Below are 140,594 nucleotides of genomic sequence, written 5' to 3'. Positions count from 1 at the left end.
ACGGGAGCGAGAGGAGGAACGGTAGCAGGAGACTGAGGGGGTGAAGAGGAGAGGTTTGCAAATTTTCTTGAGGGGGGCTTGTTTAGGTGGGTTAATTCCTCCCCCGAAAAGACTTCTTCTGAAGGGGGAACGCGTTTAAGCGACTTCCCACCTCCCATAGATGTGGAGGGATAGACAGTGGATTCAATCTCCATGTCAACGGGTTCTCCGCATTCTGCCATATAAAGTGGCAGATGTACAGTTTTTCAGTGATTTCTCAATCTTTTTTTCTGATTATTTCTTAAACTAAAAACCTTAATCTAATAAAAAATATACTTATATCGCACACCCGTGCGGTTGAATTAGAACGGTTCCCAGCGAACCGCGTGTCGATCGTACAGCACAGCTGCAACGGTGTATGGCTCCACAGTGCGATGATGATTTCGATGACGATGATATGGCGATAAACACGCCAGCACACAGCGCCCGCGATGCAGGTCTTCTTCCTTCCGCTTTGTTTGCTTCACACTATTGCTGTCCAAAAATCCCGTTTATTTCACCAGCAGCGAAAGTAACGGTATCACAACAGTATCACAAGATAACGGTATCACCAGACGGTAGAAAATACACCCGGCGGCCTCGACTTCACGAAGACGAAAAATGTTTGGATGGATTAATCGACGCAAATAATTCATTCCCTATGATACGTGCTGTTTGCTATATTTATTCCATCCACTGATCTGAGTACTGACTACTGACCGTGGCAGCGAGCGAAAATTGAGCGAACGAGAGTTGTTCTGAGTGGTATTGAGAGCGGGACGGTTTGCCCACAAACACAAACAACCGAAATCATTGATTATTGCTCGGATTATGCTTTTCTGCCAACAATGAAATTGCAAAATCATTCAATCTCGTAGTTTGGTGGTACGTATCCACGCCTGCTCTGCTGTTTTTTCAGTAAAATTAAATTGGATATTCCGTTTATCTGAATGGTAAGCTTAAATAGAAAAACGGAGCACGATTCATTAGTAATCATCTTTATTCTTTTTTTTAGCCAAAATGTTACCGCAAGGAAGAACGCAGAGTGATATTTGGTACCATTTTTCCAAGGAAGACGGTAAAGGTTTATGCCGGTACTGCAAAGCCTGTGTCGCTATGTCTGCGGGATCTGTAAGCAACTTAAAGAGGCACCTTAAAACGAAGCACCCCATGATTCCTCTGAAAAGAGTAGATGGTGCATCGAAAGAGCAGACGGAGCCACGTTCTGAACCCGCAGCAGAAGCTGTTGAACCTTCAGGTGATGTACAAACTCAACCTCTTCCCAGTAATCAAGACCGAAAATCTGAATCGACATCCGACACTAGTACCTCTGGGTCAAACTTTACGCGATTCATCCCGCAGTCTTCGATGACACAATTCGTCGAGATCGTTAAACCGATATCACCTCACAAAAGCCGGCTTATTGACATCCAGCTATTAAAAATGGTTTGTAAGGAATTCCATCCTTTTTCAATTGTTGAGGATGAGGAATTCAAGAAGTTTATACATCTTCTTAATCCGTCCTACACACTTCCAAGCAGAAAAACTTTGTCTACTGGACTTATGCTTGCTACTTACAATGAGTTGGTAGCAAAAGTAAAATCAGAGGTGCTGGAAGCTCCGGCTGTCTGTGTAACTTGTGACAGTTGGACCAGCATGACCAACACTGGTTTTTATGCACTCACTGCACATTTTATTGATAAAAATGGTACGTTAAAATCATACCTGCTGGAGTGCTCAGAGTTCACGTCAAGGCATACCGGTGAGAATATTGCGAAGTGGGTGAGTGATGTGCTTCGTAAGTTTGGGATTGAAAGTAAAACGATTGTAATTGTTACTGATAACGCTTCCAATATGAAGTCAGCAGCAAAAATATTGAACATGAGACAACTGGGCTGCTTTGCACATTCCTTGAGCTTAGTTGTGCAGAACTCGATTAAAAACTCCATACAACAAGTTGTCGATAAGTGCAAGACTATCGTTCAATTTTTCAAAAAAAGTAGCCATGCTGCCTCAAAACTGACCGAAATGCAGGAAAAGCTTGGTAAACCGACTCTAAAACTAAAGCAGGATGTTCCAACAAGGTGGAACTCCACATTTGATATGTTAGAGCGAATGATGGTGAATAAAGAGTCTGTAATTTCAACATTGGCCTTACTGGATCCGAAACGCTGTACGCTGGATAATGAAGACTGGGAAATCATCGAGTTAAGCATGGACATTCTTCGTACTTTCAATGAAGTAACTGTTGAAATATCTGCTGAAAATTCCGTCACCTTGTCCAAAAGTGCAGTACTTGCACGAATGATGATTGATCAAACTAAACTGAAACAGCAATCATCCGATTCGCTTCCACCAATTGTTAAAAAGCTGGTTGATGAGTTACATAGTGGTCTTGTAAAACGATTTGGAGATAGAGAATCGAATGATCTTATCGCTGAAGCAATTTTTCTAGACCCAAGATTTAAAAAACAAGGTTTTTCTGACCAGGCGATGTTCAACGAAACATACCAAGCTCTTTTGCAAGTGATGCAACAAAATTGTACTGCAACGGATGAGGAACAACAACCTGAGCCCCAGCCTTCTGCTGCTAAGTCATCTATTTGGGAGCAGTTCGACGAAACCATCAGCAAACTACAAACAACACAAGATCCAAGGACTGCCTGCATCATGGAACTGGACAAATACATTGCTGAACCGTATTTATCCAGACATGGAGACCCGCTTGACTGGTGGAACTCAAGGAAACATGTCTACCCAAATCTATATCGGATTATGCTTACCAGGCTATGCATCATTGCTACGTCTGTTCCATGTGAGCGAATCTTTTCGAAGACGGGACAGCTCATTAGTGAGCGGCGAAGTGCACTATCTCCCAAAAATGTTGCGAAGATCATGTTTTTAAATGTAAATCTAACTTAAAACATATTCAAAACATACTTTTCAACCATCTATTAATAAATTGAACATTTTAACAGTAATACCAATAAATTTCTTAAGCTTTTTACTAAATTGATCGAATTCTCTAAGAAAAATCAAGCGAAATGAAAAGAGCGAGTTAGCTGTTAAAAAGAGCTAGTTCACCTTAGTGAGCGGAACCGCTCTGATCCGCTCACTAAAAAGAACCATTTTGCCCACCTCTATTGTGCAGTAAAGTTCTGTTCGCCTACAAAAGAGGAACAATTTGATGTAGCGAAACTGTAAGTTTGATAACAATGAATAAAATTAATTGCATTTTAGTTTTTGCGTGTTGTGTGGGGTGACATGGACACGTTTTTGTGGGGTGAGTTGGTCCTACAGGTTTGAGACTTTTTTTTCGTCTAATTGATTCCAGATGCCTTACAAGAAGAGGATGGACAGACAACATTGGAAGAAGGAGGAGCTTGAAAGAGCAACGCAGGCCATCGAGAACAGATTTACTTTGCCCAAGCATCAAAAGTGTTTAAAAATGCTCGACCCCAACAGTGAAAAGACTCATGCAGAATTCGAGATGGTGTCAATTCAACTTTTCTGGTCTGGAATCTGGCCAAGACACCTGGTATCGATCCCAAAACATTGTTACTGATTGTAACATTATCACAAAATACTTTACATAAACATAAGTATGTTTTACAATGTGACATTTTTTATTTAGACCGTATTGGTTTGGAAATATTAGGCGATTTGCTTAGGTGGTCCAAATTCCCCCTTTTCCCCTACTGGCGTGGAACTACCAAATTATTTTATCAATTCGCTTGTTTATCGCTTCAAATATAAACTTGAACTATATATGGATCATATGAACTATTGTATTAAATTCATGCCGGGGGTCCGGGTTCGATTCCCGTTCTGGCCGGGAGATTTTTCGTCAAGGAATATTTTACGGACCTGTACTGGTGCACGCGTATTCTAGATCTTGCCGCTCAAAATACATTCAAGGTGGGTTATTTGGTATATCAAATCTCAACTAAGTACTAATAAAAATGACACTAGTCAACACGTTGAGTGCCACGGTTATATAGCGACTCTATGGAAATTTTTAAACGTATTAGGGATATAGTTTCTTATCGTTGTGGAAGGTATTTTTGTTCGAGAGAAATGTTTATAAGCTTATATGCTTTTAAAGCGTGTGTCACATCAAATTGCATCACGGAAAAAACGCTGTAGAAATGTAATTTTTAGGAATTATATCTTCAGCCTTCGCTTATAATCAGATAAGAGTGTACAGATCACGTTGGACATGCTTCACTTTCAATTTTTCGTAAATTTGGAAAAATGTCGTCGAACGAAAAAGAGCGTACTGAATTAATTCTGTGCACTCATTTCAAGAATCCGGAGTTGTCACATCGGGACATCGGTAAGATGCTGGGAATCGTCCAATCCACGGTCAGCAGAGTACTAAAACGATACTTCGAGAACCTAACCATCGACCGGAAGGTGAAGAACGGCAAAAATGGATGCTCCGTCAGTGAAAAAGATCACAAGCGCGTAGTTAAGCAGTTTAGACGTGATCTTAGAGGAAGGTGCGAGCATACGGGCTTGGGCTCGAAGTATGAATTTTAAAAAAATGCCAAAAGTTGTTTAATAGTTTTTATTTTACTGTCTAAAATTTTCAAAAGGATCGGTCTACTGGGCGAATTTCTACAGCGTTTTTTCCGTGATGCAATTTGATGTGACACACCCTTTATTAGATACTTTTATTATCATGTGTTATACTGTCAGTCACCGGTGACTGACATAAGATATAAGATATAAGGGATAAGTTCCACTGAGAACGTTAGCACAATCCAGAAGATAATTATTGTATCATCAGTTGAATATAGTTGATTCTGTCCTCACGAGAACAATACACAAGCGGGTAATGTATCACAATTTATTTCATTGTTAACATACACTCGATCACAGACGATTATATATTTGTTCCAACATCACTTTTATTGAGCACTAGCTGACCCGGCAAACTTCATCCCGCACAAAATTTGGTTTTTGTTTTCAATACCTTCAAACATTCACGTTTTCTTAGTAAGCACAAATTCATGAGTCCAATCGCAGAACTGTACCTTAATTGATCTTCTAATCGACTCCGTTGAATTCACCTTTTACTAAAAAATTCCTAGTACTTCTACCAAAACTCATCATTATAATATCAGATTTTTTTCAGACACAATTCTCGTTGAAGATTTTTCAACCACATTCAAATAACATGTTTCTCCGTTACATGGAATAAATGTTCTGTCCTTATAGAGAGGGGAGTAACGTTTCATGCCCCCTAAAATCTTCACATGCCCAATTTGGCTCTATTTGCTTCATTAGTTTTCGAGTTATGCAGAAATTTGTTTTTCATTTGTATGACAGCCTACCCTAAGAGGAGGGAGGAGTGTCGAACCACCGGAAAAACATTGATTGCGTCCTAAAATCTCCACATGCCAAATTTTGTTTCGTTTGCTTGATTTGTTCTCGAGTTATGCAAACATTTATGTTCCATTTGTATGGGAGATCCCCTTAGAGAGAGGGAGGAGTGTCGAACCACCTTAGAAATGTTTCTTCCTCATAAAACCTCCATATGCCTAATTTGGTTTCGTTTGCTTGATTAATTCTCGAGTAATGCAGAAATTTGTGTTCCATTTGTATGGCAGCCCCCCCTAAGAGAGGGGGGAGTTGTATCTAACCACCATAGAAACATTTATTGCACCCTAAAACCTCCAAATGCCTAATTTGGTTGCATTTGCTTGATTAATTTTCGAGTAATGTAGAAAATTGTGTTTCATTTATATGGCAGCGCCCCTTAGAGAGAGGGGGAGCGGTCTCAAAAACCTCTACATTCCAATTTTCATACTGATCGGTTCAGTAGTTTCCGAGTCCATAAGAATCAGACAGACAGACAGAAATCCATTTTTATATATAAAGATTTCTTAACCCCTTCAACAAAAATGTGTGCTTGTGATGCAAAAACACAGAAGCAGTCTCCACCAGACGGCGTGAAAACCGATGCGGGGTACCATTCCAAAGATCTCCACCTGGGAGTTTAAATTGAGATTAAATTGCGTAGCATTCACAACATATTATGGATCTATCTGTTTTTTGGTTTCTCACTTCGTTCTATGCAACATCGGAAGGAATGTTGTTGATTGCACGCTAGCTGGAGCGAGACTGTGTAATAGAAATCGCAAATTGCTTCTTTTATTCCCAATAACTTGCATACAGATGGACCTTACGTAGCAATGTTTCATTTATTCTCAGTTTCCGTAGGACGAGTTCTGCAATTGCATTTCGAACGTGCGATTTACACGCGCATCATACATAGTGTTGCACCAAATTGTACCTCATCTCTACGTTAGTTGCTCGGTATTAGCAACACGGGTAGCTAAGCACGGAAATGTACAGACCAAATAGATGATAAGTTTTTGCTATTTTCATCAATTTAAACTTTTTATGAATAAGGAAATCACTATGTATGGAATATTAAACAAATCTTGGAAAATTTCCGATTCAATTGGTATGCACATTCTCGAAATCCACTCGCAGAAACAGAAACTCATTAACCCTCCTGTACACTCGCGTGCAAAATCATAACACGTATAGTCGCGCACGGTGTCACAGACCGAAAATTGAACTTGTCTGTAATGTTGCCATTGTGTATTTTTCAGGCTTTATTGGCATTTTTTTGAAGAAGAGGGTATGATTGAATGAAAAAACTCCAAAAAATATGTTTTCTTCGTCTTTATTATGTTTTAATAGTTAATCTAATTCAGCCTTCTCACAATAGAGTAATTTTTGATACTCCAACACAAATAACGAAATTCGAATTTTTCACTCTTATTAATTGAAAGTAAGCAACTGAATATAATTCATGGTGTATAGAGCTATAAAATAACATAAAAACGTATTAATCGATTGTGGTTTTATTGGAGTAAGAATCAGAACATAGCATAACTGCATGCTCGAAACAAACATATTTTTTACATTTCATGCAGTTGTTGCGTGTTTTTCGAGTCTTTTATCGAAGAGAAGAATGTATAACGAACTTCTAGATAATTACCAGATGATAAAGGTTCTGGAATATAAAGTTTGCATATTTCTTATATTCTTTGTCTCTGTTTTCTTGGTAAACTAAGAATTAATGCCTTTTTTGGATGGGGCATAAAAAGATGATATAAAAGGATTTCTAAATAGGAACATCCTTTTCTTTTTCTTGTTTTCTTATCGATATTGTCCATTATAAATAAAATATCCCCGAAACTGTAACTGTTAAAAACTACCATAAGCCACCAATTAGTTTATAGTTAACTGTTTACAATTATTCCACAAGTGAAATTCTTTCACAAGTGTGTATATGTATGACCATTATATTTAGCGAATAACTATACGAAAGTCAAACATTTATATATTGCCTTTGAACGTATGAATCTAACGACGAATATATCTACGAATAGTTAATAGATGGATCCGTACAATCCAGTTACAAAAGGGACTGAAATCAAATAAGAATTGTTCGGTAATGATCTTATGCATTATATGTAATAAGAATTCCACGCCACTAACATTAATTTATACATTTCATTCAACAATATTCCAGAATATGAAAAAAGGCACTTGTCCAAAAAAGTTACTCCTATACTCGCGTCGGTGTGTCAGACCGAAAGTGCTAAAAAAGTAACACACGTCCCCTTTGTACCAACACATGCGATACGCTAAACGATGACGAACGACGAATAACGAAGCTAGAGAGAATCGCAAAGTCGTAGTATTGATATTTTCTGAGAAATGAACGAATTATTGATTTCTAAGTCTGACAGACCAATGCGCGAGTATAGGAGTGTTAATAACGTTAAAACATGATATGTTTTCTGATTTGACATTTATCTCCGCTCAGATTGGTTCCTTAGCGCAATTCTAGAGCTGGATAGAACTGCTACCCGATGATTGAAAAGAAATGTGATCAAAAATAGTGAAACCAGCTTGATCTATACTGATCGATGATTTATTTGCTACTGAACATTTCGTGTCTTATTTATACAGTCTGTTTGTCCATAGTTCTGTGTGTTTGGGTTGCATCTATAATATTCGCTTTGAAAAATTGCTCTTTGATTCGCTTCAATTTGATATGTCGAACATCTTAATCGGTGTAGTGGGTCAAAAGTTATGAATTTTTGAATTTTTTGGGAAAAAAGGAAGAAAGTTGATTTTTTGGACAACCCCAAAATGGAAATGTGCTCCCTAATAAAAAAAAATAAAAAAATACGTGTCTAATAGGTTCTTATGATGGTTCCAACCCCTCACCCTCTCTAAGAAGGGAGCTCCAATTCAAATGAAACACAACTTTCTGCAAAACTTGAGAACTAATCAAGCAAAGGGAGCCAAATTTGGCATGCGGAGGTTTTAGAGGGCATTCCCTCCATCCTCTGCCATACAAATGAAACAATTTTTCTGCAAAACCTCGAGAACTAATCAAGAAAATGGAGTCTAATTTGGCATGTGGAGGTTTTAAGGGGCATGAAATGTGGCTCGACACTCCTCCTCTGAAGGAGGATTCGGAAAACTCTGAAAGAAAGAGGCGAATGCCATATTAGGCAAAGTCTCTATGAAAATTTAAAAAAAATCAAAAAAAAATCTGAAAGAAAATACAAAAATTCGGAAGATTGAATTGCCACATGTTCTACAATTACATTGTGATAAGGATAATAGAGTAAAGCCATCCAAGATCATCTCCAAAACAATTCCAAGATCATCCCTCCATTGATTCTGCCAACTGATGAATGTCTATTATCGGTAAATGGAGAATAATTCATAATACGCATCGACCCACATTGTGAGTCAATGCCCGCATGTAGGCAACAAGATTGCTCGTTGCGTTGTGGGGGAAAATGAGTGGCTAGTAAAATCGAAATAACATACCCATTTTAATGGTTAAATTGTTCATTTTTTACTATATTCAATGTTTACGTTTTAATCAAAACAATGCTGGATAAAAAATTGCTGGAATACAACATAACATATATCGCATAACGATTTTGCGTAAAATGCGTTTGAAATCCCTTAACGAATCGTTACATGCTCATTTTCAATTTCGTTGGGTGAGAAATCAAGTTTCATTTTCTAATAGACGAATTTCATGCCAACTCGTCTTAGAAGTTGGCAGTACCATCTCAGATAGCAGTGAAACGTTGTGGGTGTAAAGACATGGGTCATTTAAGCAACTTTGCATACTTGAAATATTCGAAAAACAATTAGACTACTTTTTGGAAAAAGCCAAATTTTTTTTTCTCAATTTTTTACAAAAAAAAATATAACATAAAATCTATGATACCTACAAAATTCAAGTCAAAGAATGAGATGTAGGAAATTGTTTAAATTTTCATAAAAAATACCAAAAGTTTTTTTGGAAATTAATTTCGCTGACAAAAAAGTTATTTGAAAAATTAAAATTAATTTTTCTCTAAAACATTTTTTTTTAAATTCCCAAATATATATATATATGAATAGCCCTTACAATTTCCAACAAGTCGTCCATACATCGAAAGATGGGCACTTTTACAGGGAAAAAGTTTTTCGAACTACAACTTTGAAAAAAATACAACTGATCCTAATTCTGTTTCAAGTCAAGATAGCGATATAATGTATTCGACAAAGTATTATATATTATTATATAGCCCGTATGGCCGAGGATTAAGCGAACTCGTGACAAATCGGAGCGGGAAACACCAAGAGCCCACCCGAGTACTAAACTTGTTAGTGGTACCAAATCCGTAGAGAAACAGACACGGGCCGTTGAGACTGTGCCAAAACCACCGGAGAAATTCTGGATTTACCTGTCCAGGATTGCCCGCCATGTCACCGAGGATGATGTCTCTGAGCTAGTGAAATCCTGTCTACAAACCGAACAATCCGTGGATGTTCGAAAACTCGTGCGAAAAGATGCTGATCTGAATCAATATGCATTTATTTCATTCAAAATCGGAGTAGATTTGCAGCTGAAGGAAACGGCTTTGGATCCATCAATCTGGCCTAAAGGAATATACTTCAGGGAATTCGAGTCGCAGGAAACCAACAAGGATTTTTGGGTACCAGCGAAACATCCGCGGATTGGCGAAGGAACCCCAGTAACAGCTTCAACGCAATGAGTCATGCTTCGAGCCGTTCGTCCTGTCCACAATTTCATCTAGTAACGGAACGCACATCTAACGTCTTTATGGAAGCCCCCAAACCACCTGACACAGTCGAGCATCCCAACTTTTTCACTTGTGCCGATTTTAGCAACCACCGCAGCCGTTCCGTTCCTGTGTTCGGAGTTGGTGAGAGGGTCTTTCAATGTGCTGATTCAGGCAATATCGTACGAATGTTATATCGCTTCTTCGCTTCCTGAATTCCGTCCCGTTTCCAGCGATCCCGTACATTATAAGGATAGTACAGTTCTTCTATCATACTCAGCTGGATTGTTAAGTGAACCGGAATGCACTGATGATAGGTCCATGGGAACCCCTAGTCCACTAGACACAGTCGTGCTTTTTGATCTATCCTGTCGGCGGAGTCGTTCCGGTCCTGCTGTCGATGTGCGGCCAGGGGTTTCCCACCCACCTGCTCAAGGCAAGTACCAAAAAGTTACCGATCTCGATGCTGCTGATGAATCCTCGCCTTCTAGCGTACGTCGGTGTAGAAAAATGTGTGTTTATTACCAGAATGTTGGTGGTATTAACACCTGCATCAACGATTATTTGCTCGCTTGTTCTGATGATTACTACGACATCATCGCTTTGACGGAAACTTGGCTTGATGACCGCACTCTGTCCAATCAAGTTTGTGGGCAAAACTACGAAGTCTTCCGAACGGACCGAGATCAGTTCAACAGTATTAAGTCATTTGGAGGTGGCGTTCTGATAGCTGTCCATCGACGTTTGAAAGCCCAGCTGATTGCTGAAAACGCATGGTCGTGTGTCGAACAAGTTTGGGTTTCGATAAAACTAGCAGCGAGAGTTTTGTATATTTGCGTTGTGTATTTTCCTCCCGATCGCATTCGAGATACCGCATTGATCGACGTTCATCTACAATCGCTGTCAACAATAGCTGCACGTACGCTTCCAGCAGATGAAATTATCATCTTTGGTGACATTAACCTCCCAGATCTGAAGTGGCGAATAGGGTCTGGAAGATTTCTGTCCGCTGATCCGGCCAAATCGACATTTCATGCGGGTACGAACGCTTTATTAGACGGCTATAGCTCCAACTTGCTTCAGCAAATCAATTCCGTTAGTAATGAGAACGGCCGCATGCTCGACCTTTGCTTTGCGAGTAAAACTGACGAAGCTCCAACACTATCGGTAGCACCAGCGCCTCTTGTGAAATTAGTACCTCATCACCCTCCACTATGTTTAGCACTGGAAGTCTCTGCGAATAGTTTCAGCGCCGTTCCTATCGCCGTCTACTACGATTTTAATAATGCTGACATCAGTAGCATAATTAATGTGCTCATGAATATTGACTGGAACGCAATTTTGGACAAGGACGACGTGGACGGTGCTGTTCAAACCTTCACGAACATCATGAGCTACCTAATTGACAGGCATGTTCCTAAGAAAAATAGACATTCATCTACTCACCAACCGTGGCAAACCATCGAAATTCGACGACTCAAAACTGCCAAGAGGGCTGCACTCAGGAGATATTCAAAGAACCGTCTCCCAATCTTCAAGCAACACTATTTACGACTGAACCATCAGTACCAAAGAACGTACAAGCGATGCCATGCAATATATCTACGTGGGGTTCAAAGAAAGTTTAGAAGAGATCCAAAATCATTTTGGAAATACGTCGATGAGCAACGTAAAGAGTCGGGACTTCCATTATCTATGTTCCTTAACGGACAAAGCGCGTCTGATGTTCAAGGGATTTGCAATCTTTTCTCAGCGAAGTTTTCAAGCATTTTCTCAAATGAGAGCCTTTCTCAAGAGCAACTCTCAATGGCCACAAGAAGCGTTCCACTTCAGAACAACTCTTTTTTCCGCATCGATGTCGACGATTCAATGCTACAATCAGCGTTCAACAAATTGAAATCCTCGAAATCTGTTGGACCGGATGGAATCCCATCATTGATTTTAAAAAAATGTGCTGTTGGATTGATGTCTCCAATGCGGATTTTGTTCAGCTTGTCCTTGTCAACGGGTATCTTTCCGTCGCTTTGGAAGAGAGCATACATTTTTCCGATCCACAAAAAAGGGGACAAAATGAACGTTGATAACTATCGAGGAATCTCTGCCCTGAGCGCGGTTTCTAAACTTTTTGAACTCGTAGTTATGGGACCGATATTTTCCCATTGCAAGCAATACATCTCCATCGATCAACATGGATTCATGCCGAAGCGTTCTACCACAACGAATCTTCTCTCTTTCACAACGTACATATTCGATGGAATGTCCAATGGTGTGAACCAAACGGATGTTATCTACACCGACCTGTCAGCCGCCTTCGACAAAATCAACCACGATATTGCAGTGCAAAAGTTAGACAAGCTTGGTTTCAGCGGAAATCTCCTGCATTGGTTGAAATCCTATTTGACCGGACGCTCTCTCACGGTGAAAATTGGCGATGGCCTCTCTGTTGAATTTTCGGCTACATCAGGAATACCTCAGGGAAGTCATCTCGGTCCCTTGATTTTTTTGATCTACTTCAATGATGTAAATCTAGTCTTGGAGGGCCCTCGGCTTTCCTTCGCAGACGATTTGAAGCTGTTTTGCCACGTGAAGTCTGAGGTTGACGCATTATCTCTCCAACGGCAATTGGAAATTTTCCAGATATGGTGTGTGAACAATCGTATGACACTGAATCCGAATAAATGCTCAACGATCACACGATCACGATCACAGTGCTTTAGTTCGCTCTACGCTGGAATATTGCTCATCGATTTGTAATCCATTCTACCTGAATGGAGTCAACAGGATTGAAGCCGTGTAGAAACGGTTTATTCGGTTCGCTTTACGGCATCTACCGTGGAACAACCCTCATCAGCTTCCAAGTTACGAGAGCCGATGCCAACTAATAAGTCTAGAAACGCTACATGTACGGAGAGATCTAAACCGCGCCTTGTTGATGTATGACGTCTTGATGGCTAGGACTGAATGCCCAGTGATCCTCGAAAACATCAATTTTAACATTCAATCTCGAACTCTACGAAACTACGTCTTCCTTCGAGTACCTTTCCGTCGTACTAGCTATGGATGCAACTCAGCCGTTCAAGGCCTGCAGCGGCTGTTCAACAAAGTAGCTTCGGGTTTCGACTACCATATTTCACGAAGTGCGGTTCGGCGAAATTTCATTGTTATGATAAGAAATTTTCATTAATATCATTGGGACAGAAAGTGTCTTTTTTTTCTTTTCTGTGATCATGGTAGACATACAAGTGTGCTTTGTGCTGTGATTGTTGAAAAAAAAAATTACGTGTGAAATACTGTTGTGTGCAGCGAAAGAATATTTCGATCGCGTGCCCGTTGTGTATTTTTTATCAGGCTAAGTAGAGGAACAGCTGGCACATCAGCTGATTCTTGTTTATTTCAATTTTTCTCGTTCGCCCCAGCGTGCTATTTTTCTCATATAGCAGCTGTGGCGGTATTGTTTTTATTTCTCTTTTCTGTATGGTGTTCGTTGTGTTGTATTACACAACACTTAAAGCGTCCCGCTTTAATCTGTATTGGAATTGGCAATGGAATGTTCTCTGTGTAAATTGGGGATTATAATAAGCGATTTGCCGGTTTGCTGTATCGGGAAGTGTAGCGGTATGTTCCACTACCGCTGTACTTCTCTTACTAAAGCAACGGCAAAGCTTATCACGGAGAATGTAAATGTATTGTTCAAATGCAATGATTGTCTATCGGACCAGGGTTGTGGTGAGCAGAGCGATGTTATTTCGGATGTGCGTAAGATAGAAAAAGAGGTGATGAAATTATCTTCACTCTCTGACTCGCTTACGGGCATGCGAGATCAGATCGCTGCTCAGATAGACAGCGCGTTAAAGTGCGGTATGGAAGAATTGAGACAAGATGTAAATGGGTCTCTTGAAAAATTGATTTGTGAGAAATTGGAATCTATGACTAGTTCTATTTTAACAATTAACGCGCAAAATAATTTAGCTGCAAAGAATGACTTGCTCATTGAACCTGGTACAGTTCATTCTGAATCGCACCAAAATATTCCGAAACGTAAGAAACGAAAATTTCAAAATAATGATGATGATAATGTACATCAAAATAAAATTAGTTTTGCGGATGTTGTTAAAAGTGCGAACACTTCTAACAACAATAAGATAATGGGTTATAGTAATAGTACTAGTATCATGCAAAGTAATCGTAAGACTCATCCGGTTATTGTAATCAAGCCTAAAGAGTCCAAACAAGCTTGCGAGGATACTCGGAAGCATTTGAAGACAAAATTAGATCCAAGAACACACAAAATTAGTAATTTCAGAAATGGAAGAAATGGCTCCATCATTGTTGGTACAATTTGGATCTTTTACGCCTTAAACGTGAGAGAGACAGATGGTACAAGAAATTTTGTAGAACAAATGATGGAAATCATTGGAATATGTACACAAACGCGCGCAATATATATTCACAGTCGATTAAGAAAACTCGTTGTGAATATATTCAGAGGAAGATTGATCTGCATCAAAGCAACAGCATGGAAAATTTTGAAATCTTTATTAAAACCTAGTAATAGCAAACCGCGTTCCATAACTTTTAATGGCACACTTGAACAGTCTGAACAGGCTATAGCATCTAAGTTTAACGATTATTTTGTCAATAGTGTTTCATTGATCAATCAGTCCATTGAATTGGTTGATGAACCTGATGAAATAAAACAGCCGGTTAACAGTAGTTGTAGATTTGAAAGTTTTCACCCAATTACATTAAATGAACTTAGAACTATTTGCTTTTCTTTAGGAAAAACGGCTGGAGTGGATAATGTCAATGCTAGAGTTATTCAAGATTGCTTTCATGTCATCGATCACATCTTGCTGGACCTTATTAATAAATCTTTGCTAACTGGGCATGTGCCTAAGGTGTGGAAGGAATCTTTAATAGTTCCAATTCAAAAGGTTGCTGGAACGATTAAAGCCGAAGAGTTTCGTCCCATCAATATGTTGCACACGCTAGAGAAAATATTAGAAGTAGTCGTTAAAGGCCAGCTGCTGGAATATTTAAATTGCAATGCTTTGCTAATACCAGAACAATCGGGATATCGGGAAGGTCATTCCTGTGAAACCGCATTGAACTTGGTATTAGCAAAATGGGAAGAGAAACTAGAGTGCAAAGAGAATATCATTGCTGTTTTTTTGGATCTAAAACGCGCTTTCGAAACAATTTCTAGGCCCTTGTTGTTGAACACGATTAAGCGCTTTGGATTTACGAGTACTGCATATAAATGGTTCGAAAGCTATTTAAATGACAGAACTCAACGGACTATTTTTAATGATACAATTTCGAATCCCCTAGGGAATAATCTTGGAGTACCTCAGGGAAGTGTATTAGGGCCCCTTTTATTTATTATGTATATCAATGACATGGGAAGAGTTTTACGATTTTGTGATATCAATCTTTTTGCAGATGATACTGTGTTATTCATTGCAGCTAATGATTTAGATCAGGTCGTTTTACATTTGAATGGAGATTTACATTCTTTAAGTAGATGGTTGAAGTATAAGCAATTGAAATTGAACATAAGTAAAACTAAATATATGGTAATCTCGCGAAATCGTTTAAATGAAAACGTCTCCATCGTTATTGATAATGAGACTATTGATCGAGTTCGGGACATTAAATATCTTAGCGTGATTATTGATGACAAACTCAAGTTCAACACTCACATTGACAATGTCATCAAGAAAATTGCCAAGAAGTATGGAATCTCATGTCGATTGAAAAACGATTTAACTATTTGCAGCAAAATACAGCTATACAAATCAATCATCTCTCCTCATTTAGACTTTTGCTCTTCCATTTTATTTTTAGCCAATGACACACAAATATCGAGATTACAGCGCTTGCAAAACAAAATAATGCGGTTGATACTAAAATGTAACAGATTCACTTCCTCATCTTTAATGTTGGACGCTCTGCAATGGTTATCCGTGAAGCAAAGGATTGTTTATTTAACTATGGTGTTCATTTTCAAAGTAGTTAAAGGTTTGCTGCCTCGATATTTGTGTGATCGAGTTGAAAGAGGAATTGACTTTCATAGTTATAACACTAGAAACGCGAATGAAATAAGAACACCTAATTTCTTGTCATGTGCTTCACAAAATTCGTTATACTTCAAAGGAATAAATTTGTTCAACTCGATGCCAAGACATATTAAATGCGCAACAACACTTACAGAATTTAAGAGGCACTGTATTTCACATGTAAAAGCTGTGTTCTCTTAACAGCTGAACGAGTTTTTTGTTTATTTTTATGACGAAGATCTTTACTGACGAAGTTTTATACGAACGGATAATTTAATGTGGACAATTTTTTTGCAGTTTGTTTTCAATATTTTCAATGAATCTGACGAAGTTTTTGAACGGATTCTATTATGTAGATTATTTATTTTTTTTTAAATCATCTTTTTTAAATTTGTATTGATCTCTATTATGTCTGTCATGATCTTGGTGATGATGGACTATTTTTATTTTTATTTTGTCGTTCTTATAGTTGTATTAGTTTAAAAAAAATAAAATAAAAGTAGTCTACAAAAGTTTGAGCGTCGCGCGCGAGACACAGATATAAAGGATATTAAATTGAAAGTTTTTTTTAAGTGCCAGTCTAGGAATTTTTCGTAAAGGAAATTTTCTCGATTTCTCTGAATGAGGGTATTCAAAGTCAATCTAAAACAAGGCTGGCGGTTGGACTTGTGCTCTGGTGGACCACTTGGCTGCAAGGGCCTCGTCGGGACCGTATCGGCTCTGTGGCGGACATGACTGAGTATTGGCTTTTTTGGACATTGCAATTTTTTGAACTTATATCTGTAAATAAAATCAGTTCGTTTTTCATGTTTGCTAAACTGATTTCAATGTTGAAAAAAAAATTATCTTTTAGATAACTCGTCTTGCTCAAACCTCTGTAGGGGAAGGAGGCGGGACCATCATCATCATCATTTATTTATGTTGATTTACCAAATAAATAAATAAATAAATAAATTAGATCTTTGTCAAATATAAACTTTTGTCGAAGACATCAACTTTCTATCTTTTATAATTTTTGGAATAGAAGTCATTTTTGTATGAAGACTCCTGAAAAAAATAATGTTTTACTCGTAACATTTTTGTGTGTAAATTCTCACGTATGTTCTTGTTCTTGACATGTTTCTAAATAGAGAAAAGTTAGCAGAGCACTTAAAATGTTATAATTTATACATAAAAATATAACGAATTGAACATAAATAGTTTTTTTTTCAAAGAAAAACATGAAAAAGTTGTTGTTCGAAAAACATTTTCCATGTAAGTGTGCCCATCGTCCGATGTATGGAAAAGTTGTTGGAAATTTCAAGGGCTTTTTATATCTAGTTTTTAAGAATTTTCAAAGCTTATGTTTTCGAGAAAAATGAATTTTAATTTTCAAAAATTTTTTTTTCAGTGATTTTTTTTTTCCAAAAAGTTCTTTGGTAATTTTTAATGAAAGCCGAAATAATTTCCTACAATCCTTTCTTTGATTTTTTGGGTATCGTAGATTTTATGTTATAATTTTTTGTAAAAAATTAAGAAAAAAAAATGGCTTTTTTCCAAAAAGTAGTCTAATCATTTTTCGAATATCTCAAGTATGCAAAGTTGCTTAAATGACCCATGTCTTTACACCCACAACCTTTCACTGCTATCTGTAATGGTGCTGCCAACGGCCAGTCGAGTTGGCATGACATTCGTCGATATAGTTCTAATATAGAAAAACACCATAACAGAAATTAATCAACTTGTTGCAATCAGATGTTAATGAAATTTATTGGGATTGAACTTATTTTGCTAGGTTCATCCGAAAGAAAGACAGTTTGGGGGGCCTTCGTGTTCTAATTGGATGCCGTTTCGCCTACCAAGCGATAGATCGTGTCTTCAACCCCGTATCATTTTCAGACATATATTTATGTTGAGAAATGAACGAACATAGCCCAAACATCTATGAATTTAATCAATCGAGACTCTTCTTTCATTACCCAATTCCTGAAATATTAGCAGAAGGTACAATATTGAATATATTCTTGTGTAATTGATATTTTGCAGTACTTCCTCTGTCAGGAAAAATAGCAAATTGAAAATTAAGAAAATTATAAATTGAGAAAAATGAGGAAATAGAAAATTAAAAATGCTGAAAAATTCAGAACATAAATCACAAAATTTAAAATTTTAAATGCAGAAAAATAAAAAGTAAAAATTCAAAAACTTGAGAAGAAAATAAAAACACAAAACAGTAAAAAATCAAGAAATTGGAAATTAAGAAAATATGGACTTAGAAAATTGAACAAATCAAAAAAAATAAAATTCAAAAAATTGAAAAATAAATTGAAACTTCAGGAAATTCTAGGAAATTTAGATGATTAAAAATTCAGAGAATAAAAATTTTCAAAATTGATAAAATAAAAAGAAGGGTGAATTCAGACTAAAAAAACATAAAATTGAAAAAAAACATAAATATGAAAAAATGATAATTTTAAATTGGAATTGATAAAATAAAATTGGAAGTGCCGAAAATGTAGAGAATTTACAAACTTGTGTATTGTTCTCGCGAGAGCAAGAATGAATCACGAACCAACCGTCTTCAGCTGTCTCTTCAAAAGCACGCAATCCACCGGCTATTTTCAGGGCTACCATTCAAGTGGTCGACAGCGCCGCAAATATCGTTACGCATTCCCACGACTATTATGCGATCGTATTTCAGACACATCCCTTCAACTTTAGACAAAGCTATTTCCAATAATAAATTTTCAACTCCGCATTGTTGAAAATTATGTGAAATAATTCGATAATCCGATGGTTTCGTATGTAATTCTTTTCTATCAATGTCATTTGATTAATATTTACACCTCTTAGGATTACGTTAGGAACAGTAGACAACAAACACACTTCTTCGTTGAGAACAAATCAGCTAAGAAATAAGTTTGGATTTCTCAAAATTGTAAATCGAATAATACAAGAAAGTTTGCTTTAAAAATGAGAACACATCGATTTATTCAACACATGAAAATGAGGTGCATGATGTTTGATTGTGAATTCGAGAAGCTATTCCTGCAACTTAAGTTTCAGTTGGGAATACTCTTCGTCTGCTCGACAGTTGCACTCCACTCAATAGCTGTTTCATATTACTCTAACTTTAGCAATGTGTTATAAGCGCGATTCATTTTTAAAGTTTTTTACGATAGTTGGTTTGGGGGGGAAAGGAGAGGTCACTAACTCAGGGATTTTTTTTTTTTTGGGGGGAAAAGGAGTTAACAGTGCAATCAGATCACTCAGTAATTGTGGTGTTCCCACTTGGACTTGTACGAGCCATCGTCCTCCTCCGTCTCCTGCTCGTGGTGAGAGCCCCAGTGGTGAGCTCCACTATCGGAAGCGGAAGCGAGTGCGGCCAGATGAGCGGCCTTGGCGTGCTGCACTTCCGGCGTTTCAACGGGAACTCCCTTGTGGATCACCGGAATGTGCTGTGGTCCGTGCCAGGCACCCTCACCGTGCCAATCCCGAGCAGCGACGACCGATTCATCGGCATGCCACCCGGAGTCCGAGCCGGAGTGTCCGGCACGGGCAGCGGCATGGGCGGCAAAGTGTTCCGCCTTTGCGTGCTGTACTTCTGGTGTTTCGAAAGGTCCCGCTCCAACGGCTGCTCGTGCGGACTGATGAGCGGCGAAATGTTCGGCCTTTGCGGCGGCCACATCGTGAGTGTCGGCCGGAACGTGATGCCAGTAGGCGGCGGATGCGGCGGAAGCCAGCAGCAGAACGGATCCCACGATCTGTTAGGGGAAGATTCACAAAAGTTAACACATTATCTTTTACCGAATAGCATGAAACTTACGAATGCTTTCATTTTGAAAAATTGATTTTTTTTAGTTTAGCTATTGAGTGTTTGGAAACCTCCTGACGAATGGTTGCTTTCCTATCAGGACTGTTTGCGAACTGTGCCAGATCGATACAAAGAACAGTGTTTTATACCACTCCGGGTGAAAAATGAATAATAATAATGATCCACATAAACACCCTCTCTTTATCACATTCTTTTCGGTTTTCGGTTTCTGTTATCCGTTCCGGTGCCGAGTTTGATATACATACGCTAATTTATTAATCGGGAATTCGGTATGATCGGATGAACGATACGATCCGATACATAGGTGCACATGAAAGTATGTAAATGGGGATTAAAATTGGTATGCTATTTGGCCGTCAATTATCTAATCAGTGCAGTGCAGATACAGTGAAAAAATTAAGCTACTGAGGTTGAAAACAACCTTCAAACCGAATGAATTCTACAGCTCATTTTCAACGGAAGATATGGAAAAATTGATACGTAAATTTCGTATTTTATTGAAAATACTAGCTGACCCGGCAAACGTTGTTCTGCCATAAAAAATATTTCTGAATATGTCGGTTGTTAAATAAAAAATTACTTATGTATTGTAAGTATGTTTAAATGTCTTAAAGATCTACACATACGTGTATCGTTCGTGACTCTTGTGTTCATACTTGTGTTTGTGACACACCGAGGAATAGAGCGCCAAGTGGATGACCACTGGCAAAAATTTAAAAAAAACACTAACTAATTTTTATATTCCATTCCCGATGGATTTCATTAACGAATCTGAAATATTTGTTGTCTTGAATGTTAAATGTGAAGTGAAAAATGAATATATTTCTGTCGTAAAGTAGACAAATTAAAAAAAAGGAATATAAATTTCGTTGTTGCAAATGTATATCAGCCCTTCATCGAGCTTGAGCTTGGGTAGACTGTACAATTCGTAGTTGCTCTCCGTGATTGACCTGAACCAACCAAATTGCACAAAGAACACACAGAATGACGCTTAGGACTAGCAAATCATTCTCGTTGCGCAATTTCTGGTGATTGGAGCTTTAAATGATTAATAACGACGCCGGCCACGTCCTTACAGTCACCAGGGGAAGGGAAGGAATGTTAGTATGATATTCGCCGCCCGAAGGCCAGAAGGGTCGCCTCTATAGCGTGGTTCCCTAGCGAATATCATGGAAGGGATAGTTGTTAGTGGGGAAAGGTAAGAATCAGGATTCACTGTGGTAAGTGATATGATTATGTAAACACGAACTATCGACCACTCGACGAAACAAAAATCCGAAAACCTTATGTTAGAACCGCGCTGAAATATCTAGTAGACTAAGATTTGTTTCACGAATTCCGTTGTTCACCAATTAATAGTCTAGGCAGGCGTTATGAAAAACGTCAGTATCGAAGTGATTTTCTCTCTGTAGAATACACGAGTAGCTTCCAGAGCTTTTCCAATTTTACGTGGTGCGAAGATTTGATTGAACTGAAGGTAAAATTATATTGAATTAAATTAAAGAAATTGAATCAATTCGAGCAAACATCACAGGCGACAGGCATATAGGCAAAGGCTATTTAAGCTCGTGTCGGAGAAGATAAAATAGTGTCGGAGAAGATAAAACTAAAAATGTAAGCATTAGTTCATAATTTATTAAAATTAATTTAAAAATAAATATGTTTTAGCTTTGAGCGCATTAGAGAAAATCCGCTACAGAGAAGTTTTACTCGGCCATTGCAGTTCGAACATTTCTCAAAGATTTTTAAATCTTGTTCGGAAGGTCGCAAGATGTCAACTCCGGCTTCTGTGGACGATAGAGTCACACCATGTGGAATATGTCAGGAGGCGCCCTCTATCGAGCGTGCGATGATGGCGTGTGATGATTGTGGAATCTGGTTCCACTATTCCTGTGTAGAGGAGGATGAATCAACAGAACATCATACATGGTTCTGTCACAAATGCCTCAAGAAGCGATTCCGAAGCCGTAGGGGAAGCAACACCGTGTCATCAGGGCAGAAAAAGAGCAGAGATCTGGAACTCAGGCGTTTACAAGAGGAACTTGCCTTGCAACAGGAGTACATGCGGAAAAAATACAAAATAATGGCTTCGTATCTCGGCGAAGAAAGCGACGACGACGACGATGGTAGAGAGAGCGCTCGGAGCTCGAATGTGAGTAGTGTTAATAGGACCAAAGCGTGGATCGACAAGCATTCAGGAGCGGAGGAAAAACCTGTTCCTTCCAAGGCTCATAGGCTTGACCCAATCCCGACCGCTAGGGAAAGTAACAATGAAAGATTCGAGGAGAACCAACCGTTAACGTCATTTGGTCGTACGAAGTCATGTATTCCGTCACGTAATCAACCCGTGCCGTCAGTGAAGGGAGAACCGCATGTAACACCGTCATTACCTGAACATCCGTCACCGATCGATGAGTTACCGATATCTGACGGGCTGGGGAGTGGAAAGTTGAATAACGTAGCACTATCAGCACCATCGAAACATCATCCTGAAGAATCAAGAAGAAGCAATCAGAATCCAGTCCCGAGCAGTTACCCTCAAACAAGTTTTCCGTTGACAAATGGACAGCCATCGATTCCTCAGTCCGATCCCATGGAACCCAGAATGTCGGGGCCTAATCCGGTTCAAATAATGGCTAGACAAGTGTGGCCAAAGAAACTTCCTGCGTTTTCAGGAGCGCCTGATGAATGGCCGATTTTCATCAGTTCATACGAGAATTCAAATTCAGCGTGTGGATTCTCTGATGTGGAAAATTTGATAAGGTTGCAGGAAAGTCTGAAGGGTACGGCCCTCGAGACTGTTCGGAGTAGACTGGTGCTGCCCGCAAACGTTCCGAAGGTGATGGAAACATTACGAAGAGTTTTCGGGAAACCAGAAATTTTGATCCGTTCGTTAATTTCGAAAGTACGGGGTATAGATCCACCAAAACCAGAACGTCTTGATACTGTCATCAGGTTTGGTATGGCAGTACAACAATTGTGTGACCATCTGGAGGCTGCCAATCAACAAGAACATCTCTGCAATCCCGTTTTACTCCAAGAAATGGTAGATAAACTTCCTGCTAGTTTCAAGCTGGAGTGGGTACGTTTTAAGAGAGCCTTCTGTCCAGTGACAATGCGGACTTTTGGAAATTTCATGGAGCAATTGGTTGAAGATGCAAGCGAGGTGACATTCTTAAATCCAATGGATTCGACCAAATTTGTGAGAAAGACAACAAAGGAGAAGGGATTTGTGCACACTCATAATGGCACGGAGATGGTACCAGGAGGCAATTCCAAACCAGGTTCTTCGGTTGTGAAGGATGACAAGCCATGTGCGATATGCTCCAAGCCGGGGCATCGAGCGCGCAACTGTGAGGAGTTTAAAAAGCTGTCTCTCCCGCAACGTCTTCGACTGGTGGAAACCCGGAAGCTTTGTGCCTTGTGTCTTTACAATCACGGTAACATGCGATGCCGGAACAAGTTCCAGTGCAATGTAGCAGGTTGTAACGGCAAACATCATTACCTGTTGCATCGATCTGATAGCGGGGAGGAATCGAGCTGCATGGTGCACCATAAGATATCGACGTCTTTCGTTACATTTCGCGTCATACCGGTCTCACTGATTAACGGGAACAAGCGTGTCGACACGTACGCTTTTCTCGATGAGGGTTCATCCAAAACGTTATTGGAAAAAGACGTGGCAATGAAGCTAGGACTTAAAGGAACCGTTAGGCCTCTAGATTTGAAGTGGACATCGGGGGTGACTCGAACCGAGAAGACATCGATGCGGGTTAATTTGACCGTAGCTGGAAAAGGGTTGTCTGAACAGTATCCATTAAAAGACGTGCACACCATCGAACATTTGAATTTGCCAAGACAGAGCACGAGTTTCGGAGAGGTGATTCGTAAGTTCCAACATCTGCAAGATTTGTTCGTTGCTGATTTCAAAAATGCTGAACCGACAATATTGATCGGGTTGGACAATATGGATCTAATAGCACCTATCGAATCAAGAATTGGCAAAGCAGGTGAACCAGTTGGATTGCGTTGCAAGCTGGGGTGGACGATTTCCGGGCCAGGATGCAATGCGACAAGAGACGACTATTGCGGAATACATCAGTGTGACGAAGTAATGGATCAAGTGTTGAAAAACTATTTCACAATGGAAGAAGCCGGGATTAATTGTCCATATCGTGTTGAATCTGATGAGGACCGAAGGGCTCGAAGCATGTTGGAGACAACTACCGTTAGAATAGGAGCTGGGTTTGAAACAGGTATGCTGTGGAAACTAGACGATATAAATCTTCCTGACAGCTACCATATGGCGTATCGCCGGCTTCAGGGCTTGGAGAAGCGATTCAAGAGAGAACCGGACTTGCGAGAGAAAGTGTGGCATGCAATTGAGGACTTCATCGAGAAGGGGTACGCTCACAAAGCAACATCAGAAGAGATCTCCAGAATAGAGCCTGGCAAAGCGTGGTATTTACTATTGAATGTGGTAACCAACACCAAGAAACCGGGAAAGATTCGACTGACGTTGGACGCAGCAGCGAAGGCAGGTGGAATATCCCTCAATGACATGCTGCTCAAGGGCCCGGACATGTTGGTTTCATTGTTAGAAATTCTGAACTGCTTTCGAGGTCGACGAATAGGATTTGGAGGAGACATTAGAGAAATGTTCTTGCAGATCAAGATGCGGGAGCCAGATAAGCGATTCCAAAAATTTCTATTTCGGCTGGACTCATCCTGTACTCCTGATATCTATGTGATGGATGTAGTCATATTTGGAGCCAAATGCTCGCCATGTAACGCTCATTTCACAAAAGATGCCAACGCTCGCGAACATGCTGATCAATTTCCGGATGCTGCAAATGCAATCATCAATCGGCACTATGTCGATGATTATTTTGACAGTGCAGATACTGTAGAGGAGGCAATTCAACGAGCAGTGGATGTGCGTTATGTTCACTCATTGGGAGGATTCGAAATCCGCAATTGGGTGAGCAATTCACCTAAAGTACTTGCAGCATTGGGAGAACACGGAAAGTCAACGAAAACGCTCAGCTACGACAAAACATTAGAATCCGAACGTGTATTGGGTTTGCTGTGGAAACCAGAAGAAGATGTGTTCACCTTCACTATGGGACTAAATGACAAACTACTGCCGTATCTCACCAACAGTATCCGACCAACGAAGCGAATTATCCTGCAGTGTGTCATGAGTTTTTTTGACCCAATAGGATTTCTCTCACCGCTGTTGATTCACGGAAGAATAATAATCCAGGAGACTTGGAGAAATAGAACCGATTGGGATCAGTCTGTGACGGACGAACTCTTCGGGCGTTGGCTAGGTTGGACGAAGCTACTATCAGACATCGAGAAAGTTAGAATTCCGCGTTGTTTCTTCGGTGACGAATCGATTAACGATATACGAGCAATTCAATTGCATATATTCTCGGATGCAGGCGAAGACGCTTATGGTTGTGTAGCTTATCTACGATATCTTGTGAGGGACGAAATTCGATGTGCGCTAGTTGGATCTAAGGCTAAAGTAGCTCCACTGAAACTGACATCAACACCTCGATTGGAGCTACAAGCTGCGGTTATTGGGGCAAGACTGATGAATGTTCTCAAGACAAGTCTTCCGGTTTCAATTCAAGAACAGTTTTTGTGGGTGTAGAATCCACAGTGTAGACAGTTTTATCATGGATACGCTCTGATAGTCGTAAATACAAACCGTATGTGGCACACCGAGTTGCTGAAATTCTACACACGACAGACATCGCTGCATGGAGATACGTCCCATCAAGAATGAACATCGCCGACGATTTAACTAAGTGGGGTTCTGGAACAACAGTAGATCCGGAGTGTCGATGGTTTCTAGGTCCACCATTTTTACACGAACCCATGGAATCATGGCCGGAGCAGCCCAAAACGAAATTGTTGGTACCTGATGAACTGAAGCCGTGCTACTTGTTCCATCATATTGTCTTACCGGAAGCAATCATCGATGTGACTCGAATTTCAAAATGGAAAGTATTGTTGAGGACAATAGCGACAGTGTACCGTTTCATTTCAAATTGCAAACGAAAATGGAAGGGGCTTCCAATTGAAGCAATCAGTATCGATGATGGGCGGAAGGCGATTATTCCGGCTGTACACGTGGCGATCCAGCAAGAAGAACTGTGTAAAGCGGAACATCTGCTTTGGCGAATGGCTCAGGCAGATAAATTTGCGGACGAAGTGAAGATTCTGAAGAGAAATAAGGACGTCGCATCGGATCAATGGATACGTATCGAAAAATCGAGCCCTTTGTATAAGATGTCACCCTTTTTAGACGAAGATTGCATCATACGGATGGAGGGCAGAACAGCAGCAGCGAGTTTTGCTGCAAGCAGCACTCGCTTTCCAGTAATACTCCCAAGAGACCACGTGATAACCAAGAAGATCGTGGAGGACTTCCATGTGCGATATGGACACGCTTCGAAGGAAATAGTTGTCAATGAAATTCGACAAGCGTTCTTCGTTCCGAAGCTACGAGCGGTGGTTGGAAGAGTTATCATCGACTGTTTAGTTTGTAAATTACGCAGATGTAAACCTGTTATTCCCCGAATGGCACCGTTACCCATACAACGAATGCAACCATATGTTCGAGCTTTCAGCTACGTAGGATTGGATTATTGCGGACCAATCGATGTAACCGTAGGCAGACGTACTGAAAAGCGGTATGTGGCATTGTTCACTTGTTTAGTTGTAAGAGCCGTACACTGCGAAATAGCTTTCAGTCTCAGCACAGAATCGTGCATACTTGCCATCCGACGATTCATCCGACGCCGTGGATCGCCGATCGAAATATTCACGGACAATGGCACGAATTTTCAGGGAGCCAGTCGTGAACTTAAGGAACAGTTGAAACGAATTGATAGGGAGTGTGCCGACACCTTCACTGATGCCAGAACAAAGTGGAACTTTAACCCGCCTTCTGCTCCCCACATGGGTGGAGTGTGGGAGCGGATGGTAAGATCAGTCAAGGAAGCCCTGGTCTCGTTGAGTGATGGGCGTAAAATGAACGACGACATCTTGATGACGACATTGGCCGAAGCAGAACATATAATAAATTCTCGCCCGCTGACATACTCCGGAACAGAAGACAACGAACTGGATACTATAACACCAAACCATTTCCTCCATGGAAACTCGTCTGGACAGCATCACCCATTCCAAGTACCGATTTCGCTGGCGGAAGAACTTAGAAGTAGTTACAAGCGAACGCAAGTACTAGCCAAGAAGTTTTGGGACCGTTGGTGCAAAGAATACTTTCCAACACTGAACCAACGTAGTAGGTGGTACGAGGATAGCCGGACACTGAAAGTAGGAGACTTAGTATTAGTGATGGATGATGGTAAAGGAGGTACAAGTATCAGGGGCATCGTAGACGAAGTATTCATCGGACAGGATGGTCGTATTCGTCAAGCCTTGGTTAGGACCACTAATGGATGCTTTCGAAAACCTGTGGCTAAACTAGCGATTCTGGAGCTAGGAGATAAACCTGCTGGCCTTACACAAGAGTAATGCGGACAGGGTTTATGGGCTGGGGAGTGTTAGAACCGCGCTGAAATATCTAGTAGACTAAGATTTGTTTCACGAATTCCGTTGTTCACCAATTAATAGTCTAGGCAGGCGTTATGAAAAACGTCAGTATCGAAGTGATTTTCTCTCTGTAGAATACACGAGTAGCTTCCAGAGCTTTTCCAATTTTACGTGGTGCGAAGATTTGATTGAACTGAAGGTAAAATTATATTGAATTAAATTAAAGAAATTGAATCAATTCGAGCAAACATCACAGGCGACAGGCATATAGGCAAAGGCTATTTAAGCTCGTGTCGGAGAAGATAAAATAGTGTCGGAGAAGATAAAACTAAAAATGTAAGCATTAGTTCATAATTTATTAAAATTAATTTAAAAATAAATATGTTTTAGCTTTGAGCGCATTAGAGAAAATCCGCTACAGAGAAGTTTTACTCGGCCATTGCAGTTCAAACACCTTATGTGTTACAACTAATGGCAGAGATTATCTTAAGGTATCCTGAGAAGGAAAACCTGTAAAATTAATAGGACCGGCTATATATTCTATTATTTAGCGCATGTAAGGAATTAAAAAATTTCAGAATAAAAGAATTAAATAATCAAAACCGCAACTATTAGTTATTAGTTATTCAAAAAAATGGAAAAACAAATTAATATAATGATAAAAGAATTAAGATAATAGATTACAAATTAAAGTATTACGACATACATTACAATGACGCCACATGGCTACACACAAACTACCTGTTCACAGTCGAGAATACTAGCATAATGTGTATAATTTGATACCCGCAAGAACTCAATAAACCTATATACATACATAAACACACACGCGCAGAAAAATTAAAACGAAAAAAAGTTATTATGGAACAACAAAAATGTAACTAATATATTTTTATTACAACGGAATTTTATATAAAGTAGATTAAATCGGGTGCAATTTAGTAAAATAAATCTGAAACACATAAAACTACCAAACAACCATCAACAAATCATGAGAAATCCAGTTACCAGTCGACATTCACAGACTATTCAAAATATATGGAAAACAAATCAAAAATAATTATTTCTGATCAAAACCAAGACATTTCATTAAATGTGATCGGTTATGTGTATTGTGAAGGTCGGTTTGTTGATAAAAATAACACAAAAAAGCACTAATTTGAAGATATTTGGAAAAATTATCTGGCATCCCTGAACACCAGAGAACATCAGATCCATGACCTACGCCGATGGAGGAGAAATAAATGAAAAATGAACAGTAACACACATATTCCCCAGCCCTATTCCAGATTCCCCTGAATAATGCTGAAACCCCTATTATATATGTGAGAAAAAGAGGGAAGTGAGAGAGCTTTGCCTCCCAGCAAAACTATACAAACAAACACAAAAACATTCCAAGCAGAGAGCATCAAGGACAGAGAAAAAATATACTTAGCGGGCATCAGTGATATCTCCACCATACTTAATTTATTTTAATTTAATCTATGCACTGATTAATTAACTTCTATAACTCGAAATGTAAATATGTTCACACAAATGCACATTTAGAACATGACAAGAAACCCAAACTTCACTACCATGAACTATTAATCTGACGTCGATACCCCAAACGTGCGTTTATATTATCAACTGCTGATTTGTTATATCAAACCTTGCTCTTAGAAGCCTACCCTTAGCAAAATCCTCGGTCGAAAACTACTAAATACATTTGGTAATGCAAAATTTGTAGAATGTACAAATTTTTTGTACATATTGTCAACAAACCCGCATCCCTACCAGAGATTAGTATATTTTACTCGATAACATTAGTAAGCTTGGATATTGTCATATCTGAAAATTGGTGAGAAAAGCGCGTATTAACCATTTTCATTGTTCCCATAAGGCAATACGGAGGTATAATAAGGATATAATTCTGATACGTGCATTTTCGGCGAGAAAATGTAGCCGATATTGGGCTTCCGAATCATGGTTCTGCTTGACATATGTGTTTATTAGTACGGTCGAAAATGACTATAGATTGGTAGTATTTACCAAAAAATTCGTTATATTTACTAATTATTTCTCTCAGTGTATGAACTCTATATTTCACTACGCGCCGTTGGAAAATATCTTTAGGTGACCTAAGAAGGTAACAGAAAAGATTATAATCTTTCTTGAAGCAAACGCAAACATGAACAACAATGAATTATCAGATGTAGGTAAAAACTTTAGCCTGGACAATCCAACTATATGAAGCATTGATGATAACATTGTTGAATTCATATTGTGCGGCACTTTTATATTTTTAATTTTCCTTTTCTGAATTGATACAGACTAACACACTTGCACTTAAAACCACACCACACAATCAATGTACACATGCGCGCCCGGAACGAATACAATCGCATACAACCCTGAGTACACTTATAATGCTGCTGTTGTGATAACAACACTACGCAAATCGCAAACGAATACGATTGCGCTCCTGGCAATCACCCCGATTATTGCAGTCAGCTGAGTGTTCCTAAACAACACAGAATTTATGGACATGTACGTTTGATTTCACTGTCACTGAATAGACTTTATTTCAGATTCAATTCTGCTTTTGACGTAGGATAACGTCTTTCGGGAACATATTGGGGTACAAATGGAAAAACGAAAATCGATCACGTCGTGAAAAATGTCCAATTTCAAACGCTTATTACTCATTCATTTCATGATGGATTGGTGAGATTTTTGCATCAAACGATTCCGGCACTCCATAACAATTTTTCACATTGAATAAAATAGTATTTATCATGTAACTAACTACCGAACAATTGAAAAATCTCAACCCCTATCCAAACAGAGATACCCAGTCCTGATTGGTCGAAATTGACGTCATTTATTTTCGCGTCCGATTCGTTCGTTCACCGGCAAGCTGCATGGAAATCGAGTAGGAGGCGCCTACTTCACACATACCAAATGATATAAAAGGAAGGAGTATACGTGGATCTCATCCATTCTTACAACGGACGTGGAACGGACAACAACAAGTGGATAGCAGCAGCAGTGGAAGCGGCTTTTCTTAAGGCGAGCATCGAAGTTGAGCGGTCAAAATGTGAGCTGCGCCTCACATAGAGCTTCTATGGCAGCATAAAAAGCGGCAAACAGTAGCAACGATTGCTGAAACCGGTTTAGTACTTGTGGCAACAGCAAGCATCACGAGCGAAGCGTTTCAGACACGTTCTCTTCGTCAGAAGTACGAGAACGTGTTCTTGGCATCATGAAGGGTATCAAACACGCTACCCGTCGTTCAGCTCGCCGTGGTGGTGTCAACGAAACCCCACGCAAACCGACGCACAGAAGCCGATGATGCCAAAGCCAAAGAAAGCAGCAACGGCTTTGGAGAAAACTACCGCTGCTAAAAAGTAAACAACTGCCTACATCCGACTAACATGAACATGAACAGAGAAATCAACCAGTCCTTTTCAGGACTATCGATATTGTTTTGAACGAAAGAGTTTAATTTATTGTTTTCCACTAATCATAAAAATGATGTAAAACTATGATCAAAAATATTGTTAAGTTTTGCTTTTTCTTTGACCAGGTGCAATTAACAGGAAACCGTCGTATAACGGCTAGAAATGTCTAAAATTTTCGTTCAATTCATCATGGAACATTCGTTGTTTTTAAGTATTCGATCAATTGAGCGACTATTTGTTGAAAAAGCATCGATGATGAAAAGGGTTATGATATCATACTTTTAAAAGCTGTATTAAAACTTCGCTTCGCTTTTTCGCGCCCGATAAGCCAAATATTTGTATCGCAAGCAAGTAGGAGGCGCGTAGTTCACACATACCAAATGATATAAAACGAGGAAGCACTCGTAGATATCATTCATTCTCACAATGGACGTGGAACGGACAACAAGTAGCAGCAGCAATAGTGGAAGCAGCTTATATCAAGGCGAGCATCGAAGCTGAGTGGTCAATAGGCGAGCTGTGCCTCACATTGAGTTTCTATGGCAGTAGAAGCAGCGGCAAACTACTACTACTACTACTTACTACTAGTGGCAGCAGCAAGTATCACGAGCGGAGCGTTTCGGGTACGCTCTCTCCGTCAGAAGTGCGAGAATGTGCTTCTTGACATGGTGAAGGTGAAGCAGTGAAATTCAAGACGAGCATCGAATCTGAGCGGTCAACAATTGAGTTGTGTCTCACATCCCGTAAACGGGCATCTGAGCTGAAACAACTTTCTATCACTGATACCGGAAGCTCGATAATAACACTGGTGAAGTGAACAAAAACTGCCCAACAACCAAACCAAACGGCCCTTTTCAGGGCCAGCAGATCATTATCAAAGAGTTTAACAATATATTTTTTCAAACATTTCCAAAATCAGCATGCGACAGACAGCCTAACGTAATCCTACGTCAACTATGCGGTCGTGTCGGACACAACCTCCTGTGACTTTTTTCGTCGGGAAAGCTCCGCTGTGGCTTTAATTTCCATTTCGTAAAACACACGCACACTAATAGCGAAAGAAAACATGATCCGACACGAAGCCAAGCAGCAGCGAGCGCAGTCAAATAAACGGACTGTACCACATATGCAAAAACAACTATTTGTGATATCAAAACTCGAAATATTTCGGAACTCGTTCAGTGAATCGAAGTGAATTCCACCGAAACCAATTTCATCTGATTTCACGCGAACACTTTTTCCAGTAACTGATATATTTTCACTACAAGAAGAACGAAAAACACGGCCCTCGAAGAGAAGTCAACGCGCACGTCTACTCGGCACTAACGCTCAACTCCTGTATATCAGCCCTTCATCGAACCATAGAACTCAACATCAACATGAGCATTGAATGTTTTGCTCAGCTGAGGCAGCTGACTCAGCTGACTTTTATGAATGATCTCCGGCATTATCAGTATTCATTCGTTGATATTTTGAACATTAAATTTAAATGGAATTTAAATGAAAATTTTTACTCGATGTTGTTTAAACACTTAGAAGACATAGTCTTGCCCCTAACATAACTATTTTTCTATAAATCTCCTTGCATTTTAGTTATAACATTTTGAATAATTATCAGAGACAATTTTAGTTCAAGATATCTTCCTATTTACCTGCAGAGAATGTGTTATTCTGTTACACAGAACACACAATAGAGCCACATTTCGTTTGAAATTTTTGTTTTAAAAGCGTGTTTATCTCACTCGAAAATTCATAACAATTTACGCTTCACAGAAATGGAACACGAAGCTCAATGACGTCTATACGCGTTGCGTTTCATGGTCGGATGACATTTGCACAACCCATCGAAGTAGAACTGATGACAGAATGCGATATTGCAAACGATTCGGGTAATTTTGACTCGATCGCATTTCAGAATACGGGTGAGTAGATGATCAATAGACGCATCTGGAATTTATGAGAAAATTACACTATCGATTCCCTCAGGGCATATTTTGTCGACTATCCAAATAAAAAATATGCATATGAGGTAATCGTCGCTTTCACCATTCGGCCGAATACATCCAGCAAGGTGTGAAACCGAATACATGTAACGTTGTAATGAAGTTCATTCTACATTTCCTTCATTTTTGACGTGGGACTACGTCTAACCGGAGTATATGGGGAGTAAAATGAAAACATAAACACAGGACATGCAAGAACAAATGAAAGATTCCGAATGCTTATAACTCGAACATTTCTTACTGGATCGGATAGATGTTTGCCTCAATTGATAGAAAATATTTATACGCATTAATCGCAATTAATAAAATGTTATTTTTCATTAGATTTCATTAGAAACAATTGAATAACTGTAAAATGTTAAGCGTTATCTAAACGCCCTAACTGTCTCGTTTTGATTGGCCCGATTTACGGTTTCCCCAACACAGCTGTTATAACCAAGCAGCCTTGGGGAAATCGGCATTGCAAATACATGAAAGTATGGGGATTTTTGTTCTCACCGAAATCACCCTGGCACAGACGTCAAAATCAAGCAGTTTTAGAGAAATCGGCATTGCAAACACATGAAAGTCGGGGGTATTTTTGTTCCGACTGAAATATGTTTCCCTAACACAGACTTCAAATCCATGGAGCGTGGGGAAATTGGTATTGCAAATTAATGCAAATCGAGGGTATTTTTCGTTCCGACCGAAATGTGTTTCCCCAACACAGACTTCTGAACCAAGGTGTCTGGGTGAATTGGCATTGCCAATTCATGCAGATCGGGGGTATTTTTGTTCCCACTGAATTGTATTTCCCTAACACAAACTTTAAATTCAAGGAGCGTGGAGAAATCGGTTTTGCAAATAAGTGCAAACTGCGAGTACTTTTGTACACGCTTGCCTTTGTGCAGACTAGAATATGTTTCCTTAACACGGTCTTCTAAACTTAGTAACCTGGGAAAATCTAGCAAACATTAGCGGCGAATGAACTGAAAAGTTTAAAACCTCTCTAATTCATCATCAGTCATCAGTCAGTCAGCAGACATTAGAGGCGAATGAACTTTCAAGTTTAAAGGCTCTATAACATAAAAAGTGTGAGTTGAAGTTGTTGATTCATGCAAGCAGGGGGTACTTTCCTCATCCGCATGTTTTTTTTTTGCACTCCGAAATGTGTTTCCCTAACACGGATTACAAAAACGGGCACGAACACAAGGCTTTGGCTCGGTTATACAAGATTACATCGAAGGATATACCTTCATATCTTCTGTTCACTGAATTTCTGGCACTGAGTGCCTGAAATTCATCAAATCAAGCAAATTCGCGGTTCGAGAAGTACGTACACTTGAGAGATGCAAACTTCAGAGGGAAATGTAAAATAAAATAATCGTGTGATAATTCTTCCGTTCACATATTTTGTCCTAGGCATCATACGAAACGTGAAAGGACTGTCATTAGCTTTACTTGTAACGCAGAACATAATCCATCAAAATGCATAAATTCACCTTACATGGCATTTACTCAATCTCTTTACTCACAAAGCAAATATATCGAATTCGATTGAATTCGTAAATTGTTTAATTCAATCAAAAATTTAATCAATACAAACAAGTGATTGCTAAGCTAAACTAGTCCCACGTCAACTTTGCGGTTATATCATAGCTAAAACCCACCCATTTTTTGTTTTGTTTGAACAATGCATGTGTTAGCGATAGCGTCTCGCAAGTGAGTGTAATTTTCCTTACACTGCTTCTGATTGTCTAGAATCGCAGTCGTTCGCTCTCTTCCTCTATATCGTTCGCAAGTCATTCTACGTTGAGATGGTGAACGTTAGGAACATTCGGAACATTGACACCATTGAAGAAGAAGATGGAGAGCGTCGTTTGAACGGTGGGTGTCAACGATGAACTCCAGATTATTGTTTCTTCTTCCAATCACAATTTCTCGCGTCGCTGTGCAGTCACCTACCATGATTACAACAATGTATTCAACAACATACGCATTGAATGTATACACGTGTTCTCCAGTCGGTGTTTTATTAGAATTGATGACAATAACGTGATTGTCACCTTGCAAACCGAACATGTATGATATGAAGAATTTCAATATTTCTTTATGTCCAAAAAGTCTTCCAACTCGCCTTAGCCAAATTGAGGTTACTGGCGCATGTGAGGATGAATGATCGATTAAGTTAACTTAGCGCCATCTGTCATTTAACAACGTAATTAAATTCTTAATTTTTGAAAAACAAACGACTCATTGCTTACCTGGATATCATTTATACCAAAATACTAAAATCGCCATTAAAATAAGGAGATGGGGGTGAACCTTTGAGGTTGTGAAGAGCGAACACGAAATTATTGCGACACCGAAAATGTCATGCCAATTTTCTTATAATGTTTAGAATCAAACCAAAATTTTAGGGTAGTTTTATACATATATTTACTTCAAAAATCAAAAGAAAAGTTAATCGATGGAGCCTTGAGTGTAAAATTGAACGCATTTTCGCTTGATGCCCTCCATCAAAGTCTTTACAGTGTCATCCGGTACCTGTTTCTCAGTTTTTTTTCCATTTTCTTAACATGTCCTTCTCGTCTTTGACTGTCTTTTTGCTCTTCCGAAGTTCCCGCTTCATTATTACCCAGTACTGCTCCACCGGGCGCAGCTCCGAACAGTTTGGCGGGTTCATGTCCTTTGGAACAAAATGAACAGAATTGGCTTCATACCACTCCAGGACACTTTTAGAATAGTGGCATGATGCCAAATCTGGCCAAAATAGCGGAGCTTCGTCGTGCTGCTGCAAAAACGGCAAAAGGCGCTTCTCCAGGCACTCAGATTTGTAGATCTCGCCATTTACTGTGCCCTTTGTCACGAAAGGCTCACTCCTCAGTCCGCAAGAGCAGATGGCCTGCCAAACGAGATAATTGGAGGCGAACTTCGACATTTTCTTCTTATTAAATTTGTCGTCCACATCGAACTTGCTCTTGCCGGTGAAAAACTCCAACCCCGGAATTTGCTTAAAATCGGCTTTTATATACGTTTCGTCGTCCATCACACCGCAGCCATATTTTATCAGCATCTTCTCGTAGAGCTTCCGTGCCCGAGTTTTAGCCGTCGATTATTGCCGCTCATCGCGGTTTGGGAAGTTCTACACCTTGTATGTATGTAGTCCAGCTCTCTTCTTTGCATTCTGGACGTAGCTCTGCGACATGCCGATCTTTTTAGCCAAATCACGGCTTGAGACGTTGGGATTTGCTTTAATTATCCGCTTCAACTTTCCCTCCGCCTTTTTGTTCTCCGGTCCCGGTTTTCTTCCAGCTACTTTGCCGTGATCCAACGTCAACCGCTCCTGGAACCGCTTCAACACCCTGGAGACGGTTGAATGGTGAATGTTCAACATTCTTCCCAACTGCCGGTGCGACAGGTCAGGAAATTCCAGGTGTTTGGAAAGAATTTCATCTCTCGACTCGCGTTGGTTCACCTCCATTTTCGTTGAATCGAAAAACACGACTTCGAGTTTGACAGCATGTAGACAATACACATCAATGATAAAGTGTGCAAAATTTGGTTGATTTTTACCCAATGGTAAAAAAGTTATGCCCTGTTGAATGTGTCGCAATAATTTCGTGTTCGCCCTTTATGAAGTGTTACCACATTTAAATTTGCACCAGAGGGGTCAAAAATCTTACTCATCTTTTTACTTTTTATTTTTTTCCATAAATCTGTACCAAAAATCTGTACCATCGAAAATATTCGTTGTAGAGAAAAAAAATTATTTATGAGCATTAAAAAATACTCTTTTATTTACTAAAAATATTACATTTACACTTGCAAGTCCGTCGCGTTGTTGATGATGCTTAACATAGGTTTTTTGAATCTATATTACATACTATCATTATTTAAAATTTTCGAGCTGCCACCACGATATTTGACCAAATACTTTGATCTCAAAATAGTGTTCATCGTATCGTTGCTGAGCCGATTTCAAAGCTCATTTTTGTTCTGATTATATTCAGAAAAAAATCGCTCGACAGTTGCCGAGGAGTGAGGCATTAGTGATTCAATGACCAAATAAAAATCTTTCAGCTCTTCATGTGGTATCGTGAATTCAGTTTTTTTTCAGCCTGGAACAAACGATTCAATCTGTTGATCTGGGGCAAAAGCAAAAAAGGATTCGCGTGAAACTGTTCAATCATTGCATTGTAAATGGTTTTAAGATCAGCAGCACCAAGCGATACTGCGGCGTAAAAGTGGTCATGTACCTTAATGTTGCCTTGTTCAAATGTATGAAATTTCACAAATGGAAAAAATCTGTACCAATCTGTACTTTTTGACGAAAATTTGTACTCTGTACTGTGCAAAATCTGTACCAGAAATAACGAAAAAATCTGTACCATTCCAGATAAATCTGTATGTGCGGAAAAACTGGTTATATGTACTTTTATATCAAACTAGCTGACCCGACGAACTTCGTCCCGCCCAAAATATATTTTTTGATTTGAATACTTTCAAACATACACGCTTTCTTACTAAATGAATGTTAGTGAGTCCAATCACTGAACTCTTTATTGATTGATTACCCTTTGACCCTTTACAATTTCCTTTTACTATAAATTGTCTAGTACTTCTACAAAAGTTCGTCCTGATAATATAAAATTATTCTCAGACACAATTCTCTTTCAAGATTCTTCAAGCATTTGGAAATAACATGTTTCTCCGTTGCATGGAATACATGTTTGATACAGAGAATATTACAAAATAAAGACAGCACAAATCGGACCATTCCTTCCTCGGGTTTAGGGCTCACCAACACATTTGGCCTTCCATTTTTATTTATATAGATAGAAGATATAGGAATGCGTTATTCCGTCTGAAAATCCTTTTCCACTTTCGAACAAAAATCAATTTCGTTAGCGCCAACATCAAATGGACTAACAACGCTTAGCTTATTGTAGAACATATGGGAATTCAATTTTCCGAATTTTCCGATTTTTCTCTCCGCTGTATTGATCTACGGGAAGAGACGAATACAACGAAATATAGATGACTTAAATTGAACCATTCCTTCTTCGGGTTTTCCGCTTACAAACAGATTTTGCCTTACATTTTTATTTATATAGATGATAGATCAACTATGGCCAGGAAAACAGTCGCAGAGATCCCAGTACATTTATTACAGATAATTTTTATTTCGATAAACTTCTTCTTGAATGGCGTTAACGTTCCCTGTGGAACTTTTGCCGTCTCAACGTATGCATTAACTACCCAGCAAACATTAAATCGCACAACAAGCGTATATATATATCATCATATGCCCTAAAATTTGGTTGGCATATAATGCGCCTAACTGGCATATGCATGCAAAAGTGGAGGCCATATACATACATGGCAAATGCTTACCGAATTTGTTTGGATGAATATGCAACTTTGACCGGCTATAATAGCGACTTTTGCCATACTCATATACAATTTATTACAGACATAGAAAAAAAACAAATGGCGCAAAATATTTTCGTGAAATGTTTATTATAGCCTCACGAATCGCCATTTTTATATATGAGTATTTATGTTTGTAGAAATAATAATTGTTTGATTGACTTGTGTTGGGAGTGAAATATGAATGTTTGAAATGGTACAGATTGATGTTTGGTGAAAACTGCTCCGATGTGGGTTCGAACTCCGGTCGTCTGGATTATCATCCACCAGCTATCTCGCGCGGCTATCTGAAATTTAATTCAACAGCGGTTAAAACTTTCGAGTGCATCAGCATCTCATTGGCATTTCAATATGATGTAATATGTTCTTTATTAGGATCTAATATGATTCACTGTTTCATGATTTCCTTCAGCCTGCAACACGATTCACTACAGTACTGGATCGATTTAAATTATACGCTTATACGACACACAAACTGCATCAGCGTAATATACGCATATGATGCGGATTAAATATATTTTACGACAATGTGCATCATAAAATTGATGTTTATTATACCGAATTGCGACTTAATTTGATAATGGTATATAAAATCGAGTTTTTACATTTTATGCAATTTCAAATATACACGATACATACTTTGATTGATATTATATGCGATTATGATTTATTCGGATTTCTTGTAAGACTTGGCACGTGCAAAATTATACGATTTAATGTTTGCTGGGTAGCATAATTTATTAATACTTAGTTGAGATTTCTCAAGCCAAATAACACGCCTTGAATGTATTCCGAGGGGCAAGCTCTTGAATACGCGTGACCACAGTGCAAGTCGAAGAAAATTTCTTTGACGAAAAATCCCCCGGCCAGAACGGGAATCGAACCCGAACACCTGGCATGATAATGTGAGACGCTAACCACTCGCCCACTGGTGTACTATTTTTTTTACCTTTTTTTGATAAACTAAAAAGTACAAAAATCAGGAAAAATCAGGATCATTTCTGAAAAATCAGGCAAAATTTAATGTTTGTCAGGTTATCAGGGAATGTAACAACAAGTCTGGGAAATCCTGAAAAATCAAGAAGACTGGCATCTCTGCTTACAACTGAATCATTTTTTGATGAATCTCGGAGATGTTTGCATCGATCATTTCGCAATATTTCTTCACATCTATACCTTTGTGAAAATACTGAAGACCACTGCGAAAGTTGTTGCTTCCGATTTTCTAGAAGAAGAACATTAGCGATGTAAAATGCAACATGTGATAAGCTTGTATATTGACTTTCAAGCTTTCTACTAAAGGGGTAATTTAAAAATTTCGTTGCATTCTTAAACATTATCCGAACTGATATAGAGGCGAATGAACTGAAAAGTTATAACCTCTATAATTCATCACGTCCGTTCGTTCCGAACTGATAAACAAAGCGAATTGAACAAAAATTATTTCGGTGTCTCGAACACAACCCATTGTGAACGTAGAAATCAAATGTTCACACTGGAAATTTTCTTGAAAACTAGTTCTGAAAAGAACTGATCACGTACAACTTGACGAAACGGTACGAAAACACGTCGCGATTGTTTCGGGGTACAAACACCTGACGTCGTCACAAGAAATGACGCACTCTTTTGCTGTTGATGTTGCTCCTGCTTTGCTGCTACTGCTACCGCATCTTTTTCTACCAATCGTGTGGAAACTGCTTCACGGTTGGAAAAAAGACTCATCCACTTCGTGGCGGAGCACAATTTTGTTTATGTTTTGCTGGCGGGCTGATGATTTACTAAGAAGTGGACTTGCTATGCAGTTTTCGCTTCTCTTCAGAGGCTGAACAGTGCATGAGATGCCATACACAAGCGCTCTCCACCAGATGGTATGAAACTGACGCTTCGTTTTAATTTTCTTCTTAGAGTTGAAATTGTAGTTAGGAATTGCATTACCATCTCAAAATTCAATAACCGGTTATTCGGTAATGAAAATTTCATTACCGGTAAAAAATACTTTAAAATAAACTATTTTCTTAAAGAAACGGCATTTATAGATACTGATTAGGTTACAAGAAAAAAAAATTCAAATTTTTGCTACTTAGTTTGTTTATTAAAGTTATACTTAAGAACACAAATAATGCTAATTTTGTCGTCTTCAAATCTAGATCGGAACTGATTAACTCAATAGCGTATAGTACGAAGAGCATCGAATATCATTGGCATGTATTTACCTCTGATGCCCTCTGTACGAAAACTCTTGTCTGAGGGTTTTCATCAATCAATTTATAGACGTTGAGCTTGGGCTGAACGTTGATACTGTTGATAGCTGCAATCGTCGTTCAAGTTTTTCCTTGACGCTCAACTGTTCTGCAAGTTCTGCATCGTCTGGATTTTTGTGGATTTTTTCCCTCCTGTTGTCCAGCTACCAAATCAATATCATAATCGTCAAATTTCATCATGTTACGAACAATTTTAAATGCCTGCTTGTTCAATGCAGTCCTTGACGTTTGATAGAAGACGCCGAAGTCATCATTAGTTTTGTCATGACCACCAGAATGATTATTAATATACGCAACCAAATCTGCACATACCAAACGTTTTTCTGCAATCAGGGCTTCAAGCAGTATCTTTTGTTCCTTTAATATGAACTTCATAATGAATGCAACTTATGACGACACAACTTTTTTGTCTACCAATTCAAATATACCTACACAGCAGATTTAATTCATTACGACTCAAAACTGAAAAATTGTCGTTGCCATCCAGGGTCGCGAATCGCCAGGAAAATCGACTTGACCATCTTATTCAGCCGCTGCCGCTGCGCCATTGCTTGCAGCTCCGAGACCAGTGGACGGGATTTCCGCTTCCTGACGTGTATGTCCATGTTCGCCAGGTACTTCGATGTTCCTTTTCAGCATTCAATAGAGCTTGTTGTAGCTCAGGGTCGTCGGTCGTTCGGAACCGAGCTTTCATTCGATACTCTGATTGTTGTCCGATGGTGCCAAGATGTTGTAGATGCGGGAACGGGCGTATCCCGCGTCCACAAAGTGCCGCACGATGTCCATTTTCGACTCGGCGGGGTACCGTGCTTTGAACGCGCACACTTCTGAACAGAGTAGCTTCACTGTTTTCGCCATCACGGTTAGCGTTCGACTGTTAGCGCTGTCAATTTTTTTCTGCTGACTCATGGGTTACTATGATTGATGTTGCATGGGTAGTATATATATATATATATATATATATATATATATATATATATATATATATATATATATATATATATATATATATATACTGACGTTACGAACAAAGAAAAATATTTTGCTCTGTTTTGTTTCCCAAGCTATCAAAACTAAGGGATAATGGCTTCATAATTTTTATCCCACGGTACACCAAAACATTTCATCAGAAAACATTTAATCGCAGAAATAATGCTTTTTCGTATGCCGAAGGTTCAAATGAGCAAATAATGAGCTGTATTAAAACATTTAAAGTGTTTTTATGTATGGGAGCAGACACTTTCTTTTGACATAGGATTACGTCTTTCGGGAACATATTGGGGTACAAATTGAAAATCGAAACCGAGCACATCGTGAAAATTGTCCAATTTCAAACGCTCATTGCTCAGTCATTTCATGATGGATTGATGAAATTTTTGCGTCAATCGATTTCGGAACTCCATAACAATTTTTTATATTGAAGAAAATAATGTATGTCATGAATCTAACTATTGAACAATTGAAAAATCTCACCCCTATCCTAACGGAAATACCCACTCGGCACGGCGGGTCCCTAACAGAGACATCAAAACCAAGCTGCCTTGGGAAAATCGACATTGCAAATACATGAATATAGGGGGAACTTTTGTTCCTTCCAAATGTATTCCCTAACAGAGATTCAAATTCAAGATATCTGGGAGAAATCAGCATGTAAATACCCTGGTGGTCGATAGTTTAACAAACGGCGCGCACAAATGGATAGTGCTCAGTATAACTAGCGTGGACATTGCTGATTGCACACGTGCTGGCGAATAAGTTGGGAGCGATGAACGAGTGTTTTGACGTGGGACTACGTCTAACCGGAGTATATGGGGGGTAAAATGAAAACCTAAACACAGAACATGCAGGAAAAAAATGAAAGATTCCGAATGCTTATAACTCGAACATTTCTTACTGGATCGGAAAGATGTTTGCATCAATTGATAGGGAATATTTCTACGCTTCTATCGCAATTAATAAAATGTTATTTTTCATCAGATAAACAATTGAATAACTGTAAAATGTTAAGCGTTATCTAAAGCGTTATCTAAAGCGTTATTGCCTCATTTTGATTGGCCCGATCTACGATTTCCCTAACACAGCCATCAAACCCAAGCAGCCTTGGGTAAATCAGCATTGCAAATACATGAAAGTCGGGGGTATTTTTGTTCCGACTGAAATGTGTTTCCCTAACACAGACTTTAAATCCAAGGAGCGTGGGGAAATTGGCATTCCAAATACATGTAAGTCGGGGGCATTTTTGATCCGAATGAAATATGTTTCCCTAACACAGAGTTCAAATCGATGTAGCGTGGAGAAATCAACATTGCAAATACATGAAAGTCGGGTGAATTTTTGTTCCGACTGAAATGTGTTTCCCCAACACAGACTTCAGAACCAAGGTGTCTGAGGAAATTGACATTGTAAATTCATGCAAGTCAGTGGCATTTTTGTTCCGACTGAAATGTGTTTGCTTAACACAGACTTTAAAACCAAAATGTCTGGGAAAATCGGCTCTGCAAATAAATGCAAGCTTCGAGTACTTTTGTACTCGCTTGCCTTTGTGCAAATTAGAATATGTTTCTTTAACACGGTCTCCTAAACTTAGGAATCTGGGAAAATCGTGCAGACACTAGAGACGAATGAACGTTCAAGTTTAAATCCTTTATAGTATAAAAAGTAGAAGTTGAAGTTTTTGATTCATGCAAGTCGGGGGTATCTCTGCACCCGCATTTTTTTTGCACTCCGCAAAGTGTTTTCCTAGCACGGATTATAAAAGCGGATACGAACATAACGCTTTAGCTCGGTTATTCATTATTGTATTGAAGGATATACCTTCATATCTTCCGCTCATTGAATTTCTACGCATACCATTTGATGATTAGGCAAAATGTTGTTAACCATTTGCTGCGATAACACCTATTCATTAAACAATATGCGTTCGACATACATGTCAAAATCGGAACTGAGTGCCTGAAGTTCATATAATCAAGCGAATTCGCGGTTCGATAAGTACGTACACTTGAGAGATGCAAACTTTAGAAGCAAATGTAAAATAAAATAATCGTTTGAAAATTCTCCCGTTCACAAATTTTGTTCTAGGCATCATACCAACCGTAAAAGGACTGTCATTAAATTTACTATCACAATGCATGAATTGACCTTACATGACATTTCACAATCTTTTTATTTACAAATCAGATATATAGAATTCAATGGAATCCGGGAATTGTTTCATTCCATCAAAAATTTAATCAATACAAACGAATGATTGATAAGCTAAGGTAGTCCCACGTCAACCTTGCGGTTATATCATAGATATAACCCACCCATTTTTTTTTTAAATTTTCTTTCCAATAAGAATATTGAAGAATGATGTTTCAATTAACTGAATAGAACTTATGTTTGATAGAATATAAATAAAATTCAAAGTTGGAACTTTTATATTGGTTACTTAGTGAAATTTCCTATCAATGACCGATCATACATTGACTTGAAATATGAAACGATTTTTTTTCTCCCAAGGAAAGCTCGTACGACGATAAAATTGTGAAAATGAAGGAATATGATTTCCCATATGCTCTACATATCGTATCTGGTGCGTTTTCCGTTGGGTTTAAAGCAAAAAAGGAAATGGGTTCAATAATCACTAAAAAACCTTACCTTTTCTATTTCAAATAAATTTTCTCTATAATAAAGTAACTCTTTTTTTTCTGGTGAGATATAATTCTAACGTCATCACTCAGTTGTGTACACTGGTGGAGTGAACAAACAATATCTAACAACCAAAAAAAAACCGGTCTTTCCAGGGCCACCAAATCATTATCGAAGAGTTTAACAATGTTATTCTGCAAACATATCCAAAATCAGCATGCAACAGATAGCCTAACGGAATCCTACGTGAACAATGCGGTCGTGTCTCGGACACAACCCTCCTGTGACTTTTTTTCTTTTTTCATCTCTTTTGGGATGGTACAACAAAAAAATCCATACAATTTTAACGGGGATCGAACCAAGGCCAGATGGAATGCAAGGATGTTTAACATGGTCACGCTAACCACATAGCTACTGGTGCTGTTGCATAAATGCGTGATAATATTACACCTCATTATAAAATGAAGTTGGAAAGTGTTTTCTAAGAGTAAAAAGCAGAACATAAAGCAGATCTATATCCATCTCGGTCTGGGCCGTGTATTTGACAAACTATGCGGAAAGCTTTCATAGGTGCTTATTTGCAATGTGACTCCTGTTTCGCTCGCTGAAATTGATCTTATATTGAAGTAGCATACATTATACAAATGATATACAAGTATTGGGGGTAGCGCTTTTTCTGCTATTTTTAGGCTCATTTAATGTAATATATCGGAATGCCAACACATGTGCTGAAAATTAATTTAGGGTGTAATGGAAAATTGCGTTCCGTTCGCATAATTATGACTCGAATGGACTCAAAAATAGGGGTGATTATCTTGTAGAGACGGAGTTCATAGACGAAAGTGATACCATTGGAAAATGTGAATGATTTTATGCGATTGTCAGACTATTCGATGCAATTTATACTTTCGTTTTTGTTAATTCACAGGTGAAAGTGATAAATATTTAGTGTATTTTGACGTAGGACTTCGTATTTGATGTCTATATAGTATATATATGTTATAATATATACTATTAGAAGGCAAATTATCCAGCTTTTTATTCGCCTGAGACATCAACAGTGGAAATAATGAAATAAGTGAGCAATTCAACAAATAAAAAAGGTATGTTTTGCGAGCGGATGCGAAGGTAAATCATGTTTTATGCATTCTTTCTTTCAACTTCGTTCCATGAATGTTGTATGCAACTCAAAATTGTGTGCAATAATTCGTACTATCAAACAAATTAGCAAGATCTTTTTCGAATGTAAATATTTTGAAGTAATCAGATGCAAGATTTCATCAAAGCAACGAGAAAAGTGTCACCCATGCAGTGATCGTTCTTTAATTGGGCCGGAAAATCGATACAATTATCGAATTTAACTCGCTAACTGGACTGCAAAACAGCATAAACAATACTTCAAATTGAAGATGGCATCTATTATTGATACATAACTGATTTGCAGCCCCGTTAACGTGCGCCCTGTTATAGATAAGTCCAGTTGAAGATAGTCCTGTCGGGTGTCGAACATCTTGAACGAGTGTCTTCTGGGCTGCGCCAACATGAGCGAAAAATGATATCAATACTAGGAGGATGGCAGCGATTATCATGCGAGGACTTATTGAGGTCAGCATTACATCGCATCACAAAAATGAAACGAAATGAAATGTTAATAATTCCATGACTCAATCCCTCTTATGATAGATTGAGCAATAGAACCAATACGACTTGATTGTGATAGTCTACAAACGAACATTATTTCACCGAAAAACTACTGCAACCGATGCCTCAGAATAAGACTAATAATAAGAATAAGACAATGGAAAGAATTCACAATACAATCGCTATCCATTACAAATAAAACAACTTCATGATTTCATGTGTATTTTACCAAAGTATCATGAAATCGTAAGTATTTTCAACTTGTTTTTTGTTTCTTCCCCATGAACTTCATATTCAATGTAATCAATGACGATATATTTTTTTTTTATTTACCGATTCACATATAATCATTTTCAGTGAGACAGTTGAACTTCCGGCCACAGGTTTATTTTTTTTTTGTTCGTTACAAACCCTTTGACGGTTATGAGTACATATAAAAAACGGAGATTTTCAGGACTACTATTTGGAGTTTTGAAAAAGTTAAACTAACAGATTTCTGTACAATGAAAAGAATCACATTAAAAAAAGCAATCACAGTCCTACGTCAAACATCCGTCCGTTCCCCTAGGCTCAGACCCATCTACTTTTGTTTAACACATTTAAACCAACCAGAGGAACTAAATACACAGTAACTGATCAAAACGCTTCTCGAGGACTAGGACTTCTTTCAAAAAACAACTTTTGCTGTTGCATTTAATATGACTGTATATTGCAAAAAATTAAAATTAGATTACAATACATCGAAGCTATTCCCACAAGCTGCGCCAAAAACTACTCCGATTCGATCTGACAGCGGTTGTGATTTATGGAGGGAAAGGACACCTGAGATGACATTTTTCGTCGGGATTCACAACCGCCGCCATCTGGAAAGCGATGGACTGCTCGTGGGAAAACTCTCCATTTTAACTCGACAGATACGCACTCAATAGTGCCACCGCTCGACTCATCCTCGTACTTACATTTTTACAATTCGTCTTTTTTTTTGTTTTGTCACGTTGAAATATCTTTTTACAAGAGATCCGAACAAACGCGGTGATCCAGGCGGAGCCTAGCGAGCCTAGTGTTCGTACAGATGTGGCTTGTAGGAGCCATCGTCTTCGTGTCCCGCGTCATATCCGTGTCCGTGTCCGGCGGCAGCCAGGGCATGCAGATGGGCTGCCTTGGCGTGCTGAACCTCGGGGGTGTCAACTGGGACTCCATTGTGGATCACCGGGACGTGGTAAGCTCCATGCCAGGCGCTCTTTCCGTGCCACGAATCATGACCAACAGCACCGGCGGCAAGTTCGTGCCAAGTTGGCAGGCGGACCGGAACTGGAAGCGGGTGGCCAGCCTTAGCAGCAGCATGTGCGGCAAGATGTTCCGCTTTGGCATACTGAACCTCAAGGGTGTCCATTGGTCCCTCCCCGACGGCACCACGAGCGTGCGCATGGGCGGCCAAATGTTCGGCCTTGGCATGCTGAACCTCGGGGGTGTCTGGGGGGACGTAGTGCCAGTACGAGGCGGAAGCGACAGTAACCAGCAGCAGCAGAAGGGATCCTACAATCTACGGTGACAAAGAAGGAAACACTTTTTGAGAAACACACAAATCACGATCATTCTTGTTCACTGTTATTCCATTGGTTTGAATTATTTTTACACCCACATTCACACCGATTTTGTCACGATCACTTACGGAAACTTTCATTTTGGTTGCGCTGTGTTTCGTTGTTTGGTTTTTCGTTGAGAAAGAAAACACCACTTGTTTTTCCCCACTATTGAGTACCTTGAAAACCTCCGGACGATCGCGTTGTCTCGATCGGGACTGTTTGCAAACTGTGACTGATCGATGCGACAGAACGTCGTTTTATACTGCTCGGCTTTAGCGCCCGGACCCCCGGGCGAAGAGAACACAATCATCGGGCAAGAACCGGCCCGCGAGGGCCGAGTCCATCGCTGGAACGCGTTCGAGACGAAGCCATGTGCAAATTTCCATGCACATACCCTCTTCTGTTATCATCACACACTCACTCAGACTCCTTGCCGCCCCCACCCCCATCCTTCCTTCCTTCCGCTCCGTCGGCGTCCATTGCGGGTGATGGTGGGGTTGTTTCGAATTTGATATACATATCGATAACGTGCGTTGGTTGGTTGATTTGGGGAGGGTGCAGGGGCTTCCCCGAGATTGGCAAGTTTTGTGGAATCAGAAAGCGATCAGCTGAAGGCTGTCGAAGGTGATCGGTAGTAAATCGGAATATTTTATGACCCTTTTAATAGGTCCTCTATTCAGAGTGAATTGGCAGAAGGAATTCAGATCGAAATGCCAGTGGATCCTGGCATGTAGACCGCCTCGGTGGGTGGGGGCGGAAAAGGATCAGACGGTACAATCTTATTTATAATTCTGAATGCATCAAGTGTATTTATTTCAATTGTTGGCAAACCAGAATAGCTTCTTATTTTGGAACAGTTCTTGTTTGAGATACCAGATTTCTCCTATATTGTTCGCATTATTATGCACTGACATTTATCTGCTGTCATTAAATCAACGTGGTGTGGCATGCTAGTCTTCATAATGTACTCACTATCAACACAGTACAAATTCTGATGAACTTTGCAAGAAAAAAGTATTTATTTGTCATTTCGCGTTTTTCTTATCGTAGATTGGTGATACAAATGGAACAAACGATTTTTTTTATTTATTTCCTTGAAGATTTATGGTACCAATGACATCGTTTAGTTAATTTTGTCCAATCAAAATTATCAATGTGTTCACTTCACATCATCGATCAGGTGGGCTTACCATGTCATAAATTCAGAATATAGTAGGAAACGATTCAGTAGTGAATGTGCATTTTACTACTGCGACACTGGGGGCCTTAATTGAGCAGCCGTAGAACACATAGTGTGTCAATTATGTTTCGAGACTATTAAACTATTAATGATAACCAGTCTGAATATTCTACCTTATTCTTGTTAACAGCCGTATCCGATTTTCGTTCGAACGACTCGATTCGAAGAATTCCGAGAAAGACAGACAGATCCTCTCGAGCGAGACTTTAATCGAATGTAAGAATGTTGATATAATTAAATGCACATCGACTTTTCTATACAATTAAAAATGTAGTGCAGTAGAGATGTGAGATTTTTCTGGATAATCGAATTGTGAAACCGATGTCAACAGTTATATTTTTCGCTCTTAAAACGCATTTGAACAAAACCTTGAATTGCGCGAATTTTTTAAAAAAAATATTGTAATCTGTAACTACAAAGTATTGGTTTAAAAGAGGCTGGAAAATCTGTAGAAATAGAGATTATTCTGTAGGTACGGTAGTCCTGCTGTTGAACATGTGTGCGAACAAATCAATCGTTGTATGCAAATGTGGCAATCTTGCCTTGTCGCAAAATATACGTAAAAATAATTCACCCGTATTCGTGGAGCAATTTACTTTCTATCAGGTTGACAGACCCGAAATTAATTTTGAATTGTTGAAATTTGAATGAAAATAATCACTCGATGTCGTTCAAATACATCCTTGCATTTCCACCAAAACGTTATTCATAACATAAAATCATCATCAGACCCAATTTTCGTTCAAGATTTTAGCCCCAATAGCAGAGAATGTGTTGCTTTTTCACATCGAACACATTTTTCATATGAAGAATTAATTTGAATTTAATTTAAAATTTTGATTTAAAAGCGAGTTTATTCCTCCCGAATATCCATTTTGCATTTTTGCTTCACAGAAATGGAACAAGGAGCTAGATGTTTTCTATGTCGAATTGCGCCGCAAGGTTGACACATTTGCACAACTCGACTCGGATCTGAGTCGAACGGATTTCAGAATTCAAAATTGCAATCCGTTCGGATAATTTTAATTCTGACGCTGTATGGGCGTTGCTCATGATAGCGTTTCCCAAGTGAATGTATTCTTCCTCAAGTCACTGTTCATTAGGTCGTAGGAATCGCAGTCGTTCGCTCTCTACTTTCAAGTACATGTCGATCATATATTGTTGGCACATAAAATCCATCGAGCGCCCTGCATTGTTTTATTCGTCTGATATAGCTACTCATACATATTATTTCAAAATGAGTAATGATGTTCAGAATGAATGAAGTACCTGTGGAAGGATCAGGTTGTCTAATGTTTGTGCATTTGTTCTCTCAGAACGGTCGGGCATTTTTCGTCAAAGATATTTCTTCTGACTTGCATTTTGGTCACACATATTCTAGAGCTTGCCATAATAATTAATATAATAATAACCTAATAATAATATAATAATAACCTTGCCGATATCGCGTGTTATGCCTTACAGTAATATCCCACCGCTGTCACCAGATCGGAACGATCGTGCTGTATAAAAATGGATGTAAAATTATATGTGGATCGGGACGATCGTATGAAAAAAATGATAGTAAAAAGAGTGCGGATCGGGACGACCGTGCTGTGTTAAAATGGAAGTAAAATTTTATGCGGATCGGGACGACCGTATGAAAAAAATGACGATAAGAGTGCGGATCGGGACGACCGTATGAAGAACAAAACTTGACCCGACATTTTGTTAGTTAAACCTTATAAATACGCTCATACATCCCAAAGTTGCTTGAAATCTTACTATAAATAAAATCGCTAAAAAATAAAGCGCGGTCGTCGTGAACAGTCGTAAACGGTCGTAAATGTTCGTATTCTTGACGTAAACACAAACATAGTGAGAGAGTGAGCAGTGAGCAGCTGCGATGCGTTTTTTTGTGTGAGAGAGTGTGTGCGTCTGCGTGTGTTCGTTTGCGTGTACATTTGCGTGTATGTGTTTGTGTGTGCGTGTGTGTGTGTGTTTACATGTACGTGTGCGTGTGCGTTTGCGGGAGTGTGTGTTTTGGTTAGTTGATTGGTTGATGTAATCAAAAACAGTGTGAGAGAGTGAGCAGTCAGCAGCTGCGATGCGTTTTTTTGTGTGTGAGACTGTGCGCGTCTGCGTGTGTACATGTGTTCATTTGTGCGTGAATGTGCGTGTATGTGTTTGTGTGTGCGTTTTTTTAGAGCAGCGAATAGAGAGTAGAGAGAGTGGAAAGGAGAGAGTAGAAAGGAGAGAGGAGAGAGTAGAGAGTAGAGAGAGTAGGGAGGAGAGAGTAGAGAGTAGAGAGTAGAGAGTAGAGAGTAGAGAGTAGAGAGTAGAGAGTAGCGAGTAGAGAGTAGAGAGTAGAGAGTAGAGAGTAGAGAGTAGAGAGTAGAGAGCAGAGAGTAGAGAGTATAGAGAGTAGAGAGAGTAGAGAGTAGGGAGAGTGGAGAGAGTAGAGAGTAAGGAGAGTAGAATGAGTAGAAAGTAGAGAGAATAGAGAGTAGAGAGAGTAGAAAATAGGGAGAGTAGAGAGAGTAGAAAATAGGGAGAGTAGAGAGAGTAGAGAGATGAGAGAGTAGGGAGAGTAGAGAGAGCACAGAGTAGAGAGTAGAGACAGTAGAGAGTAGAAAGTAAAGAGAGTAAAGAGAGTAAAGAGTTGAGAGAGTAGAGAGTAGAGAGTAGAGATAGTAGAACTTAAGCTTGAGCTTGGGTAGACTGTACAATTCGTAGTTGCTCTCCGTGATTGACCTGATAGTAGAGAGTAGAGATAGCAGAGAGTAGAAAGTAAAGAGAGTAGAGAGAGTAAAGAGTAGAGAGAGTAGAGAGTAGAGAGTAGAAAGAGTAGAGAGTAGAGAGTAGAGAGTAGAGAGAGTAGAGAGAGTAGAGAGTAGGGAGAGTATGAGGAGTGAAGAGAGAGTAGAGAGAGTGGAGAGAGTAGAAAATAGAGAGAGTAGAGAGAGTAGAGAGATGAGAGAGTAGGGAGAGTAGAGAGAGCACAGAGTAGAGAGTAGAGATAGTAGAGAGTAGAAAGTAAAGAGAGTAAAGAGAGTAAAGAGTTGAGAGAGTAGAGAGTAGAGAGTAGAGAGTAGAGAGAGTAGAGAGTAGAGAGAGTAGAGAGAGTAGAGAATAGAGAGAGTAGAGAGTAGAGAGTAGAGAGAGTACAGAGTAGAGAATAGAGATAGTAAAAAGTAGAGAGAGTAGAGGGTAGGAAGAGTAGAGGGTAGGAAGAGTAGAGAGTAGAGAGTAGAGAGTAGGGAGTAGAGAGTAGAGAGTAGAGAGTAGAGAGTAGAGAGTAGAGAGTAGAGAGTAGAGAGTAGAGAGTAGAGAGTAGAGAGTAGAGAGTAGAGAGTAGAGAGTCGAGAGAGAGAGAGTAGAGAGAGTACAGAGTAGAGAGAGTACTGAGTAGAGAGTAGAGATAGTAGAGAATAGAGAGAGTAGAAAGTAGGTAGAGTAGAGAGTAGAGAGTGTAGAGAGTAGAGAGTAGAGAGAGTAGAAAGTAGAGAGTAGAGAGAGTAGAGAGAGTACAGAGTAGAGAGTAGAGATAGTAGAGATAGTAGAGAATAGAGAGAGTAGAGAGTAGAGAGTAGAGAGAGTAGAGAGTAGAGATAGTAGAAAGTAGAGAGTGGAGAGAGTAGAGAGTAGAGAGAGTGAAGAGTAGAGAGAGTAGAGAGTAGAGACGGTACAGAGTAGAGAGTAGAGATAGTAGAGAGTAGGGAGAGTAGAGAGAGTAGAGAGTAAGGAAAATAGAGAGAGTAGAGAGAGTAGAAAGTAGATAGAGTAGACAGTAGATAGAGTAGATAGAGTAGATAGAGTAGAGAGAGTAGAGAGTAGAGAGTAGATAATAGAGAGAGAGTAGAGAGTAAAGAGATTAGAGAAAGTAGAGAGTAGAAAGAGTAGAGAGTAGAGAGTAGTGAGAGTGGAGAGAAAGTGGAAAGTTTAAAATAAAGAGCAGAGAGTAGAGAGAAGAGAGAACAAAGTATATAGTAGATAGTAGGAAATGAAGAGTAGAGAGTTGAAATTCAAAGTCAAAATTGGAAGAGCAACAATTGATCGCAGAGAAAGAGTAGATGCTCGATACATAGAGATATTTGGACTAAAAAAGAAACATTGAATAAAAGAAAAGAAAATAAGTTGCGAGAGTCTGTTTGAGTGCAACAGCAAAGCTATTCCAATGACTTTGCGGTAAACTTATTAAAACATAGAATTGGGCCGCTAGTATTTAATTAAAACATGTTAAACTTATCCACAACATACTGCTATTGACAGATCTTCATAGGATATATTTGTTGTTCTCACTGGATGACGCAGTTGGCTGCATTTATCTAAATCGATAGCGGATCGAATCAACCATACATGGTTTTGTTTATAGCGGCTCGGGGTGTCTGCGTAAAATTTTGTCAATAGCGAATCGAGATGACCGCGTAGAAGTCGGTAGCGCCTCGGGATGATCGCGTAGGATTTTGTCAATAGCGGATCGGGATGACTGCGCAGGATTTTGTCGATAGTGGATCGGGATGACCGCGCAATATTCTGTCGATAGTGACTCGAAATGACTGCGCCGGATTCGATCGATAGCGTCTCGGAATGAGTGCGCGCAATCAATTTTGCCGATAGCGAATCGGTATGATTGCTCAGAATCTTGTTGATAGTGGTTCCAGTTCAGTCGCGTTTTTGAAAACTGATAGCAAGCAAATAAATTCGCGAAAGATTTAGAAGCAGCTGTTTTCGTTATTTTACAATTGATCATTTCGTTATTTTACGTTTCATTGTACACTTCTTCTGTATTTTTGGGATGGGGGAGGATGTGTGGCATCATAAGCTATAATAATAACCTTGCCGATATCGCGTGTTATACCTTACAGTAATATCCCAGCTTGTATGCATATACTCGATTCACATACTCACACACACGTGGTACAGCAGTAAGCATCGCCCCATTGACATACAAACAGTAGCGAAAGAGTGATTTGGCTTCTCAGAGCGCGTTGGGTGATTCCTCGGTAATAGATGTCACACAGGCATGTTGTTTGGTATATAAATCTCAACTAAGTACTGCTAAAAATGGTGCAAGTAATACTACGATGAGAAGGCGAACGTTGGGAACGTTAGTGCCATTGAACAAGAACATGGAGAGAGAGTCGTATGAACGATGTGTGTCAACAATGAATTCCAGATTATTGTTTTTTCTTCGAATCACAATTTCTCGCATCATTGTGTGGACACCTCCTATGATTTCAACGCAACGATTGCGCACTGAATCTAGACACATGCTCTCCAGCAGATGTATTATCAGAGTTGATGACAATAACATAATTGTCATTTTGTAATCCGAGCAAGTGTGATTCGAAGTATTTCAATAATTCGTTGTGCTCATTCAAAAATACTTTCAGCTCGCCGGCGATACGCTTGGCTTTAGACGAAGTGAGGTTACTTGCGAATATGTGGATGAAAGTTCGATGTAGCGGGGCGCTAGGCCCGTCATTTAACATAAATAAATTCGTTCTGTTTGAAAAACGACCGACGGTTTAATTATTTGAACATTGTTTGTACAAAACTTCTGAAATCGCGAATAAAAATAAAGTATGGGGGCTCAAATTTGTGGTTTTCTGTAAGGTTGAAAGCAAAATTTAAGAAAAAAAATATTCAGATTGATAATACGGTGATGATAATAATGTTTTGAATTATAGAAACTTCAAAATTTCTCAGTTAATTCGCCTCTAGCCTTGGAAAAGGCCAAATTAGGAAACTTAAATTAGACTCTCGGCATTCAGAAAGGTCATTTAGAAAGCTTCGCTGAAGCTAGCTGAATGACTGATGAATCGTGAATGTGCTAAAAGAGAACTTACAGAGTAGAATAATGTATACATTTCGCTCGATGTTTGACGATGTTTGTGTCCTAATCTATCGATGCTATAATCTCATAACACCATCAGGAATGACTGAGTCATAGACGCTCGAAATCGTGACTTGATCGATTTCTATTTTTTTAATTTATACCCCCAATATGTCACCGAAAGACGTAATCCTACGTCAAAATAAAATAAAATCAACACACTCTTCTTCAACGCATTCGATATTTTCGAGTCCAAAAATATTGTAGCGTCGTCGTCTCAATAAAATTCAAGTACTCCACTGGTTACCATGGCAACGATGTTCGAGTGTTTCGTTGAAAGATTTCAAATTTAGCCATCAACCTTAAAGAAGGCTGTTCACTGCTCGATTTTTTCGCTTCTCCTCCATATCTTCAATGCAGTACTATAACTTTGAAGCGAATTTGGATGTGATCGTGACGGATCCGCACAGCAGAAGAGCAACAACTGAATTTCATTGCGTGGCTTATTGGTCTTTTTTTCACTTGGACATTATGATGCACGATTGGTTTTACAATGAAATTGATGTTGAGAAATTGTGCTCCGTCACTATGTCAGGTGCTCGTGTTTGGCGAAACGGTTTAAGGAGATTGCTCGTTCCAATGGACCATTGAGCTGAACGGGTAAAAACCTTAGGGTAATGCAATTCCAGAAATAAACGAAATAAATCTCTAGTTTTTTCTATAGCTTTTTCTTATTTTGCAGCAATTTTTCTTCAGTTCAAGTAAAAGAAGTAGTAAATAGAATTAATTTCAAGTAAGTTTTTGACGTAGGACTGCGTCTTTAATTCCTATATAAGAGGTCGATCCACTAAGTTGAAAATAAGATTTGTAACGAAAATATAAGAGATATCAAATCATTATTACGATAGGCAAGTAACTCTATTGAATGCATTAGTCTGAGCGTTAGTCTCCATGATATGATGTCCAGGGCCATACAATTTCTCTTCAATTTACACATCGTCACTCAATAATAAACCTTCCGCCTTTCAATATGCTACAAACTCGTGCAGACTAAAAATAGTACTACTCTCTGTTCACGCTCAATAAAGAAAATATCACTTCACCTTTATACAGTCTCGCATCACGTCCATTTCTTTCATTCTTCACACCGAAGCGAAATGATCAAATCGTCAAATGAAAATGAATTCACTGAAACTAATGAAAATTACGATGTGAAAGAATGTGCAGTACAGGGCGGACTCGATTATGTACAGTCTCGGATTTCTTTTCACTGTATATAATCGAGTCAAAAACATTTTTTATTCGTTTTTTCACTTATATTTTTCGATTTATGAAGATAAAAGAAAAAAAAGTCACAGGAGTGTTGTGTCCGAGACACGACCGCATAGTTGACGTAGGATTCCGTTAGGATATCTGTCGATTTTGAATATGTTTGAAGAGTTACATCGTTTGATAATGATTTGGTGACCCTGAAAAGGGCCGTTTTGTTTCGTTGTTGGGTATTGTTTGTTCACTTCACTATTGTTTACCGAGTGATGATGACAGAAGGATGCTAAATAGTCGTTGAATGGTGCGTATCAGATAAAAGATGTCAAAGTGGAATGAGATATGATGAAAACCGTCCTTTGTGACCCTAGACGAGATGCCTCCTGTGTGATGTATGGATAAAATAAAGAAAAAAAAACTCACCAATGTAATATAAGATAATTACCAAAGCCGAACACAATTATCAATTTTTCTCATCAGTAAAAACATGTTACTTTAATATAGAGAAAACATATTTGAAATGGAACAACTTTCACGATGTGCTCGATTTTCGATTTCCAATTTGTATCCTAATATGTTCCCGAAAGACGTAATCCATCAAAAAAAAATTCAGTCATCATCTTGAAGTCATGAAACACCTTTCTCACATGAATAAAATAAATTTATCCAGAATCTCTCAAGCGATGATAGACGATTACATTTGATGCACAAAAATCCTTCTACGCATATGGCCGAATTTCAACAATGACAGAGTTATAGAGTTGTTTTGTGTTTCAGGCTTCGTTTGCCTCAAACTGGTTCCGCATTTAAAAGTATGCTACATAAGACGATTTTGTTGCTTTCGTTTGAAAGAAGAGAAAATTTTGCACAGGATAAGTTGTGAAACATCTAAATTAGTGGATTCAAATAACATTGAAAAACTTTAAAGATAGTGGTTTTGAAGGTATTATTATTAATTTCATCCCAAAAATTCATAATAAACTTGATTGTTTCTATCAACCAAATTTGAAGCTCTCTAACTGCTCTACCATTTGTTCTTTGACACCCAACTTCTATCTTCCTTAATTTCGCTGCAATATCGTTATGAACAATTCTTGGTTAGAATCAATCAAAATCTTCAAAAATCAACATTGTTACGTGACTGTACTAATAACAGCCACTTAAATTTCTCTTTAACGTTGAAATGTTACATTCTTTTCTTGAAATAAGTCATATTTGAAATAAAGAAAATAAAACTTTCTAAACGAGTTTTAATTTGTATACAATCGAATTATATATAATCGAATCTGAATATAATCAAGTCCGACCTGTATATTAAGAGGCGTAAATATTTGTCGGCGCTGTTTGTAAGACTAATATGCCCTCATATGTCTCTTTCAATTTTATGTTTTGTTTTGAAAATGGTCCGGGAAAATACAGTTTGGAGAAACGAAATCTAATGAAAATTTTCAATTAAAAGCAGTCATCGTCCTTTCACATGTGAAACTGAAAGCGATAGAAAGTTCATTCAAATGATAGTCAATAGGGCACTTTATATCGTCAAGTGAAGCGCCTGCTTTCAAGGGGATGGGACAGGACAATCGGTTCGCGATAGACGTGCGCATTTACGCTCCTCTCTGCTTTCTGAATTTCGGTCGTAGAGGGTGGTCTTTGGTGCTGAAGGGTGTGAAAGTTTAAAGGAACACGTTCGTTTGCCGCAGTGAATTCAGGTCTGGCTCCGGATTCAGTGGGAAGTGTGTAGTTTTCATTCCATGAGTTCGACAAGGCTGAAGAAAGTATTGCTTCCTGGTGCTCCATTTTGTGCTGTTAGAGAGTGTAGTGGTGATAGCACGGCTTGTTCTGCTTCTGTGTTCATCTATTCCATTTTCTTTTCCACGCGTTCGTTGTGCTTGTGTGTGTTTCGCTATAATCCATCAGCCAGTCAAACGCGAAGTGTATGTGTGCCAGTGGTAGTGATTTTGTATGACCTTTTGGCAGCATGATCACAGTTTGATACTTGTAGATGCATATATTTATGCAAGCTTGTATGCAATCAATCTTGTTCCACGGCGATATGGATTATTCTGTGCAAGATTTTGCATTGATGAATGGAAAATCTACACTCGGATTATATATTGGTGAGATCGTTCTTTATTATCAAATAAATTAATTTTAGTAGATGGGGCGGAGGGTATATTTTTGTGTGTTTATTGGATGAGTTTTTTATTATTTTTCAAATTTATTCCAGAACTCTCTTTTTTCTCGTAGCTTAGTTGTGTGTAAATGTATATCCGTATGAATGTAACTTTTCGTTCGAAAAGTGTGGTCTGTTTTAAGTAGTAATAGTTTGCGCGTCGCGTAATATAATTGTGGTTGAAGCGTTCTCGTTCTCACTAAAACAGAAGTTTAACTGTTTCGTCGTGGGCTGTTAGAAAATGTTAACTTTAATCCTTTAAATGATTACTCCTATAATTCTACAGTTTTTTATTTATTTAATTCTTTAATTTCTTTGTTTTTTCGCGATTTAAGTTTGATAAAAAATATTCTCGGTTACCATCTCAGGTTTCTTAAACATAACTTTCCGAAGTCGCTATTGGAAATTGATAGGGTACGCTCGTTGAACAATGGAACATATCGGCGGTCCGATTGGTTTTAGAGAAGTTCCCTTGGTTACCTTCTCAGGTTTCCCAAAGGTAACTCTCCGCCGTCGCAATTGGAACTCGATAAATAATACACGTAATTAATAACGATATATATCATAATAATTTGACAGAAGTTCCCTCGGTTACCTTGTCAGGTTTCCCACACTCAACTCTCCCGCGTTGCGATTGGATTTCTATGAAAAATACGTGTGATAAATAATAAAATATGACCAGTCCAATTGTTTTTACAGGTTCGCGTTAATATAATCACATCACTTACCTCAGTGAATCCTGATACTCACCTCACCCTACTAACAACTGTCCCTTCCATGATAATCGCTAGGGAACCACGCTATAGAGGCGACCCTTCTGGCCTTCGGGCGGCGATTATCATACTAACATTCCTTCCCTTCCCCTGGTGACTGTAAGGACGTGGCCAGCGTCGTTATTGACCATTTAAAGCTCGAATCACCGGAAATTGCACAACGAGAATGATTTGCTAGTCCCAAGCGTCATTCTGTGTGTTCTTTGTGCAATTTGGTTGGTTCAGGTCAATCACGGAGAGCAACTACGAATTGTACAGTCTACACAAGCTCAAGCTCAAGTGAAGCGCCTGCTTTCAAATTCGAATGAAAACGAAACGGAAAATTCGATGTTTCAGTATGTGTAGCAGATACACACAATCGAAATTGAAATTGACTGAAGAGAAAAGAAGAAATGAAGAAGTTATTTTCATCTTTTGGTTTCCAAATGGCCAAGCCCATTCTTAAGCTATGGTTACATTGGATCCGAGTTCATATGTAAATTTGATCGTATAATAACTGACGAAAACAAACTATTTTCTTGCATGGCGGATAAGGTGAGTCGATATGAATTACGAATTATTTTCCATGTATCAACAGTAAACATATATCAGTTCACAAAATCAATGTTGTGTTCATGTTGGAATATCTATCTGTTTTTTTCAGCAACAATGAATGAATGTTTCCGGATTGTTTCAACTCTCATAACCCGTTTAACGTATATTCAGTTCATATATCAAACGGCTCTTTTCAGGGCCACCACCTAGAGTATTAAAAGAGTTAAGTTTACGGATTTCCGTACAGTTAAGAGAACTTTTAGAATTCAAAAACAGTTGTTCTCATCAATCACAGTCATAAATCAAGCTCCCGCTCGTGCCTCTAGGCATAGGCCCTTCTACTTGGTTGTAATTGTTGTAATTTTACCATTCCACGTAGCCTAGATCACTTGATCTTCGATAAAACCGACTAAATGGAAATGGTTTCTTGTTCTTTTAATTGCTTATTGTTATCGCGTATTTTTCAATGTATTAATTTTATTATTCATTCATTTTACATTAATCGACGCAAAATTACTCCATTATAAATGCAGATATTCGAATATTTGAATGATTCGAGCGATTAATCGACATCTGTATCCGCTTCACTGATGTATAGGTTCTAAGGGCATTGTACTGTTCAATCGTCATCAGCATCATGGAGTAAGCTGTCACTGTTTCATCACCTTATCATGCAGTTCAAAGTATCCGTATGAAAAGGGTTTAACGCAGCTCAATTTGAGGTGCAGTTCAACGAAAACTCCCGTTGAAATGACCCATCAAATTTTCTGGACTATCAAAGCCGAACTCATCGAACTCGAAAGTCTAGCTCAAAGACACCGCAGCCTTCAGATATTATTTGTGCTTGACCTTATCATTCGTAACTCCTTTCATTCAGGCTCCTTTCTCTTGCAGATTATTAACCCGTTAAGCCCCCCCCCCGTCGTTCCCTGGGAACTGACACTAAGCTTTCCATCTGGATCCGACAGTGGACTTTTCCTTTGGAGAGCGTCGGCACTTGGAACGACATTACCGAAACGATTTTATAAAAGTCCACTATCGGTCCACAGAGGCCGACGTGGGTCGGACGAAATTTAGACTACGGTTTAGTCTGTGATAATTTTTTTAAATTGAAAATAAAGAAATAAATAAATACATATAACATTCGCCATCGCCACTGATATACGACCTCCATTGCTGCCCAAAGTGATAAAAAATTTGACTTCTCGATTGGACTCCCTTCGAGCCAACCGAGGTTGACTACCAGAGAACATACTCAAATGGCAAAATAATTATCTGCCGAATAAAGCTGAATTCATATCAATTAACATCGATAAGCGCTTCAATTTAAATTTGTGCCTCTAAAAACAAAATAAATATAATAAAACAATTGGAGTTTACGATAGTACTTATGACTCGCATAATGACAAATAATGTTTCGAACAAGATAAAATGGATTAAATTGAGGCTTTCTATGGTTCGCGTCGCTTCAAATGTGAATAATTATAACATAAATGCACAATTCGTAAAGTATTCAGGATGCATTGGATATGAGCATCTAAATGTCAATTTAGGAAATGGAAAGAGTTCAGTAACATATTCATACAAAGTTGAACTTCATATGATGATGTCTTGCAGAAAACATTAGTCCATAAATATTATTGTTACAAATAACACACAAGGAAAATCTTAATAATGTTGGTGTTGCCATTTACGCTAAAGATTCGAATCAACTGTTGAAAATGATTGATTCTCTATCTGAAATAGTTGAGATAGGCATGCAGACGGAACATTTCCAAATTCAACACATTCCACTAGTTTCAAGGATCAGATTATTCATTAGATCTCAAAACGCTGGTGGGAAAGCTTCGTCGAGTATAATTGTTAATTGGATATAATGAATATAATTGGCGGTCATTTCATCATTGACTGACTGAACGTACAAAATGCGAATCAATTGAACACAATTATCGCATTTTTCGCACCTAACCCTAACTGTTGGCAATGTTACAGTAGAACTTTAATTGAACACATGTTTCCTAATTCTGCTACAGTGTATTTGACAACAGAGGTGGCATTCCAAATAATCGAATAACAGAATGATTCTAATGAAATTAAAACAAGAATCAGATGCTGGAGCTTAAATGCGTAGATAAGCTGGGTTTGTCAACATAGAACTTTCCATTTTTCTTAGCACAACCACATTGATAGATAAATTCCTAACCTACCATTCGATCTCTCCGTCACATTCTTGCCATTCTGAAAACCACAGCCAACGCCACGGCGGTGTGGTTCTGTTTTTTGTTTTGGGTTTTTATTTAAAAATAAATGGCACGCGTTACAGCAATTCTCGCGGTAATAAAAACATTTCTGACATCACCCTAATTTAAATATCCACATTATTGAATGGAGCCGCAAGTTTTGGGCTAACTCCAAACATAACGCGTTCAGTGCGAATGCAAATAGGGGAATGGGGGGTACGCCCGACCCCCTAAGGAAAAGTATTGTTTTGTGAGATCTGCGGGCATATATTGATATGTTTCCTCCACAGAAGAATCATTGTCTAGTTCGTTTGCCATGAGATATAAGGAATATCAGTACATTTAAACGGTAATTTTCTCAAGTAATAGTCAATTTAAAAAACTGCCATAAAAATGAAGCTCATCAACCAGTGCGGGTGAAACCGGCACCCCATGGGGGTAACACCGGTACCCTACGGGGTAAGACCCTCATCTCAATTTTTCAATATATATACTTGGCAACAGATGAACCAGTTTGAATGTGACAGTCGGCAAATAGAAGGTATTCTAATTCTAAATGTCGCTGTCGAGTATGATTCGGATCGTTCAACCGATTCCGGAGATATGGTCGGAACAAGTTCCAATGAACATGGAATATGGAGAAGAAATCACCAAACCACACCACAATTCAATTACAAGTTTAATGGAATCTAAGGACCACATTGAACACTTACCGGTGGTCAGTTTTTCTTCTTACTTGAATCAATATCCGTCATACGACGCTTTTAATCACACTAGGATTCGACTTGAAATCACAGAGAAGTATGAGTTCATGACTGTAGGTAAATTATTTCTGGTTTTTGTGATTATGATGGCAATAAAACTAATTAAATTATGTTTATTTGTAATTAGTTTATTATTTTCGTTATGACCATATAGCCATTATTTTTCGTTCAATGATGAAGTTCATTTAGTTTTATCGAACAACTTAAATCCAACATAAAATTTACATCAGTAGTTCAATTCATAAAAAAAACAACTTACGGACAAGCGATTCCATTTCTTTCAGCAAGCTCGAAAGCTAGCTTCCGTACGTCAATCTTCGTGATGCCATAAAATCGGTTTTCTAGGTCAAGTAGGTGCTGCATGATCTCCGCTTCCTGCTCCACCGTAAATAGGGTCTTTCTTGGTCCTAGTTGCGAGCTTACCACCTTCTGAAAAACGTGATCATGTAATGTAGACCTGGGTATTCCAAAAGTCGTGAAAGCACGTTTGATACAAACTCCACTAGCAATAGCCTCTTTTGCAAGGGTGAGGTTCTCCTGGGACCAACTCCCTCGATTCCTCGTTTTCCTTTGGTAGCTGCGAGGCATCTGAAATTGATGGAAAGTATGTCTTAGAAACCTTCAACTAAACGCAAACCATGCCGGGATCCCCCACTCAAAGGGTGACGGACTTACCCCGATAATAAAACGCACAGGAAAATTCACAAAGAAATTCGAGACAGGACAATCGGACTAGACCTACGCAAATAACACGGACTAGAGATTGGAAACTCGGAACATGGAACTGCAAGTCTCTCAATTTTCTTGCGAGTACCCGAATTCTTTCGGAAATATTGAGAGCCCGCAATTTCAACATCGTAGCGCTGCAGGAGGTGTGCTGGAAAGGTTCGATGGTGCGATCGTTCCATGGTGGATATACCATCTATCAGAGCTGCGGCAACACACACGAGCTGGGTACAACTTTCATCGTGATGGGGGAGATGCAAAAACGGGTGATTGGTTGGTGGCCGATCAATGAAAGAATGTGCAGATTGAGGATGAGAGGCCACTTCTTCAATATCAGCATTATCAACGTCCACAGCCCCCATCTAGCTAGCACCGATGACGATAAAGAAGAATTCTACGCGCAGCTAGAGCGTGAATACGATCGCTGCCCAAAACACGACATCAAAATCGTCATCGGTGATTTGAACGCTCAGGTCGGCCAGGAGGAGGAACTCAAACCGGTAATTGGTAGGTTCAGCGCCCATCAGCGAACCAACGAAAACGGCCTAAGACTTATCGACTTCGCTGCCTCCAAGAACATGGCCATACGTAGCACCTTCTTCCAGCACAGCCTCCAATACCGTTACACCTGGAGATCACCACAGCAAACAGAAACACAAATTGACCACGTTTTGATCGACGGTCGGCACTTCTCGGATATCATCGACGTCAGAACCTATCGTGGCGCTAACATCGATTCAGACCACTACCTGGTGATGGTCAAACTGCGTTCTAAACTGTCAGTCGTCAATAACATAAGACACCAGCGCTCACCACGGTACCACCTACGACGACTACAGGAGCCGAACGTTGCTGCAACATATTCGCAGCGTCTTGAAGCTGCGTTACCGGGGGTAGACGAACTGGATGCTGTTCCCCTCGATGAATGCTGGAACTCCTTAAAATCAGCAATTAGCAGCACAGCAGAGACCGTCATCGGGTATGAACAACGAGGACAACGGAACGAATGGTTTGACGACGAGTGCCGAGCGCTCCTGAACGAGAAGGATGCAGCACGCGCAGCCATACTGCAACGAGCGACTCGACAAAACGTGGAACGATACAGACTGAAACGAAGGCAGCAAACACATCTCTTTCGGGGAAAAAAGCGCCGCCTGGAAGAGAAAGAGTGTGAGGAGATGGAGCTGCTTTATCGTTCTCGAGAATCGCGGAAGTTCTTCAAGAAACTAAACGCCTCGCACAAAGGCTTTGTGCCGCGGGCCGAAATGTGCAGAAACAAGGAAGGGGGCATCTTGACGAACGAACGCGAGGTGATCGAAAGGTGGAGGCAGCACTACGATGAACACCTGAACAGCGCGCAGACAGGAGACCTAGACGGCGTTGAGGAGGACTACACCGGTGCAATGAACAACGACGACGTACCACCCCCGACGATGGGTGAAGTTAAGGAGGCCATTAATCAGCTCAAGACCCACAAAGCAGCTGGTAAGGATGGCCTCGTAGCGGAGCTCTTCAAGGGAGGTCCGAGAAAACTTGTAGAGTGTATGCACCGGTTGATAGTCAGGATCTGGGACACAAAACAGCTACCGGAGGAGTGGAAGGACGGGGTAATCTGCCCCATCTATAAAAAAGGCGACAAGTTGGATTGTGGGAACTATCGTGCCATCACAATCCTGAATGGTGCCTACAAAATTTTGTCTCAGATCCTCTTCCGCCGCCTATCGCCAATAGTAAGTAGATTTGTGGGAAGTTATCAGGCCGGATTCATGCCCGGTTGCTCGACGACGGACCAGATTTTTACACTGCGGCAGATCCTCCAAAAGTGCCGCGAGTATCAGGTCCCTACACACCACATCTTCGTCGACTTCAAGGCCGCATATGATACAATCGACCGACGACAGCTATGGAGGATCATGGACGAACACGGCTTTCCCCGAAAGCTGACAAGACTGATTCAGGCAACGATGAACGGTGTGCGGTGCAGTGTGCGGATCTCAGGTGAGCTGTCGGAATCATTTGAGACTCACAGGGGACTTCGACAAGGCGATGGAATCTCCTGTCTGCTCTTCAACGTGGCGCTGGAAGGTGTTATGCGGAGAGCGGGCTTCAACATGCGGGGCACGATTTTCAACAAGTCTAGTCAGTTTATCTGCTTCGCCGACGACGTGGACATAATCGGAAGAACACATGCGACGGTAGCCGACTTGTATACCCGACTGAAACACGAAGCAGGGCTGATTGGGCTTGGGATCAATGCGTCTAAGTCTAAATACATGCTAGCTGGAGGGACTGATCGCAACAGAGTTCTTCTTGGTAGTAGTGTTGTGATCGACGGCGACGAGCTCGAGGTGGTAGAGGAATTTGTCTGCCTTGGCTCGTTGATAACAACTGACAACAACAACAGCCGTGAAATTCGAAGACGCATTGTCAATGGAAGTCGTGCCTACTATGGGCTCCGCAAATTCTTGAGGTCCAACAAACTCCGACCCCGTACGAAGTGTACCATGTACAAATCCCTAATTCGACCGGTTGTTCTCTATGGGCACGAGGCATGGACGATGCTTGAAGAGGACTCACAAGCGCTTGGAGTTTTCGAACGCCGAGTGCTCAGAACAATATACGGTGGTGTACAGGAAAGCGGAGTATGGAGAAGGAGAATGAACCACGAACTGGCGCAACTCTACGGCGAACCCAGCATTCAGAAAGTCGCCAAGACTGGACGAGTGCGATGGGCAGGGCATGTTGCAAGATTGCCGGACAGCAGCCCTGCAAAGATGGTGTTCGCATCGAATCCGGTAGGAACAAGAAGGAGAGGAGCCCAGCGAGCGAGGTGGTTGGACCAGGTGGAGCAGGACTTGGCAAGAATCGGTGCAGCCGGGAGTTGGAGAACTGCAGCCATGGATCGGGACTATTGGCGAAAAATTGTGAAGAAGATCTAATCTCTCAATGGGATGTAGTATCATTATAAATAAATAAACTTACCCCGACAGCATACATTTTTTATATACAGACTATTTCTATTAAATTATTGCTTTAACTTACCTCAACTCGAATCCCAGTGATTGCTAACAATCCAGGGGACAAACTGTAGAGCAACAGAAAAGAATTTGAAACCGCGTTCAACAATAAAAGCTTAAACTTCACTGACGGAAAATTACATCCGGCTACATATCATCGGCATTCGAGTTTGTTTTGATTTATATTTTTACAATTGACGGATCATGTTGGGTTTGATGTGATTGAAAACGTCTAAAATAATAAATACTAACATGTATAGTATCCCAGAACTCAAAATTAATATCAGCATTGAATGTTTTGCTCAGCTGTGGCGAATATGGCACTGCCGAACGATTTTACATGTCAATGTTTGCGTTGTTATTTTTTATGAATGATTGTCTGTCATTATACGTTTTAGCCGTTGATATATTGGACATCCACCTAAAGTTGCGGTCGTGTCGTGAATTCTTTGAGAAAATGCATTGTACATTTTCCATCTGCTATGCAAGGCTATAAAAGTTTTAGATTACCGCACGGCCATGAACCATATTTGTGGTAACAATATCGAACAATAAAAGCAATTTTAAGTTGTTGTAATTTGAATGAAAAATTTTATTCGATGTTGTTTCAATACTTAGTAGACATAGTCCTGACCATTACCTAACAATTATCTATTGATCTCCTTGCATTTTAACCAAAATATCATTCAAAATATGAAATAATTATCAAAGACTACTCTTGTTCAAGATACCTGAAGAGAATGTATTTTTCTGCTACACAGAACACACAAAAGAGCCATATTTCATTTATTTATTTTTTTGTTTTAGAAGCGTGTTTATTTCACTCGAAAATTCATAACAATTTACGCTTCACAGAAATGGAACACGAAGCTCAATGACTGGAATTTTTGAGGAAATTACACTATCGCTTTCCTCAGGGCGTATTTTGTCGATTATCCAAATTAAAAATGTGTATATGAGGTAATTCCAATTTTTTGTAATTTTGCCATCCAGCCGTATACATTCAGCAAGGTGTGAAACCGAATACATGTAACGTTGTGATGAAGCTCGTTCTACATTTCATTCTTTTTTTTTTTTTTGTAAACACGCTTTGTAATATCATGACAATGCATGTGTTTAGATCTGGCAATATCAAAGGCTGCATCGGCGTTGCTCATGATAGCGTCTGGCAAGTGAGTGTATTTTTCCTCACACCGCTTCTGATTGTTTAGAATCGCAGTCGTTCGCTCTCTACCTCTATATCGTTCGCAAGTCATTCTACGTTGAGATGGTGAACGTTAAGGCTGATTTAGACGATACCAGTCAGCGCTCTAGTTGAAGTATCCAGTGAACAGAGAACAGACAACCTGTTCAAGTTACTTGTACCAGTATCGAACAAGTAATTGGCCTCTAACCTGAACAGAGTGTCTGTTCTCTATTCACTGGATACTTCAACTAGAGCGCTGACTGGCATCGTCTAAATCAGCCTTTAGGAACATTGGAAACATTAGTACCATTGAAGAAGAAGATGGAGAGTGTCGTTTGAACGGTGGGTGTCAACGATGAACTCCATATTGTTGTTTCTTCTTCGAATCACAATTTCTCGCGTCACTGTGCAGTCGCCTACCATGACTCCAGCAATGTATTCAACGACATACGCGTTGAATGTATACATTGATTAGAGTGTATGAAAATAACGTGATCGTCACCTTGCAAACCGAGCATGTATGATGTGAAGAATTTCAATAATTCATTATGTTAATTCAAAAAGTCTTCCAGTTCGCTGGCAATACGCATGGCTTTAGCCGAATTAAGGTTATTGGCGCATGTGAGAATGAATATTCAATGAAGTGAACTTAGCACCATATGTCATTTAGCAACGTAAATAAATCCGTTCTCTTTGAAAAACAAACTACGGGTCGATTATTTATTTGAATATTATTTGTACCAAAATAATAAAATCGCGAGTAAAAATAGGAGATGGGGGTGAACCTTTGAGGTTATATATATAGTTTTATGCCAAATTTGAGAAAAAATAGAAATCAAAATTATTTAGATTTTTTTGCATAAGGCCACCCTAATCGATATTAAACATACGGTAATTGGTACCCTAGCGGTATTATATATAGTTTACGTCTTATTCTCATGCCTACCAAATTTTTTGTGCATAATTTCTTGAAAATCGTTCGAGCCGTTTCGGAGGAGTTCAACCACGATCATCGTGACACGAGAATTTTATATATAAGATTATCATTTAACTTCATAACTACATTAAAACAACTCAAATTGAGGTCGAAAATTATTCTGTCGTTCGGTGAGGAATCTGCAAGAGGAATAGATTTGATCTGTCACAAAACAAGACGTACAAAGTCAGAACAACAATTACCCTTATTGGAACGGAATTGAAACGCGATCGAGATCGATTCGCCACTGCGCAATGCGTTAGACTCAAATCCAATCGAGCTGTGCAAATGTGAAAAACGTACGTCAAAAAGTAAAAAAAAATATCTGTATTTGTCTGTATTTGTGAGGCAATTCTCTACTGTCAGCATGACAGGCCCGCAGGCAGTTTTAAATTGATAAAATTTGAATGAAAATAATTACAGAACATAGTAACATAGGCCAGAAATAATTAGAACAAGTAGTCTTGATCCTTGTTCTACTATTTTTCTAGGAGCTTCCCAGTATTCCGTCAAAACTTCATCATTGTAACATAAAATCATTATTAGACACAATCTTCATTCGTAATTTTTATTCCAAAACTGCCATTACTGCTTCACACGAAGGGAACACGAGGCTCAAATCCGTCGAACGACCATTGCGTAGAGTCGATCGGATCGCAGAATGCAACTTTGCGCTCCATTCGGAAAATTCTAGAATAAGGGTACTTCAAAAGCTACATGGCAGACATTAACTCATCGGCTCAAATAGCAAGCTCATGCAATTTTAGCAATAATCTATCTTTTAATCTATATCTATAAAAATGGATTTCTGTCTGTCTGTCTGATTCTTATGGACACGGAAATTGCTGAACCGATGGACATTAAAATTGGTATAACCCCTACATTGGGGTCGGGGAGGGTTCTTATGATAGTTCGAGACCCTTCCCCCCTCTCTAAGGGGCCCCCTCCTTAGGCTGTCATACTAATGAAACCCAAATTTCTGCATAACTCGAAAACTAATTAAGCAAACAGAATCAAATTTGGCATGTGGAGGTTTTAGGAGACAAGAAACGTTTGTATGGTGAATAGAATAAGGGGAGGGGGGGGGGGGTGTACTGCCGTACAAATGAAGCATACATTTCTGCACAATTCAAGAACTAATGAAGCAAACGGAACCAAATTTGGCATGCGGAGGTTTTAGGGTGCAATGAGTGTTTTTGCAGTGGTTAGACACTCTTCCCTCTCTCTGAAGGGGGGCTCCCATACAAATGAAACACAAATTTCTGCAATGGCACTTCTTTCCCCTGTCGAAAGGGTGGGGAGGGGTGGTTGGTTAGGGGGCTGAACAACTCGAGAACCAATCAAACAAATGGAATCAAACTTAGCATATAGAGGTTTCAAGGATCGATAAACGTTTCTATGGTAGTTCGATACTCCTCCCCCTCTCTAATGGGGTGCTTCCAAACAAATGAAACACAAGTTTCTGCATAGCTCGAGAATTAATCAAACAAATGAAACAAATTTGGCATGTGGAGGTTTTAGGGTGCAATGAATATTTTTACGGTGGTTAGGCACTCCTCCCCCCTCTCTAAAGGGGGGCTGCTTTACAAATAAAACACATATTTCTACATAACTCGAAAACTAATCGAGCAAATAAACCAAATTTGGCATGTAAAGGTTTCAAGAGGCAAGAAACGTTTCTATGGTGGTTAGACACTCCTCCCCCTCTTAACAGCGAGGAGGGAGGTGTGCGCTGAATAACTCGAGAACTATTCAATCAAATGGAGTTAAACTTTGTATATAAACGTTTTAGGGATCGATACACGTTTTTATGGTGGTTCGACACTCTTCCCCCCTCTGTAAGAGTAGGCTGCCAGAAAAATGGAACACAAATTTCTACATAAGTCGAGAACTAATAAAGCTAATGGAACCAAATTTGGGATATGAGGGTTTTTGGGTGCGAGAAATGTTTCTATGGTGGTATGACACCCTTTCTCTGGCATGGAGAGGGGGTTCCACAAAAATAATACATATATCCCAACCAAACATGGTAATTGAAAATTTTCGGAAAACTCTGAAGGAAAATGGGAAAATTCGAAAAATTCAAATTCGCATTTGTTCTACAATTACATATTGACAAGCGTTGTTCATTTGCCCATTTGATGTTTGCGGTAACGAAATTGATCTTTGTTCGAAAGTGGAAATGGATTTTAATGTGATAAAACGCACTCCTATATTGTCTTCTGTTTATATAAATAAAAATGGATCGCCGAATGTGTTGATAAGAGCAAAACTCGAGAAAGGAATTGTCCGATTCAGACCTGTCTTTATTCTATCATATTTTCTGTATCAAACATTTATTCCATGTAACGGAGAAACATGTTATTTGCAAGTGGATGAAAAATTTTGCACGAGAATTAATTGTGTCTAAAAATAATCTGATATTATAATGTCGAGTTTTGGTAGAAGTACTGAACTTACTTTATAGTAAAAAATAATTTTGAAGGGTAGATTAGAAGATCAATCAATGAACAGTTCTGCGATTGGGTCCATGAACTTGCGCTTTGTAAGAAAACGTGGATGTGATAACGAGAAATAAATTTTGGGCTCATCTTTTAGGTTGCTTTGAAATTATACTTCGGAAAATGACGAGTATTTTAAATCGAATCGATGAATGTGTCATTTTGTGTTACCATCTTTCATCGATTGAATCAAGGCAATGTCCTGGAAAAAAGCTAATGAAGATGGTCGAGTTTCGAGCGACATAGCATGCGCTGCCATAACTATTTCGCAAATAGTGACGTCAGTCGTTGTGTTTATCTTTGAATGCCCACCGCATCCATGTGAAAATGCTATTTTCAGGAAGTAATTTATCAATTAAAAACGTACATTTTTGTAGAGCTTCCGCTGAATATGAGGCTAATGTGATTGCGTGGAGTGAATATTTGTGAAATCACGTCGAAAAAGACGAATAAAAGTGATATTTCCAAGTGCCATTTTCACTCCTCCACGATCATAGGAACAAACGAAGTTTCATTATTTTACCGTTATGAAGTTTATGTTTCGAAGGCTCTCAGTATCGATGTGTATGTTGTGAGATAATAATCGCCAATTAATCATAATTTCACCGAAAATGTTACTGCTTTCGAGAACTAAACATACGACTGCTCTCTGGACCTTTTTACCACATGAATAATCGAAATAATCCACGATATAATTGCCATCTGGTAAAAAACAACCAGTTGAATGATTTCATGAGAATTTTGGCTCAAATTATCATGCATCCGTAAGTACTTTCAACATTGTTTTGTTTCTTCCATATACATTCCATATTGAATGCAAATAATAACGACACGATATTTGGCTTGCCAATACAGATACACTTCGCCTACTGCTCCATTTTTATATGTACCTCATTGGAATCAAGGGATAACGGAAAGGGTTGTACTTGGTGAATATATCCATGTAGGCCACACATGTGTCTGAGCGTTGTTATTTTGCAAAATTACTTTACCATGTTCATGCATCCATCAACGCTCGGCCTAATTACATCAACTGTCATCGATAGCAATCTCCCGTGGGGAATTCGGTCGGTTAAAAGGATAGTAGAGGATTTTTGGAACGTCCAAAAAAAACGGTGTATTATTGTTTCCGATAGAATTCGGGCCCCATAAGAATTTCAAATTTATTTATATCCCATTTTTATTGTTATGTCAGGCTGTTAAATAAATGATACAGATAAAAATAAAATTCAAGAGAAGAGAACAAAAGCGCGGAGCACTGATTACATAGAGAGAGATTCAGCAAAAAAATTCGAGACCTCGCAAGTAGAATACAACAAAGTTTTGAAAACTCGCACAGGTCTAGAGTCGCCTCCGGGCTTCAACAAAAAAAAAATGAGTGGGTTATATCTATGATATAACCGCAAGGTTGACGTGGAACTACCTTAGCTTAGCAATCATTCGTTTGTATTGATTAAATTCTTGATTGAATGAAACAGTTTCCAAATTCAATTGAGTTCAATATATTTGCTCTGTGAGTGAAAAAAATGAACAAATGCCGTGTAAAGTCAATTCATTTATTGTGATTGATTGTTCTTCGTTACAAGTAAATTTAATGACGGACCTTTTACGTTTGGTATGATGACTAGAACAAAATATATGTACGGAAGAATTATCAAACGTTTGATGAACCAGCCTAAGGCTGAAAATCTTTCCAATAAAGACAAAAAAAAATTATCAAACGATTACTTTATTTTACATTTCCCTCTGAAGTTTACATCCCAAAAGTGTACATACTTCTCGAATCTCGAATTTGCTTGAAACTGGGAAGTTCATTCGCTTTAGTGTCTGCACGATTTTCCCAGGTTCCTAAGTTTAGAAGATCATGTTAGGACAGACATATTCCACTCTGCACAAAGGCAAGCGAGGACAAAAGTACTCGCAGTTTGCATTTATTTGCAGAGCCGATTTCCCCAGAAACCTCGGTTTTGAAGTCTGTGTTAGGGAAACACATTTCAATCGGAACAAAAATACCCCCGATTTGTATGAATTCGCAATGCCGATTTCCCCACGCTCCATGGATTTGAAGTCTGTGTTAGGGAAACACATTCCAGTCGGAACAAAAATACCCCCGACTTGCATGAATTTGAAATACCGATTTCTCCAGGCACCTGGGTTTAGAAATCTCTATTAGGGAACACATTTCGGTGGGAACAAAAGCTCCCCCTACTTTCGTATGTTCTTCTTCTTCTTTTTGGCTTTTAGAGGGTTTAAACTTTTCAGTTCACTCGCCTCTAGGCTCTTTCGTGTGTTTGCAATGCCGATTTCGCTGCTTGGTTTTAAAGTCTGTGTTAGGGAACATTTTTCGATGAGAACAAAAGTCCCCCTACTTTCATGTATTTGCAATGCCGATTTCCCCAAGGCTGCTTGGTTTTGATGGCTGTGTTAGGGAAACCGTAAATCGGGCCAATCAAAACGATGCAGTTAGGGCGTTTAGATAACGCCTAATATTTTACAGTTATTCAATTGTTTATCTAATGAAAAACAACATTTTGTTAGTTGCGATAGATGCGTAGAAATATTCCCTATCAATTGATGCAAACATCTCTCCTATCCAGTAGGAAATGTTCGTGCTATAAGCATTCAAAATCTTTCATTTTTTCCTGCATGTTCTGAGTTTAGGTTTTCATTTTACCCTCCATATATTCCGGTTATACGTAGTCCCACGTCAAAAAAGTTCTATATTCCAACTGCAAACTGGAGCCGCTTTTGCCACTTACAAACATCCATTAATAGCGCGGAAAATTTTTTTTTGTTGTGTCTCATTCTCCCAATCCATTGTTTACATCTGGTGTGATGGATAAAACCTGAAAATCAACTAGACTAGTTTTGTTTTTGTTCGCCCCCAGAGTCTAAGAAACGACCAGTGTTTCCTTTTTTTCCCCTGCATGTACATATCCCACGAGCCCCCTTCTCAGCCCCATCGAATCGAATGTGGAATGTGGAAGTGTAGTGTAGAGTAAAAACAACATTCTCAACTCTTGTGTTCAGGTAATTTCATTAACGCATTTTTTTTTCTCTTCTCAACTACAACTATTAAAATTTACAAATCACTGAAGCTATTCCCGCAAGTGCTGCCAACAAAAAACGGAATGATGTAAATGACGCGTCCACACCCTACGAGATGTTCTGCTACGAGGGGAAGGACACCGAGGATGACGTTTCGGGTTTGCGATGGCGGCTACCCTTGCGGGAAAACTCTTCGACAAATACACACTCAACAGCGCTTTGATAACCGAAGTTCTACTTAAAGGGGAGTTTGAGGGGAAAGGTTGAACAGGAATGGGCTATTTTGGCATCAGAGGAAACAAGGCACGGGGGCGCCCGGAGCAGGTGTCTAGTAGTGATGGTGATCCCAGTGTGGCTTGTACGAGCCATCATCTTCATGGGCTGGAGCCCAGTGTCCAGCGCCAGCGGATCCGGACAGAGCAGCCAGATGGACGGCTCTAGCGTGCTGAACTTCCGGGGTCTCGACTGGGACTCCATTGTGGATCACTGGGATGTGCTGAGGTCCATGCCAGGCACCAGCTCCATGCCAATCGTGAGCAGGGGCTCCATTCCAGCCATGGCCAGCAGACGAGTGGGCAGCGGCAGCATGAGCGGCCAGATGTTGAGCCTTAGCGTGCTGAACTTCGGGGGTGTCCACTGGTCCATGAGCGGCAGCAGCTGGTGCTCCGTGCCAAGCTGGAGCGGCGGCGGCATGCCAGGCTGGGGCGGCAATCGAGTGTCCGGAGAGGGCAGCATCGTGAGCGGCCCGATGCTGTGCCTTGGCGTGCTGCACTTCGGGAGTGTCGACCGGGCCGTGCCAGGCGGAAGCGGCGGTGGCCAAAACCAGAACAGCGATCTGTTGGAAAAGGCAAAACACACAAACAAGTATACTTTCACGCTGCTGTTGTAACTCATTTCAATGACTGCTTAATATAGGCCCCACTAGGGCATACAAGGTTGCGAACTAGTTCCACGCATAAAATTGATCAATGGTCCATGTTTGCGTGTCAACGTTGTTGTTTATTCTTTCCGCTTCGCTTTGCATTTGCACATAACTGACACGGCCTGTTCCATTCAATTTCTTCACATAATTTTCCCTTCTGTCCTAACAATACCACTAATTATCAATTTCTTCCGATTGATTTTTTTTTCTGTTTGTCACGGGTTGGTTACTTCGGTTCCGCTTCAATATTCCAATGCGCTGGAAACAGTTCACGGTCACCTCGTTTTTTTCTGTGCTTGTTCTGAACCACTGAATCACCGAAACCGTCGACCAAATTTGGTTACTTACGAAAGATTTCATTGTTGGAAAGTAGCTGCTGTTTTTCTTCGACGAACACTTGAAAATACTTGATCCACTAACTGCTGCTGAGTGCGCTGAAACCTCCTGAGTGGCAATATCTCGCTCAATCAGGACTGTTTGCAAACTGTGCCTGAACAATGCGGCTGGACACTGTTTTATACCGATTTGCCGCCGAAGAAACAATCTCTCAAAAGAGCCACCCAATTGCCAGCCAGGCACGAGGTGGCCGCCGAGGCTCGGGCGAACCGCCACTCATAAACGCCCTCCTGGCTCTTATCACTTATGCACTTTCGTTTTCTCGTTGTTGTTTCGAGCGCGCGCGCGCGTTTACGCCGTGTACGAATTTGATATGTGCACGGAATTGCTGGCTAATTGGAAGCGGTTTTGAGATAAATCGGCTGAAGGTCAACAACGCCCGGCGCGAAAGCACCAATATCCAGGGAGAATAGTGATTATTTTGCACTACCGGCGATTGTTGATCGAGATAGTTGTCATTAGAACATTTTATTGAAACTGGCTAATGCTCGATGGGTGGTTTTAACAACTTCGGAAGTAAATTGTTTTGTCGATAATTGTCATCGTTCATCCATCTTTCTAAAAAGAATAGAGTTTATTTCGCGCATCTTTTCGCACGAGACTAGGATTCTGGGTAACACAAGCCTAACACAAGTTCAACTTAACCTCTTTTGAACAAAAGACATCGATGCGAGAGTTATTAAAAGGTTCGAAGTAACAGACGACAATAAAAGTATTTGGTAAGGGCTAATGAAACAATAAGCGTTTATAGGCCGATGCGAATGTTATGGTGAAATCAGTAATTGATATCGAAAGGTCTATATCGATATCATTTAGTACCATTATGAGTTTGAAAGTTTGAAAATTGCGTAACTTCAAGAAAATCAAGTAAAAAATTATAGGAGGTTGTGCCCACGACACGACCGCATTGTTGACGTAGAACTACCCTGTTATTTCATAGAAGTCACTTGTTTATAACTTAGGATTTTATTTTATAATGCAGGGAAATTTTGAAAACAACTGTTTAGTAGAATGGTTTGGTCGCTCTGAACGACGGAATGAATAAGACAGAAAATTTGCCTTAGCAGAGATTCATTATTCATACCCTAGCGCAAATATTTCCCTCCCGCTATCTCTCCTCTTTGTTTATATTTGTCATCACGGCTGCATAATGTGCACCACCAAATAACCGTTCAACATACCATCATAAAATTAGGCAATTATTGTATCACGACAGGGTCGATGCACATGGGAGCAGACACAAATGGGATTTCAGCGTAGCAAAGATGTTAAATTTCGGACACTTTTCTTTCAGTGTAGTTTATGAAATATTTCATTAATCAATGAAATATTTCACTTACATGACAGCTGAAACCCTCCCCTTTATTTCGATGTCCAACATGTTTACATTCTTCTTCAGTTTGGTAAAATGGCGTCGAATCAAGTCAAGTCAAGGACTGAAGGCGCACAAAGTGAAAAAGACGCCCGATGGTGATGATAAGCAAAATTTCACTGCAAAAAGCCTAAGATGCCCTACACCCAGTTTTTGCAAAAATGTTCATGCACCATAATGGACGATGAAACTTATAGAGGACCATCGGTTCGCGATAAACGTGCGCATTTACGCTCCTCTCTGCTTTCTGAATTTCGGTCGTAGAGGGTGGTCTTTGGTGCTGAAGGGTGTGAAAGTTTAAAGGAACACGTTCGTTTGCCGCAGTGAATTCAGGTCTGGCTCCGGATTCAGTGGGAAGTGTGTAGTTTTCATTCCATGAGTTCGACAAGGCTGAAGAAAGTATTGCTTCCTGGTGCTCCATTTTGTGCTGTTAGAGAGTGTAGTGGTGATAGCACGGCTTGTTCTGCTTCTGTGTTCATCTATTCCATTTTTTTTTCCACGCGTTCGTTGTGCTTGTGTGTGTTTCGCTATAATCCATCAGCCAGTCAAACGCGAAGTGTATGTGTGCCAGTGGTAGTGATTTTGTATGACCTTTTGGCAGCATGATCACAGTTTGATACTTGTAGATGCATATATTTATGCAAGCTTGTATGCAATCAATCTTGTTCCACGGCGATATGGATTATTCTGTGCAAGATTTTGCATTGATGAATGGAAAATCTACACTCGGATTATATATTGGTGAGATCGTTCTTTATTATCAAATAAATTAATTTTAGTAGATGAGGCGGAGGGTATATTTTTGTGTGTTTATTGGATGAGTTTTGACGTAGGATTACGTCTTTCGGGAACATATTGGGGTACAAATTGAAAATCGAAAATCGAGCGCACCGTGAAAATTGTCCAATTTCAAATGCTTATTGCTCAGTCATTTCATGATGGATTAATGAGATTTTTGCGTCAATCAATTTCAGCACTCCATAACAATTTTTTACATTGAATAAAATAGTATATGTCATGAAACTAACTATCGAGCAATTGAAAAATCTCAACCCTTATCTTAACGGAAATACCTACTTCTGATTGGTCGAAATCTACGACACATGCGGCGATTCCCTAACAGAGACATCAAAACCAAGCTGCCTGGGGGATATCGGAATTGCAAACACATGAAAGTAGGGGGAGCTTTTGTTCCCATCGAAATGTGTTCCCTTACAGAGACATCAAAACCAAGCTACCTGGGGGAAATCGACATTGCAGATACATGAAAGTAGGGGGAGCTTTTTTCCCACTGACATGTATTCCCTAACTGAGATTTAAAATCCAAGGTGTCTGAGGGTAATCAGCATGTAAATACCCTCGTGGCCGATAGTTTAACTAACGACGCGCACAAATGGATAGTGCTCATTGTAACTAGTGTGGGCATTGCTGATTGCATACGTGCTGACGAATAAGTTGGGAGCGATGAACGAGTGTTTTTTTTTGTCATTTTCGTTCCAATAAGAATCTTTCGATGAGTTGATTGAAGAATGATGTTTCAATGAACTGAATAGAACTTATGCTTGATAGAATTAAATAAAATTTAAATTTGGAATTTTTATGTTGGTTGCTTCGTGAAATTTCATATCAATGACCGATCATGTATTGTAAAATTTTTAGCACAACTGTAAGAGTAAAATTGTATATGGTAGCTATTGTGTTAAAATGACTTGAAATATGAAACGACTTTTTTTTCTCCCAAGGAAAGTTCATGCGACGAGCAAAATTGGAAAAATGAAGGAATATTCGAAAAAGTGATTTCACATATGCTCTACATATCGTATTGGGTGCTGTTAGCCTAATTGATGAGCTTTTTTTTTTTTCTTAATTCCATCTATACATAACATAGGAGCCATCTCGTCCAGGACCACAGAGGGCGACTTCAGTACGTGATACGCACCATCTAATGACTAATCACCATCTTTCTAGCATTATCACTCGGTTATGGACACTGGTGGAGTGAACAAACAATACCTAACAACCAGATAAAACGGACCCAAATAATTATCGAAGAGTTTAACAATGTAATTCTTCAAACATATCAAAAATCAGCATGCAGCAGATAGCCTAACGGAATCCTACGTCAACTATGCGGTCGTGTCTCGGACACAACCCTCCTGTGACTTTTTTATTATTTTTCAAATTTATTCCAGAACTCTCTTTTTTCTCGTAGCTTAGTTATGTGTAAATGTATATCCGTATGAATGTAACTTTTCGTTCGAAAAGTGTGGTCTGTTTTAAGTAGTAATAGTTTGCGCGTCGCGTAATATAATTGTGGTTGAAGCGTTCTCGTTCTCACTAAAACAGAAGTTTAACTGTTTCGTCGTGGGCTGTTAGAAAATGTTAATACTTTAATCCTTTAAATGATTACTCCTATAATTCTACAGTTTTTTATTTATTTAATTCTTTAATTTCTTTGTTTTTTCGCGATTTAAGTTTGATAAAAAATATTCTCGGTTACCATCTCAGGTTTCTTAAACATAACTTTCCGAAGTCGCTATTGGAAATTGATAGGGTACGCTCGTTGAACAATGGAACATATCGGCGGTCCGATTGGTTTTAGAGAAGTTCCCTTGGTTACCTTCTCAGGTTTCCCAAAGGTAACTCTCCGCCGTCGCAATTGGAACTCGATAAATAATACACGTAATTAATAACGATATATATCATAATAATTTGACAGAAGTTCCCTCGGTTACCTTGTCAGGTTTCCCACACTCAACTCTCCCGCGTCGCGATTGGATTTCTATGAAAAATACGTGTGATAAATAATAAAATATGACCAGTCCAATTGTTTTTACAGGTTCGCGTTAATATAATCACATCACTTACCTCAGTGAATCCTGATACTCACCTCACCCTACTAACAACTGTCCCTTCCATGATAATCGCTAGGGAACCACGCTATAGAGGCGACCCTTCTGGCCTTCGGGCGGCGATTATCATACTAACATTCCTTCCCTTCCCCTGGTGACTGTAAGGACGTGGCCGGCGTCGTTATTGACCATTTAAAGCTCGAATCACCGGAAATTGCACAACGAGAATGAATTGCTAGTCCCAAGCTTCATTCTGTGTGTTCTTTGTGCAATTTGGTTGGTTCAGGTCAATCACGGAGAGCAACTACGAATTGTACAGTCTACCCAAGCTCAAGCTCATAATGGACGATGAAACTTATGTTCTCGAAGACTTTAAACAGCTTCCGGGTCTCGCTTTTTATACTGCAATGCGAAGGAATGCCGTAGCCGAGTGTTTCCGGAGCAAGAAGTAGTCTAAATTCCCCAAAAAATACTTAGTTCGACAGGCCATATGCAGTTGTGGCCGAAAATCCAAAAGCTGATTTACACTGCTCGAGCTTAATTTCGTCATCTGTATCACCTAAGCACAGGCGCTTTAGCACCAGCTGAATCATCTAAGCGTAGGCGCATTACTATGGCTAAAAATTGTGCGAAGTGCTCAGAAGCAATCACCGGCATCGACGTCGTAGTTTGTCATGGATACTGTGGCGCTTTATTTCATATTAATAATTGCTCCGGGGTAACTCGTGCGATGCAATCTTACTTCACATCCCACAAGAAAAATCTTTTCTGGATGTGCGACGGATGCGCGGAGCTATTTGAAATTTCACATTTCCGTGCTATATCGGATGTAGCTGATGATAAATCTCCACTCCGTTCTTTGACGACAGCTATCACCGAATTAAGAACTGAGATCAAAGAGCTGCACTCTAAGCCTGCAGTTCCGCCCTCACAAGCAGCAAGTGTGCAGTGGCCTGCTATCGAACCCCGAAGGCCTACTAAAAGACTGCGTGAGTTTGACACTGCTTCTCGTGTCCCTGAATGCCGTGTGGGTTGCAAGAAACCACAAGATAATGCTGTGATGGTTCCCACTTGCAACAATGATATCGACCAGAAGTTCTGGTTGTATCTTTCGAGGATTCGACCAGACGTCACAGTTGAATCCGTTACTGCTATAGTTAAAGCCAATCTTGAAATCGACGTCGATCCTATGGTGATGAAACTCGTCCCCAGAGGAAAGGAAATAGGGACGCTGTCCTTCGTCTCTTTTAAAGTCGGCCTTGATCCGTCGTTAAAAAACAAGGCCCTTGATCCTGCAACATGGTACGAGGGTTTAGTATTCCGCGAATTTGAGGACTACGGTTCCCAAAAATTTCGAGTACCCGAATATCAACAACAACGCATTTGAAGCCGACATTTACAAACACATCATCAAACATGACGCTTTCATCCCGAGACGCAACGATTTTTAGCCACATGGAAGCCCTTTATCCCCCCATCACAGTCGAGCCTACGCTACCACCGATCAGCAGTCGTCCCGGCCCTGTGTTTGGGTATGGAGACGGGGACTTCCACACTGTCGCCACAGGCAAGTACACGTCCGATGTTCGAACGCAATTGATTTTTGTACCTGATACTCCATACGATTCCAGCGAATACCGAGCGAATACCAGTTTGGATACCGAGAAGCATCCCCGAATCGACCGACCATCCTTTCTCGGTTTATTACCAGAACGTCAGAGGTTTGCGTACTAAAATTGTTCAATTACGATTACTGCTTCTCAGCTGCGATTACGACGTGCTTATTCTCACGGAAACGTGGTTGCGATCCGATTTGATAACGCCGAAATTACATCTGCATACACGCTTTTCCGATGCGACCGTAGTAGTCTAACCAGCAATTTTTCTATGGGAGGCGGGGTGCTGATAGCGGTGAAAAAGCATCTGAAATATGAGCATGTTCCAATTCCGAATTGCGAACAGCTTGAACAAATCGCAGTTCGTGTGAGAACCGCACATCGCTCGATGTATATTGTGGCCATCTATCTCCCACCGTGCTCTAGTCCAGACTTATATCTCGCACACGCATACGCAGTGCAACACATAGCGGATCGTTCTCCGGTGGCTTTTCGACGATGTCATAAATGGTTACATTCCATCGAACGTTTCATCCGAGGCCGAGCTGAGATGCTTTCTTATAGAAAGCATGTTTACTACTGGCTTCCAACAAATCTGCAATCTCGTGAACACGAATAATAGACTTCTGGATTTAGTATTTGTTAATAGGCCAGAGGAACTAGACTTCATAGCACCGCCTATTCCAATTTTACCTGTGGACAATCATCACCCTCCTTTTATTTTAATACTTGACGAAAACGTGGACGATTCAGCACCTGACGACTGCAATGAAAATGTGTCATTCAATTTTCAAGCTTGTGATTTTGACCGTTTGAACAACATACTCACCAACATCGACTGGAGCGCTTTAATGAGTGACAGAACCGTGGACGAATCACTTTCGACTTTTTACGATAAGTTGTATCAAGTTTTCATTCAACATGTTCCTCGAAAAAGACGCGTATTTACCTCGGTTATTGGCAAACCATGGTGGACTCCTGAGCTGCGGCACCTACGCAATAAACTTAGGAAAGTACGTAAAAGGTACTTCCGGACGAGAATTGAGAGAGAACGCAACAAACTTCGCGAAGTGGAATCAAATTACAGAGCACTTCTTCTGTCCACCTACGAAAAATTATATATCTAGGATTCAGTCGAATGTAAAAAGTGATCCTTCGCTCTTCTGGGACTTTGTGAAAAAACGAAGATCATTCACTCGTATTCCATACCATGTTAAATATGGAGAATCTCATGCAAGCTCAAATGCAGAAGCAGCGGAACTTTTTGCTGCATTCTTTGAGAGTGTGTTCAGCAAAGTGTCGCCCGTTAGTCGTCGCAATTGCTTTGCTAACATTCCATCGTATGACATCGCATTCCCGGTTTTGCAATTCACCATTGAAGATGTGAGGAAATGTTTTGAAGAACTTGACACCAAGAAAATATCGAGTACCGATGGAATACCTCCCTTGCTTCTTAAAAACTGCTCTTCCACCTTGGCGACGCCCATCGCATTTATACTCAACCGTTCACTGCGCGACCGAACGTTTCCGGCTGCATGGAAACGCGCCTCTATTGTTCCTATCCATAAATCCGGAAACTGCATTTATGTCAGCAACTACCGTGGCATATCAATACTGAGCTGTCTGAGCAAGGTCTTCGAAAAGCTAGTGCACAAGGCTTTGTACAACGTGTCAGCTCCAATCATCTCTGATACCCAGCATGGCTTCATGAAACTTCGGTCTACTACAACTAATCTGATGTGTTACGTCACCGCTGTATCCCGTGAAACAGAACTCAGGCGGCAAGTAGACTCGGTGTACATCGATTTTGCGAAGGCTTTCGACACTGTTCCGCATATCCTTATAATCAGCAAGATGAAACACATGGGATTTCCCGATTGGTTTATGGAGTGGCTGTGGTCATACTTATCGGATCGTTCCGCTTATGTGGTGGTTAATTCTTCACAATCTAGACCATTCAATATTACATCTGGCGTACCCCAGGGTAGTGTTCTCGGCCCGCTGATATTCAATCTCTTCATAAATGATTTGTCTTCACTGCTCTCTTCGTCTAAGCTATCTTTTGCCGACGATCTCAAATTTTATCGGAGTATTACCTCGCCTCTGGATCATGCCACCCTGCAAGACGACATAAAGGGTGTGTCACATCAAATTGCATCACGGAAAAAACGCTGTAGAAATTCGCCCAGTAGACCGATCCTTTTGAAAATTTTAGACAGTAAAATAAAAACTATAAAACAACTTTTGGCATTTTCTTTTTATTCATACTTCGAGCCCAAGCCCGTATGCTCGCACCTTCCTCTTTACCCGTCCATAAGGTTCTGTACAACGTCAGGTTGTAGTTTTTTTTGAACAGAAATCCATTTTCTCTTGAAGTCCGCCTCCGATTTGACAACTTTTGGGTTCTTCCGGAGGGCCTGCTTCATAATCGCCCAATATTTCTCTATTGGGCGAAGCTCCGGCGCGTTGGGCGGGTTCATTTCCTTTGGCACGAAGGTGACCCCGTTGGCTTCGTACCACTCCAACACGTCCTTTGAATAGTGACACGAAGCGAGATCCGGCCAGAAGATGGTCGGGCCCTCTTGCTGCTTCAATAGTGGTAGTAAGCGCTTCTGTAGGTACTCCTTAAGGTAAACCTGCCCGTTTACCGTGCCGGTCATCACGAAGGGGGCGCTCCGCTTTCCGCAAGAGCAGATCGCTTGCCACACCATGGAAAACTTGGATAGTTTCTGCTTGCGAATCTCCGGAACGCTGAATTTGTCCTCTGCGGAGAAGAACAACAGGCCCGGCAGCTGACGAAAGTTCGCTTTGATGTCGGTTTCGTCGTCCATTACCAGGCAATGCGGCTTCGTCAGCATTTCGGTGTACAGCTTCCGGGCTCGCGTCTTCCCCACCATGTTTTGCCTTTCGTCGCGGTTAGGAGCCTTCTGAACCTTGTATGTACGCAGGCCCTCCCGCTGCTTGGTCCGCTGGACGAATGAACTTGACAAATTCAGCTTATTGGCGACATCCCGGGCCGAACTTCTCGGATCACGTCTAAACTGCTTAACTACGCGCTTGTGATCTTTTTCACTGACGGAGCATCCATTTTTGCCGTTCTTCACCTTCCGGTCGATGGTTAGGTTCTCGAAGTATCGTTTTAGTACTCGGACCGATCCTTTTGAAAATTTTAGACAGTAAAATAAAAACTATTAAACAACTTTTGGCATTTTCTTTTTATTCATACTTCGAGCCCAAGCCCGTATGCTCGCACCTTCCTCTTTACCCCGTCCATAAGGTTCTGTACAACGTCAGGTTGTATTTTTTTTTTGAACAGAAATCCATTTTCTCTTGAAGTCCGCCTCCGATTTGACAACTTTTGGGTTCTTCCGGAGGGCCTGCTTCATAATCGCCCAATATTTCTCTATTGGGCGAAGCTCCGGCGCGTTGGGCGGATTCATTTCCTTTGGCACGAAGGTGACCCCGTTGGCTTCGTACCACTCCAACACGTCCTTTGAATAGTGGCACGAAGGGAGATCCGGCCAGAAGATGGTCGGGCCCTCGTGCTGCTTCAATAGTGGTAGTAAGCGCTTCTGTAGGCACTCCTTAAGGTAAACCTGCCCGTTTACCGTGCCGGTCATCACGAAGGGGGCGCTCCGCTTTCCGCAAGAGCAGATCGCTTGCCACACCATGTACTTTTTGGAAAACTTGGATAGTTTCTGCTTGCGAATCTCCGGAACGCTGAATTTGTCCTCTGCGGAGAAGAACAACAGGCCCGGCAGCTGACGAAAGTCCGCTTTGACGTAGGTTTCGTCGTCCATTACCAGGCAATGCGGCTTCGTCAGCATTTCGGTGTACAGCTTCCGGGCTCGCGTCTTCCCCACCATGTTTTGCCTTTCGTCGCGGTTAGGAGCCTTCTGAACCTTGTATGTACACAGGCCCTCCCGCTGCTTGGTCCGCTGGACGAATGAACTTGACAAATTCAGCTTATTGGCGACATCCCGGACCGAACTTCTCGGATCACGTCTAAACTGCTTAACTACGCGCTTGTGATCTTTTTCACTGACGGAGCATCCATTTTTGCCGTTCTTCACTATCCGGTCGATGGTTAGGTTCTCGAGGTATCGTTTTAGTACTCTGCTGACCGTGGATTGGACGATTCCCAGCATCTTACCGATGTCCCGATGTGACAACTCCGGATTCTCGAAATGAGTGCGCAGGATTAATTCACGACGCTCTTTTTCGTTCGACGACATTTTTCCAAATTTACGAAAAATTCACAGTGAAGCATGGCCAACGTGATCTATACACTCTTATCTGATTATAAGCGAAAGCTGAGGATATAATTCCTAAAAATTAAATTTCTACAGCGTTTTTTCCGTGATGCAATTTGATGTGACACACCCTTTAAACACTGTGCTGACATGGTGTGGCGATAACGGTATGCGGGTAAACAATAAGAAATGCAAGATTATCACCTTCAGTCGACGTTATAACCCTGCCTACCACGAGTATTCCATGGAAGGAAAATCGCTTGATCGAGTCAAATCCATCTGCGATCTAGGAGTGACCATCGACGCTAAACTCAGGTTCAACGAACACATAGGAATCACGGCCGCCAAAGCTTTCTCTGTTCTTGGATTCATCCGTCGACACGCTTCCGATTTCACCGATGTTCACGCATTGAAGGCGATATACTATTCTCTGGTGCGCAGTATCCTGGAGTATGCTGCTCCTGTCTGGTGCCCGTATCACACATCGCAGATAATCACCATTGAACGCATACAGAGGAAGTTCATACGGTTTGCACTACGTCATCTTCCATGGAATGACCCTGTTAACCTTCCTCCATACTCCGACCGTTGCCAGCTGATCGACCTGGGTACCCTATCCAGCAGACGGGTTTACATGCAGCGCTTATTCGTCTTTGACATGCTACGAGGCTACATTGACTGCTCTGAACTTCTGGAACAAATTCCATTCTACGTTCCACCGCGTCGTTTCCGGAGCTCCTCGCTTTTGGCACTTCCCCGTCACAGGACCAATTATGGTTACAACAATCCGTTCGACTCGTGTCTTCGTGCTTTCAATAACGTGAGTGATGAGTTCGATATGAATTTGCCCAAAAGCTCGTTTCAAAGAAGGATTAGGAATATTTTATAAATTAAGTAGTTTAAGTTAAGTAATAATTTCAGTCTGTGCGGCTAGGGCGAAGACGGTGATAAATAAAAAAAAAATCTTTCCTCTCTACCGGCACTATCAACAAAGATGTCTACGAGAAGGAATGTCTCCGGAAGCGGTTGCTACCATTCATAAGAAGCTACGACTCTTCAGCGTTGTTTTGGCCAGATTTGGCCTCTTGTCACTATGCAAATTCCATCCTGGAATGGTATAATGCACTTGAGGTCAAATATGTACCAAAAACAGCAAATCCATCGAACTGTCCAGAACTTCGCCCAGTGGAAATGTACTGGGCTCTGATTAAGCGAAAACTATTCGAAACTAAGAAGGAAGCGAATGACATTAATGATTTCAAGAGGAGATGGAAAAGCGCCACCGACAGCATATCTGAGGATACTGTACGGAACCTAATGGCAGATTTTCCCAAGAAAGTTCGAGAATTTTACAGACAACGTAATTAACATCGGAGTAAGCTGTCCTTGTTTTAGGTATAAATCTATTTTACTGAAATAAACAATCGGTTTTGTTGTATTACGTGATTTTTTGTTTTACTGGCATCATCTTGGTGTCCGAAATTTAACGTGGACAGGCTTTATTTTTATGTATGGGTAATGAAGCACGCACGTACGCACACAAATATCCATATATCGATGACTTGAAGCAACTAAATATACACACCCTTATCTCCGTTTTGCGCTCTTCCCCACAGTTAGTTTACTATTTTCGATTAGTTTAGCTGTCTTCCTTGGTGGAGATAGTTTTGCTATTGTCATGCGAAACCAAATCGCACACAAAAATCCTAAAAATTATTTTCTTGATGAGCCGATGATAGCCTAATTTGATGATTCCTCACACAATCATGTAGTTCAGAACCTTAATGGAATGGCATGGCATACCAGAGACATCAGCGAGTAACTAATTCATCGCGTTCACAGCTCAATCCAAAACGAAGACATGTGATGACGCAAAACAAGGAAGAACAAGCAATGTTCATTGCTTCGTATCTAGAACGATACTGAAAGTTTGCCTCAGCGAGATCCAATAATTATGTTCCAGACACATACTCTCCTCCGTTCTTCTTCTTTTCTTTGTTCACGAAGACTTCAAATTATTTCCCTTCGTTGATCGGCGATGAGTTGCTCGTTATTGACGGCATTGGTAGGAACGCTCACAAATGAGCAGAACAAATGCATGGGAAAAAAGAAATGCTTCTAGTTCTCATCAATTTAAACCGTTTACACACCAGGGGATTGTAAGATATAGCATAAAAAAACAAATCTTAGGGAGTTTCCGATTGGTTTGATGTGTAAATCGTCATAATTCGTTTGCGACAAAAGTAGTTATTAACGTTAACTTTATTTCATAAAAACGTGACATGTTTTCTGATTTGGCACCCTCAATGAAAGACGTAGTTCTACGTCAAAAGATTCTAGTATGCACCTTTTTGTTCTAGAATCTTTCGTCATCCTTCACGCTACTTAACAATTCTACAAAAAATCAAACATGTATTCGTAAACTGTTCTAGGTATTTTCTATGCTGTCCACAGAGTTGCCCTAGAGAGAATTTGTAGAGAAATGCAGGGACCTGGACTTGTGGTGCAATAGTTAGTTGATGGGATAACACCTCCTATCCAGACTTTAAAATGTTTTTTCGTGCTGTCAAAGAGACATGGAGTTTGACGTTGCCCTGATTAGGGCTCGACAATGTTTTATTCAACTGAGGATAGTGAGCGGGCTATGAAGAAAGTCACCTGGCTTCTTCCAGCAGTTTCTCCGTCAACATGACTCAACAGTCATTCGAGCGTTTTGTTGCTATCTCACTCCACGACTGGACTATCTCATTTCATTCTTCCCCGTCAAATGGATCTCATGGCATATTGAAGTGACTCCCGCCAAAATGATTTCGTTTTTCTCTCTCTCATGTATCACGTATGCATGTATCGATATTTGAGTTCAACATGGTGACGAATTTCATGCCAACTCGTATTAGGAGTTGGCAGCACTATCTCAGATAGTAGTGAAACTTTGACTAATATTTTGCAGGTCTAATAGATTTTTTTTGGAGGTTTTTTTTAAATCTTGAGTTTTTTACAACTTTTTTTCGAGAAATCTTAATTTAAAAACTATAAGATCTACAAAAGGTTGGTCAGAGAATGAAATGTAGGAAATTACTTAGGTTTTCATTGAAAATTATCAAAGAATTTTTAGAAAAAAAACTTCATTGAAAAAAAATATTTTGAAAATTAAAATTAATTTTTCTCGAAAACATATGCTTTTAAAATTCTGAAAAAAGCAGATATAAATAGCCCTTTAAATTTCCAACAAGTTTTCCATACAGCGCACGATGGGCACATTTACATGGAATAAGATTTTCGAACAACATCTTTTTAAATTTTTTCTTTGAAAGATTACTATTAATGTTTAATTCGTAACATTTTTGTTTTATATCGCAATTCATATGCTATGCTAACTTTTCTCTATTTAGAAACATGTCAAGAACATGTCAAACGTGAGAATTTACACACAAAAATGTTACGAGCAAAACATTATTTTTCTCAGGAGTCCTCATACAAAAATGATTTATATTCCGAAAACTATACCAGATAGAAAGTTGATGTCTTCGACGAAAGTTGATATTTTAATAAGATCTAAGACTTTGTCGAATACATTATATCGCTATCTTGACTTTAAACAAAATTAGGATTAGTTGTATTTTTTTCAAAGAAAATATAAAAAAGTAAATATAAAAAAAGAAAATATAAAATATAAGAAAACTTTGAGGGAAAGTTCTAATGAAATTAATTATATGTTCTTGAATGACATCGTTGTTAGTTCAATTGGATTGAATTATGAATGAACACATACTTTTCTGTATGTGTATTCCATGTAAGGAAGAAACAAATAAGTAATTGAAGAATCATGAAAATCGTGTCTGAAAATAAATTTATATTATAACTAGCTGACCCGGCAAACTTCGTCCCGCCCAAAATTTGTTTTTTGTAAATAAATGTTTTTTTTTTTAAATAACTTCAAACATTCACATTTTTTACTAAGCGCAAGTTCATGAGTCCAATCGCAGAACTGTTCATTGATTGATCTTCTAATCGACCCCGTTGAATTTACCTTTTACTATAAAATTCCTAGTACTTCTACCAAAACCCATCATTATAATATCAGATTATTTTCAGACACAATTCTCATTTAAGATTTTTCAACCAACATAACATGTTTCTCCGTTACATGGAATATACGTTTGATACAGAAAATATGATAGAATAAATACAGCCCTAAATCGCACAATTCCTTCCTCGAGTTCTGCTCTTATCAACACATCCGGCGATCCTTTTATAGAAGATAGAAGAAGATATAGCAGTGCGTTTCATCACATTAAAATCCATTTCCAGTTTCGAACAAACATCAATTTCGCTAGCGCAAATGGACTAACAGCACTTGTCACTATGTAATTGTAGCCCTTTTTCCTTCACAGTTTTCCGAAAATTTTCAATTGTCATGTTTGGTTGGAATATTTTTGGTTGAAATATGTGTAATATTTTTATGGGACCCCCTCTCCATTCCAGTGGAGGGAGGGATGTCATACCATTATAGAAACATTTATCAAAACCCTCACATCCCAAATTGTGCTTGATTAGCTTTCGAGTTATGCAGAAATTTGTGTTTCATTTGTATGACAGCCCATCCTTAGAGAGGGGGGTGGAGAGCCTAACTACCATAGAAACATTTATTGCACCCTAAAACCTCAATATACTCAATATGCAATTTGGTTTCATCTGCTTGAATAATTCTCGAGTAATGCACAATTTTGTGTTTCATTTGTATGGCAATGTATAAAAAAGGAAAAGTGTAAAAAATCATAATCAAAATGTCAAAACCGAAGATTGAAAAGTCAAAATTTGAAAAAGTGAAAAAGTTAATGTGGTAGGAAGAGCTTTACAAATTTTCACTTATATTTTTTTGCTCTACGAGTTTTTTTTTCGCTTTTGAAGTGATTATGTACAAAGCAAGGAATTTGAAGGGTTAAAAATTTAACAAGCGAAAAAATTTAAAAAGCAAAAAATTGTAATTGTAAAAATTGTAAAAATTGTAATTGTTGTATCTAGGATACGACCGCATATTTTCGACGTAGAACAACGCAATTATATTATGCAATCCACTTGTTTACCACTTCGAACATTATTTTAGAATGCATCGAATTTTGACGTAGGACTACATCTAACCGGAAGATATAGGGTGTGAAATGAAAATCTAGACACTGAACAAGTAGGAAAAAATGCAAGATTTGGAACGCTTATAACTCGAGCATTTCTGAAAAGATCGCAAAGGTTTTTGCATCAATTGATAGGAAATATATCTACGCATCTATCATAATGAATAACATTTCATTTTCTTGAGATAAATAATTGAATAATTGTGAAATATCAAGCATTGTCAAAATGCACTATGTGCCCATTTTTGATTGGTCCATTTTGTGCTCCTCAAATCGTACCGACCAAAACGGGCAACCAGAGCAGCAGCGAAATAGAATGAAGCGCGATTGGAAAGGAAAAAGAAAAAATATGAACGAAACATTGGTCGCAGTCTCACACATGCGAAATTCTCGAGCCAGCCAATCAGCTTAAAAATCCCCGCTCCGCTGCCGTAACGATCATTCTCATCCAAACCGTACACCACATTGTTTCGCATCACATCACATCAACAAACCAACACAAGCAGCCATGTCTGGACATGGCAAAGGAGGAAAAGTGAAGGGAAAGGCAAAATCCCGCTCGAACAGTGTTGGTCTCCAGTTCCCCGTATGTGTATCCGCCAATTGCTCCGCAAGGGTAGCTAGGCCGAGCGCGTTAGTACCAGTGCACCAGTCCACCTAGCCGGCGTTATATAGATTCGGCCGCCGAAGTAATCGACTTGGCTGGCAAAGCTGCTCGCGACGATAAGAAAACCCGCCTACAAAACAGAGCACATTCGGTTCGGTGGCAACAACTAGTTTCAGCGAGTGGCAAACGCAATCGCAAAACGGCAGCAGGTAGAAGAAGGAAAAAATTTGTTTATACAGACTGCTTTGGTAGCAAAACCAGCCACCGTAAAACACGGCGCTTTTCAGGGCCATTAAACCTATCAAAGGAGAGTTATTAAAAGTTTTTCACAATACATTTCACAATGCATTCTAAAGTGACATAATATGACATATATTATAAACCGATTTATTTTGTTTATGCTTGTTCTTGAGCTTATTGGTGGCTGAGGTCTTTTAAATTGATCATTAAAGTTTTCACAAACCCATACATGGTTTCCGAATTAAAAGTGGCTTCAAATTACAACACATTGTATGCAGGATGGCATTAACGAAATTTCTCGGTAGCAAGAACTGCTTTCTTTGGTTGATAACTGATGTTGAAAATTGACGGACGTTACATCTGCACTGTATAGAAAAATAACTAAGGAGCAACATGATGAGCTATGTATTTCCTGCTGCTCTGTTCTTATTTTAAAGGACTTTAATCCGAAGGTCATCCGTCCCTGTATTTACTGTTGGTTTTTCAGAACGCTTATAGCTCGTTTATTTCTCGACAGATCGTAGAGTTCGTCTCCAAAACCTCAGTTCTGCTTCATTTTTATTTATTTTGTTTGCGGAGACTACAAATCTTACAATTCATTCGTCTCCGAAACCACAGTTTAAGGTACGGTAATGTGCTCAATAGTGAAATATATGATAGTGAATGAGCTGATAACCACCTATGCATTCCCTATCACAGCCATCATTTTGATTGTACGATATGTGCATACGCCGAAAGATGCCCGGCGTTGAACATTTAATAAGTACAAAGCCTTCAGAAAAAATCAAGAATCAAGTTTGTAAAAAAAACGCAAAAACGCAACACCAAAGGTTCTTTTCAGAACCCCCAACATGTTCATAAAGAGTAAACAGTAAACTAATCCATTTTTCAGGTAGATAGGTAGGTATTCACGAAGGAGAAGAAAATAAAACAATATATTTGGAATATGTATTTAGCAAAAGCTGTCCCCTACGTCACTCCGGTTATGTCCCCGACATTACCCACCCGTCTTTTTTTGTAATAGATTATGTTCTTCGTTACAAATAAAATTTGATGAACCAAAATATGTAAACGGAAGAATTGTCAAGCGATCATTGTATTTTACAATTCCCTCTGAAATTATTGCACATCTCATGTTTCATAGTTCTCGAACCGCGAATGTTCATTCACCTCTAGTATCTGAAATGACTATTTTCCCAGGCTTCTCAGTTTAAAGGACGTTTTAGGGAAACATATTCCGGTCTGCACAACAAAAAGCGAGTATGAAAGTACTCTACACCAAAAAATACCCCCGACTTGCATGTATTTGCAAAGCGGATTCCCCCAGGCTTATTAGTTTTGAAGTCCGTGTTAGGGAAACACAGCCCAGTGGGAAAAAATACACCCGACTTGCATGTATATTCGCAGAGCGGATTTCCACAGGTACATCGATTTTGAAGTCTGTGTTGGGGAAACTGTGAATCGGGCCAATCAAAAATTGGCAGTTGAGGCGTTTAAATAACGCTTGACATTTTACAGTTATTCAACTGTTCATCGCATGAAAAATAATATTTTATTAATTCTGATAGACGCGTAGAAATATTTCCTATCAGTTGATGCAAACATCTTTCCGATCTGTTAAGAAATGTTCGAGTTATAAGCATTCGAAATACGGGTAGGGTTAGCACGCAAATCAGTAGAACAAATGTATGGGAAAAAAGTAAGTTCTTCCAGTTTTCATGAATTTAAACCGTTTAGAGATTAGCGAATTGTAATGTGTAGCATATCAAACAAATCTTAGAGAATTTCGATTCGATCAATATGCAAATCATGAGAATTCGTTCACGGTGAAAATAATTATTAACGTTAACTTTATTTCATAAAAACGTGACCTGTTTTCTAATTTGGCACCCTTCCTGAAAGACGTAGTTCTACGTCAAAAAAGAGAAAAACAATAATTTAAAAGCGAAAAATATCACGCTTACGCTTTAGCAAAGAAATGCAAGAAAATAAAAGGCAAATAATTTAGAAAGAAAAAAAAATTAAAAAGCGAAAATGAGAATAAAATTTAAAACGATGAAAATTTAATAAAACGAAAGTTTAAAAAGCAAACTATGTGAAAAATTAAAGAAGTGAAGAAAAATTATAAAGTGAAAAACTGAAAATAATTCAAAAGAATAAAAATGTAAACAACAAAATTAAAAACCGGAAATTGAAAAGTAAAAATTCGAAAGAAAAAAATACAAAAAGCAAAAGGCGAAAAACTTGAGAACCAGAAATATCAAAAAGTAAAAAAGGAAAACCAAATTAAACAAAAAAAGTTGATAGAAATTTAAAAAAAAAAACAAAAATTTACCGAAGCGAAACATTGACTATCATCGAACAGTTGCAACATAACAAATTATGAGAACACGAGATGAGCAGCTTTCTGTGATTCCTTCCGGTAGAACAATATTTGCAATCAAAACAACAAGAAAATTCAATTTTAAGGTGCATTCATTAACTTATTTCTCTTTATTACAGCTGATATCAGGATAAGTTCCGTTCTTACTTTTACTAACTACCATTTGGGTGGCTATCAAAAATGGGGAAGCTATTCCCACCGCGCTGAGATGATCGGATGCAGGCGGGAAAACTCTTCTTTTACATTCGACAGGTACGCACTCAATAGTATTCGACTATATGACTATTAACATCCGAAGCTCTAACGTTTTGAAGATTTTTTTTTACAAAAGGTATGATGAAGAGGTGCTGAGTGACTTTTGGTATTCGACTTCTACTAGTTTTTACGCAAAGGTTGAGTATCTTGAAGCACTACCACTTAGTAGTGGTGATGATCCCAGTGTGGCTTGTAGGAGCCATCATCCTCGTGGGATGGAGCCCAGTGACCAGCGCCAACGACTCCGGAGTGGGCAGCCAAATGGACGGCTCTGGCGTGCTGAACTTCTGGGGTTTCGACTGGGACTCCATTGTGGATCACTGGGATGTGCTGAGGTCCGTGCCAGGCACCAGCTCCATGCCAATCGTGGGCAGCAACTGGGGCAGCGTTCCAGGCATGAGCAGCGACCGGTGCAGCGTTCCAGGCATGGGCGGCTACTGGGAGCGAGTGTCCGGAACGGGCAGCAGCATGGGCGGCAAGATGCTCGGCCTTAGCCTGCTGAACTTCGGGGGTGTCAACTGGTCCATGGACGGCTGCTGGAGCTCCGTGCCAAGCTGGAGCGGCAGCGTGCCAGGCTGGAGCGGCAGGGTGCCAGGCTGGGGCGGCAATCGAGTGTCCGGAGCGGGCAGCAGCGTGAGCAGCCAGATGCTGGGCCTTGGCGTGCTGCACTTCGGGAGTGTCGGCTGGGAAGTGTTGCAAGGCGGAAGCGGCGGTGGCCAGAACAAAGACAGCGATCTGTCAAGGTTGGAAGAAACAAAAAAAAAGATGGTCATGATCACAGCTTTCAACACCAGTTTTTTTTTTTTATCACGGTTAATTCCACTTGCACTTGATCTTTTTCATCAGTCTCTTTCAATGTTAACAACTTTTACATCTACTGTGTATATGGTTCACTTCCTGCTCATTTGTTCCGATCGTTAACTCCAACCATTATAAACTACTAATAACATCTCGATAAACACTACTTACGAAAGCTTTCATTTTGGAATTTCGGTTGGGGATCTTTCGACGAAACACGAATTGTTTTCTTGAGCTATTGAGCGCCTTGAAACCTCCTGACGAGTGCTTCTCTACCAGGACTGTTTGCAAACTGTGCCTGACCGATGCGAAGGAGCCCCGTTTTATAGTGATTTGGCGTGAATGGTGAAGAACAACCGCTCGATCTTACCAAGAGGTTGCCACCCAACCCCGCCGGACAACATGGCCAAAAAATTGTAACACCTTCCGCTTATCACGTTTTTGTCCGTCTCTCTCTGTCTGTCCCCCAATATACGCACACCTGCGTCTCGCTCTCTCTCTCTGTTCCGACGTTTTTCCGTTGTCGTTTCGGTGTGCTGAATTTGCTACACACATAAAAGGGGTAATTCATTAATTGACGGCTCAACGAGACGAAAGATCTCTGCTCTGCTGATCGATGCATTGTTATTAATAATAAACAGAGAAATAAAAAAAAAAAACGATGAAGGAGTGGTCAAAAATAGATCTGAAAGATAGATCGCGACTGTTGCTATGTTTGGGTTTTGGGTTCCTTTCATGATTCCATTACCTTGCCATTGATTTGTGCCATTGCACGTTTCCCCAAAACTGGATCGGAGGGCACGCTGTGTTCGGTGATCAAGTGTCAAGTTGTTGGTTGCCAGGTGTTGTTATGTCATTGTCGTTAAGGTGATTTAAGAGCAACTATTCGCTTTGAGTTGGTCTAGGTTAGGGTTAACTATCCGCAAGCGGGTTTCTTCATAACTAGATTGATTGTTTGTTTCGCAGATCCACCTTTATCCGGTGGAAATAATCAGGTGACAATTGATTTGTTATGGGTTTTTGATGATTTACAAGTTTTTTGGATTTTTATCATATTTACTCTGATCGATTCCAATCTTAATACACGTGATTTATTATCATGTTATCGCGGATTTGGAAAGCACGAGGTAAAAATAAATATAATCTGAAAACATCTTCGGAAACAAGTTCTTTTTTTTGGTTCAATACCGAAGGACCTCGAGAATGTATTTAATTTCTGTGGTTAATTAATGATAACGATGTGATGCGAGTATCATAAAAATTTCATCAGAAAATTGATTAGGCGAATAGTGGGTTTGACAATTTCTTGTATTGACTCTGATAATTTTTGAGTAGGGCCAATTTCGGTAAGATATCGGCACTGATCGATCAACATATTATTGATCGATAACTTTTCCAAACATGTAAAGAAACGACATTAAAATGCGATGCTCGCATGGCAATGGAAAAAATAGCGCATGCATCATCCAATTAATTGCAAATGTCGTGATATCTCAGCTTTTTCAAGACAATTAAATAGAAGGTAACATGATATGTATGTCAAAATAGCCGAATTGTCGTTAGACAATTCCAGATGGAGCAACCAAAAAAATGGTGATGTTTCAGTTTGAGTTTGAAACTTGTTTAAAATTTGTAGAAAAATCAATATTTTTCTATATATTTCCCGGTTTCATGTATTTTTTCTGCCCTAAAAATGTAAGACATTCATACTTATACATTGTGATAATTATGACATTAAGAATGGCTTGATATTTGGGTTGTATTTTTTATTACTAAAGGGTGTGTCACATCAAATTGCATCAACGCTGTAGAAATTTAATTTTCAGAAATTATATCTTCAGCTTTCGCTTATAATCAGATAAGAGTGTATAGATCACGTTGGCCATGCTTCACTGTCAATTTTTCGTAAATTTGGAAAAATGTCGTCGAACGAAAAAGAGCGTCGTGAATTAATCCTGCGCACTCATTTCGAGAATCCGGAGTTGTCACATCGGGACATCGGTAAGATGCTGGGAATCGTCCAATCCACGGTCAGCAGAGTACTAAAACGATACTTCGAGAACCTAATCATCGACCGGAAGGTGAAGAACAGCAAAAATGGATGCTCCGTCAGTGAAAAAGATCACAAGCGCGTAGTTAAGCAGTTTAGACGTGATCCGAGAAGTTCGGTCCGGGATGTCGCCAATAAGCTGAATTTGTCAAGTTCATTCGTCCAGCGGACCAAGCAGCGGGAGGGCCTGGGTACATACAAGGTTCAGAAGGCTCCTAACTGCGACGAAAGGCAAAACATGGTGGGGAAGACGCGAGCCCGGAAGCTGTACACCGAAATGCTGACGAAGCCGCATTGCCTGGTAATGGACGACGAAACCTACGTCAAAGCGGACTTTCGTCAGCTGCCGGGCCTGTTGTTCTTCTCCGCAGAGGACAATTTCAGCGTTCCGGAGGAGATTCGCAAGCAGAAACTATCCAAGTTTGCCAAAAAGTACATGGTGTGGCAAGCGATCTGCTCTTGCGGAAAGCGGAGCGCCCCCTTCGTGATGACCGGCACGGTAAACGGGCAGGTTTACTTTAAGGAGTGCCTACAGAAACGCTTACTACCACTATTGAAGCAGCACGAGGGCCCGACCATCTTCTGGCCGGATCTCGCTTCGTGCCACTATTCAAAAGACGTGTTGGAGTGGTACGAAGCCAACGGGGTCACCTTCGTGCCAAAGGAAATGAACCCGCCCAACGCGCCGAAGCTTCGCCCAATAGAGAAATATTGGGCGATTATGAAGCAGACCCTCCGGAAGAAAAAAGTTGTCTAATCGGAGGCGGACTTCAAGAGAAAATGGATTTCTGTTAAAAAAACTACAACCTGACGTTGTACAGAACCTTATGGACGGGGGTAAAGAGGAAGGTGCGAGCATACGGGCTTGGGCTCAAAGTATGAATAAAAAGCAAATGCCATAAGTTGTTTAATAGTTTTTATTTTACTGTCTAAAATTTTCAAAAGGATCGGTCTACTGGGCGAATTTCTACAGCGTTTTTTCCGTGATGCCATTTGATGTGACACACCCTTTATGTGAATGATGAGTGGCATATGTTGCGTTTTAAATACTGCAGTAACCTTCTCTTATTTTCCGAATGGAATCCCCTACATAATCGCCCTTATCCACAGCATGAGCCTCTGAAAAATGTTTGGAAGTTAGTGTTCATAACCTGTATGCGTCTTCAAACTTGAAATTTTTTAGAATGTCTATGATTTTGGTCCAATCGCGTGTTGAAATCATTCCAAATCTACAAAAATCAAATTTTGTTACCATTTACTCATCACATTTTGTGATTAGAATGAGTTTGATGAAAATAAGATGAATAATTACGACCGAATTCAAACTTTCAATCGCATAGAAAACAAACATCATCTTATTTGTGGTTCTTGAGTTTAAATGCAAGTATCACATTGACTGATGCAGTTTTGCGTCAATTCGTCGTCCATTACGATGTATTTCGGCTGCACTTCGCGGTACAGTTTCCTGGCGCGAGATTTGGCAACCGTATTCTGTTTATCCGTCCGTTTAGACGCCTTCCTTACCTTGATGTCATGAAGCCCGGATCGCTTCATTGTCTACTGGACGAACTAGAAGGAAGAATTGACCTTCTCGGCCACGTCCCGAATCGAAAGGTTCGGATTGCGCTTAAAGTAATCCCTCACCACCTTCCTTGCCTTCAAGGGGGGCGATCGTCTTCGCTTTTGTTCCGCTGCCAGCTTGACGGGTCTCTTTGAACGATTCTACCACACGGAACTCGGTCGAATGGTTGATTCCCAACTGTTTTGCGATCCATCTGTGGGACTGGCCTGGATTTTCCACGATCGCGCCCATAATTTTATGTAGAAGCACTTCTTGCTTGGGAGCCATCTCGATAACCACTTGACACTTGATTGTAACTAAGTTTCGCACATGTAAATATTACACTCTGAACTAGTTTTACCCAAAATGTCATCAATTTCCACCCACGCTATAAAAAGTAATATTTCCATGTGCCATTTCCACTCCCCCACGTTCATAGAAACAAACGAACTTTTATTATTTTAACGTTACGAAGTTGATGTTTTGAAGGCTTTCAATGTCGGTGTGTATGTTGTGAGAAAATAATCGGCAATTAATAAAAATTCCACCGAAAATGTTACTGCTTTCGAGATCTAAGTATACGACTGCTCTCTGGACCTTTTACTACATAAATAATCGAAATAAGCCACAATACAATTGTCATCTGTTAAAAAACAAACAGTTGGATGATTTCATGAGAATTTCGGCTCAAATTATCATGCAGCCGTGAGTACTTTGAACATTGTTTTGTTTATACATTCCATATTGAATGCATATACATTCCATATTGAATGCAAATAAGATATACTTCGCCTACTACTCCACCTCTATATGTACCTCATTGTGTATTCGTGAAGCTACAGGGTCTTTCAGATTAAACGATCACGCGAAAAAAAACGAAGAGCTTCTTATAAAAAGATTTTTTCGCTCCGTCGATGGTAACACTGCATTCCCCACTTCGGGACGAAAATATTTAGTCTGATTTTTGATTTTTAGTGTTAAGATGTACAATTTACATGAACGTGCATTTTTAAGTGAAATCGAACAACCGAAGGTTTAATGAAACTTTATCCTCTTATGGTAAGAATTTCGTTACTTCCTCTGGGGGTACGCGAAGAACCGTTGCTATGTTAATAAGCCACAAAATTTGGAGGAACTTAAAGAAGAAAAAACTCGGAATTTCAACAGTATCGAAGTCGTAATGTTAGAGTTGTGCATGAAGAATTTTGTTCACCGTTTGAAACGCGTTATCGAAAGAAGGGGTGATCACAATGAAAATGTCCTGAAGTAAGCTTCATTTTCGTTTTTTTAAAATAAAAATCGGTAGCAGGTAGCTTTTGTAGCAGTTATTAAAATTTGTTGCGTGAACGTTTAATTTAAAAGACCCTTGTATAAATGAGTGTTTCCGGACCGATTGAGTCGGCGCGCTAAAATGTTTGTTTTGATTTCACGAACGACGAAAAGTAAACATAGGTGTGAATTGCGTTATGGGGAACCCCGATTTGGAAGGTCGAAAAAATCGAATTTTTGTTTTTTGGCGCTTTTGGGAAGCCCTTTGAAATGCTGTCTTAAGATGATATTCCGATATTTGATTTCGTTGAAAAGTTACAACCGAAAGTATGAAGTCACCTCAAGGAATATAACATTGCTGTACGGAATTTAAACGCGTTTTTCTCGAAACCATGATTTTTTTCAAATGGTGGTATCTATATCTCAGGATCTACTCGACGGATTCGGCTGAAATTTTACATTTTACAATTTAAAAAAAATACATTTTCAAATATACCTTGGGCAATAATTAAAATACCCGAACAGTTCACTCTATTCCTAACATCCGAAAAAAAAGAAAATTCATTATTTTTCAACCTTCAAATAGGGGGTCTCCGTTGCATTGTTGCCACATATACAGAATATTCTGTATTTCACAGATTTTTGACCAAATATATATACAGAGTGTATATACAGAATTACAGATTTTCAGCAAAGATACAGAATTTACAGATTTTCTTTCAAATTCAATTGAAAATATTAGTTTTACATATCTTGATTTATACCCTCAAAGATACCAAACCTTAATGATTTGATGCGCCAATTTCCTAAATTCGTTGAAGCAGGTGATAAACAAGTCTTGGATAACGAATTAAGGCTACTCAAGAGGAATCTCATGGGGCAACAATTGAGTGACTCAGATATAACTTAGTCTCAGCTGTTGAGCTTGAGCTTGGGTAGACTGTACAATTCGTAGTTGCTCTCCGTGATTGACCTGAACCAACCAAATTGCACAAAGAACACACAGAATGACGCTTGGGACTAGCAAATCATTCTCGTTGTGCAATTTTCGGTGATTCGAGTTTTCAATGATCAATAACGACGCCGGCCACGTCCTTACAGTCACCAGGGGAAGGGTAGGAATGTTAGTATGATATTCGCCGCCCGAAGGCCAGAAGGGTCGCCTCTATAGCGTGGTTCCCTAGCGTTTATCATGGAAGGGATAGTTTGTTAGTGGGAAGGGGTAATAATCAGGATTCACTGTGGTAAGTGATGTGATTATGCTAACGCAAACTAGAGATCACTTGACGAAACGAAAACTTGAAAACCAAATGCATTTCGTAGCCGTGAAGATATTAAAGGGTGACCTGAAAAGGTCTCTGCAAAAGGATCATAACTCTGGTAAGTGAATTAATTTTGTAAGCGTGGACCCAATTACTCGTTGAAACGAAAACTCGAACATCAAATGCATTTCGTAGCAGCTGAACGGTAACCTGAAAAGTCTCCTCTGTTCAACGGAGCAAAAACTCGAAAATCAAATGCATTTGAAGATTGAATATATTGAAGGGTCACCTGATAAGGTCTTATCAGACTCGGATCGGACTTAATACTTGTGCCTAGTCGCACGTCATGCTCTTCCATTGTAATACACGGAAATCACGGAAGTTTTCCGAATTGGGACTCTAGCATCTTGAACCTAGTCTTGCAATTTATATTTGAACCTCGAAAAGGAAAACTTGATACCTGCGATTTGGATTTGTAATAAAAACTAACAATTTCTCAAGTAATCAGTCGAGCAATTATTAACGAAATCATTGTTCTTGTAGTAAGGGTTAGAATGACATAATTGAAGGAAAAGCAACGTCAATCCTCTATTCAAAAAAAACCGAAAAGGAGATACATACAAGAAGAACTCACTGACATTCAAGGTGAACTACTAATCCCAAGAAAAAACATGGATGAGCAAAAGAGACAAATGTAAGTTAATTCCAACTTTTCTCTCGACCTCCGTAACATTCTCATGGTCGAAACGCACACTACATTGAATATTCTTGCATGGAAATCTTATGGCCGCTTGTACATACACATCAAAGTCAACGTCTAGCTAGATTTAAATGAAAAGAAAATCGATGTTACGTTGACGTCAATGCGCTCTTTACCACGAAGACAATATTAGATATATAAAAACCTCTAAAACTATTGGATCTTCTAAAACTCTAGAATGTCGTTTAGATTGAATGCAACTTCGCGCGAAAATGCGGCTGCACAAATCTCACGCAACTGCGAGAAGTAAACAACGACATAGAACTGCACCGGCGTGGCTACACCGTCCGCTCCGCCTTGCCGTGACCGAAATCGTCTGCCTCGAACAAACAAAACAGCCTGCCTCCATCCGTCAGCTATCGCACAATCAAAATATGCTCTCCGATCCAATCCTCTCACAAAAACTCGACTGTACGTCAACCGACGAAAAGAATCAAACTACCTTGGTCTTCCGAAGCAAACGAGTCCGTTCTGGGAAGCAAGGCAACCACACCAATACAATCACATGTTTGCTGGTCATCCTCCACGATCGCGCACTCGTAATGCCACACTCTCACACGCAGCCGCACCCGCCATCACCGCAGTCTTCTACTGACTGACACTTTCTCTCTCTCGCACGCAACACCGAGAGACTTGAAGCGGATTGCATTTCGGATTGGTTATAAAAATAACAAATTGTTAATAGTACTTAGCTGGGATGTTGATGTTTCTCGATACAGTTGGATCATTTTGCTGGCAGAATTAGTGGTTAGTGGATTCCATCCTTAATATCACTGCTGTAAAAAACATGCTCTAAAAAGCAAGCTACCACGCATACACACATAACCACGGTACACGAGAGAGTTGAAAAAAAACAACGCCATAATCCAGTAAAATAACCAAAAAACTGATTAACTGAATTTGAACTTTTTTTTTCATTACAACACCATTAACACAACGAAACCAGAAACCATTTTCACGATAACTTCCACCAACAAACTATCTATAACTTAGTCTCAGATGTTGGATGTCAAAAGGCGTGGTGAGAAATTTCCTGAGAACCAGTGCAAAACAATGTCCGGAAATCGGTTGGCACCCACAATTATAGACTCTATTTTGTAAGCGAAGAACTATGTATCTATTCAAAGAGGGGCTTCAAGGTTGAAATTGACGAAAAATTTCAGTTCAACAAAACCATGTATGCCCATTGTACAATTAGAGAATTATGAGAAAACCTTTTCATGGTTTATTTTGCTATATTGATACGACTTATACAGTCCATAAATAGGAAAAATTAATTCTAAATGAAAATAATGAATTTATTTTCATTTTCTCTCTCATTTTTCTGAATCAGATTTTTTTACTAAAAATACAGATATACAGTTTTTTTCAGAAAATTTTACAGAATTAAATGTAGCAACCCTGCTCCGTAGCCACATTGGTAGCGCGTTCGCTTAGTGAGCGATCGATCGTGAGTTCAAAACTCAGGGCCCTCATTGACCATCTTTGTGTTGTTACAGAATAGCTACGTCCACGCAACAATCATCAGCGATGGAGATCGATTCACGGTCGAAATAACTGGCAGCACGGTTTCTGGTGGCTGGTACTATTGTTTTTTTTTAGTGCAAATTAATTTACGTTATTTAATAGTAATATAAGTCCTAAAATCAAAAGTTTGTCATATAAGTGTAGTTAATCTTTGCGTGTTGTGAATTACGTTCGAGTTTTGTTGATATGTATCGAGATTATAGAGCAAAGTGCCATAGTATAGTCTGAATGAATGATCAATTCACGTTGTTTGCTTTCCTCGGTGCAATTATTTTGCTAAGTTGAGTGCTACCCGTGTCGGTTCCTGAAACTTGGGAGCTTGTTTTCACTCGCTGATTTGGCACGTTCATCAGTAGCAAACCAAAATGGTTTCTGTTGTATAGTGATGCAGATTTAGCGAAGTTGAATGTGTTGAGAGAACCGGAGTGGGACAGACGCTCCTGATAGTAAGTAGCCCGTGGGACTCTTATCTTTGAATGAATTAACGAGTGTCATACACCATCGTTTATTGTATGCTTATTATATAACCGAATACTCCTCACAAGACTCGATTGCAGCGCTGGATAAGCGTGAGTGAAAAAAAAGAAAAATTGTAGGAGGTTATGTTCAAGACACGACCGCATTGTTGACGTAGAACTACGCTGTAGTTTAAATCAAGTCGCTTGTTTATAACTGCGGATATTATTTTATAATGCTACGAAAATTTTGAATTAACCATTTTACCAGTTTGGTCGCCCTGAAATGTTTTTTTTATTGCAGAATCATTTGACGATAATTGTTTGATGATTCATTCTTGTGCTCGCAGAACAATACATGCTCGAGATAAACGCAGTCCTGTCATCCTTAGTGCAGAAAGTTTTGCTACTGGCAAGCGAAACCAAGTCACATACAAAATTCCAGAACGATATTTACTTTCTTGGTGACTAATTAAACGAAATAAACTCTATATGTTAATCTCAACAACATCGAAAAGAGTAGCACTGCTTCATTATGATCAAGATTAGCGCAAATGCAATCCTAGTTTAAAGCAGTTTTGCGACTGACACGCGAACCCAAATAAATTGATAAATTATTATAACTTCTTGAATAACATGGTAATCCCCAAATAATTTGTTGGTGCACAACCTTAACACCTACTTCACCATAGCGTCAGTTCAATGCATTGATGCATTGATGCCATGCAAAACCAAATCACTGACAAAATTCCAGAACATTTATTTTCTTGGTGAGCTGACGATAGCCTAGTTTGATGATTCCTCACACAATTGTGTATTCCAGAACCTTAATGCAATGGCATCAGTTTGATGCAATGATTGCAATGTCAGAGACATCAGCGAGTGAGTAATTTGGTCGCGTCCACAGTTCAATCCGAAACGAAGACATGTGATGACGTAAAACAAGGAAGAACAAGCGATATCCATTGATTTGAATACAGAACGAGACTGAAAGTTTACTTTCTTTCTTTGCTTGTTGAATTAGATAGACTTTAAACTTCTTCAGTTCATTCGTCTCTAAACTTCAAAAAGGCCCTTGGAAAACTTTACTTTATCCATCATATTACTCCTCCTCCACCATTGCCTTGAGAAAAGTATTCGATCCCTCGCCGTCCAGCTCGCCCAGCAACGACGTTATTCAGTCGATTTCCTCACGAAGAATGAAAGTTTACCTCAGCGAGATCAACCGTTTATACTCTAGGCAAATATTCCCCTCCCTTCTTCTTTTTTTTTCTTTGTTCACTGAGACTCTACACCCTACGGTTTCCCCTACGTTGCTCGTCAATAAGTTGCTCGTTATTGAGAGCTCTGTTCGGGAAAGCACACAAATGGATAGAACAAATGTATGGGGAAATGGGAATGCTTCCAATTTTCATCAATTTAAACCATATACAGACTATGATATTGTAATGTATATCATATCAAACAAGTCTTAGGGAATTTCCGATTCGTTTGGTATGTAAATCGCCAAAATCAGTTCGATGCAAAAATACTTATTAATGTTAACTTTATTTCATAAAAACGTGACCTGTTTTCTGATTTGGCACCCTTAATGAAAGACGTAGTTCTACGTCAAAAAAAAACAAAAACAATCGTACTGTTTTCTGGCAGTGCGGCTAGTTTTGCAATCTTTTGATCCCGATATGTATTATACTAGATCGCTTAACTTGTATTTTACTTAACTGATTTTCATATATTTTATTTTTCATTTTTTGCTGTTATTATTGTAACCAAGAATGTCAGAGGATTATAGTGATGTTATTTATTGTGTTGAATGTAAAAAAAAAAAAGAAAATGATACGAGTAAACTCGTGACATGTGTGTACTGCTTCGCCAGTGCTCACTTCAAATGCCGTAACATTATAGGAATTGCTATTCGTAAGGTCAGAGAGAACTTGTTTTTTTGCTCCCCCAAGTGTTCTGATATCTACAAGAAAATAATGGAAATGCAAAATTTTCAGCTCGGTTTCGATCTTAGCAGCTTCATGCATCAATCCTCAGCCTATTTATCTCAGAATTCTCCTTCTCCCAAGAGAAAGAGAAGTGATAAACATTAATGCCTTCTTTTTCACTTTAGATCAAAACAAATAACTATGACCAATGTAGATGCAAACAACTTCTCTCACTACAACATGGATGATTTCAACAAACATCTTCCTGAATATAATGCAAATAATTTACGCATTTTGCAGTGGAACATTAGAGGCATGAATGAACTAAGTAAATTTGATCATATTCTTCAGACACTCAATCATTGCCGAAATCCGTTTGATGTGGTCGTTGTAGGGGAAACATGGGTTAAAACGGAAAACAAGTCACTGTACAATATTCCAAGATATAATTCTGTTTTCTCATGCAGAGGTAACTCTAGTGGAGGATAGGCTATATTCGTCAGAAACGATATATCATGCACTGTTCTAAGTAATATACACGATGATGGATTTCACCATATTAATGTTGAGCTTGTCTTGAGTGAACGGAATTATAATATTCATGGGTTTTATCGACCCCCATCATATGAAATTAACAGCTTCTTAAATACTTTAGAAAACCTTTTAGATTCTATTGATGAGACTCGTTCATATTTCCTTGTTGGTGATGTCAATATTCCAAATGGGGGTCTCCGTAGCCACATTGGTTGCGCGTTCGCTTAGTAAGCGATCGATCGTGAGTTCAAAAAACTCAGGGCCCTCATTGACCATCTTTGTGTTGTTACAGAATAACTACGTCCACGCAACAATCATCAGCGATGGAGATCGATCCACGGTCGAAATAAGATCGATTCATCCATACAACTGCTCTGCTCTGCAAGACACATCGGGCTGCTGTTCTATAAATAACTCAACAATGATCAATCAACTGTCTCCGCTGTTCGGTCTAACTGGATGATGGAAGAACAGATAGAAAACTCTTACGCCTAAATGGCTACTGTGTAGATGTACCATATGCAATGGTATAGAAGGAATACTGACAAAATGGCAACTGTGTAATGTGCTAATTATAGATAATGATAATCATGTGACATGTATACGATACACGGCTCTGTTTCAGATAAAATGCTAATGAGCCTAAAATAAATATATGGGATAAAAAAAAATATTCCAATTAATCATCAAAACAACAATGTGGTCAGAAAATACAGATCATTATTGGAGTCTTTTGGGTTTGCATGTTTAAATACCTTTCCTACCAGACCAATAAGTTCGAATATTCTTGACCATGTTATTTGCAAAATTGAAGATATTCCGCGATCAAGGAATGACACCATTCATACTGATGTGAGTGATCACTGTATACTTATACTGTCTATCAAATTGCATGGCGATAGGCAAAAAGTGATCCTCACCAAAACTGTCATCGACCGCCGGAAGCTGGATATGGACTTCAAAAGTTTTTTGAGCAATCTTGGGCCAGTTCAGAATGTTGATTCCTGCTTTTCCTGTATTACATCTACTTATAAAGGGTGTGTCACATCAAATTGCATCACGGAAAAAACGCTGTAGAAATTCGCCCAGTAGACCGATCCTTTTGAAAATTTTAGACAGTAAAATAAAAACTATTAAACAACTTTTGGTATTCTCTTTTGACGTAGGACTACGTCTAACCGGAAGATATAGGGGGTGAAATGGAAATCTAGGCACTGAACAAGTAGGAAAAAATGCAAGATTTGGAACGCTTATAACTCGAGCATTTCTCAATAGATCGCAAAGGTTTTTGCATCAATTGATAGGAAATATATCTACGCATCTATCATAACGAATAACATTTCATTTTTCTTGAGATAAATAATTGAATAATTGTGAAATATCAAGCATTGTCCAAATACATTATGTGCCCATTTTTGATTGGTCCATTTTGTGCTCCTCAAATCGTACCGACCAAAACGGGCAACCAGAGCAGCAGCGAAATAGAATGAAGCACGATTGGAAAGGAAAAAGAAAAAAATGAACGAAACATCGGTCGCAGTCTCACACATGCGTAATTCTCGAGCCAGCCAGTCAGCTTAAAAATCCCCGCTCCGCTGCCGTAACGATCATTCTCATCCGAACCGTACACCACATCGTTTCGCATCACTTCACATCAACAAACCAACACAAGCAGCCATGGTTGGATATGGCAAAGGAGGAAAAGTGAAGGGAAAGGCAAAATCCCGCTCGAACCTTGATCTGGAGTTTCCGCTCGTGTTGATCTGGAGTTCCCCGCAAGGGTAGCTAGGCCGAGCGCGTTAGTACCAGTGTACCAGTCCACCTAGCCGGCGTTATATAGCTTCGGCCGCCGAAGTGATCGAGTTAGCTGGCAAAGCTGCTCGCGACGATAAGAAAACCTGCATTCGGAACAGAACACATTCGGTTCGGTGGACATCAAGACAACAACAGGCAGTTGCAGCGAGTGGCTAGTGGCAAACGCAATCGCAAAACGGCATCAGGTAGCAGAAGAAAAAAGTTTGTTCTTTATACAAACTGCTTTGGTGGCAAATCCAGAACAAGGCGGCTTCGAGGGCGTTCGAAATGGTTTTTTTCAAAACCACGAGTACTAAGTTTTCTAAATTGGAACCATTCCATAAAACAAGGCGCTTTTCAGGGCCATTAAACCTTCCAAAAAAGAGTTTAGGAAATAAAGTTCAATGCTTTCTAAAACATTATCCAAAATAATAATAAAACACTAATTGATGTTTTCATAATTTGTTTGCCAGGATCTGATGAGTATGTGAATTTGGCAGTTGTTCTGAGCTTATTGATAGTTGGGGACTTTCCTGATTATTCAATTTTCACCAATTCTTAAATTGTTTCCAGATTTAAAGTACAGTAATCTACAATTAGTTCGACATTTAGCTAATTGGACGGACATGTAATGCGACTTATTTAGTTGGACATTTTTGTAAACATAGAGATCCAAATTATGACCCCACATTGAAAGTCGACACTGTACCACTGTCATCGCAAATGTTCAATTACAGGTTAAAATTACCTCCAATCCGGGACTGAGTGGTGGTAATGCGACGTGCCATTGAATGTAATTCACTGTAAAATATGTCACAAGCTGGATGGGAAGAAATTTTCCAACTGTGAAAGCTGTGGCGAGTGGCAAATGCAATCGCTAAACAGAAAGGTTTAGCCGAACAAGATGGGGATATCGAGTGATAACAAAACAATAAACTCTTTAGACTTTTTGTGATCCTGAAAAGGACCTTTTTTAGCCTGTATGTGAATCCAACGAGCGAACAAATCGTAATGAATGTATTTTTTTGCCATCGCTCCCTTTTAACGCTCATTCGTTCGTCTCGTTGGACCCGCCCCTTTGGCTGAGTCTGCCGATTTGTCTCTATCCTGTGAGTGTGTACCGCTAGAGTATAAAACACGCGAACCCCAAAAAAATATCTTATTTTCTTTCAAACCGTAAACCCGTGTGGTTGTACGGCATCGGCATCGTGTACTCAACAAAGGAGGAAAAGAGAAGGGAAAGGCAAAATCCCGCTCGAACCGTGGTGGTCTGCAATTTCCCGTAGGTGTATCCGCCAATTGCACCGGAAAAGGTAGCTAGGTCGAGCGCGTTAGTACCTGTGTACCAGTCCACCTAGCCGGCGTTATATAGTTTCGGCCGCCGAAGTGATCGAGTTAGCTGGCAAAGCTGCTCGCGACGATAAGAAAACCCGCATTCGGAACAGAACACATTCGGTTCGGTGGACATCAAGACAACAGGCAGTTGCAGCGAGTGGCGAGTGGCAAACGCAATCGCAAAACTGCATCAGGTAGCAGAAGAAAAAAGTTTGTTCTTTATACAAACTGCTTTGGTGGCAAATCCAGAACAAGGCGGCATCGAGGGCGTTCGAATTGGTTTTTTTCAAAACCATGAGTACTAAGTTTTCTAAATTGGAACCATTCCATAAAACAAGGCGCTTTTCAGGGCCATTAAACCTTCCAAAAAAGAGTTTAGGAAATAAAGTTCAATGCTTTCTAAAACATTATCCCAAATAATAATAAAACACAAATTGATGTTTTCATAATTTGTTTGCCAGGATTTGATGAGTATGTGAATTTGGCAGTTGTTCTGAGCTTATTGATAGTTGGGGACTTTCCTGATTATTCAATTTTCACCAATTCTTAAATTGTTTCCAGATTGAAAGTACAGTAATCTACAATTAGTTCGACATTTAGCTAATTGGACGGACATGTAATGTGACTTATTTAGTTGGACATTTTTGTAAACATAGAGATCCAAATTATGACCCCACATTGAAAGTCGACACTGTACCACTGTCATCGCAAATGTTCAATTACAGGTTAAAATTACCTCCAATCCGACACTGAGTAGTGGTAATGCGACGTGTCATTGAATGTAATTTACTGTAAAATATGTCACAAGCTGGATGGGAAGAAATTTTCCAACTGTGAAAGCTGTGGCGAGTGACAACAAATCGCTAAACAGGAAGGTTTAGCCGAACAAGATGGGGATATCGAGTGATAACAAAAACACAACACCAAAGTTTCTTTTCAGAACCATCAACATATTCATAAAGAGTAAACAGTAAACTAATCCATTTTTCAGGTAGATAGGTAGGTATTCACGTAGGTGAAGAAAATAAAACAATATATTTAAAATATATATTTAACAAAAGCTGTCCCCTTTGTATAGTCCTACGTCACTCCGGTTATGTCCCCGACATTACCCACCCGTCTTTTTATTCATACTTCGAGCCCAAGCCCGTATGCTCGCACCTTCCTCTTTACCCCGTCCATAAGGTTCTGTACAACGTCAGGTTGTAGCTTTTTTTTTGAACAGAAATCCATTTTCTCTTGAAGTCCGCCTCCGATTTGACAACTTTTGGGTTCTTCCGGAGGGCCTGCTTCATAATCGCCCAATATTTCTCTATTGGGCGAAGCTCCGGCGCGTTGGGCGGGTTCATTTCCTTTGGCACGAAGGTGACCCCGTTGGCTTCGTACCACTCCAACACGTCCTTTGAATAGTGGCACGAAGCGAGATCCGGCCAGAAGATGGTCGGACCCTCGTGCTGCTTCAATAGTGGTAGTAAGCGTTTCTGTAGGCACTCTTTAAGGTAAACCTGCCCGTTTACCGTGCCGGTCATCACGAAGGGGGCGCTCCGCTTTCCGCAAGAGCAGATCGCTTGCCACACCATGTACTTTTTGGCAAACTTGGATAGTTTCTGCTTGCGCATCTCCTCCGGAACGCTGAATTTGTCCTCTGCGGAGAAGAACAACAGGCCCGGCAGCTGACGAAAGTCCGCTTTGACGTAGGTTTCGTCGTCCATTACCAGGCAATGCGGCTTCGTCAGCATTTCGGTGTACAGCTTCCGGGTTCGCGTCTTCCCCACCATGTTTTGCCATTCGTCGCGGTTAGGAGCCTTCTGAACCTTGTATGTACGCAGGCCCTCCCGCTGCTTGGTCCGCTGGACGAATGAACTTGACAAATTCAGCTTATTGGCGACATCCCGGACCGAACTTCTCGGATCACGTCTAAACTGCTTAACTACGCGCTTGTGATCTTTTTCACTGACGGAGCATCCATTTTTGCCGTTCTTCACCTTTCGGTCGATGGTTAGGTTCTCGAAGTATCGTTTTAGTACTCTGCTGACCGTGGATTGGACGATTCCCAGCATCTTACCGATGTACCGCTGTGACAACTCCGGATTCTCGAAATGAGTGCACAGGATTATTTCACGACGCACTTTTTCGTTCGACGACATGTTCCCAAATTTATGAAAAATTGACAGTGAAGCATGGCCAACGTGATCTATACACTCTTATCTGATTATAAGCGAAAGTTGAAGATATAATTCCTAAAAATTAAATTTCTACAGCGTTTTTTCCGTGATGCAATTTGATGTGACACACCCTTTAATTCGCTGTTAACTAAACACTCAAATCTCATTAGGAAGCAGGTTGACACAAAAGGGATTTCTTGTCCGTGGATGACGTTCAATCTTTGGTCGTTGATAAAAATGAAGAATAACTACGTTAAGCGGGTGAAAAGAAATCCGAATGATAATCATCTTCGAGATCTTTTGAAACACATATCCAACAAAGTGAGTTCATTGAAAAAAAATACTAAAAAATCCTAATCCTAATAATTATCATCTGTTGAATAGCACCTCTCATGCGAAAATGTGGAAGAACATGAATCTTATCTTCGGAAAATCTGCTAAAGCTGAATCAATAACGCTGGTTAAGGATTGCGTGAAATATAGCGACAATCAGGAAACATGCGAAATATTCAACGATTTTTTCGCTAATGTAGGACCAACATTAGCTGACTCAATTCACATCGATCCTTCTATGAAGCCTCGTTCAAACATACAACGGGTTTCAGAAACGATTTATTTGGCTCCAGCTTCGGAGAATGAAGTTATTCTACTCATAAACGACCTAGAAAGGAATAAAAATTGCGGTTTCGACAATATTTCAACTGACATTCTCAAAAGTAACTGCATTGTTTTCTCACGTATTCTGTCGGAAGCCTTCTATAAAATTTTGGAAACAGGTTACTACCCGAATTTTCAGTTAGAACACACACACACACACCTATAGATTACACATACATATGAATCCCTACACTGTATATCACACACATACATCTTTAGATTTGTATTTACAAATTATAATGTACCGAATATCAACATAACGCCACCCTACGGTAGCTAACATAAAAGCATTACAAACATCCGCAATAGAACGGTCAGACCGAGATCGAAATACGATCTGTAACAATAACAAATGCGGAATCCGCGTTAGCATGCTATCTTTTGTTTAGCTTACTAAGATAAGCAACGATCGCTAACCATGGGTGCGCGAAGAAATAAATTGAACAATAAAATCAGTTGAAAACGGTCACTCATGAAGTCTGGTTTGAATACTAGATAATTTTTCTAAAAACTGCTGTGATCCTAGCAATTATCGTCCAATTTCAACGTTGTCAATTTTCAATAAAATACTGGAAAAATTACTAATTAAAAGAATCACATCTTTTCTTGTCAAACATAAAGTATTGTATGACTTGCAGTATGGTTTTCGAAAAGGGAGTAGTACATCTACCGCAACTGCTGAATTGTTGGATGAAGTTATAAATGGAATTGATTCTAAGCAAGTAGTTGGTGCGCTTTTCTCATATTTGCGTAAAGCATTCGACACTTTGAACCACTCCATTCTGCTGAAAAAACTCGATAGCTATGGAATCAGGGGTGTTGCAAACGACGTGATTCGCAGCTAGTTGTCAGGAAGAAAACAGTTTGTAGCAGTAGGTGTTTCTAGCAGTTCAACGAAGTCTATTGGAGTGGGCGTACCCCAAGGGAGTAACATAGGTCCGTTATTATTTCTTCTGTGCGTTAACGACTTATACAGGCTCCAGTTGAAGGGAACTCCGCGTCTTTTTGCAGATGATACCGCCCTTTTTCGATCCCCAAACTAATGTTGAGCAAATAGTCTGTAGCATGAATCATGATTCGAAGATTCTTTCTGAATACTTCGCAGCCAACCTTCCTTCACTAAACGCCTCCAAGACTAAATGTATGTTTTTCCATTCTTCTAGAAAATCTATCCCACGGCACAGCAGTGTTATGCTAAATTCATGTGTAATCGAAGAAGTCAAATCATTCAAGTATTTGGGTCTGATTTTGGACTCAACACTCTCTTGGTTTGGTCACGTCGAATGTGTTGAGAAGATAGTTTATTTGTGGAATAATTCGCAGGATTAGCCATTTCGTATCACGCAGCATTCTCTTAAAAATTTATTTTGCTCACGTCCATTCGTACCTTAACTATCTTGTTATAGCCTGGGGTCGAGCATGCAAATCTCACTTGAGGAAACTTCAAACTCTCCAAAACAGATGCCTGAAAACTATATTTAAAAAACCAGTATTGTTCCCTACTCTGCAACTATATACAGACAGACATGCAATCAATTATGTTCGGTCACGACACCCTTCATAACACTAGCCATAGTTATCCGACCAGAAATGAACAATACTGAAAAAAAAGATCGATTCATCCATACAAACTGCTCTGCTCTGCAAGACACATCGGGCTGCTCTTCTATCAATAACTCAACAATGATCAATCAACTGTCTCCGCTGTCCGGTGGTCTAACTGGATAATGGAAGATCAGAAGGAATACTCTTACGCCTAAATGGTAACTGTGTAATGTGTTAATTATAGATATGATAAACATGGTTCCCGGAATAAATCGCCACAGAAAACGACTGCAACAGAAACCACCGCTTATAAAATGTGTAGTAGGCTATAAATATTGTGGCGCGGTATTGTATTTCAAAACAAGAATTAACCGGGCAAACGTATCGCCCCAGGCAAACGTAACGCCCCGGGCAGACGTATACCGTCCGACGCTCGCTAGAGCTCGGTCGGACATTGCTAAAGGATCGTATCCTATGTTTCAAACTAACCGGGCAATCAGTGGATCCCAGGTTTGCGTGCGAGACACCGCCGCTTCCGACGGCGGGTCGGCGGTGGACTCGGATTGCGTCATCTTGGCGGCATGGGCCGCCTCGATTCCTTATCCTCGCCAAATGGGGACTTCGTCCCCATTACATTGTCCTCAGAATAAATTTCGAAAAACGAGAACAAGAGAATAAATTTATAATAGAAATGTGAGGCACATGATGTTTTTCCCGCGCCAAATATTTCTAGCCTACTACACTTTTTCTAAGCGGTTGTTTCTGTTGCAGTTGTTTACTGTGGCGATTTATTCCGGTCACCGATAAACATATGACATATACACGATTAAAATTCGGCTCTGTTACAGCTAATAATGTTAATGAGCCTGAAATAAACAAATGGGATAAAAAAAAACCTTCCAAATAGGGTTCCCCCCTTAGGGCATTCCAATACTCTGGTTCATAAGGTGGGTTAAAGGATACTGTTTACTGAAAAATATATATCACTTCAATCCACCATTCCTAGTGAAACTTATGGCTTCCGTTTCAACTTCCCCCGGTGTACCTTATATCACAAACCACCTGTCAATTACAGCTTCTTGAGCTAAATTGTCATATTTGAGATTAGTTAATTCAGCGTTAAAAAGATGTTTTAAATGCTAATAATCAGTTGGCATTCCTGCACGATGTGAAATTCGGTTGGGTATACTGGAAATCAAATTCTTGAAAATATTCGCTTCGAGAACCTACCACACTTTCAAGATGGGTGCTTTCAGCCCATTATTGGCGTTTTATTGCTTCATATCATCGTGAATTCGTCTATTCAGATATTTACCATAGAATTCAGATCGGAACTGCGAACGGACCATTCATGCGGATCGATTTTCCAGATATCGAACCACGGTTTTGTAGTTGACCTGGTGTGAATAATTGTGTTATTCTGTTGAAATATGGATTTCGTAATGTAATTTGCAGAGTTCATCTTACAAGATGTAAACATCAAATCAAGCTTGTATGTAGCTTCTAGAACAGAATTCACCAATATCCTGTAAAACCATCAAATTGCCGTCCAAATTGAATTTCTTCTCGTCGAAAAACGATCACATGCTGTCTGAAAAATAAAGCTGGTGATTTCCAAGACACAACCGCATTGTTGACGTGTGACTTCATTTAATTTGATTCGCTTATTTATCACATCGGACGCTATTTTGGAAGGAACAAAATGTTCCAATTAACGCCGTATAAGATGTATAAGATGAATGCTAGGCGACTTGCATGTGGCAGTCCTCCTAGTAACATTTCCAGCAGTGGCTACATCCGTGATGAACAGATGTCCAGCTGCGCTATATCGAGTGGGTGCACGCTCAGTTTCAACTACTATAGCCGTGATGGCTTCCCGTGTCCAGTTTCTAGCAAAAAGGTGGTGGTTCTTCGAGAATCCAGCTGTTACAAGGATTGTGACATGTCCGGCTGTCCAGTTACTGCTGTCATGGTGGTATATCCACTCGATTTGCCTACAACAATTGAGCAATAATTCGCCAACAGTTCGCCAACTCCAAATCCCATGCGATTCTCGTCAATTGCAAACCGATTCGTAACCGTCTAGTCCGACTTCGATGCTAACTTGAACTGTTTAACCTCGATGTTAGTCTTAATAAATGCTGTTGACTGCTCTCGAGATCGGAATGAAAATCGCAAATTTATTCGTTTGCTCATGCCCAGAGGCAGAACAAAACTTAATATTCCTGCTTCTGTACGTCAGTGTTTGCTTCAAGCATTTTCGGAGAATGCCATCTGAGGTAAACTATTCCGCACTTACGTTCAGCAAAGTAACAAAACGACGGTAACGGACGGTTTGTAGGAGCAAAGGCAGTATTTATTGACTGCTTCTTTTTATTTTTTAGTTTTACATTCTATCAAATATATACCGCGAATTTTTAATTTTGAATCTTCCCGTTGAACATTTTCATATTTTTTTTAGTTGGTACTGCTATCAGTAGTCCTAATGTCATTTTGAGCGATATTTGACATTTAGTTTGCTTACAGCGGCTTTCAAAACGGAGGCGATCTGGCGTAGTGGTAACATCTGAAGCGGCCCTATTTTTTTTTCATATTTCATTTAAACACGCGCGTTGTTGTCAATTTACAAAAGTGCATCCACCTTGGAGATGAACGGCCCTGTTGTTAATTTTTGTTTCCGCGTATGCTAAATTTGCCCTAGTTTAATTGTGTTGATCTTTACACACGCGTGCAGAGTCAGCACGAGGAAGCGCGCGCCAAATTTTGTATTAGTAAATAAGAAAACAAGAATTGTAAACATGACGAATAATAAAAGCATTCGAGGCAGTCAAGCTCGGGGGATTAGTACTCAGAATTTCTACCGCGCCGGGCGCGTTCAATTTTTCCTCCGAAAGGTCCATGATTTTGGTATCAAGCCAGTGCCGAAGACGGTCGGTTCAAAGTGGTGTCAGCGGTGGGATGCTGTCCAAGTGGGGACAGCAGCCCACCCATCGTGGTGTTTACAAAGTGTTGATTTCCTTGAAGGTAATCTGGGAATCGAACAGAGTCCCTAGTTGAGAAAATGTGCGTGGACAGAGATTGTAGTGAAAGAAGAAGAAAATCGAAAAAATATGAATCAGCATAATGCGGTACAAGAAGTGACGTTCGAAAATGAACATATCGTAGTGAAAAAAGATCTGGGAAATTATTAGTACAGTTGAGCCAAGTAAAACCATCCCCCTGTAGTAGTGATCTCCAAAGAAGAAAATTCCGGTAATGAATCGCTTGTTTCGGATCGATCGAACAATAAGGATATGCTGTCGAGCATATGCAGCAAAGTGGAAAACATGTTGAAGAAAAATGATTCCCGCACGGAGTGGTTGAGCCATCGTTGTCTGCTGAGAAGTTTGATTCACGATCGATGTTTTTTGCTGGACTGTGGCTCCGAGAGGTTCATTTACGTGGAATCGAATGTGGCATCAGACATCTTGAGGGATGTTATAGAAGTGAACTCCGTTTCTGGAATTCCTTTTTGCATTTATGAACAATATCAACGAAGGTAAGCACATATTTTATAATGAAAGATTGATTAAGTGAGAGAGCGGAAAAAAAATGTTAGAACTAACCATATGTGGAAACACGATAAACAAAACTTTGCAAATCGTTGGGTGAAATTGAGGGGAAAAAAACATGGATACATAAAAAGAAATTTTATTATAAATGTTAGACTACTGTAAACCAAAAAAAAAAAACTTTTTTTTTGACGACTGCAAAACCTAATTTAATTGTAACAATTTAGGACAACAGCGAGAAATTGAATTGGACCAATTAATTTTTCCACTCAAAACAACCAAATTTTAAAAAGTAGAACAAAAAAAAGCTTTTTCCAAATGAATTCACATCAACTGTTGGAAGGAGAATCAATTTTTAAATCAACTAGAATATTTTGAGAATAAGTACGATAAAATGTATGTGAAGGGAAACTATGTACCTAAAAGAAAGTTGTACAATCTAATTCTTGCGTTGAAACAGTATATCTTGATAAACCCCTAAGTAATCAATAATATTATGCATATTTGGATTAGTTTGTATCGTCATCATTTTGTAAGGATAAATGCTTCTATAAACTGTTGATTTTAGTCAACGGTTTTACTTCTGCTTAATTGAGTTATTCGACCCACCAGAGAAAAGTCTCGAGAAACATAAATAAAAATTATTAATTAATAATATTCCATCAGTTCTGTAAGTACTGATTATTCTGTTTGGGAAAACACAATCATGTCTCCCATACTTTAGTTGTATGAACAGGGTAATATGGGGAAAGTACTTATCGAATTAAAAAAATGCGTGATTCTTTCTTTCACACACGCTTTGAAGTGGGATTTTTTTAGAAAAATGAAGATATTGAATCGTATATGTCTACAGCCAATTAATAACGAGAATGAGTCCATCAATCGCTAAAATAGCTTTTGAATGTACCGAAGGGCTGGAAGGCCAGGAATGAATTCCTGTAAGGGCATGTATGAATCGATATTTACATAAAAGTTCACGAGAAACTAGAAATGTGGGATATACCGATGATAGCAATTAATTAAATAAAACAAAATGAAGATGATATTGACGAATGATAAAGAAAAATAAAACGAAGTAGCGCTACGAAAGCGAAGAAGAATCATGGGAGATGAATTTACCTCCAACAATAAATATATAAATAAAGAAAACTAAATATTGAAGAAGATGAAAGATTAAAGATTAAAAGAATATGAAGATGATGATGATGAAGATGATGAGAGGGAGATATATTCAGCAAGAATGATGAAAATAAACATATTGCACTAAGAAAAATTTTAATGAAGCTTTGAAAGCTCATCAATAATGATCGATAAGACTTTTGGGGAAGCTTTAAGGAGATATGACCATTTTTTGTTCCCATTTAGAATTGGGGGATTACAGAGTTAAAGGAATTTAATTTTTAATTACAACCGGAAATAAAGAACAGTAACTGGAACCACATTTTTTACGATATTTTGTACAAAAAAAAATTAACCCAAATTTTCGTTTTTTTTTTTGTGACAAGTCGAGCTTATACAGAAGAAGATAAATGACAAATGAAAAATAACAAGAATTTATAAATGTGGGATTCTAACAACACTTAAATTCAATAGTTGCATACTAGTTCATAGCAACTAGAAATGTGTAATCCAAAATAAAAGAAAAAAATGAAGTATCAAAATGTTTGATGATAAAACATTAAAAAAACAAATGAAACATTTTTTTTTTCGCCAAATTTTGTATTAGTAAATAAGAAAACAAGAATTGTAAACATGACGAATAATAAAAGCATTCGAGGCAGTCAAGCTCGGGGGATTAGTACTCAGAATTTCTACCGCGCCGGGCGCGTTCAATTTTTCCTCCGAAAGGTCCATGATTTTGGTATCAAGCCAGTGCCGAAGACGGTCGGTTCACATCCATGCCTCTCACGCTAAGGTCACGAGTTCAATTCTCACTCCCGACATTCTTCCAATAATGGAAGTAAAAAGTGACGAACCAGCCAAATGAGTTGAAAGTCACTATAATACAGATAAAAACAAAAGACTTTCAAAACAAGCTTCTTTTTTTTTGCTCGGCAATTTTTGATATGGATAATTTTGTTGATCAAAGATATAGTGTGAAATTTTGTGTTGCAAACAAAATGTCTTGTGCCGAAACGTTGAAAGTGTTACAGAACACATTTGGTGACTCAACTATGTCGATAACTCGGGTGTACGAATGATATAGAGCATTCAAAGACGACCGAGAAGAGATGAACGATTTGCCACGTGAAGGACGACCATCCACCTCTTCAACTGATGAAAACATCGACAAAATAAAAGGAATGCTGCTCGGAAATCAAATGTCTTTCACGAGACCGTTCGTCATATTTTGGTTGACGTTTTGGGCATGAGAAAAGTCGCAGCACGGCTAGTACCAAAGAGCTTAATTTTTGACGTAGGATTACGTCTTTCGGGAACATGGGGGTACAAATTGAAAATCCAAAATCGAGCACATCGTGAAAATTGTCCAATTTCAAACGCTTATTGCTCAGTCATTTCATGATGGATTGATGAAATTTTTGCGTCAATCGATTTCGGTACTTCATAACAATTGTTTATATTGAAGAAACTACATATATCATGAAATTAACTATCGAACAATTCAAAACCTCAATGCCTATCCTAACGGAAATACCCTCTTCTGATTGGTCGAATTGACGACACATGCGGCGGGTCCCTAACAGAGACATCAAAAACAAGCTGCCTGGGGAAAATCGGCATTGCTAGTAAATGAAAGTAGGGGGAAACTGTTGTTCCTACCGAAAAGTATTCTCTAACAGAGAACTCGAAACCAAGGTGGCCGGGTGAACTCGTCATTGCAAATATATGCAAGTCGGGGCACTTTTATATTGCAAGTAAGGTGAGTGATACGATTAATTCTAGCAAATAAAATTTAAATTTGGAACTTGAATGTTACTTGCTTCGTGAAATTTCATATCAATGACCGATCGTATATTGTGAAAAATTTAGCATGGTAGCAATTGTGTTAAAAATGACTTGATATATGAAACGATTTATTTCAATTTTCATAAATAAAAACCAATGCTCGAAAACGGGTCGTTCAGTTTAAGCTGTCTGTTTTGTTGTGTTCATTTTTACGGCGTTGGTGTTGTTTTTTACGGCGAGAAAAATGGAAAAAGTGAGGAAATGTTAGATATAGTATAGAATACACTACTCCCACATTCTATAAATGCACCCCCACTTTACGCAAATAACAATGTTTACGCTTTAATCAGCATGTGTACCATATGCCACCGTGTAAGTATTAGTGATTCATATATATTCCACATTGAATAGTGATAGTGTGTTCGTTGCATCTGTCAGAAACACGATATATCTGTTTTCGAAGCTCCCATTTTTATAAACGCAGTGAGCAAATGCAGGCAAACTTTTGAATTTGAATAAATTTTCTCGATCGTATTGCTTGAAAATGCCAAAAGGAAATATTCTAAGTGAAAGAGAAAGGGGAATGGTCGAAGCCAACCGACGAGAAAAGGTGCCTCTTCGCGAAATTGCCCGTAGACTCTGTAGATCAGATTCGGTGATAAGAAACTTCTTGAAAAATCCGAGAAAGTATGCAACAACCAAACGAAAGAATTCAACAATATCGGTGTTCAAGATCAAATCTGAGCTGGATCTACCTGTTGCGGATGAGACTATTCGTAAGGTTTTGCATTCCAGCCCCAACATAATTCGATCTAAAATGCACAAGGCTCCGAATCGAACACCAGATCACAAGCAAAAACGTTTGGATTTCGCAAAAGTGAACATGACTCGTCAGTGGGACAAACGGTAAAGTCTTCGTTTTTTCCTGTATTTTTCTTAGATAAATGTTAAAAAGCGATTACAAGCTATTAGAGCTCATGATTTTTATTTATTCATCTTCAGGTTATTTTTTTTTTCTGATGAGAAAAAATTCAATCTGGATGGCCCCGATGGATTTACGGGATATTGGAGAGATTTGCGGAAGGAACCAATGTATTTCTCAACACGGAACTTTGGTGGAGGATCTTTGATGGTCTGGATCGGATTTTGCGCAAAAAGCTCAACCTAGCATTCCCATCTTGCAAAATGAGTTCGCCAGACTACATAGAGGTCTTGGAAAACAGCCTGATTCCATTCAAAGCGAAGTATCGTCGCCAAACATTCGTGTTTCAGCAAGATAATGCTAGTATCCACACGAGTTCAGTGACAAAATCCTGGTTTGAGTCCCGAAAAATTGAACTGATGTGGTGGTCAGTCCGCAGCCCGGATCTGAATCCTGTAGAAAACATCTGGGGAATAATCGTGCGACGAATCTACGCCAACGGAAAGCAGTATAACAGCATTGCTGACCTAAAACTGGTAATTTCGGCGGCCTGGGAAAATTTTGAGATGGAAACTATAAAGAACTTGGTCAAAAGCATGCCCAACCGGATTTTCCAGGTGATCGAGCGTGGGGGAAGACCAACTGACTACTAAAATGCAGAAATTTGTCAACCCATTGAGTGATACAACGTTCCACACTTTAAAACAGCCGGTGTGTTTTTAGAAAGTGGGAACCGGTTTTTATGAAATAAGCACAAATCATGAATTCTTGCTTACACGTTTTTGTTTTTGTTATGGATTTTGGTTTTTAAATACACCTCTTTTGAAATAAAATACATGAAACTGGTCAATTTTTTCCTGGTTCTTGAGATCTTTGAAAATCGGAGGTGCGTTTATAGAAAGTGGGAATAGTGTAGGTGTTGTTAGTCCAATTAAAATTCACATTGGGTTGAATATACACTTAGAAAGTAAAAATTGTAAAAATCTAGTTTCTAGTTCAAATATTCTTTCTCTATATTAAAGTAACAAGTTGTTACTGATGAGAAAAAATGTTAATTGCGTTCTGTACTGGTAATTATTTTATATTACATTGGTTTTCATTCATACATAACACAGGAGGCATCTCGTCTAGGATCACAGAGGGCGGTTTTCATCATATCTCGTTCCACTTCGGCATCTTTTATCTGATACGCACCATCCAACGACTGTTCACCATACTTCTCTCATCATCACTCGGTAAACACTGGTGGAGTGAACAAACAATACCGAACAACCAAACAAAACAGCCCTTTTCAAGGCCACCAAATCATTACCAAAGAGTTTACCGATGTCATTTTTCCAACATATCCAAAATCAACACATAGCCTAACGGAATCCTACGTCAATTGCGGTCGTGTCACCGCACAACCCTCCTGTGACTTTTTTTTCCAAAAATTTAATCGCGATCAATGGACCGAGGACATGCTTGAACGATCGAATTCTTGTGGCAGTATTTCCCTTTTCCATATTCTTTCTCACATCTTCATCCCATTATCCCTATCCATAAATAGTCCTTCTCATTTCACACTAAATGAACCCAATCTCCCAAACCCTCTTTAAGCGCAGGCCATAAAGTATTAGTCATCCGCTGTACGATTTTTGACTGCGATGCAACATTCCCATGCTGTAAATAAACACCGCACTTGTATCAACATGTTACGCAAGTGCCGGTTGTATTATTTACATTCCATTGAGGCTACGTTTGCGCTAGGCAAAGCGGAAACCTGAAGACCTACTTTTCCTCATCCTCACTTTTTCTCTTATACGTAATTCACCAAATGCGATGCTCCGCCCAGCTGAAAATGTTTGTGTAGAGTTTAAGTTTATTTTGTAAACTAGTATATAAGAACATATTTTGTAAGAGACAGAGTCTCATCAGAAGTAGTCATAGTTTGAAGTTGAAGGCAGACCACGGTTCGTGTTGGACCGGGGTCCTGCGCTTTATATAAATAAACAGTCTCATTACAGTTAATTGAAAATATATACCACGACACAATCAACACGACGACACCAACCTGAAATGCATTATTTTAGAATAAATCAGGAAATAAAAAACAACACAGGATTTTCAACTTTTGAAATTGATTGCAATAACATATCTATTTTATTACAAATAATACAATACATCATCAGAGTGGGAGCGATTATCACTTCTTTGCCTCAAGTCAGACATTCCGGAAGCTAATTCTCAACGGTAGTCGTAAGGACCGGAAACCCCGAGAAAACTCTTCCTTTCCTAGCTTGACAGATACGCACTCAATAGCTGTGTTTTCGTGTTTTTTGTTTTTGACTCTGTTCATCTCCTGTAACTATGCTCCCACTTCTGACTTCTGATCCGTTGACTACTGACTGCATACTTGGGTTATGACTTCCGAAGCTCTAGCGTTTGAAATACTTTTTACAAAAGAAATTACTGATGATGAGAAGAGGGCAGTGACTCTGAGTATTGGGTTCTTTTTTCCTTCGCAAGAAAGAAAAATATTATAGTAAAGCCTAGCTAATTCCAATGCGATGGGGCGGGTGCTGGTTTGGTATGCGGAGTGTGCTCAGTAGTGATGGCCGTCCCAGTGGGGTTTGTACGAACCGTCATCTTCGTGTCCGTGTCCGTGTCCACCCCAATGAGCTCCGGCACCTGCCGAGGCAAGGGCAGCCAGATGGGAGGCCTTGGCGTGTTGCACTTCGGGGGTATCGACCGGCACTCCGTTGTGGATCACTGGGATGTGCTGTGGTCCGTGCCAGGCACCAGCACCATACCAACCGCCATGGACGGCAGCAGCTGGGGCTCCGTGCCATGCTGGGCCGACAGCTCCTGCTCCTGGATGTCCGGCACGGGCAGCAGCATGAGCGGCAAAGTGGGCGGCCTTAGCATGCTGAACTTCGGGTGTGTCCACTGGTCCGGCGGCATGTCCCAGGTGTCCACCAGCGGCCTGGTGGGCGGCCAAATGGGCGGCTTTGGCGGCTGCTACCTCAGGGGTATCGGCCGGAACGTATCCCCAGTACGAGGCGGAAGCGACTGACGCCAGCAGCAGAACGGATCCCACGACCTAAGGTAGAGTTCAGTGGTTGAGAAATGAAATCAACATTAAAAAATAATCGTTATGCATGTCTATGGTATAAAACACAAAATTAAACTACGGTACGAGATAATTGAAATAAAAGTTTAAGAGAAACACGAAAAAAAATTGCAAGATTGGAAATATATGCTCAAACTTTCGAAATTTCAAATTCTATGGAAATTAATAATTCCAAGAAAATAGTAAAAAGTCATAAGGAAGATGAAGAAAGTGTTGTACGTTTAAAAATGTGTATGAAACATGAAACATAGATAGGTTCAACAGCATCTCAAAATGCGTTCAATAATATCAATGAAATTTCAAGCGAACATAATAGGAATATAAAAGTTAAAACTATTGATATCACATTTCCATCAAAAAAACTGAATTTTTCACACTCAACCACCTATTCTTTCATTTTTCTCAATTATCTCAATTTGGTTTTTCTTTATTTCCAATTTGCTGATCCTTTTTACTTTTGTAAATTCTAAATTTACAAAAATATCGTATTAAATCTCTGATTTATTTTATTTTTTCTAAATTTTCAGTTACCTATGTGTTTAATCTTCATATTCAGATAAACACCCGTAGTTCCAATAGCACAAGAAAGCCATAAATCATCTGGCTTCATATACTAGAATCTGCCTTGCTTATCGAACAAAGAAGATCATAAACATTACGCACATTTCAATAGCCAAAAATTATAACTCATTAAGTCGCATGTGAAGAAATTGAATTCGCCTTTGTCACAGCATCCAATTGCTCGTAGTGATTTTTTGCCGCCCAATTATCTACATCAAAAGAACCTCTTTGTATATCATCCCTAGTCAGTAAGGCCGATAGCCACCGGTCAACACCGTATGTAACGCTGTAAAACGAACGAAAAAGACACTCGAAATAATTCTGTCGAACCAAACGCATCTCGTTATCTCTCGTTTTTATCTCGAAAATTACTCATCCTCAGTGTCGCAAAAAAATTGCATTTGTCGTGTCGAAACACTATGTTTTCCTATTTTCTTAGTTTTTGATTTTTTTTTTTCATTCCTCTGATTTTCAATTGAAACGTCATTATTTTTCCAATTTTATCAATTTTTTAAATTTTCTCCCCGTTTCAGTTTCAAACCTCGATTTTCTGAATTTCCGCTTCTTTTATTTTTCTGAAATTTTATTTTTCCTAGTTTTAAATTCCATGATCTTTTTTTTTATTTCCAGAATACTCTGAACTTCTATCTTTTCTAAATTTTTAATTTAACTTTCAATTTCATGAATCACTTCAATTTTCTATTTTGTGAAGTTTCATTTTCGGGAATTTTAGAATCTTCATTTTTCTGAATTTGAAATTTAAAATTTTTTGATATTTTTTTTCAATCTTGAATATTTTTCAGTTTCAGGTTTTTTAAAATTTTATCCTTTACTTTTTTCCTCAATTTATATTCTTTTGAATTTTCAGCTTTTGTTTTTTTCCTAATGTTGACTTCTCTGAAACTTTATATTTCTGAAATATGAAGTTTCTAATTTCCTTATTCTCTAAATTTTCAGTTTGACCTTTTCTGGATTTTTTATTTTAATTTGTCTGATTTTTTCAATTCTCCTGAATACAAATAGGTTCTTTTGATCCCTAGTCAGTAATGCAGATAGCCACCGGTCAACACTGTATTAAGCGCTGTAAAACGAACGAAAAAGACACTTGAAATAATTCTGTTTTCCTATTTTCTAAGTCTTTAATTTTTTCTTCGATTTTCAATAACAACTTCATTATTTTTTCAATTTTATCAATTTTATGAATTTTCAGTATTCTGATCGTTTAAAGTTTTCTCCCCGTTTCAATTTCAAACTTCGATTTTCTGAATTTCCGCTTTCTTTATTTTTCTGAAATTTTATTTTTCCTAGTTTTAAATTCCATGATTTTTTTTCATTTCTAAATTTTAAATTGAACTTTCAATTTCATGAATCACTTCAATTTTCTATTTTGTGAAGTTTCATTTTCGGGAATTTTAGAATCTTCATTTTTCTGAATTTGAAATTTAAAATTTTTTGTTATTTTTTTTCAATCTTGAATATTTTTCAGTTTCAGGTTTTTTAAAATTTTATCCTTTACTTTTTTCCTCAATTTATATTCTTTTGAATTTTCAGCTTTTGTTTTTTTCCTAATGTTGAATTCTCTGAAACTTTATATTTCTGAAATATGAAGTTTCTAATTTCCTTATTCTCTAAATTTTCAGTTTGACCTTTTCTGGATTTTTTATTTTAATTTGTCTGATTTTTTCAATTCTCCTGAATACAAATAGGTTCTTTTGATCCCTAGTCAGTAATGCAGATAGCCACCGGTCAACACTGTATTAAGCGCTGTAAAACGAACGAAAAAGACACTTGAAATAATTCTGTTTTCCTATTTTCTAAGTCTTTAATTTTTTCTTCGATTTTCAATAACAACTTCATTATTTTTTCAATTTTATCAATTTTCTGAATTTTCAGTATTCTGATCGTTTAAAGTTTTCTCCCCGTTTCAATTTCAAACTTCGATTTTCTGAATTTCCGCTTTCTTTATTTTTCTGAAATTTTATTTTTCCTAGTTTTAAATTCCATGATTTTTTTTCATTTCTAAATTTTAAATTGAACTTTCAATTTCATGAATCACTTCAATTTTCTATTTTGTGAAGTTTCATTTTCGGGAATTTTAGAATCTTCATTTTTCTGAATTTGAAATTTAAAATTTTTTGATATTTTTTTTCAATCTTGAATATTTTTCAGTTTCAGGTTTTTTAAAATTTTATCCTTTACTTTTTTCCTCAATTTATATTCTTTTGAATTTTCAGCTTTTGTTTTTTTCCTAATGTTGAATTCTCTGAAACTTTATATTTCTGAAATATGAAGTTTCTAATTTCCTTATTCTCTAAATTTTCAGTTTGACCTTTTCTGGATTTTTTATTTTAATTTGTCTGATTTTTTCAATTCTCCTGAATACAAATAGGTTCTTTTGATCCCTAGTCAGTAATGCAGATAGCCACCGGTCAACACTGTATTAAGCGCTGTAAAACGAACGAAAAAGACACTTGAAATAATTCTGTTTTCCTATTTTCTAAGTCTTTAATTTTTTCTTCGATTTTCAATAACAACTTCATTATTTTTCCATTTTTGTCAATTTTCTGAATTTTCAGTATTCTGATCGGTTTAAAGTTTGAATCATTTCAATTTTCTATTTTGTGAAGTTTCATTTTCTGGAATTTTAGAATCTTCATTTGATATTTTGATATTTTTTTTTAATTTTAAATATTTTTCAGTTTCAGGTTTTTTTAAATTTTATCCTTTATTTTTTCCTCAATTTATTTTCTTTTGAGTTTTCAGCTTTTGTTTTTTTTTTCTAATGTTGAATTACCTGAAACTTTATATTTCTGAATTTGAAATTTTTTATACTTATTCTGTTTTTTTTTTGAATTTTCGGTTTTCAAACATTTTTTTCAGAATTTTTTTTAAATTTTAATTATCAAATTCCAAATTCAGAAATATAAAATTGAGTTTATCTTTTGAATTGCAAAAAAATCAGATAGTTGAATTTTTCGGAGTTTAAATTTTTGCTTTTTTGAATTTTTGATCGACAAATTTTATGATTTTTTTTTTCAATCATCTGAGAAGTAATTCTCATTTGCCTGTATTTTTCAATTATTCAATTTTCTTTTTTCTGAATTTGAAATTTTCTGATTTTTTTCTTTTAAATTTTGAGAATCATTCATTTTACTTTTTTTTCTCAATTTTCAATTTTAGGGTTTTTTCCAATTTGACATTTTTTTAAAATTCTCTCTATTTTCTATATGATATTTCTGGATTTTTAAAATTTCAAATCACTGATTTTTTTTAAATATTTTATTTTTTCAATTTTACATTTTTTTAAATGTTCCCTAATTCATTTATGACATTTTTAGATTTGTAAGTTTTCAAATTTCAGATTTTTTTCCAATATAATGTTATATATTTTTAATGTTTGCCAATTCCTTTCCCATTTATAATTTTTTTTCTAATTTTATTTTTCCAATTGTTTCAATGTTTCTAAATTTGACGTTTATCTGAGTTTTTAATACTAAGAATTTTTAGTTTCTAGTTTTCTAAATACAATTCAATTACGAATTCTAAATTTTCTGAATTTTATATTTTCTGAACTGTCAGATTTTCAGGTTTTTCAATTTGATATTTTTAAATTATTTTTTTTCAAAATGAATATTTTTTTGATTTTTTCAATATTATTTTATTTTTTAGTACACCTTTGAATCCAGTATTGTTCCTTAGTTAGTTCAGAAAATTTACATACATAAATATAACGAATGTTAAAAATTGAAAGAACAAAACATTTATAAAATTGAAAATTTGAACATTTTTTTCTGAAAAATAAAAACTTAGTGAATTGAAAACGTCGGAAATTTTCAAATTGAGAAAATTTTGAATTCAGAAAGTTTCGAAAAAAAATTTAAATATTAGGAAATTAAAAATTTATAGAAATTAAAATTGAAAAGGAAATTAAAAATTCATAGAAATAAATACTCAAAAAAGGAAAGTTCAGAAAATTTAAAATTTTCAAAAGTTTAATATTTGGAAAATTGAGAAAATCGAAAATTTAAGAAATTGAAAATTAAGAAAATCATGAACTCAAAAAAAAAATAAAAACCATTTTGTCGATTCAGAATAATATAAAAATGAAAAAAGGAAAATTGAGAATGTTTCAAGCTCGGAACATAAGAAAATTGTATAATATAAAGAATAATAATTCATAAAAATCAATTGAATCAAAAAAAATCCAAAATTGGATATTCATGAAAAAAAGGGGAAAAAAAGAAAAAAAGTTGAAAAAAATTGAAATTCAGAAAATCAAAACTCAAAAAATTTAAAATTCAGAAATTGAAAAATCTGTAAAAATTCCAAAAGTTGGAATCCCAACGAATTGCCTAAAATTTGAAAAAAGCATAAACAAGTAAAAAATTGAAACTTCAGAATATTGAAAATTAAAAATGAACAGGTTATTTATGATTAAAAAAAATTTAAAAAACCCAAAACTGAACTGTCAGATTTTCAGATTTTTAAATTTATTATTGTTTTAATTTTTTTTTTCAAAGTTCTTTTTGGATTTTCTTAATATTATTAACTTTTTATTGCATATTTGAACACAGTATTATTCCTTAGTTAGTTCAGAAAATTTACATACATACATATTGCGCAAGTTAAAAATAGAAAAAACTAAAAATTTAGAAAATTGTAAATTTGAACAATTTTTTCGGAAAAATTAAAATTAAGTGAATTGAAAACGTCGGATATTTTACAATTGAAAAAATTTTGAATTCAGAAATTTTCGAAAAAAAATTTAAAATAGAGGAAATTAAAAATTCATATAAATAAAAACTCAAAAAAGGAAAGCTCAGAAAATTTAAAATTTTCAAAAGTTTAATGTTTGGAAAATTGAGAAAATTGAAAATTTAAGAAATGAAATTGAAAATTCAGGACATCAAATGAGAAATTGAAAATTAAGAAAATCATAAATTCAAAAAAACTTAAATTGGAACAAGCTTTCTGATTCAGAATAGTAAAAAAATGAAAAAAGGAAAATTGAGAAAGTTTTAAACTTGGAAACATAAGCAAATTGTATAATATAAAGAATGAAAATTCATAAAAATCAATTGAATCAAGAAAATTCAAAAACTGAATATTCATGTCAAAAATAAGAAAAAAGCTGGAAAAAAGATTAAATTCAGAAAATCAAAACTCAAAAAATTGAAAATTCAGAAATTGAAAAATCTAGAAAATTCAAAAAGTTGAAATCCCGCCGAATGGCCTAAAATTTGAAAAAAATTAGAAAAATAACAAATTGAAAACTCAGAATATTGAAAATTAAAAATTCACAGGTTATTTATGATTATTAAAATTAATTAATTAAAAAAACTATAAAAAACCAAAATTGGAAATTTTGAAAATTAAAAATTCAGATATTTGTAAACAATCAAGGAAATTGGAAACTCAAATTTAAAAGAATAAAAAACAAACAAAAAATCGTAGGCTTATAGTATTTAATAGGAATACAAATATAAGACTTGAGATATATAAAAAAACAGATCCAAAATAGAAAGCATTAACATTATCTCATGAAGTTCAATTACATTTAAACTACTGAACAAAAATTAAAACTAATTTAGAAGCGAAAACAATAAATTGACTCACATCATATCTTTTCACGAATGATATAAATGTGTAAACAATAAATATTGTTAGATAGCCGTGTTATGGACTTAATTGATCATCTTTAATTACAAACAGTAGTATATAATCCATGCATACAAATAATCATGAATATTAAAATAAATGGAATCGTTGTATGCGCATTTCGTGTTACCATGTAATGCTTACAAGCTTTACGTAGACAACTCATCTTTCAGCTACAAAAATCCCAACTGAAGCAGCAATTTTTGAGTTAGGAAAAGGGAAATTAGTGGCGAACTGAGGATACAATACAAAACGAAAGAAAGCTATAAATAATAAAGGACAACTGATAGACGAAAAATGCAAATTTCATCACAAAATCTAGAAAACTTATTGAATATAACATATCACAAGTGTCACAAATTTATCATGATTCCCACTGTAAATATATAATCCAAAAACTTTAATAAATTTCACACAAATCATTGAACGATATGTTCGAATTCACAGTGTCAAAACAACGGTTGCTTCGATTGATTTTTGTTTTCACGATTGGGAACCATTTTCACTCGACTACTTGGATGCTTCCTACTTCACTAGCTGCATCGTTCCAATTCTTATTGAGTGACTCACGAAAACATTTACTTCGCGATCACTTCCTAGGCTTTTCCCATCACTGATCCCCGCATCAAACTATTGTACCAACCAGCACCAACGGTACTTACGAGAACTTTCATTGTTGGAAATTTCACTATCGATTCCGTCGACAAAACTTTAACACCTGATGATCTTGGGCTTATTGAGTGCCTTGAAACCTCCTGACGAGTGATCCTCCACCAGGACTGTTTGCAAACTGTGCCTAACCAATCCGAAGGAGCACCGTTTTATAGTGCCGCGATTCTTCCGACGCCCGGCGAAAAGAACACTCCTAAAGAACCGCCCAAACGGAGTCCACCGATGGGCCCGATCGAGTCCGCTCGGACGGAAAACCGTAACACCCATACATAATGCTCCCTCGTGCCCTATCACATTCACTGCGCTTTCCCGCTCTCGCTGATCGCTTTTTCTTTCCCACTAACCCTAGGTTAGTTAGTATATGAATTCAACTGCAATGAAACAATCCACCGAACCGAGGCCAAGAAAACTGTTGCACTCCATCCCCGCAATCCGCAATCCGCGGATCGCGCTGATCGCGCGCGCCATCGAGAATATCAGCTGTGTGATATACTCACTCAACCGAATTATTGCCCTCATTGGGTTCGAATTATCGCGCGCCCACTCCTCCGGCAATGCTCTGGTCCGAGCACGCGCGCGCGTTCTGACAAATACTTTCGGCAGGCCCAAAGTGAACAAAGAGCGCAGTGGCCAATCCGATCACTTACTTACCTCTTCGGATCCAGCAAACAACAACAGGTGCGCGCAGTGGTGCATTTGCCCTGCAGAAGGAAACACACGATCGCACGCCATTCGATCATTATTGGAACCTGTCAGAACCAGCGTGTGTGTGTGTGTGTGTGTGTGTGTGCGTTAGTTATTGGCCGCTGGCTTCCAATGGTCGGATCACGGGACCGGTAATAATTGTGCATCCTGTGCATTATGTATTACTATTGGCGCAGCCCACGCTGACATTAACCCGATCCGGGGCGGGGAGCGAAAATGCGCTCCCATTGAAGGATGGAGTAATAATTGATAATTGGAGATAAATCTGCGCACCGCACGGACTGTTCGATCTTTTTTTTCTCGGTTTTACATGCGTCCACTGAAGGGGAAGCCCGATGTGACCTTGCTTTCGCTTTCCGCGATGGAAGTTTTATACATGTGAGTGAATCACATCCACCGTCAGGCACCGCCTTTTTGTTCGTTTTGATCTTCTGATCAGAGCAATGCGTCTTCCTGGGTTGGTAACGGGATAAAATTTTATTATTTACTGGAATGTTTTCGAAACTATTTTCGATTACAATTTTGTCTTTCAAAGGGTATTTTCTTAAAGTAAAGAATAAGGCTTCGGTAAAAAAGAAACTTGTTCCAAAAAAGGCCAGAAAAAAAACTAGGCAACATTAAATATTCTGGTTTGTTTTAGTATCAAACATTATTATCTAACTCACAAAAAAAAAGCTTGGAGTACGAGCAAGGACGTCGTCGCGAACGGTTGGACTATTTTCCGGTGACAATATCCGGCTCGGGAGCGTATCGTGTTGATGGTGCTGAGCACAGCCATCAGGTGTAGAATTGGAAAGTGTGAAAAATCCAATAGCAGCAGCAGCAGTTTCAAGACCACGTATCCGCGGGACGCGTAGAGGAGGAGCAGGAGAGGGAGGCAGCTGTCACGTTGGCTGCCAGTGTGGCATGTGAAACAGTATATTGAGTGAGTGAATGAGAAAGGAGGAAAATCGTTTAAGTGGATTTATTATGATTTGAATAGAGGATTATCAAAGTGAAACGATATAAAAGCTCTAATGTCATTCTTCGCCGATTGCCCGTAGTAACCAGACGAAGGAAAGTCGCGTCCAAGTTCCGTTATCGGTTACAGCGTGATTGTTGTTTTTTTGCCGCTGAAGAGTTCATTTCGCTATCTGGATAGTGAGTGAAGTGCCCTGCCTGCAAGTGGATAGAGGCTTTCATCCTCGGAAAGCCAAGCATTGGTTTTTGTTTTGTCGCTGCTTCGCCGACATTGGAGATTTCGCCGAGTCATCGTGCCAACAGTGACAGTGCGGGTAAGCTTTCACTGACGACTGTGTGTAGTGGTGTCGTAGGCACATTCCCACCACCAACGAGCTTTCAGCACGCTGCCGTTCATCTGCACTGGAGTGCGTTCATAGAATATAAGTGAAAATTTAAAATGGCAGAGAGTGGGGGACCTTCGGATATGGAGGTCTCTGACTCTAGTTCCCTCCTAACGGATAAAAAAAAGTCACTCAAACGTGTTCCAAATACGGAAGATACTTCTTCTGGGGACGAGTCAGCTAACCCTACCAAGCCTCCCTCCAAAAAACAAGCAAATCTCCCATCTGCCCTTAACGATCCCACTCTACCTTCAACCTCGTCTTCTCCCTCTGTTCTTCCCGCTCCTTCTCAACCTTCGTCTTCCCACTCTCAATCTCCGTCCTCGCCTTCCCCCCTGTTATTCCCACTCCCCGTGTAAAGGTCTATCCAGAAGATGCGCCCGGAACTGGTCCCTGGGTTGTTTTCTTCAGGCCTAAGCCAAATGGAAAGGCGTTGAGAGTCATGCAGATCGCGAAAGATCTGGCAAGGTATACCTCCGTTTCGGAAATTTCGAAGGTTAGACCAAACAAATTGCGAGTTGTCGTGAATGATCTAAAAGACGCAAACAAGATTGTTGTCGATCAGCATTTTACAATTGAGTATCGGGTCTACATTCCCTCTCACATAGTCGAAATTGAGGGTGTGATAACCGAAACGGGCTTGACGTGCGAATACATTACGAGTGAAGGTACCGGCCGTTTTAAAAAACTGCCCTCGACGACTGTTAAGATCTTGGGTTGCCGCCAGCTCGGAACAGTCTCCCATGAAGGAGAAGAAAAGAAATTTACGCCGTCCAACTCGTTTCGAGTCACCTTCGCTGGTTCAGCTCTCCCTGACTACGTGATGGTAGATAAATTGAGGTTAGCCGTGCGACTTTTTATTCCAAAGCCAATGACTTGTGTAAAGTGCAAGTCAGTTGGTCACACGGCTGCTTATTGTGCCAATAAAGAACGATGTGCCACTTGCGGAGAACAACATGAGGGGAAATCCTGCAGTGCGACTGAGCATAAGTGTCCATATTGCGGGGGATCCCCACACGTGCTCTCAGCTTGTGAAACATACAAGGGTCGCTGGGAGAAACAGAAGCGCTCTTTGAGGGAACGCTCTAAACGCACTTTCGCAGAAATTTTGAAGGGCGCTTCTCCACTGGCTCAAGAACAACAACCAATCAATACACACAATGTCTTCGCTACGTTGCCAGTTGACGAAATGGAAGCGGATACAGCTAACGGGGGCACGCCGTTTATTTCTCAAGGGAATCCCCGGCGCAAAAATGTGACCACTCCCAAAGTTCAAGGACAAGTCCCTCCGGTGATACCCCCTGTTAGCTTGCCCAAAAAATCGAGTGCAGCGGATAAGCAAAATCAGGTCCCTCCTGGCCTCCGTGGTAATAGTTCACCTTCGAACGACCCAGCACTCGAGGGGACATCAAAAACCCCAACTGTCCCTGTTTTTCCGTCAAGTTCAACTTCCCAATCGGGATTTATAAAGTTGTCTGACCTTGTGGATCAAATCTTCACGTGTTTTAATGTTTCCGACTCCATCAGAACCATTGTCACCGCAATGCTTCCAGTACTAAAGACAATTTTGCAGCAATTGATGCAAACATGGCCCCTCCTTGCAATGATTATCTCTCTTGATGTCTAATTTAAATAGAGAGGTCGGAGATATCACTGTTTTACAGTGGAATTGTCGTAGTCTTATCCCTAAATTGGATACATTCAAATTTTTAATTCATAAACTCAATTGTGATGTTTTTGCTCTATCCGAAACCTGGCTCTCTTCTCAAAATGATCTCTCTTTCCACGATTTTAATATAATACGCTTGGACCGCGATGACAGATACGGAGGGGTACTATTGGGGATCAATAAGTGCCACTCATTTTTTCGAATTGACCTTCCATCTATTGGAGGGATCGAAGCTGTTGCTTGTCATGCAAACATCAGAGGCAAAGACCTCTGTATTGTCAGCTTGTATTGGCCTCCGAGAGCTGCGGTTAGCCGCAAGCAACTTGTTGACATGTGCTCACTCCTTCCTGAGCCACGATTAATCTTGGGAGACTTCAACTCTCACGGAACTGCCTGGGGGGAACCGTACGACGATAATCGTTCGTCGTTGATATATGACCTTTGTAACAGCTTCAATATGACCGTTTTGAACACTGGGGAAACAACACGTGTACCTAAACCTCCTGCTAACCCAAGTGCTCTTGACCTCTCGCTTTGCTCGAATTCACTATCGTTAGATTGCAAGTGGAATGTAATCCAGGATCCCAACGGTAGTGACCACTTGCCAATCAAAATTACTATCACCAATGGGTTGAATTCTTCTGAATCAATAAACATGGCATACGACCTCACAAGACACATTGACTGGAAAAAATATGCGGACGCGATTGCTCTAGCCATCAATTCCAGAGATGGTTTGCCTCCATTGGAGGAGTATAACTTCATTTCTCGTTTGATCTATGACAGCGCGGTTCGCGCTCAAACGAAACCCATCCCAGGCTCCACTTTTCGTCAAAGGCCTCCCAATCCATGGTGGGATAGCCAATGTTCCAAGCTTTATCAGGATAAATCGAACGCATTTAAAGCTTTTCGGAAACGTGGAACCATTGAGAATTTTCAAACGTATTTGGACCTTGAAAATCAATTTAAAAACTTGATCAAAGGGAAAAAACGTGCTTATTGGCGAAATTTCGTGGGATGTTTGTCACGAGAAACGTCAATGAAAAAATTATGGAAAGTGGCTCGAAACATGAGAAATCGCTCTTCATCCAATGAAAGCGAGGAATATTCACATCGATGGATCTTTAATTTTGCACGAAAGGTTTGTCCTGATTCCGCTCCTGTGCAAAAAATTGTTCGAGATATACCACATGATAAGTGCGATCTTGATTCCGAGTTTTCGATGGTAGAATTCTCTCTTGCTCTGCTTTTATGTAACAATTCTGCTCCGGGATCGGATAGAATTAAGTTCAAGTTCAACTCCCTGATGTGGCGAAACATCGCTTGTTGAATTTATTCAATCGGTTTCTGGAGCATAATATTGTTCCAGATGATTGGAGACAAGTACGAGTTATAGCTATTCAAAAACCCGGAAAACCCGCGTCCGACTTCAATTCGTACCGCCCAATAGCAATGCTGTCTTGTATACGGAAATTGTTGGAGAAAATGATCTTGTTTCGCCTTGATCGATGGGTTGAAACGAATGGCCTACTCTCAGATACACAATATAGGTTCCGCAGGGGCAAGGGGACGAATGATTGTCTTGCGTTGCTTTCTTCAGAAATTCAAATGGCTTACGCCGAAAAAAAACAAATGGCTTCAGTATTCTTGGACATAAAGGGGGCCTTTGATTCTGTTTCAATAGAGGTTTTGTCAGACAAATTACAATCTCGGGGTCTGCCGCCTCTATTGAATAATATGTTATATAACTTGCTTTGTGAGAAACATTTGAACTTTTCTCACGGAGATTCGGCAGTAAGTCGGGTCTCTTACATGGGACTCCCCCAGGGCTCATGTTTAAGCCCCCTTTTGTACAACTTCTACGTAAGCGACATTGACAATTGCCTTACACAAAATTGCAGCCTAAGACAACTTGCAGATGATGGAGTGGTGTCTGTCGTAGGATCAAACGAATCCGACCTGCAAGAATCCTTACAAGATACTTTGAACAATTTTTCAACCTGGGCCATTGGGCTAGGGATCGAATTCTCCACGGAGAAAACAGAGATGGTGGTTTTTTCTAGGAAGCATAAACCAGCAAAACCAAAGCTTCAACTTTTGGGTAAACCGATCACTCATGCTATGTCATTCAAGTATCTTGGGGTCTGGTTCGACTCCAAATGTACTTGGGGGGCCCATATTAGGTATCTGAGTAAAAAATGCCAACAAAGAATAAACTTTCTCCGTACAATTACCGGCACCTGGTGGGGAGCCCATCCCGAAGATCTTATAATGTTGTATCGAACAACTATTCTCTCAGTGATGGAGTATGGCAGTTTCTGTTTTCAATCAGCTGCCAAAACACACTTAATTAAACTCGAGCGAATTCAGTATCTTTGTCTCCGTATCGCGTTGGGATGTATGCCCTCAACGCATACCATGAGTCTCGAGGTTTTGGCAGGCCTACTCCCACTAAAAGATCGCTTCAATTTATTATCTCTTCGGTTCTTCATCCGGTGTAAGGTCATGAACCAATTGGTGATCGGAAATTTTGAGCAGCTGATCGAGCTAAATTTTCACTCCGGATTCATGAGTTCATATCATGAATTCATCTCCATGCAGGTTGATCCTTCTTCGTATATTCCCAACCGTGTTTGTTTCCCTGACTACATCAATTCCTCTGTGCATTTTGATCTGTCCATGAAGCAAGATATCCATGGATATTCAGATTACCAACGATCGAGGATCGCTCCAACGATCTTCGATGAAAAGTATGGGGGTATCAATTGTGATAATATGTACTTTACTGATGGGTCCACTATAAACGAGTCCACAGGATTTGGAGTGTTCAACGAATTTTTTAGCACCTCACACAGTCTTCAGAATCCTTGCTCAGTGTATATTGCTGAATTGGCAGCAATTCATTGGGCGCTGGACAGCGTCGCCTCACGACCTGTTGAACACTATTACATTGTAACGGATAGTCTTAGCTCTGTCGAAGCTATCCGTTCAGTGAGGCCGGAAAAGCACTCGCCGTACTTCCTTGAGAGAATACGAGAAATTTTGAGTGCTTTATCCAGACGCTGTTATTTCATTACCTTTGTTTGGGTCCCTTCACATTGCTCAATTCTGGGTAATGAGAGGGCTGACTCATTAGCAAAGGTAGGTGCAATTGAAGGCGATATTTATCAGCGTCAAATCGCCTTCAATGAATTTTATTCTTTAGTCCGCAAAAATACCATAGTTAACTGGCAACGCAAATGGAACGAAGATGAATTGGGCCGGTGGCTCCACTCGATTATCCCTAAGGTTAGCCTTAAACCATGGTTCAAAAGTCTGGACTTGAGTCGGGACTTTATTCGCACCTTCTCCCGACTCATGTCCAATCACTGTTCGTTAGATGCGCTACTCTTTCGTATTAATCTTGCCGACAACAATCTTTGTGTTTGTGGCCAAGGTTACCACGACATCGAGCACGTTGTTTGGTCGTGCGAGCTGTATCTTGTCGCCAGATCGAATTTAGTAGTCACCCTTCGGGCCCGAGGAAGGCAGCCCATGGTGCCGGTGAGAGATGTGTTGGCTCGGTTAGACCTTGATTACATGTCCCAAATATATGTATTCCTTAAAGCTATCGATCTTCGTGTGTGATTGTCCTTATACCCTTAGTTTTTCCTTTTCCTTTTCCTTTGTGAGAGATCGGATCCCTTCTTAAGAATAAGATGAAATGTAAATACATATTAGATGTAAGATAGGTTTAAGAATTGAGTGTGATGAGTGTGATTGAGAGTGTGAGTGTGATCATTGTCAACATATCCTCATATCCCCTCCTTTTCCTGAAGAAAATATGTCACCCTTCTAAACTCGAGTTGACCGCGAGTAATCGGTTTCCTATATTATTAACATTAGAATTAAGGAAAAATGTATATATACTAGTAACAATACAGTAAGGAGTTCGGCTCCTTTAAACCTATGTAACTGAGCCTGTAAAAATAAACGATTTAAATAAAAATAAAAACTCACAAAAAAAGAATGCCACCCTTGCTAGCACCTTCACTACTATTATCCGGCACTTTAGCCATGGCAGTCAATAAACAAGACGTTGGGAATGTTTTTTTGAGGTTCTTCTCTGCCTTTTGTATCAATTTCGACATGTTATTTGCAACAAAGCTGTTGAAATAAATATTTTTTATTGAGATTTTCCCGATCATTTTCAGTTGGCCTCAATAGAGCCACATTAAGAGAGTTTGCATCTGTTTGCGTAATGGAATGATGGAAGATCAGCATTGACTGGTATTGATAGTCTCAGCGAAAGGAAAATGATTCCAACATTCCTTTCTCGCTGATTGTTAGTGGGATCTTTTTGGGAAATATGGAATGTGCAATGAACTTTATATTGTCTGTCTGAGTTTTCTTGGATATGTATAAAAGAGTCCATTCAGCGTCAAATAGGTCTCGTCAGTCGTAATCACAGTAACGCCCTTCTTAGCATAACAAATTCTGTTAGCTGTTCCTAACTCTCGTGAGTGAAAAAATCACACCAGACAACAACTGCAACCGAAACATTCGATCAAAAAATGACTCAGATAAAAAACGTACTTTCTATTATAAATAATCTTTTTCGTTTTCGTTGTTCAAAATTTATTTTGAGGTCAATATAATGGAGGTGAAGTACCCATTCAACGAGTCGAGCTAAGGAGTCGAGGCGACCCAAGTCGCCAAGATGAGGCGACCCGAGTTGACCGCCGACCCGCCGTCGGAAGCAACGGTCTCTCGCACACAAATCATTCATTGCAGTTCAAAACTATTGCAACACGATCCGAAGAAATTCTCACGATCATAGGTATTTTGGTTTGGACATTTGGCGGGCAAAATCATAACTCGTATACCGGTCTGAATCATATTTCGGACGCTTAAGGCATTTGGTGCAGAGAACAGATCGAAACTATATGCACAGGTACCTGGTACCTATCACAGTAGAAAAAGCATATTGAACTAATTTATTAAAAATATCAACCAAATTATGATAGAAAACATAAAAAATTATCGAATAAAAATGTTTCTCAATTGAAGCGAGTAAGAATCAAACACTATTTATAAAAAAATTAAATTTGAAACAGAGTAAATTAGAATTTCGGACATTCTGTTTGCATAACGTTTTCTCGTGGTTTTAAGCTCACTGTGTATTTCTTTACAATTACTAATGCAATAAAATGATCAAACATGCGAAAATAACAACGACTTTACCTGTCCGAAAGTACAGCACGGATTCGATTATATGCAGTCTCCGATTTATTTTCACTGTATATAATCAAATCCTGTATATAATCGAGAAATATTTTTTTTTTGTTTTTTTATGCATATATTTTTATTTTATCGAAAGTAATAAAAAAAATTAATTTTTGATTCATTCCCTTATAGTCAGAAAATACCTTTCTCACATGAAAAAAATTTTTTTTCCAGAATCTCTCAGGAGGTGATAGATGATTACATTTGATGGGGAAAATCCTTCTACGCATATGTTCGTATTTCAACAACGACAGAGTTATAGAAAGTTTTTTTTTTGTGTCGGGTTCTGTTACCTCAAACTGGCTCTACACTGAAAAGTACGCTACGCAAGTCAATTCTGTTGCTTCCACTTGAAAGATAAAATTTAACACAGTATACACACAGTATATAGCAGTGGAAAATCTAAATTGGTGTATTCAAATTGGAAGTGAGTTAGTAATTTTTAACGCGTCATTATTAATTTTATCGCAAAAATTCACATTCAACTTGATCGTTTCTATGATTCATGCTCTCAAAAAACTCTACAATTTGTTATTCGACCTAATTTCGCTGTAATTACTGGTGAAAATACAATTTTGGTCAAAATCAATCAATTAAAATCGTCAAGAATTGTGATTTTGACCCAACTCTAGTTATAATAGCAACGTAAATTTCGCCTTAACGTTGAAATGTTACATTTTTTCTTGAAATAAGTCATATTTGAACTATAATAATTTTTTCCTTCAAA

General features: G+C 39.1%; 3 protein-coding genes across 3 annotated transcripts; all 3 read right to left on the bottom strand.

The window, feature by feature from the left end:
• Positions 1-19,144: 19,144 nt before the first annotated feature.
• LOC129761658 (uncharacterized) lies at positions 19,145-47,814 on the bottom strand. Its single transcript, XM_055759391.1, has 5 exons — positions 47,656-47,814; positions 47,044-47,526; positions 22,313-22,633; positions 20,010-20,021; positions 19,145-19,947 (listed from the first exon to the last, which is right to left on the bottom strand). Exons 1-5 carry the CDS (start codon positions 47,665-47,667, stop codon positions 19,453-19,455), a joined length of 1,323 nt encoding a protein of 440 aa, XP_055615366.1. The 5' UTR covers positions 47,668-47,814; the 3' UTR covers positions 19,145-19,452.
• A 25,987-nt stretch (positions 47,815-73,801) lies between these two features.
• Positions 73,802-75,258, bottom strand: LOC129779605 (pupal cuticle protein-like). The gene is made up of 2 exons (XM_055758771.1): positions 75,102-75,258; positions 73,802-74,666 (listed from the first exon to the last, which is right to left on the bottom strand). Exons 1-2 carry the CDS (start codon positions 75,111-75,113, stop codon positions 74,160-74,162), a joined length of 519 nt encoding a protein of 172 aa, XP_055614746.1. The 5' UTR covers positions 75,114-75,258; the 3' UTR covers positions 73,802-74,159.
• An 18,420-nt stretch (positions 75,259-93,678) lies between these two features.
• LOC129761657 (pupal cuticle protein-like) lies at positions 93,679-131,028 on the bottom strand. The gene is made up of 4 exons (XM_055759390.1): positions 130,876-131,028; positions 123,468-123,964; positions 94,829-94,955; positions 93,679-94,594 (listed from the first exon to the last, which is right to left on the bottom strand). Exons 1-4 carry the CDS (start codon positions 130,885-130,887, stop codon positions 94,022-94,024), a joined length of 1,209 nt encoding a protein of 402 aa, XP_055615365.1. The 5' UTR covers positions 130,888-131,028; the 3' UTR covers positions 93,679-94,021.
• Between the last annotated feature and the right edge of the window lie 9,566 nt (positions 131,029-140,594).

The sequence above is a fragment of the Toxorhynchites rutilus genome, chromosome 1, assembly GCF_029784135.1.
Source record: "Toxorhynchites rutilus septentrionalis strain SRP chromosome 1, ASM2978413v1, whole genome shotgun sequence".
In the NCBI taxonomy this organism is placed as follows: Eukaryota; Metazoa; Arthropoda; class Insecta; order Diptera; family Culicidae; genus Toxorhynchites; species Toxorhynchites rutilus.
This window is presented reverse-complemented; position numbering and strand designations above follow the sequence as displayed.

Excerpts from the sequence above, each read along its gene's own strand:
- LOC129761658 (XM_055759391.1), bottom strand. Across the intron at positions 22,634-47,043 it reads AGCCACATCTGTACGAACAC|GCCCCGACATTCTGGGTTCC; the intron begins TAGGCTCGCTAG and ends GAACCGGATTAG.
- LOC129761657 (XM_055759390.1), bottom strand. Across the intron at positions 94,956-123,467 it reads TGGGACGGCCATCACTACTG|GCACAGTTTGCAAACAGTCC; the intron begins AGCACACTCCGC and ends CGCATCGGTCAG. Across the intron at positions 94,595-94,828 it reads ATTCCAAAATGAAAGCTTTC|ATCGCTGTCTTTGTTCTGGC; the intron begins GTAAGTAGTGTT and ends CAACCTTGACAG.